This window comes from Acinonyx jubatus, chromosome A1 (assembly GCF_027475565.1).
Source record: "Acinonyx jubatus isolate Ajub_Pintada_27869175 chromosome A1, VMU_Ajub_asm_v1.0, whole genome shotgun sequence".
Classification (NCBI taxonomy): domain Eukaryota; kingdom Metazoa; phylum Chordata; class Mammalia; order Carnivora; family Felidae; genus Acinonyx; species Acinonyx jubatus.
This window is the reverse complement of record NC_069380.1, coordinates 24,999,241-25,131,180: the sequence shown is the minus strand read 5'-3', so window position 1 is coordinate 25,131,180 and position 131,940 is coordinate 24,999,241. Positions and strand designations below refer to the sequence as shown.

Here is a 131,940-nt window from a genome sequence, read left to right as displayed (position 1 = left end):
CTCCAGCCTTTAACACTGCGCGCTCTTACTTTGGTTTCTGGTAATTGCCTGGAAATCTTTAAAAGAGTAGCTTGGTTAGATGAATTCCGTGGTAGCTCTTGCATCTGACTGCCTTTGTCGGCTCCAACTATGTCCTATGTCAAGGTCACCTGCCAGTTAATAGAGCCTCATGATTCAGTTCATAGTACAAAGTAGTTATTTGGCCTCAGGAATTCTTTGCTTTGGAAGAATTATTCTCAGCATGTTTTCTTCAGCCATCCACAGTGTTTTCCCAGGGACCTTAATTCCACTTAATTGCCCTCTGTGAATCTTGCTGTTCTCTCTCAACTGTTCCAGGTTTTTCTGGAGAGGACAAATTGTACTGGAGGAAAGTATTTAAAGTCAGAGGATAAACAGGTGGAGAGTAAGGATGAGTCCAGAGGGAACGGAGGGGAAGAAAGCCCTGTGGCAAAAGTCTAGATTCTCAAACTACTGCTGAGTAGCTATTACTTACAAAATACTCTGCACACTGATGCTAATGAAAAGCATAAAGACATGCTATTAATAGTTGATTTGGGAGACAAGCTATAAGTCTATGAAAAGCCACATAATCCAAGAGAAATATCAAGATAGGTTGATCGTTGATGCTATTAATTACTGAAGTCATAGCAGCAGCAGAACCTTTTATGAAGTCAGAGCCATTCGCTCATAAGGTCCATGGTCCTAGCCACTGGGACGTAGCTGTGAACAAGCCACTTGGTCAGGCTTCCTAGAGGACCTAGCTTTCAATTCTAACTCAGGAGAGGAAAGACGAAATGACGGTGTGAACAGAGGCACTAAAGCCCAGGATAGATTAATGGGGTCGTGAGTACGTCATTTGAATTATTTCTTCCAAAGCTATCAGCTGGACCCGAATCCCTTCCATAGCGGACATGAAAGGAAATGGTTAAGAGGTTTAATTTTTGATAGAGCAGCTCTGAGCTTTCCAAAATGCGGTCACTTTCACTTTCCGGTCGGAAAGGTCCCCGTTGTGCTGGAACCTGGCATGACTTGGGGGATAAAGGTCTGGGGTGAGCTCGGGGCACAGTTACGAAAAGCTGAGAGGAGTGTGGGCACTGATGTGCCTTGACTGGAACCCGGTCCCTCTGAGCTCTGCAGACCCGCGTCAGCCTCCAGAGTGGCCTGGCTTCTGATTGAGGGTGGCGGGGGCCCTGCTCAGCTGGCACTTCCTGTTCTAACCGGGATGCCAGGAGTTCCAGCATTCGGTGGGGGGGGGGGGGGTGGGGGTGGGGGACAGCCTACGAATAGGCTCGTTGAACCCACCACCACAGCTGGTATGATTCCTCTCCCTGGGGCTTATGAGGAGCCTTGGAGAAGGGACCAGAGAGAAGGGCTCAGCACCATTTGTGTTAAGGGAGCCCATCTTCAATGGAAACTTCGGGGCTACCCAGTTGGCTAAAAGATGGTCAAGTGCACAAGATCACCCTGCTTATTAGTGACAGCGCCGGCCCAGACCTCTACCATGCTTCTTGCCTTCTGTGCAAATGTGATGTTGTTCAACTCCTAGGCTAGTGCATGCCATGGACTGTTCGAGGTGATCTCAACTTCCGTGTGTCTCTGACACCATACTTTGCCTTTTTCTTCCTCTTCGTATCATGCCTTTACCCTCCCTTGGTCCTTCACTTCTCTCACGGAAGAAAAGGTAGTATCCCACCCCCACCCCCAAGTTTATCTTATTTTCTCCTTTGGCAAGTGACATGTTGGCCGCCACCCCCTCGCTGGCTCTCTGGGTCCTCCTCCAAGCTGGTATCTCCTGAGGTGGGTCCTCACCCTCCACTCCTCCCCCTGCCCCGGGAGCCCTCAGCCAGATCTGTGGACTCGTCTACTCCTTGTGTAACTTCACTGATTCTACGTTCGTTTCCAGCAAACTGACGCTTGGACACTTTCACACAAAGTCCCTCAGACACTTTAAACCAGTATGCCTCAGAGTTACCACCTTTATTTCGAACCTGCCCCGTTTCCCCCAGTCTCTGCACTGTGAGTGGCACACCAGGCACCTTTTGGTACAAGCCAGGGCCCCAGGTGTTTGCCTCAACCGCTTCTCCTCCACCCCCGTGGCCGATCAGTCAGGTTCTCTGAATTCTACCTCATTTGTCTCTCTTGACTCTACTCTTCTCACTCCCTCTATCGCTGTCTTAATTTAGCTCTTCAACGGAGAACCTACACTCATGATTCAAGACTTGGTCGGCTCAAGTATCATGTCCCCCAGGAAGCCTTCCAGAAGTCCGTTCAGACTATTATGAAATTGTTGGGTTCTCTTTTCCCCCCTCTTCCATCAGACCATAACTCTCTAAAGGCGAAGACACTTTTCCCCCTTGTATGCAGCATGCACTTAATCGGTGATTGTTAATTGCATGAATGCACAAATACACAAATGAACAGAGTGAGGCAATATGTATTTTCCACAGCTGCGTGTAGGATTCACGGTCAAATGTGGGTGTTTCCATTTGACCTACCACGCTCCACAGGTTTTATCAGGGTTTTTCTGGGCATATTTTCTCTTGTTCTGTTTTGTTCTCTACCAAACACAAAAGGAAACAAGACCTCAGACTCAGGATACACACTAGTGGCTGGGAATTCAATTCTAGTTTCCTGGATGAGAAAATGAAGTGAAAAAGCATTTTCAAAGGAAGTTAAATTTGTAAGCTACAGTCAGACAAAATTAGCCGTGGGAAATTCCATTGTCCTGCATAGGAGAATCACTTTACACCCCTCCCGTGGCTGGCTATGGAAACACCACGGTTAGGCACCTCCCCTCCCTCCTGTTCTTGCTGGAGAGTTAGCTGTGATGGTCCATTTTAAGGTAAAGAGTTGTTAGCGTTTGAGAGCAAGTAATGAGGTGCAAACTTGGAGGCATTCATCATGTCATTCTCACCGAAAATGAAGGACGGGAAATAATTTTCAGCCTAACCTTGTAAATTTCCAGATTGTATTCACTGATTATGATTTACCTAACATTAAAAAATTTTTTGGAACTCTGTAGGATGACAGATGGTAATTAGATTTACGGTGGTGAGCATTTCACAATGTATACACATGCAGAATCATTATGTTTTACACCTGAAACGAGTATGATGTTGCATGTCGATTACACTTCAACTAAAAAAAATGACCTAACAGTTATTAAGCACTCACATCGCATGTGTCTGATATATTCACAATTGGAAAAACCATCTGGCCATCCCATCAAGATTTTTTTTCCTTTATAGCATAAATAGAAAGAGGACAATGAATACCACATGCAGACCAATTTGTCACATTACCCTTAGTTTTTATTTTTCTGTGAATTCTGATTAAAGGAAATGTATTTGGGGAAAGGGTCATCCTGTTTGTTTATGTAGGACTTTTTTTCTTAATTTGAGAGCGACACTGTGTCAAAGCGTGGAGGGCATTCTCTTGAATAGATCAATATGCCCCAGACAAAGTCTAGTTATCCCGTTTTAGGTAAGTAGGTGAAAAGGTGATGGTGGTAACGTGGGTCCTTGGAGCTCAGGCTGCAGAATTTTTCCCAGGCCACTGGAAAATCCAAGTTAAGGACAGGGTTGGTGGTCATATAGAGACCCTGTCGATTCAAAACCCTTCTGTGATGTCAATAGTACAGGCTGGGCATTTAGCCACCCTAAGAAAAATGCATGTTCATGTGACTCAAGCCATCAAGTAAGCACTGGCCTTGACCTGTGGAGAAGGACGGTGGTGATAAAAGAAACCCGACAGACATTGTTATCGGTTCTAACATAAGCACGGGGTTGAAATATGGCTGGTACTTGTTCTCCCTTCTGCCAAGGAATTTGCTAGTTAACCAGTATTTGTGGAGTGTCTGATTTAGAGCTCGTGTTATGTGGGTTAGCTAAGTATGTTTTCCCGAGCTCATGACTTTGTCAAGCACTTCAGGAAGATGTTTAGGATGCGCACGGCTACTTGTTTCTCTAAGAACCATCCCCGAATCGTTTTACATGCAGGGCTGCATTGAATTCTATAATAGCTCTTTCGCCGAAGCAGTGATAAAGAATGCATAATTGTGGATATAATTCAGGGTTTCACATTCTTACTGCGTGAAACTATGTTCAGCAGCAGTGTCTATGTGAGGGGAGCCACGCTCCAATAGGAATCATTTTCTTTCGGGCGCCACTGCAGATCCCGGCCACCGACCCTGGGCGGAGGTTGGGTCCCCTGAGTTTCTCTAACAAAGAACCCAAAGTGATTTTTTTTAAACTGGAGACTTTATGAGAAGTAGTTGGAATGATAGGATTCTACTGTGGAATGCGTACTGTGAGATTTGTGAGGAAGTTTACTTAAGGAAATTATACATCTGTAAGACATATTTTGTTGTTAGTTTTATGTGGACCGTGTTTTGAGTTAGGAAAACTGCAAGTAACAAGACTCAGTTAAAGTGATATTTTTTTCATGGAGCGAGAAGTCTGGAGGCAGGAAGCTGCTGGGCTTGGCTTAGCTGCCTGACAATGCCACAAGGACCCTGACTCTCCTCGTCCTTTGGTCCTGCCCTTCTTAATATGTGTTTTTTGTTTTTTTTAAATCATGCTTGTCACTTTGTGATTGTAAGATGGCTATCACAGCTCGAGGTGCTGTGTCCGTATTATAGGTATGAGAATGGGAAGGGGCAAGACCAGTGACCTCTCCTCCTGGGCCCGGCCCTTTTACATAGAAGTAAAATCTTCCTATGGCTCAGTCGGTTGAGGGTCTGACTCTTGATTTCTGCTCAGGTCATGATCTCATGGTCGTGGGATCGAGCCCTGTGTGGGGCTGGCTCTGCGATGAGTGTGGGTCCTGCTTGGGATTCCGTCTCTCTCACTCTCTCTCTCTCTCTCTCTCTCTCTCTCCCTCTCCCGCTTGCGTGCATTGTCTCTTAAAATAAATAAACTTAAAAAAAAAAAGTGAAAGCTTCCCCAGACATTGCCCCTCATGCCCCCAAGAGTTCCACCTTTGTCTCTTTAGCCTGAACTTGTCACATGGTCGTGTTTAGCCGCAGAGGGGCTGGGCAGGAAGTATTTGGCTTTCTCAGCTTCTGTGGCGGAGGCCGGCAAAGCAGAACATCAGGAATAAGCCATCCTACCGATAACAAGGGAGTAACTGCCCACTCTCCTTCGGGGAACCAAGGAGTGGTCGGAATCCATTCGATTGGTTCCTTTTGTGGCACTTTTATGTAAATTAGATTCTTCTGGGTTTAGGATACAGACATCCGCTCTGGGTCTTCCGTTACTAGGAGGGCTAATTATGAGGCTGCAGAGGGAACTAAAGGAGACGGGCCGTTGTCTCAGGCCGCATGGACAGACCTTTGTGGTCAGGCCATGTGAGACGGTCCTGATTGCAGACCTTGCTCCATTTCTTCAATTGTAGCCCTGGTGACAGTCACTGCAGTACCTGGTAGGCGTCTCTTCAGAATCAGGCACTTGTGGATCCTGTGACTCAGATATAGATATATATATATATATATATTTTTTTTTTTTTTTTAAGTTTATTTATTTATTTTGAGAGAGAGGCCGAGGAAGAGAGAGAATCCCAGGCAGGCTCCACACTGTAAGTGCAGAGCCTGATGCGGGCTTGAACTCACCAACTGTGAGATCACGACCGGAGCTGAAACCCAAGAGTTGGACGCTTAACCGACTGAGCCACCCAGGCGGCGCACCCCCCCCCCGCCCCGACCCCACCCTCCACCGTGACTCAGATCTTTTGTTTCTAAATCTACTGCTCCTGCCTTTACCAGAAGACTTTCTCCTTGTGTCTTACATCAAATGTCCTGAGAAAGCGTCTATTGGACAGCCTTCACTGTCCCCTAGAGGTGCCCCTGTGGGGCAGGGTGCTAGCTCCCAGCCGCCCCAGGCCTCTGGCTGGCCTAGCAAGGGCTTCCAGAATCATGTACTACCACCTTTGGTCACACTGGAACACACTCAGAAGGGGCGAGTGGGTGAGGTCTCCCTGAGGCGACAGAGGAGGTAGTGAAACACTGGCCAGTCCTGGACCCCCAGTTCTAGGCTATCTGCCGAGCTGTGTCATACTGGCCATTTTGCGGGGATTGCAGCTGTTTCCCTCTTTATCAAGAGTTATCTCGGGGCGCCTGGGTGGCTCAGTCGGTTAAGCGGCCGACTTTGGCTCAGGTCATGATCTCGCGGTCCGTGAGTTCGAGCCCCGCGTCAGGCTCTGTGCTGATAGCTCAGAGCCTGGAGCCTGTTTCAGATTCTGTGTCTCCCTCTCTCTGACCCTCCCCCGTTCATGCTCTGTCTCTCTCTGTCTCAAAAATAAATAAACATTAAAAGATAATTAAAAAAAAAAGAGTTATCTCCCTTTCTGTCTTCATGTGCTCAAAGTTAAAGCCCTAAAAGTTTTCTGCTTTGACTATCCAGAAGGCCAGAAAACTAGAAAGAAACGAAAACAAAACCAAAAATGCCTACATCTTCATTGCTTTGGTGGTATGTGTTCCTGTGTGTTTATTTTTTCATTTTTTAGGAATTGAGGTAAAATTCACATAATACTGAATCAGTCATTTGAAGTTGTATTTAGTACATGAGGGCACTGACATTGTAGAGTGCATTTAGTGCATTCACAATGCTGTGGAACCATCACCCCTGCCCAGACCCAAACGATATGTTCTTGAATGAGCGTGTGTGAATGTCGGGAATGACCTGGTCCTCCATGTTGGAAGGAAAGACTGACCCCGGGAGCTGTATGTTTCCAGACCTACCCTTCTTTAGAGACTTCGCATAAGAAAAAGATCCCTTGGGGCGCCTGGGTGGCTCAGTCGGTTGAGCGTCCGACTTCAGTTCAGGTCACGATCTTGCGGTCCGTGAGTTCGAGCCCCGCGTCGGGCTCTGTGCTGACCGCTCAGAGCCTGGAGCCAGCTTCCGATTCTGTGTCCCCCTTTCTCTCCACCCCACCCCTGCTTGTGCTCTGTCCCTGTTTTTCAAAAATGAATAAACATTAAAGAAAATTAAAAAAAAAAAAAGAAAAAAGATCCCTTCCTGACCGGATGTTACGAGGCAGGTCTCCTGGTTCTCAGAAACCTGCTTGCCCTCTCTCAAACACCCCCCAGCTGCAGACGACACAGCGAGAAGCTGCTTGTTGGCTGAGGACTTATTGTTCAATCATTTTAGGGTGGCTTAGATAGCAGTTAAATTCACACACAAGAAAACAAAGGATGGCCAAACTGAGTCAGGTACAAGGCCATGGGTGGCTTGGTCCTGACGTGAAAATAGAATCTCTCCTTCGATTCACTCACAGGGGAGAGGAATTTTCTGAATTAAGGCCTCAGGGTGAATATCAGAGGGCCAGGCCACTATCCAACCTCAACAACAAGTTTTATTGCCAAGCCCTTTGTGCTTCCTTGGCACCTGTCACAGCATTGGCTCACTGGATCCTCACAAGAGGCCCGCAAAGGAGGCAAGGCCCCGTTGCCCTCTTATAAGACCAGGGACTCTGAGGGCGTTCGTTGCCTGCGGTTCAGCTGTGACTGCCTCTCTCTTGACCAGCACCTTCTCTAACTCTACAAGGGTAAAAGGGAGAGCCGGGTAGTTCCCCCCAATTACAGAATAGCTTGGAAGGAGTGTGCTTTCCTTGACTTTTAACACAGGAGGTTTTAAACTAATGTTCTTCAGTTTAGTGGGCTATGAAGAGTGTGAACAACAAAAGAGAGAGAACAGAATGATAAGCATCAGAGTGCACCGTGGTCCTAGGAAGTATTTTCTCTTGGAATGTGTGTGTGTGCGTGTGTGTGTGCGCGCGCGTGCGCGTGTGTGTTCTGGGTCATGAAGTAAAATGTGTTTCCTAATGTGGGCTATAGTTTAACAAGTTTCAAAGCCATGGACATAAATGGCTATGGTCCCGTCTGAACCGCTCGGATTTGGAGGTTGCCAGCTGCAGGCCTCACCTGCCACCCTGACCCTTCAAATGTTACCGGGAGGATAATGTCCTGGGAGTGTTCAGAGCCCTTCTGCGAGGCTCACGTACACTCTACCAGAGGCAAAACTCGAGCATGACAGTCTGCACGGAGGGCAAGTTCCGAGAACTGAGAACGCGGCCGTCATATGGTTGTATAACTTTTCGGCTTTCAAACTGTGAAAACAGTGTCAGTCCTGGCTTTGCTGTCCTCGGTTATTTTGTGAATGTACTTGAACATTCTAGGGCATTTCTAGAGCCACAGGCCAGGGCACTGACCTCCCTTACACTCCTAAGAAGCATGCTGCAGAGTCCTCTGGCTAAAATTATCTCACAGAAGCCACCTGTTTAGTTCCTTTTATATTTGTGCCTCTCAGCACGAGGTGTCCCAGATCACTTGTCCCAAATTCTTTTTCATGGAAAAAGCCATTATTCCATCTGGTGGAGATTATAATTTGCCTTTTTTATTTTGCTTCTGATAAACTTAAGTCTGATAGTTTTCTTAGGTAGTAAGACATGAAGGCAATCCAGAAAATTAGAGGTAAAAATATTTAGTCAAATGATTGACTAAAAAAAAAAAAAAAAATGCAGAGGAGGGGCACCTGGGTGGCTCAGTCGGTTAAGTGTCTGACTTCAGCTCAGGTAATGATCTCATGATCTGTGAGTCTAAGCCCGTGTCGGGCTCTGTGCTGACAGCTCAGAGCCTGCTTTGGATTCTGTGTCTCCCTCTTTCTCTGCCCCTCCCCCACTTCTGTCTCTCAAAATAAATTTAAAATGTTAAGAAAAAAAAATTTTTTTAAATGCAGGGGTACCTGGGTGCCTTAGTGGGTTAAGCGTCCAACTTTGGCTTAGGTCATGATCTCACGGTTTATGAGTTTGAGCCCCGCGTCTGGCTCTGTGCTGACAGCTCAGAGCCTGGAGCCTGCTTCAGATTCAGTATCTCCCTTTCTCTCTGCCTCTCCCCCACACTCTCTTTCTCCTCTCTCTAAAAAAAATTAACAAACATTAAAAATTTTTTTAAAAAAGGCAGGCACGGGGCGCCTGGGTGGCGCAGTCGGTTAAGCGTCCGACTTCAGCCAGGTCACGATCTCGCGGTCCGTGAGTTCGAGCCCCGCGTCCGGCTCTGGGCTGATGGCTTGGAGCTTGGAGCCTGGAGCCTGTTTCCGATTCTGTGTCTCCCTCTCTCTCTGCCCCTCCCCCGTTCATGCTCTGTCTCTCTCTGTCCCAAAAATAAATAAACGTTGAAAAAAAAATTTTTTAAAAATGCAGGCAATTCCAATTAAGGCTCAGTTTGTTGTTGTTTTTTGTTTTTTGTTTTTTTTACATCTTGAATTGGTTAGTTTTCTTGATGTGCCATAGATATAACTAGCCAGCATAGCAACTAAGTAGTCATTTTGGTTTCTGTTCCTATTGTATTTTATTTATCTATTTATTTTAGTAATCTCTACACCCAACCGTGGGGCTCCAACCCATGATTCAGATCAAGAGTCACATGCTCTTCCGACTGAGCCAGACAGGTGCCCTGTGTTCCTATTGTTTTTTTTTTGAAACCGTGTTACTCAATAAAAGTTCATTGAAAGCACTGAGAACAAAACCACTAGGAAATATTAGAGGCTTGACTTTTTGACTTTTAACATTCTAGCAATACTGGTTTTACCTAAGGGTACAGAACCTTTTGTGTATAACCTGAGATGATCAGAACAGCGACGATCACGGCGATGACAATGACAGTGGCAATAGCAAAGTTTATTACATGCAGGGCACCATGCTCATTATTTCATCCATTCCCTTTAAAAACTACAGAAACCGTCTTAAAAGTATGACGTGGATTTTACTTTCAAGGACACTGAGAATTATAAAGAAGATATACAACTTTTTAAGTTCTCACTGGCAAGATGCCAGATCCTCAGGCCGAACGTCCGTCCTTCCGTCCGTGGAGGGAGAGGAGTTAGCCGGGAGGAGCCCTTTCAGCCATTTTCACGGAGGGGCTTGTACTTTTTTGTTTCCCCTCCTGCCTGACTTTGCTGCCTTCATCTTGCCGGGTGCAAATAAGTACAGAGGCGAAAAACTCAATCCATTCCTGAGTGTTTACAGGGAGACTGGCTGAAGTGAAGGTGAGGTTGCCAGGAGCATGCCCCACAGACCCGGGCACGGCCCGGCCTGAGATCTGGGCTTCGAGGGGAGAACAGGAAGCTTGTGTGAGAGCAACTTCTGTGCAGACCCAGTTAGCGTGGCAGGGGGATGGGGCAGCCAGGGAGTCAGGGAGAGTGCATTAGCGTCCTATTGCTGCCATAGCAAATGACCACAAACTCAGTAGCATGAGGTGGCATGCATTTTATTATCTCGTCGTTCTGGAGGTCAGAAGTCTGAAATGGGAGTCACTACGCCAAAATAAGGCATTGTCAGGGCCGTGCTCCTTTTTGGAGGCTCTAGGGGAGAATTAGTTTCCTTGACGTTCCCGGCTTCTAGAGGCTGCCCGAATTCCTTGGCTTATGGCTTCTTCCATCTTCAAAGCCAACAGGGACGGAGGAGTTCTTACATCAGATCACTCTGACCTGTCTCCATAGTCCTATCTCCTCTGACTTTTCTGCCTCTTTTTTCCACTGATAGGGACCCCAAGGATTACATTGGGCCCATCGGATAGTCCAAGATAACCCCCCACCTGCAGCACGTAAGCAACCTTAATTCCACCTTAATTCCACCTGCAATCTAATTCCCCTCTGCCCTGTACCCTAACACATTCACAGATTCCAGGGATTAGAACATAGGCTACTTTGGGGGTCCCTGTTCTGTCTACCACAGTAGCCTCTTGGATGAAGGAGGGATTAGGAGACACATCCTGGACATGACCTCCAATGTGAGGCCTGAAGGATGGGAGGGCATTAGCAAGAGAAAGAGTTCAGCTCATAGAAGGTCCCAGAAGTGAAAGGGAGCACCGGCATGTTTGAGGAGCTGCAGGTGTCTCATATAAACACTCCCTGGCCTACACACAAGATGTGTTCTCAGAAAAGCACCTGTAGCTGAGAAAAACATACGCCCAAAGCAACATTCCTATAAAACAATCTCTCAAACCTCCACACTATTGCCATTTTGATAATTCTTCGTTGTGTGAGGCCTTCCCTGGGCATTGGAGGATGTTTGGCAGCATCCCTGATCCCTACCCAATAGATGCCAGTAGGAACCGTGGAGTTGTGAAAACTAAAAATGTCTTCAGACATGGTCAAATGTCCTCTGGGGTGGTAGAATCTGGTTGAGAACCATGGCATAGGATATAATGATAGAGAATTTCACTGGCTCATTCCCAGTATACCAGCTGGGAACATTTGCCTATCCAGTGTTCTTGTTGGGAGTAGCTATGGCTCACTACTGCTCCTCTTTTCCAAGGGGACGGGAAGGTGACCAGATGTCTCAGATACAACCTCCTCCTCCTCCAGGAGGTATTTAAAATAAGGCAGAATAGGGCTCAGACCCATGACGAACTATGAGATCATGACCTGAGCTGAAGTTTGACGCTTAACCGACTGAGCCACCCAGGTGCCCCTTGACACGTGTTTCTAACCTGATTATGATGATGTAACCAAGTTACTGTTCGCCAGAACAGTGGTTTCCAACCTGTGGATCAAGACCCTTTGATAATAATCTAAGATTCTTGTATCCTTAGGTTCAGCATGCATTTTCTTGATGGATGCTAAAAATACTCCATGTTTTAGGGACTCCAGAGTTTTTCAAAATTTAGTTTACCTTACAAAGGGATCCTCATACTCGAAAGGTTGGGAATTGTGTATTACGAAGTACTAAATACAAATGACTAGATATTATATGTGTGTGTTGCTAAGAATTATATGCATATTAGCAGAGGCTGGCGGGGCATAGAGTAATAGAGGAATTTGGAGTCTGAAGGATGGATAGGAAAGGGGCGAATTCAGTACCTTTTTGTGCAGATGCCATACAGTTTTGAGTCTGGAAAGGGCTGGACTTGGTGAGATGAGAGTGGGGAGGTAGGGTAGCCTGAAGGGGTAGGAAGTCATATATTTCTTTCCCTGCCATAAAAGGGTAGCATTGCAATGATTTCCGCCCCCCCCCCCCCCCCCCCCCCCGCAGGCTGGGGATTGCATTTGTTTTTATGGCAGGATTTTTGGGATCCGGCCAAGCATGTCCAAACTGTATCAATAGGGAAACAGTGTGTTCACAGAACTCCAAGGACTCACTTTCAGAATTCAAGTTGGAGAGTAAAGAAGAGATTGTGTCAGCTCAAGCCGGGCGCACTGGAGAAACAAGAGAAGGGAATGAGAGAGAGGTAGCTCTGGACCCAGGCAGAGGCCATCACCTCCGGGAACCTCGTTCCTTCATCTGTAAATGGAAAGGATGCCTGTTTGGCCCGAAGAAACCAATGAATGTAAAGACTGCCGCCATGGCTCTTTACAGCATTACATGCGGGTTCCGTCCATCTGTGTTTACTCTTTGACCCAGCGATTCTTCCAGGAGTTTACCCTGAAGCTACCCGTCCTCCAATAAAAACGATCTATGCAAAAGCGTATTCATTATGCTATTATTTGCCATAGCTAAGTGTTGCAAACAACCTGCATGTCACGTGTATTAGTCTTCTATTGCTGCCTAATACATTACTGCAAATTTAGCTGAGAGCAACACCTACTTATCAGCGCGTAGCTCTGTCGACCAGAAGTCTAACATGGTGTCTGGGTTCTCTGCTCAGGGTATCGCAGAGCTCAGTCAGAAGATGAATCTACCTCTGAGCTCATGCCTATTGTTGGCAGAACTTAGTTTCTTACGGTGGCAGGTCCTTGCTGGGTGTCAGCCGGGGGCCACTGTCGGCTCCTTAAGGCTACCCGCATTCTTTGCCACGCAGCTCTTCATCTTCACACCGGTGCTGTCAAATCCCTCTTGCGATTTGCAACTCTGACTTCCCTTCTGAGACCAGCGAGAGGAAACCCTGCTTTTAAAGGGCCTGTGTGATTAGGACAATCTCTCTATCATAGGATCGACTGGTTTGGGACTTTAAGACATATGTAAAGTCCTTTCACAGCCACACCTACATGAGTGTTTGATTGAATGGCTGGGAGAAGGTGTGCGTACGCCGATGACCGAGAATCTTGGAGCCCGTCTTCGGACCTGGCCTATCACACTCAGGAAGTTGAGTAAATGCCCTGGGTCCATCCATACAATGAAGAACTATGCTGTAGTAGTGAGGGACAAAAGAGGCCTCTGGGCCCTGCTCCTATGAGTCACGTCATTATAAGAAGGAGATTTAGGGGCGCCTGGGTGGCGCAGTCGGTTAAGCGTCCGACTTCAGCCAGGTCACGATCTCGCGGTCCATAAGTTCGAGCCCCGCGTCAGGCTCTGGGCTGATGGCTCCGAGCCTGGAGCCTGTTTCCGATTCTGTGTCTCCCTCTCTCTCTGCCCCTCCCCCGTTCATGCTCTGTCTCTCTCTGTCCCCCCCCAAAAAAAAAAAAAAAAAGTAAGAAGGAGATTTGACCACAGAGACACATATACTGAGGGAAGAACACCAGATGCAGAATTTGAAGCTATGCAGTTGCAAGCCAAGGAATGCTGAGGGTGGCCGGCCAATTGCGCAACACTAGGAGAGAGACGAGGAGGGATTCTCCTGTAGAGCCTCCAGAGAGAACATGGCCCTGCCGACATCACGAGTCTAGACTTCTAGCCTTCAGAAGACAGAATGAATTCTTGTTTTTATTTTTTTAAGTTTATTTATTTATTTTGAGAGGGATCGAGTGAGCGGGGCAGGGCAGAGAGAGAGAGAGAGAGAGAGAGAGAGAGAGAAGCAGGCTTTGATCTGCCAGCACAGAGCCCGCCGTGGGGCTTGAACTCACGAACCATGAGATTGTGACCTGAGGCGAAGTCGGACACTTAACCAGCTGAGCCACGCGGGCGCCCCTCAATTCTTGTTTTTAAAAGCCATCCAGTTTGTGGTAATCTGTTATGGCAGCTGTGAGGAAACTAATACACTGGCCAGTGGCCAGTGAGGACATGAGCCCTGCCAACAGTCATGTGAGTGAGCTTGAAAGAAGATCTTCTAAGACCTGCCAACGGCCAGGCTGAGCGCACTTGGAAGCAGATTCTCCCCAAGTGAAGCCCTGACGCGACTGCAGCCCCAAGTGCCACTTTGTTTGCATTCTTGGGAGGCCTGGAGCTCCAGGTGCTTCCAGGGCCCCTCTGGATTTTTGACCCACGGAAACTGGGAGCTAATACATGTTTGTTATTTTAAGCTGGTAAGCTTAGTTATACAGCAATAGATAATTAGCAAATATACTTATATACAATTTTATATTTCTTTACTTGGGGGACAATGGAAGAATAAACTAGAACCTAAGGAAAGTGCTTATGGCTCAGAAGTGAGTGGGACCAGAGTGCAGGGAATGGGGAGGGAGTTTAACCTTTGTAAGATTTTATTTTGAACCACGTGAATGCTTTATACATTCAAAAAATGGAACCGAAGGAAAAAGATGAAAAAAGCAAACTCTAACGTTGATGCAAAGAAAAATAGCAAACCTAGCAGTATTTCGAGTAGAGAACATAACCATACCAACAAGCAATTCAAGTAACATTTGAGCGTGGTACTCTACCTGTACACCATTTAGAAGGGTGTGTTATAAAGATACAAAGAACCGTCAAGAAATCTTGAGTTTAGAAGTTTTGTTGCTGCTGATAGAACTGGTATGTAAGTCTCAACTATTTTCTGTACGTTGTAGAATAAATGAACACATAGATTGATGCTGAAAATGGAGGAGAGGGGATATTCTAAGATACCTTTTAAATCGGGAATTAGGGGCGCCTGGGTGGCGCAGTCGGTCAAGCGTCCGACTTCAGCCAGATCACGATCTCGCGGTCTGTGAGTTCGAGCCCCGCGTCGGGCTCTGGGCTGATGGCTCAGAGCCTGGAGCCTGTTTCCGATTCTGTGTCTCCCTCTCTCTCTGCCCCTCCCCCGTTCATGCTCTGTCTCTCTCTGTCCCAAAAATAAATAAAAAACGTTGAAAAAAAATTAAATCGGGAATTAGGTTTTCATTTAAGGAGAAGAATAACATCCCAGTAAGCAGTGAGCACAGCAAGTACTCAGATTTAATTTTCTAAGTGCCATTTCCTATTAAAAGGAACTAGGGTTTTCCTGTCTAGGGCACAGAACAGTCAATGAAAAGTTAGTAGGTCTTGTGTTAGAAAACAAGGAAGTGCTCAAAGATTGATAGGATATATATAAGAATAAAGGAGCCAGGTGTGGGGCTTTCCACTGGCCAAATATGGGCAATTTGAGCACCAAAAATAATAGTGGGGTATTTGATCATAGTAATTGAACTAAATTGAATTAAAAAAAATGCAGGAGTCCACACTGTTACTCGAACAGGAGGGGAAAGGAGCTGTGACTGGGTTGAGAAGCAGGGGGAAAAAGAGAAAAGGAGAAAAAAAGGGGTACTCTTCTTTAGACAGGTAGAAAGATTGATAGATAGCATTAGAAAAATCACCATCTGGTAAGTGTTCATGAGTGCGCGCTACACCCCCTGGACAAAAATATTAGCTGGGTTCAGCCTATTACTGCAGATAACCTCTGTTGCGGTGGGAGAGAGGGGTTGTCAAAATAAAAAACAAACGGAGACCAGCCTGGAAAATTCTCTGAGCAGACAAAACCAGTTTAATCATACAACACTCAATTTGCAAGACTAACTCGCTCTGGGTCATTTCTTGCTCATGCCTCTGGCAATCATAAGCAAGACTTGAACTCTTAAGGTTGATAGGAGGTAACCACTGATCAATTCCCTGTCATTTAGGAGCATTCTCATTTCATAACCAATCACTGTGAAAAGCAGCCACTGCTCCCTTGCTGTATTAGCTGCTTTATGACAACATACTCCCGAGCCTCATTCCGTGTTTGGTTTGAGTGCTTCCTGTTTGCAAACTGTCTTCCTGATGTGTGCACAATAAACTTTTACTGATTACTAGTTTGATGATTCATTGGTTTTAGTACTATCATTTCTGAACCTTTGACAGTATTTTTGTGGAGAGATCTGCCAGCCCGTGTCTGGACTAAGTGATCCATCTTGGCATCACGGATAATGGGACTAAAGAACACTGTGCCTTCTTGTGGAAATACACATCGCCTCCTACTTTTCTTACTAAAATGTTTAACCTGAATCTAATCATGAGAGGGGCGCCTGGGTGGCTCAGTCAGTTGAGACTGAGCGTCTGACTTCGACTCAGGTCATGATCTCCCAGTTCAGGAGATCAACCCCCCACGTAGGGCTCTGTACTCACAGCTTGGAGCCTGGAGCCTGCTTCAGATGCTGTCTCCCTCTCTCTCTGCCCTTCCCCGCTCATACTCTCTCTCTCTCAAAAAATTAAATAAAAAATAAAGTGCATCTAATCATGAGGAAACAATTTGATAAATCTAAATTGATACAGTGTCCAAGACAATTGGCCTGGACTTTTCAAATACGTCCAAGTGATGAAAGATTTTTAAAAAGTGGGAGTGCTAGAACTTGGGTAGTAGACTACAGGAGTTTATAAAGACACGTTATTAAGCAAAACAGGTGAATCTTGGGTAGAACCTGAATTTTTCAAAGACGTGTGTGTGCACGTGTGCTTGTCTATGACGTTTTGAGACAACAAAGGGAATTAAAAAAACACACTATGTTAAACGATATAACAGAAGTTGCATTAAATTTATTGCACGTGATAGTGGTGAGGTATTTAGGGGTGAAGCAGCGTTGTGTGCAGCTTTACAAAGGGGGGGGGATCTATCTAGTGAAGAGAACGCAAATGTGAAATGGTAGTATTGAGAGAAGTGCACACTGTCCATAGCACTATTCTTTCAACTCTTGAGTCGGTTTTGAAATTTTTCAAACTAAAAAACTGGGATTAAAAAAAAAGAAGTGCAGGTTTGTTTACTTCCTCTGACTTCGGAGGTTCACGCGGACACAGAATCAGCACCCTGAGAAGCCTCCTGTTCCGTGGCTCTCGGTGCGTTCCCTAAAGTTTCTCTTTCACTGCGGAGTCGAGACCCAAGGCCGTGGGAGGTGTCATCGAGTCCCCGACAGCTACCACCCTTGTCGGTGGGGAGCCGGCTACTCAATATCTAGGTGCCTCCGCGGCCAGCCAGTCGCCCGCTGCCATGGGCGTGGCCGCGGCCGGAGCGGCCAATGGGAGCCGCGGCGGGGGGCGGGGCCGCGAGGGCGGGGGGGGGGCGGGGCCGGACGCAAGCGGCTGTGCTGCCCTCGCTGCGCTGCAGCGTGTTCTCCCGCTTCGGTGCTGGCCGGCTCTGGTCGCAGCTGAGCGTGGGTAGGAGGACTTGCGGAGCCACCGGCGCCGGGTAAGTGCCTGACCACCGGGCCGCGGCCGCGATGGCCGCTCCGCGTCTGCTCCGGCTTGCTCCTCCGCCCGCCCGACTCTCTTTCGCCACGGTGTCCGCGACCTGCCGGCCCGGGACTCCTTGCCCCGCCGCGGGCGGTGCTGCCCCTCCGGTCGGCCTCGGCCGGGACTGGGACTGCGGTCGGACTGCGGTCCCTGAGAGCGCCGACGCGGCCGGGTGCGCTCGGGGGCTGCCGCTGCTCCCGGGTTTGCGTGCGGGGCCCGGCTGCCCGGGGCGCGAGGTTCCGGGGCTTGGCCCCGCTCTTCCGGCAGGGGCGCCGGCTCCCGGGCCTCATCGCTTGGGGGCGTGGGGTGACTCCTGCCCCAGCGTCTCAGATCCCAAGTGTGAGGCCCATGCGGGACCTCGGCGTGTGTGCCCTGGCCCCCGCGGTACGTTTCTCCTGTCTCTGCATCCCTCCCACTCGGGTTCATTCAGAGTGTGCAGCCCGGGCGCCAGCGAGCTTCCTACTCTGGGAGAGGGCACGCTCGCTGTACTCTGAATTGCTCCCGGACACGCCGGGTTGGCTCACCTTTGGAGGGACGGGGGTAGTTCATTAGCTTGGAAGGTTCATGTAGCGCTGCACTGTAGCGCCTTTCTAGGTGTAAGTAACTTGATGTAAAGCGTTTGCAGGGTTCAGCATTGTCGCTCCTGCGCAAGAATAGCAGAACAATGTCGGGACTGCCCTGCAGGGGTCGATTTGTCCTCCTGTTGTAGTGAAAAAAGTTGAAAGGAATGAATCTGGTCTTGGCTCTGCCGCTGCCAAGTTTTGTGTTTGTGGGCTCAGTTAATTCATGTGACATGAGGTATGACTTCTAAGATGCCTTTTCAATTTCACGTTGCATAGGTCTGTAATGAGCTTATTTTGCATACTGTACCTTTAAAGGCAGTTGGAAATAGGGAAAGTCCAATGAAAGGCAGACATATGGGGAATAAAGATTTAAGGGGGATCATTTTAGAGACCGTGATTCTAGTTTCAGACTGTAGACTGAAAAGGGAACACACGTAAATTTGAAAGAACTTACCCAGAATTAATTATATAACAGGAACTTGGAAAGCTTTCAAAAGTTCCAGCAGCAATTACCGTACCGTATTTTACCTCTCTTTGCAGCTGTGCAAATGAAGTAAGGAGAAAATAAGTACTAAGAGAAAACAGAGGAGAGGGGCTATGGTAACTTAGTACATATCTTAAGTGGAGGGAGAAGCCTTTAGAATCCTTTATTTGTATAGACATTTTTACTCAAGTTAACACTTAAAAAAATAGATGGGAAGTTTGTATTTCCTTTGCAGAAAAATTACACGTTTATTCAGAACGTGCAGAATTTCCTACCCTCCCACCTCCTAATATATATATATATACACACACATACATACATATATATATATTTTTTAAGGTTTATTTATTTTTGAGAGACAGAAACAGAGCATAAGCGGGGGAGGGGCAGAGAGGGAGCCGGAGACACAGAATCCAAAGCAGGCTCCAGGCTCTGAGCTGTCCACACAGAGCCCGATGAGGGGCTCGAACTCATGAGCTCTGAGATCATGACCTGAGCCAAAGTCCTACGCTTAACTGAGCCACCCAGGTGCCCCACCCCCAAATATTTTTTAACGGACTTTGGAAAAATAGTGTCTGGCTTTGTACAGATCACGTGTTCCTTCAGGGAGACCTTAGTTTGTGTACTTTGTAGCTGTGCGACTAGGGAAAGTCACTCTTCCTCTCTGAGGTGGTCTTTCCTCAGTTGTGCAATGTGGATAAGGATACCTACTTCATAGGCTTGTAAGGATGAAATAAAATCCTTTATGTGGAAAACGTACAGCAATGCCTGTCATATCAGATATTTGATAATGAAGGCTGTTGCTGTTAGTATTGTGTTTATAAGGCAGCAGAGAAGTGGTCACTGGGTTTGGTCTGGCCAGAGGGTATGGCCTAGAAGAGGAGTGCAGAGTGGGAAGTGATTCCCAAGCACCATTATCTGGCACTGGAGTTTTTGCAAAGTTGTGATTCCTTCCCTGGATCTCAGGCCAAGATGTTGCCCAGACACTAGACTGCTAAGGACACATCAGTCAGCCTGACTGTGCTGGCCTGTCAGTGTTGGGACTTGAGTAGAGTTGGGATTCCGCCCCCCCCCACTCCACCCCCCCCAAATTGTGCTAGGACAAAGAGAGCTCCAGAACAAAGAAATGATTTAGCTTACCAAAGATTGCAGCTTGGGATAGCTGACGCCCCATCTCAAATGGCTGTGGCCAGCATGGCTTTGGGGACATAACGTCTTCCATTCCAGTCTTAGCTAGAACCTTTTTTGTTCGGGTGTTTGACCGACTGCTGATACTCTCTGGTTGCTGTTTAAGCCAACATATTCTTTCTTTGACACAGTAAGCATTAACCTGGGAAGGTGGGCAGTAAGCTTAACTGATCCGGAATCTAGTCCTAGCGTTCAGAAAGGAATAGAGAAGAGCCCAAAGGTAATTTTTACCCTCTTCTTGCTAACTTTTAAAAATTGGAATTGGATAGAAAGTACTTTCTTACAGTGTAACCGGGAGTACTGGAATGGATGGGCATTTGTGGAAGATCAGTTTATGGTGGTGGTTCACAGGAATAGGACCAAATGGGTGCATGCTCCATCCACTTGATTCAAACCCAGGGGGAGGCAATTCCACAATGGTTTGGAGCTCTACTGGGGTACTTGCATATGAGTATAATCCAGAGCTTTTTTGGGTTTTGATCTAATTAAAAACACTGATGGAAGAAAAAGTAGCCAAAAGTAGCCATTAAAACTAAACTAGTAAAACAAACAAGGTGAGGCAGGAAAACGCAAAGTGACTCAGTGAGATGGCATGAGGTCATATGACAAAATAGTCTTTAAAAAAAATGTTGTGTTTGTCTTTAAGTTAGAGATCAGTTATAATTCCCTTTCCCATAAAGTTCTGCTAACATTTTGGAGGATGGCTTGTGTGCGTATGTGTGTCTGTATATATAAAGACACACACACATACGTGTGTAGGAAAAAAATCAGTACTAAATAAGATGAATAAAAAGAAGGATCACCTGTAACATCATCTCTGAGCATTAACTATTTAAAATGGGAATTTAAGTAGTAAGTATTCCAAGGTGTGAATTGGCTGCCATGTATTTAACTGGCTGATTTTCAGTAACAACACAGATGCTCGCAATGTCCCCGAGATCTTCATTCAGTAGGTAGGGCCCTAGTGTATATACTTTTAGGAAACTCTGCAGTCAGGTTAGGAACTCCTAATAAGGAGCCATATGTTCCACACAGATACTTAATGCATATATAGTGTCACGTCCAAGAAAGTAAAAGCCAGAGGGAGGGGGGACTGCTGATGCGATATTTTCGAACTAGATAAAGGTGGTGGTTGTACAACATCCTGAATGTATGAGGTGCCGCTGAATTGCTCACTAAAATGAGTATGTGAATTTCACCTCTGTAAAAAACTACCCACCCCCCCAAGTGTTTCAACACTGACTTCATATACCTTTTGTTGGAAAAATAAATTGCTACTGTTTATATTGATTATCTACCTTCTGAATATTATATCCTCTTAATACCTTTATCTTAAACACATTTTTTTTGCTTATAGGATGCACCTTATCAATAGTACCTTTTTGTTTTTTTGTTTTTTTAAATAATAACAATAAAGATATTGTACTTTATTTTTTTTATATGAAATTTATTGTCAAATTGGTTTCCATGCAACACCCAGTGCTCATCCCAACAGGTGCCCTCTTCACCCACTTCCCCCCCACCCCATCAACCCTCAGTTTGTTCTTAGTATTTAAGAGTCTCTTATGGTTTGCCTCCTTCCCTCTCTGTAACTTTCCTCCCCCCCCCCCTTTCCCTCCCCCCTGGTCTTCTGTTGAGTTTCTCAGGATCCACATATGAGTGAAAACATATGGTATCTGTCTTTCTCTGCAAAGTACCTTTTTGAAGCTGCCTAATAATATTTTCTCCTTAATTAAAACACCATCACTCCTTTATGATTGGATACAGCCTCAGGTGGTAGCAGAAAGAATGCTGTACTTGGAATCAGAACACTTGGGTTGGAGCCCCATTTCTGCCCCATCAGCCATGTGGCCTTGGACAAGGCACCTTGCTGGGACTCCGTTTCCTAGTCTGTTTTCCTGTCCTCCTGTCCCAAACTTGTTGGGGGATCCACTGAAATCATTTATATCAGACACTTTTCTAAAGTTACAGCATTTCCACACATCACTGTTATGTAGTTATTGCTTTGTTGTTGTTTTTTTAAGTTTAGTGTGAGAGAGTGAGACAGAATGTCGAGGGGCAGAGAGAGAGAGAGAATCCCAAGCAGGCTCTGCGCTGTCAGGATGGAGGGCTGTGTGGTGTTCGAACTCAGGAACGGTGATATTAATGACCTGAGCTGAAATCAAGTCCGGCACTTAACCAACTGAGTCATCCAGGCGCCCCTATTGCTTTTTTTTTATTTTTTATTTTAACTTGAATTCAGGAGAATCCAAGAATGGATTAAGGAAGGTACTACTGGACAGTTAATGAATTATTGGATTTATTATTAATATGTTCTGACAGTTTATTTAACCTACGGTATTAATTGTGAATTTAGTAAGACGAAGAATTAGTTACATTCAGATATTATCGCTTCTCGGCCTTTTGGCTAAGATCAAGTGCAGATATTACTAAATGTTTTTGAGGATAATAAGGGGCTGAGATGAGTGTTGGGGGGCACAGTTTGTTCTTGATCCTGAAACACATAAAGCAAATGATGATTTTCAGGTTCCTTTCTTAGCCTTTTATCTTACTCACTTGTAGCCAGTCTGAATTCGGTTAATGTCCATGAATGAGAATAGCCGTAGGTAGATCCATTTACAGTCTCCTTTGGGTTCCTTGTGTTTTTTTCTTAGTTTAAGCAAGCCCCCTGGCCTTGTTGTTAACTGACGTTTTTGGCAATGGTGACTTTTCTTGAGAAATGTAGTCTTGAGAAACTCCTAAAACATGCAGATTACAAACACTGGGTGTATCTCTTACCAATAATGACTATAATAAATTAGGAATTTGATTTTATTTAAGAAATTTTTTTTATGTTTGTTTTTGAGAGAGACAGAGAGCACGAGTGGGGAAGGGACAGAGAGAGACACACAGAATCTGAAGCAAGCTCCACAGCTCCACACTCTGAGCTGTCAGCACAGAGCCTGATGGGGGGCTCGAACTCATGAACTGTGAGATTATGACCTAAGCCGAAGTCAGACGCTTAACCCACTGAGCCATCCAGGCGCCCCCGAAATTTTGTTTTAAACCCAGAATAATTATGGTTAATATTATATACACAAAAGTGTGTTTGTCTGCATGTTTCTCCTGTTAATGGACATGAGGCCAGATTTACCAACTGAAAGTGCCTAAAATTGCAGAATGTGTCATGAATGTGGGGGACCTGGCATGGCAGGCATGTAAATATATTTCACGTGTGTGAGCACCTTCTAAGTGACAGGAAGAGGGAAGGCAGCATTTTTTGAGTGTCTTTTCTGTGCTAGTTTAAAAATACATATTTAATCTCCATAATAGCATTAAAAGCTTGGCATTTTATTTAGTTTAGCAAATAAAAGTATGGGCTCCAACCCCAATTGGTTGTGTTGGCTGCCTCGATGGTGATGATATTGATGGAGAAAAAAACCTAGAGATGAACGGGAGCTTCCTCAGGAAGGAAGCGGTGTGGCTCTGACCCCGGAGTCCGCCTTTTTCCTTCATACCGAGCTGCCTCCCAGCTATTAATACGATGCGGTTAAGAGAAGAACACCAACATTTACAGAGTGTGAACTAGAAGTATATTTTGGTCCTTTTCAGTAATTGTCACTTCACCTTAGGACACTGGGTTGCAACATTTTTTCGGTGCACCTGAGGGACTCACTGAGACAGGGGCAAACAAATAACAAATATTTGTTGCGTGAACGTGAATAGATGTTAGATAAAATGGACAGCCCAGAAAATAGCCTCCGTTGTGCTCAGTACATACCCCATCTCAGCTTCCCAGCCTGTTGCGTTACTTAAGGTCTGAACGGGATGAAATGCGGTTTAGTAGCGAGCTGGGCCTGGCTTTATGCAGGTGAGCCCCCCCTCGGGAAGTGGGGTCTGGGGGGAGGCGCGGAGGGCATTCGTCTGCGATGCTCTCCAAATGGAACACAAGCGTAAAGGGGAAACTGCTTGTGCGGGAAGTCATGACTTTGAAATGCCTCCCCTTTGTGTCCAGGAGAAGCCCTGTGGGAGGCTATGTTCCTCTAACCAAAGGAGAAGGGACCGTGGCGAGGATGTCGGCCCTCAACTGGAAGCCCTTCGTGTACGGAGGGCTGGCCTCCATCACGGCCGAATGTGGTAAGGTGCCCCTCCCCCACCCCCACCTGGATGGCGTTTTGGGGGGGGGGGGTCGATCACATGCGGCACGTGATGCCAATTAAAAGTTAAGGTCGCTCTCTGGTGTTTGATGTGATTGGAGGTGACACACAGAATGCGAGAATATGACACGTTAATCTCCGATTTCAAAACACCCTCCTTTTGGTATGTTTTTTTTCAGACAAACAGTCATTTTGGCTCCCAGCAGTTTAGGGGCCAAAGTTCGGTGTGGAGAAAGTGGAACCTGGTAATCAAATGAGTTTTATCAGACATTCCGAGGGTCCCTCTGTCCCTGTTTTCCTGTGCTTTTCGCCACTTGGCCACCGTTGGCACAGGAGGCCGCAGGGGCCAGATCTGACTGGCATTGTGCAGTCAGTCCGTAATTACGCACACGGTCCACGTTGTTCTGGTGGCTTCCTCTTCCAATGCAGTTCCACATCGGACCCCATTGATCGCTGTCTGTTCCCTGTCGGAATTGCTTCACCGGAAACCGATTGTGCAGCTGCCGAATGCCAGGTGCTGGGCTGGACGCGTCATTTGCTTTAAGGCGCGTTAACCACCCACCCACTTGGTTCCCTGTGGGGTGGGCTCTCCGTTCCACAGCGAATCGAGTTTACCGACAGTGTTCAGAATTCGGGTAGACTGCCTGTTGGGCGCCGTGTTTAACATCTGTACCTGCGTTCACAGATTTACTTCTAGACTGCAGAACACAGAGTGAGAAACTCCTTTAGCAAATGAGCTTACCCCTCCTCTTTCATATTGGACCTGACTTTAGCCTTCACACATGCAAAAGATGGTAACATATTTTAAAATGGATTTCCTGTTGGTGTAAATCATTCCCTGTACCTTTTTTTTTTTTTTTTTTTACAGCGATGCAGCCGCTCAAATCCTATGTAGAGTAAGATGGGAACCAAATAAAAATGTAAAGAAAGGAAAATACGTTTATGCACTTTTTGGTGTATTTTTAATCTTTTGGTTCCTAATTTTTAAACAGTGTTTATTTTGAGAGAGTGTGTGTGTGTGAGCCAGGGAGGGGGTCGGAGGTTGGGGGAGAGAGAGAGAGAGAGGGAGAGAATCCTAAGCAGGACCCACACTGTCGTAGAGCCCAACGCAGACGCGGGGCTCTATCTCACGAAGCGTGAGATCATGACCTGAGCCAAAATCAAGAGTTGGATGCTTGGGGTGCCTGGGTGGCTCCGTTGGTTAAGTGTCCGACTTCAGCTCAGGTCATGATCTCACTGCTTGTGAGTTCGAGCCCCGCGTCGGGCTCAGTGCTGACAGCTCAGAGCCTGGAACCTGCTTTGGATTCTGTATCTCCCTCTCTCTCTGCCCCTCCCTCACTCATGCTCTGTGTCTCTCTCTTTCTCAAGAATAAATAAAACATTAAAAAAAATGAAAAAAAAACCAAGAGTTGGATGCTTAACCAACTGAGCCACCTGGCACCCCTCTAATTTTTTTTTAATAGAAAAAAGATTGCAAAGTATCTGCCATTTCTTAATTCTGTTTCTTAGTTTACATTACAGTCGAAATATTTTCTCAGGAATATATCACCATGTATTCTTTATTTGGTGGAATTTCTTTTTATCAAGTGAAATATTTCTTTTTTAAAAAACTTTAAGGTACTTTTCCAATTGATTTAACCAAGACACGGCTCCAGATTCAAGGCCAGACAAATGACGCAAACTTTAGAGAAATCCGGTATCGAGGAATGTTGCACGCCTTAGTGCGGATAGGCAGAGAAGAAGGGCTGAGAGCCCTGTATTCAGGGTAAGTAGACCTTTGTGTGTTTATATTGGACTATTGACCTGTTAAATGAATCAACTGAAATTGAAGACTTCATAGAGAAAAAGTAGACATTTGAAGTGTATTTGAAAAGAGCAAGTAGCTTGGTAGATTTTTCATTTTTCATTTCAACCTTATTTTCTACATACCTTTTATGTAGCGAACATTGTGTTGGAAGTATTTTTTTTTAATTGTATTCAAATACAGCTAATCATGCAAAATTTACATTTGTTGCCACAAAACATTCCATAATTCACCATGTCACTCTGAAAACCCTTCCCCTTGGCTATTCTGAATTACCAAGGTTTTTGCTATAGTGAAAACGATAGAGTAGTCTCCGTGGGTAAGTGTTGTGAACCACTTTTCTGTAATTCAGCATTTAGTGAACAGTGTGCTGAAGGTGTGGGCTGGGAAAGCGAGTGAGACAGGTGCCTATGGGAGCCCGGGTCCCTGCAGGAAACCGAATTCACTTGGGTGGTTTCTATGAGGGGACTTCAAAAATTTTTTAATGTTTATTTTATTTTTGAGAGAGAGACACACACAGAGTGCGAGCAGGGGAGGGGCAGAGAGAGAGGGAGACACAGAATCTGAGGCAGGCTCCAGGCGCTGAGCTGTTAGCCCAGAGCCTGACGTGGGGCCCGAACTCATGTACTGTGAGATCATGACCTGAGCCGAAGTCAGCGCTTAACCGACTGAGCCACCCAGGCGCCCCTCTATGGGGAGACTTTAATGAAGGGGCTACTTACGGGTTAAGGGAACAAAGGAAGGATATTGAGGCACCTAGAAACTAGCAAAGTGAGAAATTGTTACCAACCCTAGGCCCAGAGGGACAAGGACAGGAATGGTGTTAACAGCCTGGTAGGGCTGGCGTCTGGAAGGAGCAAACAGAAGTTGTTGAGGGATGCTTTGGGAGTGGTCAGGGAGAGAATACCTCTTCCCCCTCCTCCCTCCCTCGCATCATCTACTGGTGGAATCCCCCCTGAAGTCAGCTGGCAGGGGAGCCTGAGTGACGTGACCCGTGGGCACCACCCTCTCAGGGCGCAGAGCATCACAGAGAAGGGTGAGACTGGATCCGGGGGACAAATGGGGTCAGCAGCAACACACAGGCATGAAGGGGCTGTCGGTTAGTGGGGGGCTGTAGGTGTGTCAACGGGATTACAGTGGAGTCTGATAACGAGTACTAGAGCCTGGTAGAGGCCGGGCATCGAGCCCAGACTGTGGGGGCAGGGGAGGGGGTGGGCTTCAGGAAGGCTGCTTGACCCCAGGGGTGCTGGGTCTGAGCTTGAAGGGTCAAGAAGAGTGCGTTCGCCAGGCGAAGTTAGAAGGGAACTGTACTGGGGAGCCTGGGTGGCTCAGTTGGTTAAGCAGCTGACTCTTGATCTTAGCTCAGGTCTTGATCTCAGGGTTGTGAGTTCAAGCCCCACACTGGGGCTTTTAAGTAGCCGTGGAGCCTACTTACAAAACAAAAAGGAGGGGGGACTGTGTTTATACAAAGTCAGCAGTACGCACAAGAAAGCGTGGTACATTCTAGTAATGACATGCGAGTAATTCGGCGTAGGTATAGTGCTGGAGTTGTTGAGTAGCAAGAGCTGGAGTTGGAGCCGTAATAAGGGGTCAGGACACGGACGGCCTCAGGACACGCTAAGCATCTTGATTTCCTCTAGCACACCACAGGTCCCAAATGGGTGCCTCACAGCCCTCCTACCTACCAGTCAAGGTTTTGGTTTCTCACTCGAGCTGATATTTTAAACTATGAGAAATTGCACGTGGAAACCGGGGAGTCCATTTTCTTGAGAAAAGTCAACATCTGGGCACGTGTTCATTCACTTAGGATAACGGCCACAGGCGTCGAGGGTGCCTTCTCTGGTTTACCGAAACCTCTGCCGCTCGCAGGACGTGCGAGGGTGCATGAGACCCAGCCCGCTGCACTCAGGGTGTCTGCCTGGTGCCCATAAGCGCTTGAGTTTGCTGTGCCTGTGGCGGGCAGAAGGTGCTGGGGGGTTTTCAGTAGGGGGACTGACGTGATAGGGTTTTGGTGGTAAAAAGAAGCCAGGCTGCCGTAGGGAGAAAGAATGAGAACTGACAAAGCTGGAAAAAGGCTGTCGCGCAGGAAGCAGAGACAACAATTTTCTGAACAGAGGGATTGTCTTGGGGACAGAGAGAAAGAAGAGAGCTTGTTTAGGGCATAGGGTTGACCTGATACGTGACCTAATAGACGAGGGGGTGTGGAGGAAGCAGGGGACAAGGCTAATGTCTTGATTTCTGGTTTTCAGCCAAGGTGTTGATGGAGGTTCCATTTTCTGGGTCAGGAAACAAAGAGGAGAGCCGATTGGTTGGGGCGGGAGGACACTTAGCTCTGTGTGGGACACTGGATCTGGGGGTGGGTGTGGGACATGCGAATTGAGACATCTACGAGGCAGTTGGAAATGCATCGTTGGATCGATGCAGGAAGCAGGAATTTCGGAGTCGTCAGTCTTGGACAGTGGTAGAAGCCATGGGAGTAGACGAGCTCACCCGGGGAGTGCGTGGAGCAGGGAGAGAAGAGAGAGCCTAGGACAGAGTTCCCCAGAACACCCCAGGAGACAGAGGTAGGGAGGCTGTAGAGAAAAGGGAAGAAACGGGAGAGGGGGATGTAACGGAGCTCAGGGAGGAGACCGCAGCACGGAGGACAAAGGGCGGACGGCAGCAAGTACCGCGGAGAGGTTATGTAAGATGCTAAGTGAAACACATCATTTGATGCAGTGACAGCGATGTCAGTTGGTCACCTTGGTGAGGGGAGTTTTGATGTCGAGGGGAGAGGGACGAGGAGGATCAGCTGGGGCAGATAACTGCCCCAGGGTGGTTCTGGGCTCAGGATGGCCAAGAGAGGGAGAGGAAATAACTGGGGCAGGGCCTCCGAGGAGGTGAGAATTGAACTCTAGAGCCGCAGCTGAAGAGTGATAGATGCTTGCCGAGGGCAGATTTCTCGAGGCGCTTTGTCCCGAGAAAGGACAGCCCTTTCATTTGAATAGAACTCCGTGTTCACTTACATTTTCATTAAGGATAACTACAGGGGGCTGAACTTTCACTTAGTGAACTATTAATTTGCACACATTTTACGGAACCCCACTATATTTTTGTTAGATTTTGAATTTCGAGAAATCGGCTTGAGCGTAGATTGATTATGGAAGGCCACTATCTGTGTGTGTGTGTCTTCTAGAGGATTTAAAGTGCTTTTTAGAATTTCTTTTCTTTTTTTTTTTTTGAGAGGGCACAAGTGAGTGAGAGGCAGAGAGAGAGAGAGAGAGTGGCGGGGAGGGAGAGAAACAGGGCTCACCCAAAGTGGGGTTTTGAGCTCATCAGATGGGGGACTCGAACTCATGAACTGAGATCATGCCGTATACCGAAGTCAGGAGCTTAACAACTGAGCCACCCAGGTGCCTGGTTTTTAGAATTTCTTGGGCTCTTGTCCATTGGTTTGACAGGATTGCCCCTGCGATGTTACGCCAGGCTTCCTATGGCACCATCAAGATAGGCACTTACCAGAGCTTGAAGCGACTGTTTGTTGAACACCCAGAAGGTGAGTGAAGAATCTTTTCTCTCCTTGTGGACAGGAGGTGGGTTGGTTGTGTGACTTTTTTAGTCAAGATCAGATTTTCTTGAGCCTAATCGTGACTTTACTGCTGAAGAGAACTCTGGGTATAAAGTCTGAATGAACCGCGCTTAAGGTAAGTCAGTTCTTTTTTTTTTTCTTAATGTTTATTTATTTTTGACAGAGGGAGAGCGCAAGTGTGTGCACACATGCACACACGCAAGCAGGGGAAGGGGAAGAGAGAGGGAGACACGGAATCTGAAGCAGGTTCCAGGCTCTGAGCTGTTCAGCGCAGAGCCTGATGCGGGGCTTGAACTCACGAACCGTGAGATCAGGACCTGAACCAAAGTCGGACGCTTAACCGACCGAGCCACCCAGGTACCCCAAAGCAAGTCAGTTCTTGGCTGAATTAAGGGGAACAGCAGTTAAAAGGAGCAATCTCTACAAATATTTTAGTTATCCTCATCTCCAGAACTCCTAGACTAGAGGATATGTTGTTATAGTTCTAGCCCACTTAAAATTTTCTAAAATCAGGATTTTTTTCAGGAAAGCAGTGAATACCTTTCATAGTATTAAGAACTGAATTCTTGAGCGCCAGCTGACTGTTGCGTGACAGTGGTCAGCAGGGGCTGAGATGCTTTAGCACTTTAGTACACTTCAAATTAAATATATATGGTGTGCTTTAAAACTTTATCTTCATGGTTATCTCATAGGACTGTATCTTTTTTTTAAATTTACTTTTATGTTATTTTATTTAAAGATTTTTAATGCTTATTTATATTTGAGAGAGAGAGACAGACAGAGTGCAAGTGGTGGAGGGGCAGAGAGAGAGGGAGACAGAATCCGAAAGAGGCTCCAGGCTCCAAGCTGTCCGCACAGAGCCCGACGCGGGGCTCGAACTCACGAGCCGTGAGATCATGACCTGAGCCGAAGTCGGGTGCTTAATTGATTGAGCCACCCAGGTGCCCCAGAGTGTATCTTTTTTGTTCTCTTATGAGATATACTTCATCTTAGTACAGTGATACGCATTTACACATAAAAGTGAATTGGCAGATGGCTGCTCACTTTGCATGATACTTCACGTCCCTTTTTAGATGTCAAGTAAGTTTGGGGCGCCTGGCTGGCTCAGTCGGAAGAGTGTGCGACTCTTGATCTCTGGGTCATGAGTTCGAGCCCCATACTGGGTGTAGAGATCACTTAAATAAATAAGTAAATATTTTTCAAAAACAAAAACAAATCGAGAGCAAATAGATGTCAAGTGATTTTGCTAGGCAAAGTCCTGATAAGCCAGCAGAATTCCTAACATTTTAAAAATGGCTTGATTCATAAAGCAGAAATTTAATTATTCCCTTAAGATAAAAAAGAGGTATGCCAATGAGTTTGTACCTATGTTTGAGTTACTGATAATGAAAAGTTGAATAATATGTGCTTGTTTATAGATGAAACTCTACTGATAAATGTGGTGTGTGGAATTCTCTCTGGAGTCATATCCTCAACCATCGCTAATCCAACGGATGTTTTGAAAGTAAGCAGTGCTATCCATATCTGATAGGCACACTCCCCCCACATTTTCTTACTGGGAACAACATTCAGATAATGAAAGTCTGCAAATGTAACAGTTTTGTAAACAAATGTTTGCAGTTTGAGTGCCATGAAGGCCCTCCCATGAGGGAGGATCTCCCACTGATACGGACATCAAAAGTAGAGCTCGTTGTGGAGACAAGGTCTTTGGTGACTAAGCAGAAAAAAAATGTAGGCTCGGATACATGTGAATTTCATTTTTCATTGAAAACCTTCCCTGGTTTTATCGGTTCATTAAAAAATCGAGAGGCTGCAAGTTCTGTACAGGTCTACTCATTAATGACCTATTTCTGAACGTGTGATGTTATCTGCTAACTTGATTTCAGGATACAGTGATGGAAATATTTCCTTACTACAGTTAGACATAAGTGTGGTAAGGTGGATGATCTTATTGATAATAACAAGGAAACTGCCTCCTTAAATCCTTTCTGGAGTAAGGCAAGGGAATAAGCTAATTGAACATTTTTTTTTTTAAATGTTTATTTTTCAGAGAGAGAGAGAGAGAGAGAAAGAGTATGAGTGGGGGAGGGGCGGGGAGAGAAGGAGACACAGAATCCGAAGCAGGCTCCAGGCTCTGAGCTGTCAGCACAGAGCTTGACACGGGGCTTGAACTCACGAACCGCGAGATCATGACCTGAGCCGAAGTCGGACGCTTAACTGACTGAGCCACCCGGGTGCCCCAAGGGAATAAACTAATTAAACAGAAATTAGGCAGGAGTTGCTTTTTCATCCCTCTTAAGATGTTTGTCTCTGCCCCTTCCTCTCCTTTTTGTTCCTATTAGTTAACCAGCATCCACTATGCCTCTACCTTCTGCCAATTGACGTACTCCGTGCTTAGAGTCCAAAAATGGGTACGATAAGGACCCTGCCCTCAGAGCCTTCAGTCTACTAGGGGATTCTGACAGATGTCAGAACCTTATGTAGCAGCGTGTTGAGGGCATTACACTTATGCACGGTCAGGGTGCAGCATGTGTGAAGGTGCTTTTGCTTTGATTTTACCCTTTGTTGGGGAAAAGCGGAGAAAAATATCCATACTCCCTTTAATATCTTAAACATATGCTGGGCTTAGGGATAGGCCATTCCTGTGTTTTGCGTGGCAGTAACAGCTTTTCTTTAGAAGTCGGAGGTAATGTTTTTGCTCCCTCGATAAAAATAAGGTACCAATTTTTAGTGAGAAATCCCTTTTAATTTTAAAAAAATACAGAGAGCTGGGGCGCCTGCGTGGCTCAGTCAGTTGAGCATCCGACTTGGACTCAGGTCATGATCTCACAGTCCGAGAGTTCGAGACCCGCGTCGGGCTCTGTGCTGATGGCTCGGAGCCTGGAGCCTGCTTCGGGTTCTGTGTCTCCCTCTCTGCCCCTCCCCTGCTCATGCTCTGTCTCTCTCTCTCTCTCTCTCTCTCTCTCTCTCTCTCTCTCTCTGTCAAAAATAAGTAAACATTAAAAAAATACAGAGAGCTACATCAAACATTATTTTTACGTTGGCATCTCAGTCATGTGAATTCCACAGCCGTTCTCGAGTGTATTTGTACATTCAAGTGTAACGGAGTGTGACGGACATCATGTGGTTATCCCGTGCTCAGCTCGCCTGCATACCTTTTGGTTCAGCTGGTTGGAAATAGTAGTGGCTTGAAGTAACTAATTTAAGAAATCTGCTTGTCCATGCTTCATGCTGTGAAATGTGCTAGATGCTCCTATTAATTATGTGAAATCTTAGTATTACCATCACTTTCTCTCTCCTACTTATTAACCTGTAAGGACATAATGTCATTTCCTTTCCTTTTCAAAAGGCTTTTTAAAAAAAAATCAGGTTTTTTGGACACTTAATGAGCTCTGGATTCTACTGGATGCATTTTGTTGATTCCAAAGTGCCTAAGAACCAAACCTTAAAAATGTTTCGTCTGCAAAGGTCATTTAAAGCTAGCATGACGGCAGTGTTTATGCTATGATTCTTTTCTGTTAATGGTCATTAAACAACAGATCGAATGATATTCGGAAGTCTACATTGGGGAGAAATGTGCTAATTCCTTCTCATGTTAATCTTGAAAATAATCTCTAGATACGGATGCAAGCCCAGAGCAGCACCATTCAAGGGGGAATGATAGGCAACTTCATTAACATTTACCAGCAGGAGGGAGCGAGAGGATTGTGGAAGGTAAGCCTGCAAAACAGAGCCAGCTGCCTTAGTTCTTCCCTTTTTCCCTTTGAATTTATTCTTTCTGTTCCTATCATTTTATTTAATCTGAAAGGCGCAATGGAGTAAGGGAAGACAAGTGACGTCTGCCCTTGAAGTTACTTTCTTCCTTAATTTCCTCATCTGGAAAGTGGAAATATAAGGAATATGTCATATGTTAAAATACCTTTTGAATAATTTATGTATAATTATGAAGAAGATTGAGCCCTTTGTTGTTTACTTTTTCTTTAAAAGATTCTCATAGAGGAGGGTTTTCTAGGTTATAGGTAAATGCTGGGTTATTTTTGTTTTAGGTTCATTTACTTATTATTTTGGGAGGGGGAAGGGAGGGAGAATCCCAAGCAGGCTCCGTGTTTTCAGCTCAGAGCCCCATGTGGGGCTTGATTCCACAAACCGTGAGATCACGACCTGAGCCAAAATCAAGAGTCTGACGCTTAACCGACCGAGCCACCTGGGCGCCCCTGCATTTTGTGATGTGTATGTCTTCCTGGTCCCTAAGTGAAGACCGTTCCTAGGCAAGCGCTGGTATGGAGTGCCATTTCCTGGTATTCTCTTGACCTGTCAGTTCACAGAATAGACCGTAAGGGTCATCTAGGACAGTCTTCTCAGTATGTACTAGGAAACCGGAGCCTCTGTGAGGTGATTGGTCCTGGCCAGCGTCTGGCCAAGGTCGTACGGTTAGCGCCAGAATCGGAACTGGACGTGAGCTTCTGACTTCTTTACCCTCTGGTCTTTTCTCCTCTGTCACTCTACATTTTTTGGGCAAGGCCTACTCCGGGAAGAGCTCTCTGAGTCTTGATTATTCGTCTTCTTACCCAGGGCGTGTCCCTTACCGCGCAGAGGGCTGCCATCGTTGTCGGTGTGGAGCTCCCGGTCTATGACCTCGCCAAGAAGCACCTGATTTTCTCGGGCCTGATGGGAGACACTGTGTATACCCACCTCCTGTATGTTTATATATTTCAAAAAAAATAATATTTTAGGTATGCGTGAGGTCAGGGTGGCAATCTGCTACAAATCTATAGAAATTTTAAAGAAGGTATATTATAAAGGTATTATATTCTCATATTTGGAAAATTATAGTTCCGGAGTGAACCAGGAAAAAGTGAAAGTCCTTGTCTGTTTACATGGGTAACCATTGTCAACAGCTCGTTTTTTAGTCACATGCAAATCTGTCTACAAAAGTATTGTGTACTTTATTACATGAGCAATATCATGATTAGCATTCTCTAACTTGGCTTTGTATTTCTATTATTTTCAGTTTTTAGCTTTCTGAGGTATAACGGACAAAATTGTAAGCTATTCAAAGTGTACATAATGATTTGATACACCTGTACAATGTGAAAAGCTCTGCCCCAGAGTTCATTGACACATGACATTCCTTCATGTGTCTATGATTGACCTTCCAGAACCTCACAGGTATTCTTAGTTGAGGCTGGAATTTATAATCAGTGCTATATTTAAGAAGTTTGTGCCGTGCTTTAGAGATGGGCGTCTTCCTGGAAACGTACCGTCTTGTCACATGTCACCTTAACGTAGTCTGGGAGGATGCTGTTTCTTGCCTTTAGTGGTGGTGGCAGCTCGGCGGTGAACTTTTGCTTTTCCGTTGGCATCTTTTTCATAGCTCAAGCTTCACCTGTGGTCTGGCCGGGGCCCTGGCCTCAAACCCTGTGGATGTTGTGAGAACACGTATGATGAATCAGAGAGTCCTTCGAGACGGCAGGTGCTCGGGCTACAAGGGTACCCTGGACTGCTTGTTCCAGGTGAGAGGGCGCGGTCACCTGTGCAGCGCTGCGGGGTCCTGTCACAGCTCATTAGCCTCCATGTTACCCCCTGAAGAGTTTCTTAGCATGGTCAAAACCACAATGGTTTAGAGCAAAACCCTTGTCCCTTGTAATTGTATGACTTTGGTTGATGTACAGACTCTATACCTCAGTTTCCTCGTTAGTGAGGAGGGACGGTAATTGCACCTGTGTCACAGGGTTAGTGTAAAAACGAGAGAATGCTTACCAAAGAGCACAGTGCCTGGATTCACGTAGTAAAACCTTGTTAGCATAATTCGTAATGATGAAAGACACTGATGTTGAAATAAGCAAGCTTATTTTACTTAATCTTCAACATTCTAGTGGTTTGTTTTTAATCATTGAAACTGCCCCCCAGATGCGTGTGAATAACTCTGTGTGTGTGGGTGTGTGCATATATATATGTGTATATATATATATATATGCACACACACATATATATGTATGTATATATTTTAACCTGAGAAGTAACTAAACTTTGAGAGTTATTATAACTACCATGAGTGATGCTCTGTGAAGCCCTGAGATGGTACCCAGTTTGGGTCACACGGGGGCTAACTTTTATACATACAAAATCTAGACGAATATTTAGAAATGAAAGTTCATTTTCTTTACACCTCTGCTCTGCTGTACAGGCTGAGAAGAGAGCCATGCTTTCTGATATCTGTGTGTCTCCTTCCAAAATGTGTCTCCCTCCCTGTGAGTCAGACTGGAATGAATATCCTTCATTCAGACATCTCTCGAAAGAACACGTCACTCTGACAACAATTCTCGGTTTAAACAGTGGGGCTTACTGTTCCTGAGAGGGGGGAGGTTCGCAGCTGTCTGTCTCCCTGACCGGACTGCCGGCCGCCCGGGGTTCGGGGCCGCTTGGCCGTTCCTGTTCTCTGGCATGATGCTGGCCCGTCCTAGACTTCAAGTCTGCCTTCCCGACGCAGAGATACTTGTTTTTATTCACCTAATGACGTGAAATAGTGGTGCTCTGAATGACATCTTTACCACCATTGCTTCACTTTATTTCCGACCTACTTGTGAGCCCGAGTGGCAAGGAGGCGAGAGGTTCTAAGTGGCATTAAATCCCACTTCTTATTCATTCCGCTGCCATTTGTCTGCTTGGACGTGGGCTGGTTGGACGTCTTCTCCCGTGCAGAGGCCTTTAAAGAAGAAAAAGAGGCAGAGGGCACTGAGTTTTTAAGCAGTCTTTTCGAACAGGATTTTATTTTTAAGAAAAGTTGATCATTCAGTCTGCCTACTGAGTATTAACACATTTGTCATGATTGGAAAGTTAGATGTTAACTTTTGTCTCCCCCCTCCCCTTCCCTTATAACAGACATGGAAGAATGAAGGGTTTTTTGCTCTGTATAAAGGGTTTTGGCCGAATTGGTTGAGACTTGGTCCTTGGAATATCATTGTATCCTTTTCTGTCGCAGTACGTCTGGAAAAAAAGGTGCAGCGAAAGGAATATTGTTTGTATAAACTGTCATGTTATTAATGATAATTTAGAAGTGGGTTCGTATTCTTTTGAGCTCCTCCGATTCTAAGAAATAACTATTCGCTTTCTGTCTTAGAAGGTATAAAGTCTCTGTGCTGGGCCAAGTGACTCTTGGTATAGTGATAGTGTTATTGAAAGGTAATGATATCAATACAAACTTCTATTCAGACTGTTTTAGAAGCTGGGAATATTTATGATTACAGAGAGAGAGAGAGAGAGAGAGAGAGAGATGAGGATTTTATATCCTTAGCCACCGTTGGGAAGGATGCGGTCTGGCAGCGCTGTTGTAGAATGCTTATTTTAGAGAGCGCCTGAGGTTAAACAGGACTTAGCTCCTGAATTGTTGGGCTGATAAGCAGTGTTTCCTGTATGCCAAAGTGGGAGGCAGGAAAGAAGTAGCCGTTCATTAGACACGAAAAGGCAGAATTACATAGAAGGGAATGTGGTTTTCACCATCTCTGTTTCTCTTTACCTGCCCCTCCCTGCTGAAGGCCTGCCTAGTGGTGACCCTCGAGAGGGCGTCCCAGGGCTTGCTGTCTTTCACTTTCACATAGAATTTTACTGTTTGGGCAAGTCTGCGCACTGCAGTCACCAAAGCTGGTCAGCGCGGACATGATCTTCCAAGAGGCTCTTGGAGCAGACGCTAGGGCCCTGATGTTATCTAAGCTGTGATTGTTCTGTTCCAGGCTGGCCTTGGGAAGGCTAATGGGAAGACCTTTGGGGGCGGATAAGGATCGAGTCCTGGGTGTTTAATCATGTGCATGGCCTGTGGTCTGCCCGGACATACTTGTTAGATGTGCTGTGAGTCCGTTTTTATGTGTCAGTGTTGTTCAGATGGCATTTTCGTTGTCAGCCTTAACCAATAACTGCAGTTTTTTGTGACCTATGAGCAGTTGAAGAAATTGGATTTGTGACAAGTCCAGGCTGCACGAGACAGCGCTCTGAAAACGCCTGCTTGCGAAACAATCAAGCTTCCTGTGTTTCACGCTGCTTCTCACTGCTTGGCTCGTCACAGATTCTGAAGCGTGCGTGAGCAACAGCCGAAGACGGGGTTAGTGCACATTGCTGTGTGTTGGCAATGGATGCTCTGCATCAAATGTTTAATGCCACAAACTGACATGCAAACACTGGTCCTTACCACGGAAGTGCCCTTGGACATCAAAGACGGCATGCAAAGTGCGAGTTTCTTGCTAAAGAAAACTTGCAAGAAGATCAGGAACTGTGAATTGTTTTCTCCAGGGGACGGTAGCACCTGTTGCCCTCCAGCGAACAGCTGAGAATAGCAGAGTGCTCTAGGGAAGCTCGCAGGAACCACGGAATGGAGCCTCCAAGAGGGTATTACTGTTCCTGAACTTCTGGGGACGTTTGCTTCTTGTCGGCTGAAGACATTTCACGCGTGGAGACCTGGCCCTTTCAATTCCAGGTGTAAACAGTGCAGGAAATAGATCTCTGGAATATTGCACTGCTTTATAATTTCCTATTTTGGCAGGATCTTTCACTTACAATAAGTGATTTTAAGCCTTTGAAGGCTTGACCTTTGTGAGGAATTGTTACAAAGTATTAATATCTAAATCCATGATGGTGTGATACCTTGGCTTTGAGACTGGCAAGGTTGCTGCTGACGGGAGGGGTTTTTAGCCGCGTGGGTTTGGTCTCAGGTAATGTTGGTAATTTGCTCTGATTTTTAGCCCAGTTTTATTATTTCTAGTCTGTAAAATGGAGATATGACATCTGTTGTCGAGGCTCAAATGAAGAAAATAGTAGTGGCTATCACTTGACTTGAGGGTCAGTGTGTTTACATCAGTCACGCTGTCACCTGGCTCGAATCCCAGCATCCACAGTTGGGTGCAAGGAAGAGAGTCGTTCTCACTGGAACCCCCAACAAAGCCTGTTGTTAGAGTCCTTGGGAAAAGAAAGAGCACAGTGTAAGTTACAGTTTTATTACGTTTTCCTTAGCAAGATGTTGCGAGTGAATTGAAGAATTGATTTTTCCGGATTTCCCAGGTTGTCCTTCAGTTCAGGTGATGTCTGTTCAGATACTTCCTGTCTTGGGCTTCCTGATTGGTTTGGATGGAAAACACTTGCTTGGCATTTTAAAAAAACACTTTCTTTAGTGCCGCACCTGTTTTCTGGTTTCTGAAAGAGGTCCATAGTGTCTCCCTTTCTTTTTCCAAAGACAACAAAAATCATTCTCCCTTCTCTTTCTCCTTCATCTTGTTCCTTTGAAAATAAAAAGTGACTCCGAGAGCCCTAAGACCTTTATACACTTCTCGCGGGCTGCCCCAGGGCAGGGGACATACTTACTCGGGTACCTTCAGTTCTAGCCTTTGAGAACATTAAATACACACTCACTGGGGCTCCCGGGCAGACCCTCCTGCGGGGGCTTGTGCTCAGCCGGTGCCTGGTGTGTCCGGCCACCTCCCTTGAAGCAGAAAAGAAGGAACCCCGGTTTTTCTTATGGCCTGGGCAGTTTTCCTGCCAGTCCCTTCCACTTTGCCTTCTTTATTAATGTTTACTTGGAGAAACATTTTGTGAGGCAGAATTGCAGTTCCAAACCAGGGACAAAGTCGTTAAAGAGAGAGAGGAAGAGGCGGTGGCGTGGCATGTAGGGGCTAACGGGTTAAAGACGTAGCTGAAAGTCTGGCTCCCCTGGCCCAATCCGGATGGGACTCTGCAGAGCTGAGCTCACTCGGCTCCCACTCCTGGTACTGAACCGTATGTTTAGACGGAGATCTTCTTCTCTCTTACCAAGACATTCCATTGATGTGGTAAGGGCTTTCTCTGGAAAGGCTTTCACTTTTGAGTTCTGTGAGTTTAAAGGATTACTTTTGAAGAGTCACTTTTTTTTTTTCCTAACGAAGAAAACATACATTTTTAAGTGTACATATAATTTCTAAAACAGGAGAAGCAAATCCTTTGGAAGACCGGAAAGAGTCAACGTCCTGCAACGTTCATTATGTCAATTTATTCAAATTATGCATATGTTCTTACCAGGATGAGAAGAAACCCAAAGCTCACCGTAACACCTGAGCACGTTTTTGAGGCAAAAATAGAGTATTTCTCCAGTGTAGCTTTATTAAACACATTATACAGAACAGGATCTTAACCTGTTTTGGTTTTTCTGTTTCTTGAAAGAGTTCACGCAGTTGCCACGCTCTTGACCAAGAAAGAACTTAGGGACTTGAAGACTCGGTTCCCTTATTTTCAGGGGTGTGGCTACAAGTCCCCCCACCTCCTCGGATATTGCTTAAATGTGGCAAAAGGATTTTTAGCTTTTATAACTAAAATGAAGATAACGGATTTTTTTTTTTGTTTGCTTGTGGATTTGTGTCATCACTGATGCTAAATGTTGCTGATCTGTGATCTAAAAATGGCCCCTGTTCATATTTATTCATGAGCTAGAAATAGTATGTATTATATAAAAACTATACATTTTCATAAGCCTTTATATTTCAGGCTCTTTATTTAAACATTGTTGGAATATGTGGCATAAACCTTGTTTCATTATTTAATAAACTGGACTAATACATAATAATCCAAATGATTTGTGGGGTTTTTTTTGGTAAATAGAAACCTTTAAACAAAGATAAGCTCCAAAGAGTCTCGAAGGTTGGAGTAGAAATGGCACGTGTGAAAGTGGCTGCAGACATTTCTCCTCGAGGAGAAGTTGTTGGGGTTCTTTTTTTCTTTTCTTTTCTTTTCTTTTCTTTTCTTTTCTTTTCTTTTCTTTTCTTTTCTTTTCTTTTCTTTTCTTTTCCTCTTTCTTTCTCTTTCTTTCCCTTTCTCTTTTTTTCCCTTTCTTTCTTCACTCATTCATTCATTCATTCTTGACAAAGAGCACAAGCAGCAGAGCGATGGAGAGCAAGGGAGAGAGAGACTCACTCCCAAGCAGGCTCCCTGCTCAGTGAGGAGCCTGATGTGGGGCTCGGTCTCACGATCTGTAGATCCCAACCTCAGCGGATATCAAGAGTCGGACGCTTAACCCCCTGAGCCACCCAGAATCCTTTTAATTGCCTGGACGCCTGTGTGACCTCCCACTCTGAAAACCTCTGTAATCCATTAGAGGCTGGTGACTCTGATTTGTGGACTGGCTTGGGAACGTAGCCTGGAGATGGAGAACACCAGGGTGATGACATCACCTATGCCCTGCACTTTCAGGGTCCGTCAGTCCCTCCTGTGTTTGGTGTTGGCTGGAGATAGGAGCTGGGATGTTTGGTTAACTGTGGACCAGGCAGAGTCACCTCTGATTGGCATAGAAGAACCAGTGGATGAAGTGCAAACCTAGTTCATTAATTTTTTCACTTAAGAATATTTTCGGGGTGGGGGGTGCCTGGGTGGCTCAGTCGGTTGAATATCCGACTCTTGATTTCCACTCAGGTCATGATCTCATGGTTCGTGGGATTGAGTTCCACATCAGGCTCCGTGCTAACAGCGTAGAGCCAGCTTGGTATTCTCTCCCTCCTCTCTCTATGCCCTTCCCTCCACTTGTGCTCTCTCTCTCTCTCAAAATAAGTAAACATTAAAAAAAGAATACTTGGGGGGCGCCTGGCTGGATCAGTCAGGGGAACAAGCGACTATCTCAGGGTTGGGAGTTCAGGCCCCACCTTGGGCATAAAGCTTACTTAAGCAAAAATAAAAATTAAATTAAATTAAAAAATAAACTCATCCATGGGGTGCCTGGGTGGCTCAATCGGTTGAGCGTCCAACTTCAGCTCAGGTCATGATCTTGCAGTTCGTGGGTTCTGTGCTGACAGCACAGAGCCTGGAGCCTGCTTTGGATTCTGTGTCTCCCTCTCTCTCTGCTCCTCCCCTGCTCACACTCTGTCTCTCTCTCTCTCTTCCTCAAAACTAAATAAACGGTAAAAAAAAACGACAACAAACTCATCCATGAAATTATAAAAAATAAATATATATATTTTTCTAGGTGCTTGTCTTATTAACATTTGAATTAAATAATGGTGGTTTAGTGAAAAAATAGAATGTGGAAGACAGGGAACTTTCTCAGTTCTCTTTTTTAAAAAAATTTTTTTTTTTTTAGCGTTTATTTATTTTTGAGACCGTGCAAGAGACAGAGTGCAAGCAGCGGAGGGGCAGACAGAGGGAGACACAGAATCCGAAGCTGGCTCCAGGCTCTGAGCTATCAGCCCAGAGCCCGACGCGCAGGGCTCGAACTCATGAACCGTGAGGTCATGACCTGAGCCAAAGTCGGACAGGCGCCCCTCTCAGTTCTCTGTACCTGAGTTTCAGTGATGTACATGGTTGAACTTCATATGGAGGTTAGTGAGAAGCACTGGCTGCTGGTGTTTCTCCAGTGTCTGTGGACAGTAGACCCCTCACATGCACCTATTAAGACACATTTGGCTTTTAATCCAGGGTATATATTTCTAAACTAGCAGCTGGGAAAATCTAAGGCTAAATTTTTGGTAGATTATTACTAGATCCATCCTGAAGCAAAACAGGAATACAAGACAAGGGCAGTATGTATAAATAGGTTTCTTGAAAGCTTGATGCAAATAATGGAATGAAAAGCAAAACCCTGGACACTTCCTATATGTATATATGCCCCTGCTTAAATAATAAGCCTTGTAATGGCTTACTATGTGGCTCTTGAGAAGAATGAGTTGGATCTCAGCCTGGTGACTTGGAAGGATGTCCATGATCTGTTATTAAGTAGGAAGAAATTACGATGCAGATGCCTATTTATACCATGAACTCATTTCTTAGGGAAAAGCAAACTTATGTATGTAGGGAATGGATTTAAAGAGTGTGTATTAGAGTTCTCCAGAGAAACAGAATCAATAAGGGGTGTGTGTGTGTGTGTGTGTGTGTGTGTGTGTGTGTGTACATAAATAATTTATTGTAAGAGATAGGCTCATGCAGTTGTGGGGAATTGTCAAGTCTAAAATCTGTCAAGGTGGGAGGGCAGGCCAGTAGACCGAAAACCCGGGCAGGATTTCTGTTACAGTCTTGAAGCAGAATTCCTTCTTCAGAATCCTCAGTTTTTCCCTCTTGAAGCCTTTAACTGATTGGATGGGGCCCACCATTTTATGGAATGTAATCTTAAACTGATTGTGGCCTGTATTCACATCTACAAAATGCCTTCGCAGCGACATCTAGTGTTTGCCATACGATGACACCATAGCCTAGCCAAGTTGACACAAAATTTGACAATCACAGGGTAGAAAGAATTAAAAATCTTTTCCTTATACGTAATTGTATTATATTGGTTTTTCAAAAGGCTGTATTTTGTAGTTTAAAACAAAATCTTAAACCCCAAACCTGGGGTTTGTTCAGTGGGTGGCTCAGTCTGTTAAGCATCCTACTCTTGATTTCAGCTCAGGTCATGATCTCATGGTTCGTGGGATCAAGTCCTACGTCGGGCTCTGTGCTGACAGGTGGAGGCTCTCTCTGTCTCTCTCTCTCTGCCCCTCTCCTGCTCTCTCTAATAGATAAAGTTAAAAACAACCCCACCCAAACCCCAAAAGGACTAGCTTGGAATACAGATGTCCTATTTATGGTAAATGGGGGGGGGGTGTAGAGGCAGGATTTGCAGTATATATAATATTCTATTTATATTTTAACTATATAATATTTCTAAAAGTATATTAAAGGTCAAACTTAAAATTTAGCTAATAAGGATAAATGGGAAACTTTTGCTGTTTCTTTTTTCAGTTTCTATTTGCTTTTTGTTCAATGAACTTAATACCTTTATAATTAAAAAACTTTTTAATTTTAATTTTTATTATTTTTTATTTTAGAGAGAGAGCATGAGGGGGAGAGGGCAGAGGGAGAAAGAGAATCTCAGGCAGGCTCCATGCTCAGTGCAGAGACTGACACAGGGCTCGATCCCACAACCTGATCATGACCTGAGCCAAAATCAAGAGTCAGATGCTTAACTGACTGAGCCACTCAGGTGCCCCTAAAAAACAATCTAATTTTTTTTTTTTTACCTGGGGGGGATACCTCTGGGGGGATCCCTCTAGAGAAAGTGCATCATGTGGGCTGTGTACCTACCCTCTAAATTCCTGGGTTATTTTACACAATTCTTAGTCTTTCTCTGACCATGCTGGCTTTCAGGTTATACTGTTTCGTTGATTTGGTGAAGACAGCCACGTTCTTAGGAGATTTTGCCTCGCTAACTGTAACCTTGCAAGTACATTTCTGAAACACTCCACAATTCTTTAGGGAAAGAGCAGCCGACCGAATAGAAGTTATTGCCTGTCTCCACTGAACGTGTGCCTGCGAGTTCTGATCACTCTAGACTTAAAAGGAATCCACCTCTTATGGTCAGAGCCAGAGTTACAAACATCCAAGAACAGCTGAAGGCTGCTGGCAGCCTTCATCTTCAATTACATCCCTGCTTTAATCTGCCGTACCACGTTGTGCTTTTTTAATCCAATAACTTGCGTATGGTTAGATAATGCGGTAAATACTTGTGGTAAATGGAAACAGTCTTCTGAGATTTGCTTATTTCTTCTGCGATTCTTATATGGGGTTATCTCAGGGTCACCAAGGAGCCTGTGAGAATTGGCTTAGCATCATACTTTGTTTTTTATGACTTTGACTACTCCACGCACCTGATATAAGTGGAATCATATGGCATTTGTTTTTGTGTGTGTGTGTGACTGGCTTATTCCATTTAGCATGATGTCTTCAAGGTTCATCCAAGGTGTAGCATATTGCAGAATTTCCTTCCTTTTACCGGCCGAATAATATTCCATCACATGTATAGACCAGATTGTGCTTCTCTGTTCATCTATCGATCACGTGGGTTGCCTCCATGTTTTAGCTGTTATGGATGCTGCTGCTGTGAACGTGCATGTACAGATAGCTCTTTGGGCTCCTGCGTTTGAGCCTTTGGGTGTATACCCAGAAGTTGAATGGCTGGATCATATGGTAATTCTATTTAGATTTTTTTTGAGGAACTGAATATTGTTTTCCGTTGGGGACTGTACCATTTTACATACCTTCCAGTAGTGCACCAGGGTCCTAATTTTAACACATCCTGGCCAACACTGATTATTTTTTGTTTTTTTTTAGGAGTACCCATCCTAACGGGCATGAGGTGGTATCTCACTGTGGTTGTGATTTGCATTTCCCTGATGATTAGTGATGTTGAGACTCTTTTCATGGCTTGTTGGCCATTTGTATATGCTCTTTGAACGCATGTGTATTCAAGTCCTTTACCCATTTTTGAATCAGGTTGTTTATTTGTTGTTGAGTGTTAGGAGTTCTTTATATACTCTGGATATAAATCTCTGACGAGATACATGATTTGCAAATATTTTCTTCCATTCTGTGAGTTGCCCTTTTACTCTGTTGATAGTGTCTTCTGATGCACAAAATTTTTTAATTTTTATGAAATCCACTTCGGCTGTTTTTGTTGTCGTTACCTGTGCCTTGGGTGTCATATCCGAAAAATCATTACCGAATCCAATGTTGTGAAGCTTTTATACTATTTTTTAAAGAGTTTTATTGTTTTAGTCTTTATTGTGGTACATTTAGGTCCTTGGTCCATTTTGAGGTAATTTTTTTAAAGATTTTATTTTTTAAGCAATCTCTACACCCACCACGGGCTCAAACTCATAACCCCGAGATCAAGAGTCATATGCTCCACCAACTGAGCCAGCCAGGTCCCCTGTTTTGAGTTAGTTTCAGTATATGATGTTCGTTAAGGGTCTAACTTCATCCTTTTGCATGTGGACATCTACTTTCCCTGACACCATTTCTTAAGAAGACTGTCTTTTCCCTGTTGAATGGTCTTAGCACCCTTGTCAAAAATCATTGGAACATATGTGTGAGGATTTATTTCTGAGCTTTCCGTTTCATTGGTCTGTTTATTTTTATGTCAATACACGCTGTTTTGATTACTGTAGCTTTGTAGTTGGATTTGAAATCAAGAAGTGTGAATCCTCCAGTTTCGTCCTTTTTTGAGATTTTTCTGGCTTTTTGGAGTCTTGATATTCCATGTGAATCTTAGGATGAGGTTTTCTATTTCTGCACAAACTGTTGGGATTTTGATAGGGATTGCATTGACTCTGAGATTGCTTTGGGCAGTATTGACATTTTAGCAGTATTAAATCTTCTAATCCATGAACGTGGGATATGTTTCCATTTATTTATGTCTCCTTTGATTTCTTTCACCAGTGTTTTGTAGTTGTACAGGTCTTTCACCTCCTTGGTTAAATTAATTCCCAAGTATTTTATTCTTTCTGATGCTATTGTAAATGGAATTGTTTTTATAATTTCCTTTGCAGATTGTTCATTGTTCCTGTGAATGCAACTGATTTTTGTGTGTTGGCTTTGTATCCTGCTGCTTTTCTGATTCATTTATTGGTTCTAATAGTTTTTTTTGTTGTTGTTTTTTGTTTTTGGTCTGTGCATGTGGGGCCTTTAGGGTTTTTTTCATATCATCTGCAAACGGAGATAATTTTACTTCTTCCTTTCCAGTTTGGATGCCTTTTATTTCTTTTTGTGTCCTAATTGCTCTGGCTAGAACTTTGAGTACTGTGTTGAGCAGAAGTGGTGAAAGTGGGCCTTCTTGCCTTGTTCCTCATCTTAGAGGAAAAACTTTCAGTTTTTTGCCACTGAGTATGATAGTCTTTGTGGCATTTTTATATACGGCTTTTATCACTTTGAGGAAGTAGGAAACTATTACTAGTTTGTTGGGTGTTTTTATCATAAAAGGGTGTTGAATTTTGTCAAATCCTTTCTCTGCATCAATTGAGATGATCGTTTTTTTCCCCCTTCATTCTGTTGATGTGGCATATTATATGAATCAGTTTTTGTATATCAAACCATCCTTGCATTACAGGAATTGATTCTCCTTGGTCATAATGTATAATCCTTTTACTCTGCTGCTGAATTCAGTTTACTAATATTTTGAAGATTTTATCAATGTTCATAGTGGATATTGATAGGTAATTTTCTATTCTTGTAATGTCTGGCTTTGGCATCAGGGTAATGTTGGCCTCATAGAATGAGTTAGGAAGTGTTTCGTCTTCTTCAATGTTTTGGAAAAGTTTGAGGATTGGTAAATACGTAGTAGAATTCACCAGTGAAACCATGAGACCCAGGGCTTTTCTTTTTAGGAGATTTTTTTTTTTTTTTGATTACAGACTCAATTTCCTTACTAGTTATAGGTCTATTCAGATTTTCTGTGATTTAGTCTTGGTACATTTTTGTTCCTGGGAGTTTGTCTATTTCATCTAGAATATTTAATTTGTTGGTGTACAGTTCATAGTATTCTCTTATAATTCTTTTTATTTCTGTAGAATCAGTAATGGCCTCACTTTCATTTCTGATTTTAGTAACTTTAGTCTTTCTTCTTAGTCTATCTGGCTAAATTTCATTAATGTTTTCAAAGAAGCAACTTTTGGTTTCATTGGTTTTCTCTATTGTTTTTCTAATCTCTTTCATTTGTCTCTGCTCTAGTCTTTATTACTTTTTTAAATGTTTATTTTTGAGAGAGAGAGAGAGAGAATGTGAGTGGGGGAGGGCCAGAGAAAGAGGGAGACACACAATCCAAAGCAGGCTCCGGGCTCTGAGCTGTCAGCACAGAGCCTGACACGGGGCTCAAACCCACAAACTGTTAGATCATGACCTGAGCCGAAGTCAAACTCTTAACTGACTGAGCCACCCAGGTGCCCCTGCTCTAGTCTTTATTATCTCCTTCTTTCTGCTACCTTTGAGTTTAGTTCTTTCTTCTTTTTCTAGTTCTGCAAGTTGTAAAGTTAGGTTGTTGTAGATTTAAAATTTTTCTTGTTTTTAAATGTGTTTGTAGCTATAAATTTCCCCCATTGTACCACTTTCACTGTGTCCTATGTGTTTTTCCAACTTGTATTTTCATTTTTGTCTCCAAATATTTCTAATTACCCCCCCATTTTTTTTTTTTTTTTTTTTTGCAGTTTTGTACCTTTATTTGACAACCGGCAGTTAGTTCTCATCCACATTAACAGTCTGTAGATTTTTGAAAGTGGTGACAGGTACATAGGTAACCAACGTACAGAGCTTGTTTGGTGAATCCTCATCCTTTTGTTACGTTTTTTGTGGTGTTCAATTTTTTTTTTTTAAGTTTATTTATTTATTTTGAGGAAGAGAGAGAGAGTGTGAGTGGGAGGGGGCAGAGAGAGAGGGGGAGAGAGAATCCCGAGCAGGCTCTGTGCTGTCAGTGTGGAGCCTGAGGCAGGGCTCCATCTCACAAACTGAGATCACGACCTGAGCTGAAATCAAGAATCGGATGCTTCCAGGTGCCCTGTATTGTTTAGTTTCTATAATTTTGTGAACTTTTCAGTTTTGTCGTTGGTTTCTTTTTCTTTTTTTCTTTTTAAAGATTCTAAGTTATCTCTACACCCGGTGTGGGGCTTGAACTCACAACCCCGAGATCGAGAGTTCCACACTCCACCGACTGCCCCAGCCAGGCTTCCCTTGTTATTGGTTTCAAATTTCATCCCACTGTGGCCAGAGAAGAGCTTTGTATGACATTTAGTTTTCTAAATCTACTGAGACTTAATTTGTAATTCAACATATGGTTATCCTGGAAAATGTTGTTTCAAGCGCACTTAAAAAGAATGTGTATTCTCTTGTTGGGGAGAGTGTTCTACATATGCCTGTTAGCTCTAGTTGGTTTATTGTGTTAAGACCTTATTTCCTTAGGGCGCCTGGGTGCTTCAGTCAGTTAAGCAGCTGACTTAGGTTTAGTTCAGGTCATGATCTCATGGTTCCTGAGGTCGAGCCCTATTTCAGGCTCTGTGCTGACAGTGTGGATCCTGCTTGGGATTGTCTCTCTCCTTCTCTTTGCCTCTCTCTGGTGCACGTGCCTGCTTTCTCTCAAAATAAATAAATAAACTTAAAAAAAAAAGACCTTTATTTCCTTATTTATTTTCTGTTCGATTGTCTTATCCATTATTGTAAATGGGATATTGAAGTCTCCAACTTCCAATTACTGTTGCAGAACTTTCTATCTCTCCCTTCAATTCTGTCAGTTTTTGCTTCAACAATTTTGATGATTTGTCATTAGGTGTGTAAATGTTTGTAATTGTTATATATCATCTTACCTTATTAAACCTTTTATTAATATATAACATCTTTCTTTTTCTCTTGTAAGCCCTTTCGACTCTTTTGTCTGATGTTAATATAGCCCACTTGCTCTCTTTGGTTACTATCTGTATGGAATATCTTCTTCCTTTTACTTTCTTTTTTCTTTTCCTTTTACTTTCAGCCTGTTTGGTCTTTGGATCTCAAGTGAGTCTCTTGTATACAGCATATATTTGGATCTTGTATTTTAAAGCCATTCTTCCAATCTTTGTCTTTTGAGTAACAGTTTAACCCATTTACATTTAAAGTAATTATTAATAAGGAAGGACTTCTGTCATTATGTTATTTGTTTTCTTTATGCCTCATAACTTTTTGTCCCTCATTTCCTGCATTACTGTCTTCTTTTGTGTTTACTTGACTCCTTGTAGTAATATATTCAAATTCTTTTCTCATTTCCTTTTATGTATATTCTATAGAAATATTCTTTGTGGTTACCATGGAGATTGCATTTAACAGGCTAAAATTATAACACTTTAATTTGAATTTATACTAGCTTAACTTCAATAATGTACAAAAACTCTATCTACTTCTTTACAACTCTGTCCCCAGCCCTTTGGTTGTGGATGTCACAAATTACTTTATACATTGTGGGTCTAAAACAAACCAGTGCTTTTAAAAAATGCATTAGTCTCTTAAATCATGTACAAAATAAGATAATGGAGTTATAAGCCAAGGTCACAGTAATGCCAGCTCTTACACTAATAATTTAAAATTTTTTCTTCAAGGAACAGCTGGGTGGCTCAGTCGATTGAGTGTCCGACTCTTGATCGTGGCTCCAGTCATGATCGCATGGTTTGTGAGATCGAGCCCCCGGTCAGGCTCCATGCTGATGGCACAGAGCCTGCTTGGGATTCTCTCTCTTCCCCTCTCTCTCTGCCCCTCCTGCACTCAAGTGCTCTGTCTCTCTCTCTCTCTCTCTCTCTCTCAAATAAATAAAAAATTTTAAGAACACAAAATTTTTTCTTTAAATAATAATACTAACTTTTTATTACTCATGTACTTACCTTTGTTGAGATCTTTATTTTTCCAAATGGTTTTGAGTTACTGGCTAGTGTCCTTTCATTCCACCTTGTAGGATTCTCTTAGGCACTTATTTTAGGGCAGGTGTAGTTGTCATGACTCCCCCAGCTTTTATCTGGGAATATCCTCATTTATTCCTCACTGGGAGGACAACTAGTGTGATATCATAGTTGAATACCGTATACCATACTCTACAGGTAGAAATCAGTGTTTTTCCTTAGAGAATAAGGAAGAAGGATTAAAGACAAGTTAATCTTGTCAAGGTTGATTTGTCTTTCATTCTCAACAATTAAAGTAAGAACTCTGAGCTACCCTGATATTTATCTAGTGGGTGATGGTACAAAGAGTATTCTTTGTAAAAATAAATCATTTTCGGTAATACATGTAGACAGGACAAAGTTCAAAAGATACCAGAAGTTATGCAAAAAAGTCCTCTTGCCCTGTGCTCCCCACCCCCTATCATTTTTTTTTTTTTTTTTTGTATCTGCAGAGGCAACTGGTACCTTTGGGTGTGCGTGTGTATCCTTCCAGAGGAATGTATTATTTTCTTTTTTTTAATGTTTATTTTTGAGAGAGAGAGAGAGAGCTGGGGGGGCAGGGCAGAGAGAGAGGGAGATAGAAGATCCAAAGTGGGCTCTGCACTGAAAGTAGAGACCCTGATGTGGTATCGACTCGCGAACTGTGCGATTGTGACCTGGGCCAAAGTCAGACGCGTAACTGACTGAGCCACCCAGGCGCCCCTAGAACTACTTCATTCTTTTTAAAGACTAATTTGCATACTACTCTGGGGTTGTGCCATATTGTTTCATCAGTAGGGAATTGTTTCCAATTCTTTTGCTACTTCAAAAACGGTACATTAAGAATCTTTGTATATTGGGGCACCTGCGGGGCTCAGTCGGTTAAACGTCTGACTCTTGATTTTGGCTCAGGTCATGATCTCGTGATCGTGAGATGAATCCCCATAGGGGGCTCCTTGCTGCGTGTGGAGCCTGCTTGGGATTCTCCCTCTCCCTCTGCCCCTCCCCATTTGCTCTTGCTTTCCATCTCTTTCCGTCTCTCTCTCTCTCTTTCTCTCCATAAAAAAAAGAAAAAAAAGAATCTGTGTACATTTATCATTCACGTCTGCAAATATTTCCCAAGAACGAAGTACTGGGTCAGAGTTATTGTAATTTTGATAGCGACTGCTGAATTATGCTCCACAAAGGCTGGGCCAATTAACACTTCTGTATTTAATATGAGAGTATTAGCAAACTTTCTGATCTTTGCTAGTCTATATGAAATCAAGCGTGCTTTCTTAGCAAAGTAGCGTTTATATTTACATATATATATATTTTAATGTTTTATTCATTTTTGAGGGAGCGTGAGTCGGGGGAGGCGGGGGGGGGGGGGCGGGCGGGGTACAGAGTCCGAAGTGGGCTGTGTGCTGACAACAGCAAGCCCAGTACGGGCCTCTAACTCACGAACGAACTCACAAACCGTGAGATCACGATCTGAGCCGAAGTCAGACATTCAACCGACTAAGCCCCCCAGGTGCCCCCTACATTTTTATATTTTTATGGATTTGTATTTCTGTATATTCATGTTTCTTTTGAGTTGTTTGTCCTTTCCTTGCTGTCACTTATTGTCCGTGATGTGACTTCCAGGTATTTTTCTTAGCTTGTCATTTGATTTTTGACTTTGAATACAGTATTCTTTTTAACCATCTAGAACTTTGTTTTTTGTAGTCAAATTTATCAAAAAAAAATTTTTTTATGGCTTCTGATTTGGGGACGTGGTGGGTTCATCAGATTATGCATTGTGGAGCTCAGCTGTTCAGATCCGAATCTTAGTTCTGCTGCTTGCTTGCTGCGTGTCTCTGGGCAAGTTACTTAACCTCTCTGTGCTTCATTCTCCTCATCTGCGAAACTGGGATAATAATAGGACTTCATAGACTCCTGGTGAAAACGAGAAGAGTTAACATCTGTCAAGTAGGAGGGCACATTGGAAAAACTCTATGTAAATGTTTCCAGTTGTATCAGGATAGATTAGGTGATGCTGCAGGAACAAATAACCCCAACATCTCGGTGGCTTGTAACAGATTCAGCTCTTAAACACAACTACGCGTTCGTTACAGATCAACTGCGGCTCTGCTCTACCTTGTTTTCCCTGGACCCAAGCTGATGGAACTTATTTTGGTATATGGTTGGTCTGTGGCACAGAGGAAAGAGATCATAGTGAAGCGCACACAGGCTCCAAGTGTCTCCTTGGAAGCGAGACACGTCGCTTCTCACATTTCATTGGCCAAAGAAAGTCACGTGGCCACGCCGGAGTGCCACAAGCTAAAGTTCCACAAGATCAGCATGTGTTACCCTCCTGGGCCGGGAACATCCAAAAAAAAAGGCCATCACAGGCAAGGACACTGGACATTTTAACACGTACTTATACAATCTCCTGCAGCCCTGATTATCTTGCATTGTTTGTGGGCCTCCACACAAAGATTGTAAAAAATTCTTCCCCTGACTGTGTCTCCCGAGGAGGGCCCCGAAAATACTCCCTTCCCTCCAGCGGGGTATTACGAGATGTGCTGATGAGAGCAGTCACTTCCTTTAGAAACTTCGCGGTGGGTGTCCTCTGCAGGCTGAGAATGGCAATTGAGAAGTGCTGCCACTTAAGTGGATTCCGAGTTAAGAGGCCAAGTGACCGCGTTTAACCCCAGGGACACTAGGCGTGATTCCTGCAGATGGCAACAGGTCCACAGTGGCCAGTAGAACGCTGTGACTTGTGAGGATCTCTGATGCCGTCCTATGAACGGAATAGGTGGTCAGCCCGCTAAAACGTAATTTGATTTACGTAATCGGAAATTGTCAGGTCAGCAGAGATCTGATTTGGGCCTCGATAGTCGAGTCCTGGCCTCTCGCCCAGTTCCGAGATCTTGGCTCCATCGCAGGCCTGGAGCCCTTTGACACTGCTGAGCCCTTTGACACTGAGCCACCCTGGCGCCTCCCCCCACCAAACATCTTTTTTTTTTTTTTTTTTAACAGTGGGAGGAAATGGAAAAATCCGAGAGTACTCCCGAGCTGCAGTGGTGTTAGACAGTGGGGCAGAAATACCTGCAAAATCCCGGAGGCAGCTTCAGAGACTCCTCACAGCGGCCCAGCGCGGTGCAGGGAGCAACCAGATGTTCCGTGTCCAAGAATGATGGAAGATATTGTGGAGCTGTGGTTGGGCCTGGAGAGGGTCTGGCAGTTGGGGGACGGCTCCAAGTAACTAGGGACCCTCAGTGCTCAGCTGTCATGTCTTTCCCAGGGTGGGCTTCTCTGGCTGAGGCCCAGCTTGCCATCATATGCTGCTGTGGCACCCTGGACTTGCCCTTCTTAAAGGATAATATTCAGAGAAAGGTAACAGCATGTCTCTTAGGCAGAAATAAATTAATGAAATGGAAGGAGTACCCCAGACAGGGAAAGAAACACTATATAAAAAAGAACCAGGAAGATTATAAAAAAGGACCAGAGATTAAAAAAATGATAGTATTAAAAAAATTTTTTTTAATGTTTATTCATTTTTTAAGAGAGAGAGAGAGTGTGAGGGGCAGAGAGAGAAGGAGACACAGAATCCAAAGCAGGCTCTAGGCTCTGAGCTGTCAGCCCAGAGCCCGATGCCAGGCTCGAACCCACAAACAATGAGATGGTGACCTGAGCTGAAGTCGGACGCCCAACCGACTGAGCCACCCAGGCGCCCCTATGTAACTTTGATTTTATTGCTTTAAACTTTTATTGCCACGTAACTTTGTATTTTGATGTAAACATACAAAGCTTATGGCAAGTTTTTTCTTAGGCACACTTAAGCAACATCTTACAACTATTTGCGTCAATGGTGGGAATCTGAATTTTTCTTAAAGGGCTTTGTACGTCTCTCGACTTGGAGGAGCTCTGAGGTGGCATGAAAAGCATCAGCCGCAGAAGGCAGGTTGTCTGAGTTCTAGCTGTGGCGTTGACATTCACCACCTGTAGGACCTTGGGCTGGTCACCTCACCTCTGTACACCCGTTTGCTCCTCTGTGGAATGGAGGGGTTTGAGCATATGGCCTTTAGATTCTCTGCCAGCTCTAAATTCTATTCTTTAGGAGGTCAAGGCCCTCGTTTGGGAATGCAGCCAAGTAATGGTTTGCGCGATTTGTACTCTGAGAATGAAGGCTGAAGTCGCTGTGACTTTATCAAAACTGCCGAGATCACCAGGAGGCTGAGGGAAGAGGCCCCCATAACTGTTGTGGGCTCAGATGCAAGGCACACACTTTGGATCACTGTGATGTATGACAATGATTCCTTATGGGGGGCGGGGTGGGGGTGGCCATCAAAATCAGGGCTTCTCAATCCAGTGACCTTCCCTCTCTGGAGCCCCAGGCCACTTGAGAACCAGGTTGAAATAGATATCCCGCACCCCCCCCCCCCCTTGGGACTGCATCAAATCTCTCTGGGGTGTGGCACAGAAAAATGGTTGGAAAGCAGCTGAGGAAGTTATCCTTGGAATGTGCTCAATGCATTGCTGGAAGATGCTCACAGGCGGAGGTACAGCTGTGACCCAAGTCTTGGCAGCTTTGGAAGATCAGCCTGGAGAATTCCAGAGGGATTGAAATCTAAACAACTTGAAATTTTCTCCTCCCTCTCCCTTTCTTCCTTCTCCTCTTCCCTCCCTTCTTCAATAGCTCAATCTTACTGAGCGCCTCCCATGTCTGACCACACACACACACACACACACACACACACACACACATATGGCCTTAGTTTATCCTCACCACACATCCTATGCTGCAAGTTCTTTTATTATTTTATTTAGTACACATTTTCATATCAGGGCACTGAGGCGCAGAGGCTCAACTTGCCCATATTCACATGCAGAAGAGATCTAGGGTACACCCTTTGGTGGTCGGGCTGTGGGGCATGGTGGGGGCACAGACGCAAGGACAGGCAAAAAGCTGGACCGCAGACCCTGGGGTAAGCCTCGCAGTGATGAGTGGTGGGTCTCAAGCGACAACTGTGGAATAAATGAAGAGACCCCGAGACTGTGTTCTCCAGCGGGGAGCTGGGCCGTGACCGCTTGCAATCCGCCAGGAGTGGACAGGAGTCCCCAAGCAGCCCATTACCGATGCGCCGGGGCTGTCTCCGCGCTTCTCACACAGACGTGGGCGGGGTTGCCCTGGGCCAGAGACCCAGCCTTGGTCCGGGGACAGCCTGGGCTCCTCCCGCCTGTGCCTGTGGCGGGTGTAGGGGGTGAGCCGGCCAGGCGCTTGAGCACGGGCCCCGCGGAGCAGCCGCCGCCACCTGGGGGCGCCCCTGAGCGCAGCGGCCACAACGTACCAGAACCACTAACTCCCAGGGGGTAGAATTGGGGCTGAGAGGCCAAGGGAAGGGAAGCGGGGACCCAGGACCGCGGAACCAGCAGCATCCCTGGACTTGATGGCCACAGCTCTTCTCTAGTAAGCTCACATCCCAGTAAGGGAGTATAAATAAATATATAAAAAGTGAAAAAAAATTGTTTTTTCTTCTCCTTCCTTTGCTTGGGGTTGCCAGTAGTATTGAACAAAATGCCAGTCACACGTAATGAAATTTGCAGATGAAAATTTAAAAATACAGGATATAGGGGCGCCTGGGTGGCTCAGTCGGTTAAGCCTCTGACTCTTGATTTCTGCTGGGGTCATGATCTGAGGGTGGAGGGAACGAGCCCCATGTGGGGCTCTGCACTGATCTGGGAGCCTGCTTAAGATTCATTCTCTCTCCCTGTCCCTGTCCCTGTCCCTCTCCACCTCTCCTCCGCCACTCACACACACTCTCTAAAATAATTTTTTTGAAATAAAAGATGTGATTAGGCTGGTTGAGTATCTGCATGTTATGCCATGATGTAATCATTAAAGGTATGTAATTTGAAAAAGAAGAGACGTGTTTTTGCTTTTTTTGTTGTTTTGGTTTTATTCACACACACAAAAGTTCACAGGCGAGGCCGTTAGTTTTAAAACTGGGAGCTCCACACCCTGTCTCGACCCACAACAGTCCGTCAGAGATCACCAAGACCTCCCCTCCCCACCATCCCTGCTGATGGGAGCAAGGAGGGGACCTGCTTTGTGTCGGGGGAGGAGGGCCCCGTTTCAGACCTCGTGCCAGGGCTCCGTTATATTAGATTTCCCATTGGTATGTGCTAACAATTTCCATGCTGTGCACATACAACCGCTCTGGTCCCTGGCGGTGGAAATGCCAGCCGAGTGAGTGCTGTAGGCGGAATTAACGCGAGCAGAGGTTCAAGTCCACGTTCACGGACACTCGCCGGAGGTGGGTTTCTAGCAGTTGGTCAGTCCCCTGAAGTCCTACTGTGCCTCCAGTTTCTTTCTTTCCTTGCCAGATCCCCCGTCTGCCCCTCTGTTCCCAGGCTGCTGTGACGTCCACGCCCATGATCTTCATGTCAGAAGGCAGTCGTAAGTCTCTTTCCCTCCACCCTTTCCTGAAAGGCTTGTCAAACCACTGCGACACGTCTTTTAATGTCCAGCAAGTGAACTTTTCAGTTTCTTTATGGCAACTCTGCAAAAGCATTTGCACACATCATGGATTAAAACCATCCCCCAGAACACGAATTAGGTAGCATAAAATGAGGCCTCCGCAGAGTGGAAGACACGCATTGCCTGATGTACTTGACTCGGGCTGGAGCGGCTGAAAGCTCCCGGCTGCAGGTGACTGCGTGTGTCCTCCGGCCCAGGCCTGCCCTCTTGCGCACCAGCGAGGTGACCTTCGGAAGCGCAGGGACTATCTGTGTGATTTGGGCGGGTGTGAACAGGCCGCTTGGTGGCGTATTGCTATAAACACGTACGTTGTGTTTTAGGAAATTGAGATCTGGACTCAGAGCTAGTGACCAGCAGAGCCGGAAACTAGAATTCCCTTAGTCTCATCCCCAACCTATGTTCATTCTTTAACAGTTCTTTTTCAACAAGCAATCTTGAAATAACGAAGTCCTTGTCCTCCACCCTTCTCGCCACCCTTCTACCTGCTCTGCCAGACCAACTCCTAGGGACGACAACTAATAACGATTTGCTGCTTATCTTTTCAGACCTTTTTTTTTTCTGTGTGTGCATGTAATTTTTTAGCTAAATATGGGATCCTGTTCAGATTGTTCAGCAGCTTGCTGGCTTTCTTAATTCCACAAAAGATGATGAACCTTCGTCCATGTCGTTACTCACAGATCTGCTTCATTCTCCCTTGCCCCAATTCTGCTGTGGTATGACGAGTACACCGCGTGTACAACACGTGTTGAAAATGTACAATTTGATCGGTTCTCACATACGTGTATAGTTGTGAGACCACCGCCACAACAGAGATGGAACATTTAACAATAGATGACAAGATACCATTTGAGAAAACCAGGACATTTCCATCACTTTCAAAAGTTCCCTCATGCCCCTAGGTAATCCGTAGGTTGCATAGAAGCAGAATTGATAAAATACTTCATTTTATATATATATAATATATAAATATTAATATAAATATTTATATAAATATTATATAAATATTTATATAAATATTATATAAATATATAAATTATATAAATAATAAATAAACATGACTATATATACATATATATACATACATATACATATATATGTATATATATATAGTCATGTTTATTTATTTATTGACACAGAGAGACAGAGAGCAGGGGAGGGGCAGAGAGAGAGAGGGAGAGAAAGAATGCCAAGCAGGCTCTGTGCTGGTAGTGTGGGTTGGGCCCCATCTTGTGTTCCATTTGCTTATCTCTATAAATGAAAGAGAATAACTCCTCTGCTGCCTTATAGGATTTCAATCAAGAGATCGAAAGTGAAATCTGAATAATACAAAATGTCATCTGTTGTGATATGGGGACCTTGATCGTTTGGGCATGAAACGCCTCTGACCTCATCTTTGTCCTTTTCTCGAGATAGTCTATGCAATCCTGTCTTATTGTCTCTCGTACACACACACACACACACACACACACCCAGAATACATATGTGTATCTTATATGTATATATGTATGGGTATATACAATATGAGCTTTTGCTATATCAATTTCATTGACTTTATGGAAACAATTAGAAATTCTTAAATGCATTGGAAGAATTATAGTAGAAAATTAAATCTGCAATTTTATTTGTCCTGTTGGCTAGTGCTTCTGGGGATAGGCTAATCTGCTGTTTTTCTAGCAGAAAACAGGAAATAACTTGACTTGTAATATGAGAGTAAAAGTGGATTCATGGGGTGCCTGGGTGGCTCAGTTGGTTAAGCGTCTCTTAACTTTGTCTCAGGTCATGAGTTCACGGTTCATGAGATTGAGCCCTGGAACTCTCTCTTTTCTCTCTCTGCCCCTCCTTTCTCTCTCTCTCTTTCTCTCTCTCACACACACACACACACACACACAGACACACACACACATTCTCTCAAAATAAATTGGCATTGGCATTTTTAAAAAGGCGGATTCCTTTTAGGAACTTGTAATTTTTTTGGAGGGGGGACTAGACAATATTTGTCCATACAGAAACGAGCATTACAGTCTGAAGCAGAAGGATTCAGTATATTGTATACCACATTTCTAGTAGAGTTTGAACAACCATTGCATTGTTTAAATGTATATATTTCTATGCTAGTGCTCTGCAAAATTAAAACACCGAGCAAAGACTGCTGTTACTCTATTTTCTCGCTCTTGTCTCCCACCCTTGCAGAGCCAGCTGGTGACTGCTGGATCTTCCAGGCACTGCTTTTTTAGCTCTCTCAGTTCTTCAGTTTAAGAATAGACCAGGCATTATTATGCTGTATATCTATTTTCCTCTCCCCACATTTGATCTCACAGCAGCTGATTAAACATTCAGCCTTGGCTCAAATCTTTTCCATGGGCACCATGACCTGCACTGCATCCCTTTAAGTTAGTTTGAAGCTTCAGAATTCCCTGGGTGAAATTAGAAACTGGAGCGCACCGTTGGAAGGCAATGAGAGACCGAAGAAGGTGGCAGGCCATTCTTGATTGGCAGGTGGCAGGTTTAATAAGCAAGGGAAGGCTTATTAAAGAGGTCAGCTGGGAGACAAGTAGATCTTTGCACCCGCCTGCCAGAATCTTAAAAGTTTATATAGAAGCCTACATTGGGTTCAGTCATGTATTCAGTCCAGATGGTCTCAACACATATTGCTCTCTCAAGGCCATGTCCTTGAAAACAGCCTCCACTGTGTGAACGGTGGACAGAAGTTACATTCCAAGAAGAGACAAGGAGCCTCTGATTGCCAGAGTCCAGTTCTCAGGTCAGTTGTGGTCATGTCTTCTCAATGACCTCCTCTCACACTTTAGTATTATGAATCACCACTTACTAAACGTATTTTAAAGAATTACACATAATTGTTAGAAAGTAGAGTGATCGTGGATTTAGGAAAATCTGCAATAGAAACACATTTGGGAGAGGGGCACTTGGGTAGCTCAGTTGGTTGACTGTCTGACTCTTAGTTTCTGCTCAGGTCATGATCCCAGAGTTGTGGGATCAAGCCCCATGTTGGGCTCCACAATGAGTGTGGAGCCTGCTTGAGATTTTCTCTCTCTCTCTCTCTCTCTCTCTGTGGTCCAGCCCCACTCACTTTCTCTCTCTAAAATAAAAAAATAAACATTAAAAAAAACTTGGGAGAAAAAATGTTTGTATTTGGATGAATATAAAAGGATGATGTTTGGTGAAAAATTGACATCACAAAACTCAACAGAACCGTATTTCTGAAATTTTTGGAACTAGAGATCAGTCTGGATAGAAGACAAAGTGTGTTTTAGATACTTCAACAAGAAGATCAACCTGTCTCAACATATCTACAAGATGACTTTCTTTTTTTTTTTTAATTTTTTTTTAACGTTTATTTATTTTTGAGACAGAGAGAGACAGAGCATGAACGGGGGAGGGACAGAGAGAGAGGGAGACACAGATTCGGAAGCAGGCTCCAGGCTCTGAGCCATCAGCCCAGAGCCCGACGTGGGGCTCGAACTCACAGACTGCGAGATCGTGACCTGAGCTGAAGTCGGACGCTTAACCAACTGAGCCACCCAGGTGCCCCCAAGATGATTTTCTTTAGGAAATAGTGGTGGAATTGTTTGATGGGGAAACAGTGATTAAAAAAAAAAAGAAGAGAAAAAAACATAATTAGTAATTGCAACCAGCTTTGTTTATGTAGATACGTGTTTTCTACAACATGAGAGTTTTAACTCTTGACTTTGAGAGAATTTTAGACGTCAGAAATGTTGCAAAAGTAGTACAGAGTTCAGGTGTGCCTTTCATTCAGCTTCCCCCAATGTTATCATCTTACATAACCACATACAATAATCAAAACTGGGAAATTAACATTGGTGCACTACTATTACCTAAATTATAGACATTATTAAAATATCTATATTTTGTTCTACAGTTTTCCCTTTTTCTGTCCCAGGATCGAATCCAAATTCCTACACTGTATCCAGCTGCCATGGCTCCCTCCTCTCCTTCAATGTGTAACATTCCCTTGGTTTTTTCCTTGTCTTTGATGACATTAAGACCTTTGACGAATACCGTTAAACTGCTTTGCAGGTTATCCCTCATTTTTAGTTTATCTGATGTTTTTTTCATGATTAGAATGTAGTTTTGCATTTTTGGAAAGGATTCATGGTGATGATGTTGACTTCCATGGCTTGCTTAAGGTAATACTTGCCAGGTTTTTTCACTGTAAAGTTAATATCCCTCCCCCCATTGCTATCAATAAATATCTTGCGGAGATCATTTGATACACTACAATTTCTGTTTCTCGTCCAAGTTTCACGCATTAATTTTAGAATCCATTGTTAGATCTTGCCTGCCAATTATTACTATTTTCCCTCATTCTACATTTATTGATTGGAATTCCTCTGTAGAGTTATCCCTTCTCCCCCGCTTATTTATTCAATCATTTATTTATCAATATGGACTCACAGATATTTATTTTATTCTATAAGTTATAGAATATATAACTTTTTTACATATATGCAATACCATAATTGTTCTGTTGCTCAAAAACTACATGATTTAAGTGACAGAATAGTATTTCAATTACATGTCTGTGCCATGAATTAATCCAGTTCTTCAATGTTGGGCATTTAGGTTGTTTCCAGTTATCTAGTATTATTAATGGTGTTTGATATTCAAAAATCTTTTGAATTCTTATGTGTTTTCTGAAGTTGGCTTTCTTGCTGGATGTTGGAAAATTTTATACTGTGATCGTGATCTAGGCGGTGGAAACTGTCACATGTCTCCACGGAAATCAGAGACCGCATACCCCACCCAGACTACTCGGCAGTGAGCAGAAGCAGTGAGTAGATCCGGGAGCCCAGGAGGACCTCTGCCGGCAGGGTCGCGTAGCTCAATTGTCAATAACCTGAACACACATTACAATAAAGTTATTGAAGGTGAGGAAGAGACTTCCGGTAGGGGCACATCTATTTCCGTCAGGGCCCACATTCTTCTCCCTCTAAGCCTTCCCAACCGGAAATATTTGTACCCCGTTTAGAGCCACGTCTGTCCTGGCCTCGGTCCCGCCCACACACACTGTAGAAGCACTTCCGGAGTCAGGGTATTCCGCTCCGCCCCGCCGCCGGTGCCTTGCTGGAAGCCCCGGCTCCCCCGGAAGTGGCCAGGGCCTGTCTGTGGGGGTCTCCTCCACCCCGCTGCTGTTGAGGGCCGCAGGGGCGGCGGCGATGGCGGAGGCGGCGCTCCTGCTGCCGCCTGAGGCGGCGGCAGAGCGGGACGCTCGGGAGAAGCTGGCTCTCTGGGATCGGAGACCCGACACGACGGCGCCGCTGACCGACAGGCAGACGGACTCGGTGTTGGAGCTGAAGGCGGCGGTGGAGAACCTGCCTGTGCCGGCCGAGGTGAGGTGACGGGCTGGGATTGGGCTGGGGCGGCGAGAAAGCGAGCTGGAATGCTTCTTCGGCGTGTCGTGGGCTCCGGCCTTGCAGACTCTTGCCCGCGGTCTCTTCTCCCTCCTCCCCGGCCACGGTGGCGGCTCCGGTGGGAGAGGCGCCTCACCCTCCCGGGCTGTCAGGCCTGGCTCTGCCGGCGACTGCCAACTCTACTCTCGCACGGGGACGACTGCGGGGGCGTCCAGTGGCTGGTGTTGGCGGGCACCCAGCCCTCCGCCTGCGGTGTGGGACGGTTGGCTGGGAGCCTTGCCGTGGGCGTCTTGCCCCAGGTATCCGTGCTATCAGCTGAGGCATAATCCTGCTGCCCACCATCTCCCAGGAGAGGGCACCGACCCCCGAAGTGCTTTGCTTCAGGACAGCCTCCTTATTAGTATTCATTTACCGCCTTAATGAATAACCCAGCTTCCTTTTTCCATGGGGCACTTGGAGAGACAAAAACTTGATCCCGAGTGAGGGTTTCATTCAGCGCACACAGAGCAATGAGCTCTCCATCAAGTGCAGATTATGGGAGATCGATTTATCTGACAGATAGCCGAGCAATAGAAAAGAATTTTCTTTGAAAGCTGGGTCAGTGCATTATTAGGTAATGCTGGCTTTCGGTGGTGTCAGTGTTTTTAATCCTAGTTATTATTGGGTTGTTATGCATATTATCGCTTGTGTAATTCAGTTCAAGTAGTTACAATATCAAAAAGAACATCTTATGAATTGTCAGATGGACAGACTTTTTTCTGGTTTGAGGCCCAGGTTTAGGATTATTGTTTTATTAATAATAATTTTTTTTTTTATGTTGGAAGCACTCATTTTACAGGATTTGGGATTGTGTCCAAAGGTGGATTGTTTTTAGAGACTTAAACTATTTTTTTCTACCCTCAAGTTCTAGAGAGTAAGAACTTTGAAAGTTCACTTTCACTGTTAATGTCCTCTGCCATAAAATACAGGTGTTCTTTCTTGGGTTTCTCTGTTCACCTGTAGGATGCAATGTTGAAATAAATGAGTAAACAGGTGGAAATTTCTTTGACTTGGCTATCAAAGTCTTTTATGCTTTGGATAACAGAAGTTGTTTGCTCTATAAATGTTCCAGTCCGGTTATAGTTGATTTGGCCTGTTACAGAAGCAGGACGCTTGGGCATCACAGCACCTGTGGGGAACATAGTCCACAAGAAAAGTAACCCAATTTGCTTTTATTGTCTTAGCTCATAAACTATTACTATTCTCGTTGAACGCAAAGGAAAGGTTTTGGAGTGAAGTAAATGGAATCTTTCATTTTCATCCTTTTTTTTTTTTTCGTATTTATGCAGTATAGTATCCACGTTAATCTCATGCAGTTGTTTAATATAACATATATTTTGTGCCTGTTCTGGGCTAGGAATTGAGGCTAGAAAGATAAGCAAATCAAGCTCCCTAGCTTCATGGAGCTAACATAATTGTGATCATGAGCTTGTAGAAAAGAACAGGGTAAGTTCAGACAATGATCCATGGTATAAGGAAAATAAAACAAGATAGTATGACGGAAAGGGATTGAGGTATGCTCTAGACAAGGAAGGAAGCCTCTCTAAGAAAGTGACAGTCTAAGGCGAGAACTCACGGTGGAAAACAAAATGCCAGCCTTGCAAAGATTAGAGAAGTAACCTTCCAGGTGGAGGAAAAAGCAATGCAAAGTCACAGGTGGGAGATGAGCTTGACGGGTTCAAGGGTTGAGTGAAGGTGTTCTGGTATATGCAGTGTACGTATGGGATTTCTGTGAGAATGAAATGGCCTTTATTTTCCTGTCTGGGCATCTGTCAGGGGGATCATTGTTTTTCAGCTATCTGTAGCCCTTGTTTCCCTTTACTAAAAGTGTTTCTATGTCTGATGGGAAGACTGGAATTGAATTTTTTTATGTTACCACCCTTTTTTTTTTTTAATGTTTATTTCTAGAGAGAGCATAAGCACAAGTGGGGGAGGGGTACACACACACACACAGAGAGAGAGAGAGAGAGAGAGAGAGAGAGAGAGAGAGGTGGGGGGGGGGGAGAGGGAGAGAGAGAATCCCAAGCAGGCTCCATGCACTGTCAGCATGGAACCCAACACACGAGCCGAACTGTGAGATCATGACCTGAGCCGAGATTAAGAGTCGGATACCCACCGACTGAGCTACCCAGGTTCCCCTGTCTGTTACCACTCTTAACACTGGTGCTGAAAAAAGAATGGCTCAGTTTTTATTTTCTCCAAACAGCGTATCTGTAAAGGATTTTCTGCAGTGTTTCACAGTTCTCACAAGATAAATTACTTCCTGAACAGCTGGCATTGAGCAAGTTAGTTGAATAGCAAAAGGCCAGCTGATGCTTCAGTAAATACCGTAAAGCTGTTAACTTTTTTAGAAAATATCTTTCTCTTTTATGAAGAGGAACTGGTCATATTTTGGAAAGAAGTTATATCTTTCTCTTTTTTTGGTGTTAGATAAAAGAATTTGAAGTAGAATATTAGGTAGACTGGTTTCTTGTAGCCAAGATTCATCTGTTTTAGTAGTGAGGGCCTTTTGCTTTCTGCTGAATTTAGTAGTTCTTCATAAATGCTGCAGTAATTAACCCTGAAATTTACCTGAAATGAATTGTAACTTGTTTTCCTAAAGACTGTTTGTTCTTAGTATATTTAACTTCTCTGAGCCTGTTTTTTTCTTTATTTTATTTTTTTTTTAAATTTTTTTTTTCAACGTTTATTTATTTTTGGGACAGAGAGAGACAGAGCATGAATGGGGGAGGGGCAGAGAGAGAGGGAGACACAGAATCAGAAACAGGCTCCAGGCTCTGAGCCATCAGCCCAGAGCCCGACGTGGGGCTCGAACTCAAGGACCGTGAGATCGTGACCTGGCTGAAGTCGGACGCTTAACCGACTGCACCACCCAGGCGCCCCCTGTTTTTTTCTTTAAAAAATGGGGATTATAATATGCTTACTGTCTGATGAGGGGTTGTGATTGTGAGAATTTAGTGAAATCACGTATGTTAAGTGCACATGGCAAGCGAGCTGTAAGTACTGTATTATTCATATGCTTTTCTCCCCACATGATTGATAACTTGAAAGAGTAGATTAGAATCTTGTGATCCTATGCTGGTATAGGTGTCACTCAGACCAAAGGTAAGAAAAGAAAACGTTAAGTGCCTTGAAGGTTCTGAGATTCCATCTATACGTCTTCAATGATTTGCTTCAAGCAGAGAAAGTAACATCAGGTTTCATTTAGGGAATGAATTGTTTAGATTACGAAAGTGATTTTCTCCAACCCGGAAATGTACAAGAAATAAAGTTCGGGAGAGAAAGGTGTATTTGGTTTTTTCCTGGACCTGCTTAGCTGGTCAGGCAAGGTTGATTGTTTATTATAATTATTATTTAATATGTTAACGTACCATTTGCACAAACTATACAATAGCTCTCTAGGACTGCCAGTTAGGTACGTAGATTTGTGCTGTTCTCTCTCTGATGGTAAATGCTCCATCTGGAAGCTAGCACAGTATGGTATAGTGTGCCAGAGGACTCAGGAGTGAATGAGTTAATGAGAGTCAGTTTTTTTACTTACTTATTTTTTTAAATAATCTCTGCGCCCAACATGGAGCTTGAGCTCGAACTCACGACTCTGAGATCCAGGGTCTATGCTCTACTGACCGAGCCAGCCAGGAGAGGCAGGAGTGAATGAGAGGTCAGAACAGGAAAGTTTGTGACCCCAGCACACCCCTTCTTGCTTTTCCATTCTCTTCCAGGTGCTTTAAGAAAAGAAGACAGCTGAAGAAATGTACCTAATGGGGCCAGTTTTTCTTTCTCTTTTAAAAAGTAACTTGTTTTGTTTCTTTAAAAAATTGTTTCTTAGAATTAGTTGCAGTTGGGGGCGCCTGGGTGGCTCTGTCAGTTAGCTTCCGACTTTGGCTCAGGTCATGACCTCACGATTTGTGAGTTCGAGCCCTGCGTCAGGCTCTATGCTGACAGCTCAGAGCCTGGAGCCTGATTCAGATTCTGTCTCCCTCTCTCTGCCGCTCCCCCGCTCACACTCTGTCTCTCAAAAATAAATAAACATTAAAAAAAAAAAAAGTAGTTGTTTCAGTTAATGTGGCTTCTCGCTTGCTTGGTTTGAGAGAAAATGGTTTTGTATTAGTGAGTACAAGGGAACAGGACGGGAAGCCTCCTTTTGCTTCTGGTATTTAAAAGTCCTCATGCTTGAAAAGTAGTTAGTATTTGTACATGAAGTAATCAAATAGAATGTTTTTTCATATATTCACATGATCATGTTTACTCACAACATCTAGACTACAGACTTTGTCTGGAATATCTACACTACCTTCTCAAGTATCTAGAGTTTTCATATGATTTTCTTTTGTAAAGTAATTTAGAAGATAAATATTTTTTTAAACGTTCATTTATTTTGAGAGAGAGTACACGAGCAGGGGAGGAGCAGAGAGAGAGAGAGAGAGAGAGAGAAAGAGAGAGAATCCCCAGCAGGTTCTGTGCTGTCAGTGCAGAGCCTGAACAACTGGAGGCTTCAACTCACAAACCATGAGATCTTGACCTGAGCCAAAATCAAGAGTCGTCGCTTAACTGACTGAGCCTGATATATTTTTGCTTTTGACATTTATCTTTCTGAGTGATTAAAAAGAAAAAAAAATACCATATTTGCTTTTATTTTAACTATTTCTAGAGCCTTTAGTTTTTTGTTGGCTTGTTTTTAAGATCCATTTTTCCATCTGGTATTATGTTCCATCTGCTTTTGAAGAACTGCCTTTAACATTTCTTGTAGTACAAGACTGTTGGAAATGCATTTTCTCAGCTTTGTTTAAACAGCCGTTTTCATTTAAAAAAGATACTCTACTAGATTAAGAATTCTGGATTGACGGTTTTTTTCTTTTATTTCTTAAAAGATTTGTTTAATTTCTGGTGAGAAGTCTGTTGTAATTCTTTTAATTCTTATCTTCATTCTTCTGTATATAATATGTCTTTTTTCCTATGTCTTCTAGCATATTTTTTTAAACTTTATTTTTAGGAGTATGAATATCATGTGTGTACATGTGTATTTGTGTGTGTGTGTGTGTGTGTGTGAGAGAGAGAGAGAGAGATAGAGAGATTCTGCTTGGGATTCTCTGAGCTTCTCAGAACTGTAGTTTGCTGTCTTTTATTGGAAATGTTTCAACTATTATCTTTTTAAAAAAATTTTTTCTACCCTGTTCTCTCTCCTTTTGGGATTCTATTTATACATGTACTAGATAATATGATGCCATCTCTGTGTTCTTGGATATTGTGTTTGGTTTTTATTTATTCACTCTGTTTCCTCTTTATGTTTCCTATTGGGTGATTTTAGTGCACTGTCTTCAAGTTCACTGAGTCTTTAGCTGTCTTGAATGTACTGATGAGCACATTGCAGCAGCACTCTGTCCAGCTTTCCTTACCTTAGCCCAGTCTCCCGGTGCTTTCTGGTATGTTTTCAAATCTGAGCCTGACCCACCTCTCCTTCCCCCTTAGCTATTGTGTAAACATTGAGGATAGCATTACATGTTTGACTTTTGTCACAGTCTGAATAGAACTAAATTTTACTACTAATGAAATCCAGTTTTATAAAGATAGCTTATGGGGGTGCCTGGGTATCTCAGTTGGTTAAGCACTTGACTCCTGAATTTGGCCCCGGTTATGATCTCACGGTCGTGAGATTGAGCTCTGTGTCAGGCTCTGCACTGAGCTTGGAGCCTGCGTAGGATTCTTTCTCTCCCTCTCTCTCTCTGCCCCTCCCTCACTTGCACGCATGCATATGCATGAGTGCGCATGCTCTCTTTCTCAAAATAAATACATAAACGTTAAAAAAAAGAGCACTATCGATTCTGATTTATAGATTTACTTACTCTGTTATTGCTCACAAATAGGGATAATAATAAAGTGATAAATGACAGTAGCTTAAATTTATTGAGTGTTTACTATGTGACAAGCATGATGCTAAATACATGTAGTATTGTCTCTGGTGGGTTACCTCCCCCTCTCCGAGGAGGCAGCTTGTTGTGGTAACTGGGATGGCTCCACAGAGCAGGAGTAGTGTGACTTAGCACAGCTTCCTCTGCCTCCAGACTAAGAACTGGAATTGAAATGAAATAATTAGGCCCTTTTACCTTCCGAACCCCTGGTGGCAGCACACGGTTGCTGATGACGCTTTGGACTCAAGATAGATGCTCACTGGATTTGAGAAACGTAATTCTTCGTGTGCCATAGTCCTTTTATATTGAAGGATTATGTCACCATTCAGGAAGGGTTACATGAACAGGTGATACCCTTAGTAAGAGGTGTTTACGTTTACTCATGACCTCCTGGCTCTTGAGTCAGAGTCATGACTCCTTGTGGGGAGGAGGCAGGTTGAGGACGTTGCTGAACATTTTTTTTTTTTTTTTTTGGTCTGCAGCTTCCCAGCAGTTCAGGAAGCCTGTTTTCCCACATCCGTGTTTTCTTTTTTCCCTAGTGGCTTCAGGATACAGATATTGTAGTTCCTATTTTGCAGAAAAGAAATTGAGGATTAGGCGCATTAGGTAATTTGCCTGTTGTCACACAGCTTATAAGTGAGCAGGAGCAGTGTTCAAACCAGGCTGCACCATAACACGCTTCCCCATGCCAGAAGGTATAGCCCCCCTTGAACTCAGGACAGAAACGCCTATTTTGGGGCTGCCTGAGTGGATGTCTGACTCTTGATTTTGGCCCAGGTCATGATCCCAGGGTTGTGGGATTGAACCCCACATTAGGCTCTGTGCTGAGTGTGGAGCCTGCTTGAGATTCTCTCTCTCTCTCTCTCTCTCTCTCTCTCTCTCTCTTTCTCTCTCCCTCTCTCCCTCTCTCCCTCTCTCCTCCCACCCTCCCCCTACCTCCCTCTGCTCCTTCCCCACTCACCTATTTCTCTGTCTATAAAATTAAAAAAAATTTTTTAAAGCCTGTTTTTAAAGGGTTGTATTTCTCTTTAATTTTTTTCTTTTTAATTTTTTAAAAAGTTTTATTCATTTTTAAGAGACAGAGAGAGACAAGAGTGTGAGGGAGGGGCAGAGAGAGGCGAAGGCTCCAGGCTCTGAGCTGTCAGCACAGAGGCCGACAAGGGGCTTAAACCCACAAACTGTGAGATCATGACCTGAGCCGAAGTCGGACACTTAACTGACGGAGCCACCCAGGCGCCCCAAAGGGTTGTATTTCTAAATTAGTGATGGTGCATTGTTCATCTAGCTTTTTTTTAAGCTTTGAAGATAAAAGCCTGTCTTCAGAAGAAATTCTTGTGTCTGGAAAAACAGGGGCAATTTCCTAAGGCCCTGGGTCAAAATTTTCTGTAGATGGGCCTTAAATGTTATGTCCTAAGGACTAAAAACTGGAATTGAAACATTAGGCCTTTTTACCTCATCCTTCATCCACACTCCCTTTATTTGAGGTCTAAAATTAGTACGTCTGTGTGACTATAGGTAAATTAACACCTGGGCTATCTTTAGTCGTGGAGAACTGGAAAGTATTGTAGGTCAAAGTATTTGATGGTGTCAAAATGAGGCCTTCTGGGGGGGCTCTTCCGAAACCGACGGGGAGTTCTGAGATGGTTTCTCCTCAGTTACAGTTTCAGAATTTACCACCAAGAAGGTGTGGGCGAAGTGTGCCAGTGGTAGAAATGGCAGAAGGAGGTCATGTTTATTGATAGTTAATTCTTGGGTGTGATTTATTTTCTGTTGGCAAGCATTAATGAGGCCACGCTCTTTTGTTACATCCTGGGAAAGGCAAGCTACTTTCAACAGCATACAGGTTTTTGCCCTTGGTGCCAGTTCATGAGGTTCAAGTAAGAAAACGTGTGTTAATTAGCACAGATTCACTGCCAGTATTAGAAAGGCAACTCAAAAATCATACCTAACTCTCGGTGCAATAACCGTATTACGTTTACGTTTTGAGACTAGCATTTAATAGAAAGAGCCTAGCTGTAAGTGTTACTGTCATAGGGCAGTTATTAGCCTCAAATGATCTTTCAAAACAAGTGAGATGGAATAATAACAGTCAAGAGTTTAGAGAATTTTCACGTTATTTAAATATCTCTGTGGCTCTTTTTTTTTTTGAAGCTTCCACTTGAAGACTTGTGCAGTTTAACATCCCAGTCGCTGCCTGCTGCAGAGCCTTCAATAGTACCTGAATCTACAGAAGACATTCTCTTGAAGGGTTTCATTTCCTTAGAAATGGAAGAAGAAAGAATTGAAACTGCACAGCAGGTGAATGGCATTGTTGTTTCTAAGGATGCTTGATTATTTTAAAGATCTCAAGACAGGGCTAATGAAAAAGTGTCCTTGTTAAAAGTTCTAAATCTTTGAAGATATAGTTAACATCAGATCTTTCTAGAACATTCTCGATTTTGTGTTAGCTGTGGTTGTTTTGTAAGTGTTTTATTTTTACTTATTTATATTTACTTATTTATTTAAAATGTTCCATTTATTTTCGAGAGAGAGGGAGAGGGAAAACAAGCAAGGGAGGGGCAGGGAGAGAGGGGGACAGGGGTTCTGAAGTGGGCTCTGCACTGAGAGCAGTGAGCCCGGTGTGGGGCTTGAACTCCCAAATTGTGAGATCGTGACCTGAGCCGAAGTCGTATGCTCAACTGACTGAGCCACCCAGATACCTCTGTGAGTGTTTTAAATAAACCTGTTGCCCAATTGTATTTGCGATACAGATAAAGATATGATATTCCAACTTTGGATGTTGATGGCTCATCATTAAGGTTTTAATGTTTCATGCACTTTTGGCCTCCCCCAGTGTCTGCTTATGTCAATGGGTCCCCCTAGCACGCCCGTGTGTGTGCACATACACGCACATGCACACACATACACCCCCCTCTGCTTGTTGCTAGGTAATTTCTTTTTTAAGAACCTAAAGATTCTCTTTAGATGAACCCTTACAGTTATTTTTTAAAATTTGCATGTGTAATCAATCTTCCCCTGATGGCCATTTATTCCTAATCATAAACCTAAATATATAGCAGTTTCTTCTGCCACTTCTTTTGTCTCTTCTTTCTGCTGTATAAAAATCAGAGCTGAGGCATTTACCAAGGAAAGCACAAAGCAAGCCTGCTGAATTGCAGATCTAGGAAGTCAAGGCAGTGTGGCAAAGTGAAAAAGAGCTCCACCTCTTGAGTTAGGCCAGCCTGGATCTGAAAGTCACCCTCTCCATCACTTACCACCTTTGTGAGTTTAGGCAAATCACTTATCCTCTTAGGCCTTTAGTTTTCAAATCTGCAAAACAAGGATGATTATATACCTATCTCATGGGATTTTTCTGAAAATTAGATAATGCATACAGTGTTTGACAGGCACACAGTCAGTGTTAAGTGAATGATAGCTAAGGCACTTGGCAAGCCTAATATCTGGAGAGAATGAAGCATACCCTTGACTTCAAATCCAACTTGAGAATTGTGGAGAATAACCTTGCACCATGTCTGTGAACTTATTTGGACTATTTGGAAAAAAAAAAAATCTGGGCTAAATTTGTACCTGCATATTTTTCTTTAGATTTTTTGAAAAACTTGTATATTGAGTTATAATTTACACAATATAAAATATATCCATTTTAAGTATATAGTTTGATGAGTTTTGACAAATTTAACTCCCACAATGATCAAGCTATAAAACATTTTTATCCTTCATGCTTGTATAAGGTCAATCTTTAGCTCTTTTTATTTATTTTATTTTATTTTTTAAAGTTTATTTGAGAGAGAGAGAAAGCACAATTGGGGGAGGGGTGGAGAGAGAGAGAATCCCAAGCAGGCTCTGTCCTGTCAGAGTGGAGCCTGACGCAGGGCTCGAACTCACAAACCTTGAAATTGTGACCGGAGCCAAAGTCGGATGCTTAATAGACTGTGCCCTCCACCTCTTTTTAATAATAGATATTTTTCACGACATAGGTGGTAGGGCTAGAATCCAAACCCAGGTTTAGCTAATATAGAAGTCCCATGTTGTTAAGTGACTCTGTTACATTATTTCAAAGTTATATTTTTATAATCCTTATTAGATAGCATTAATATGAACACTGACCCAAAGCCCTATGTTACCTATTCAAATTTAGCAATGTAGCAAATAGGCATTAGCCTCTTAGGAAAGAATATATATTTTTTATATACTGTACCTTTAACCCTTATCTTTGTTTGACTCTGGATGTGGCCAATGATTTTAATATCCTTTGCTTTTCTAGCATGTAGATATTGACTACGGAATTAAATGATCATCTCCTGGCTTAAAAATAATTATTAATGTCTGAACCACAAACAGTAAGACTTAGGTAGTGTCTACCCTTTTGACTTGCTGTTTAGCCTGTAGCCACTTTCCATCTTGTCTGTTTTAGTTTTGTTGACAATGTAATACTCTTTATTTTTCTAGTTTTTCTCATGGTTTGCAAAGCTACAAACTCAGATGGATCAGGATGAAGAAACTAAATATAGGTATGTGGCTCTTGAGTTTGTTGGCTAACCTAACTTTAAATTTTTTTTTTTTTAACGTTTATTCATTTTTGAGAGATGGCGAGAGACAGAGCATGAGTGGGGGAGGGTCAGAGAGAGAGGGAGACCCAGAATCTGAAGCAGGCTCCAGGCTCTCAGCTGTCAGCACAGAGCCCGATGTGGGACTTAAACTCACTGACCGCGAGATCATGACCTGAGCCACCCAGGTGTCCCCTAACTTTTAGATCACAGTCATCTGCAGCATTTCATAATCTGTATCTTTAAACGAAATTAAGATACAAAGAAAACTCCAACAGCAACATTTTCTTTAAGAAGAGCTAGAGATAAGTTGTGTGATTTAAACAAATAGTTGTATCATAATTAATAGGAGGTGCACACATTGGTTTTTAGAGAACTCTAAGAAGGTTTGAGTTCAAGTGGGAATTTTACAGGAACTCTGAGATGTTTGTTGCTTTTCTTTAGAAGTAGTGACCCAAGAGATTTTGGGGATGCCCACCTAGAATGGGGTGTAACTATGTTGTCCTGTTTGTGTATGTTGATAGCATAGGGGAAATGATGGTGCATAGTGTCGAGCTGATTTGGGGACTGTGGATTGAATAATTGCATTTATTTAACATTTATCAAGTGACTGTTACTGCTAGATAATGTGTTAGGCTCTTTGATGTGTGATTTCAGTTAATCTTTATAGCAGTTATGTGAGGAAAGGTATTGTATTATTCCTATTTTACAAATGTGCAAACTGAAGCCTGAAAATACTAAGCGACTTTCCTCATATGACTCAGTGACTCAGGTCTTCTGATTCCAAGTCCAAAATTCTTTCCATGACATCACACCGTCTCTCAAAGACATTAAGTGACCTGAGAGATTGACCTACTTAATACCCCGGGTTGGCCCTAGTGTCCCAGTCTTTGAAAGTTGAGTCGGTGATTTATTGCCTTAAATGTGAAAAGCCAGCTTGTGGCTTTAAGGCTGATTCCTTTTGTTGCTCATTGTTTCAGTGATTTTTTTTCCTCTTAAGTTTTGGAAAAGGTGTTAACATAGTTTTTGGCACCTTTCTGAATATAATAAACTTCAGTGAGTAGGTCGACTCTTCTCCTGAGATTCAAGCATTTGGGGAAAAATGAGACTTTGTTGTTTATTGACTCTGCTTATTGGGGGAAAATATTATTGCCAATCCCCTTTTGGTTCTGTTTTCTAGACAGATGAGGGATTACTTGTCTGGGTTTCAGGAGCAGTGTGATGCTATATTGAATGATGTAAACAGTGCTCTTCAGCATCTGGAATCATTGCAGAAACAGTATCTTTTTGTGTCCAATAAGACAGGAACCCTACATGAAGCCTGTGAACAGCTCCTAAAAGAACAGGTAATTTGGAGTAGGGGAGAGGGCTAGTGATTATACTTAACATTTTATTTTTAAATAGATGGGTAGAATTTAATTTTGATCTCTTTAATTTCTCCAACTATGTATTGAACTCTGCTCTGTATGAGGCCTTGTGCTAAGCATGCACGTTATGACATTGCCAGCTTGTTTGTATTCTAAATAAGCTCACATGAATGTGGCAAGGCAAGCCTATGTTTCGAGCTGTTAAGTCTCAGTACAGTTTCAGAATGAAGACGATACATTAGTTTGCCCTGTCCACTCTTGATTGAGACTTTTCAAATAAGCAAAGAGATTATAGTAATGGTGGGGTTTATGAAAAGATGAACTGATCTAGATTGTACTTAAACTCATGATCTAAAGATAGAACATGTAAGTCACTTTATCTGAGTCTTCTCTGTATATTTTATGTGTTTTTAAAAGGGAATTATTTATTATTTTATAAAAGATATGCAAGTTGCTGTAATAATCATCACTTAATTTGTCCACGATTGCAGAAATCTTTGAGCATTAGTCTAAAATCTTATGTCTAAAATAAACCTATATGTCTGGTATAAATGTATTCAATGTAATTTTGAGACTGGAGTGTTGATTCTTACGTTCTTATACTGATTTTTTTCTTTTAAAAAATGCAAGTCGGAACTTGTTGATCTGGCAGAAAACATTCAACAAAAGCTTTCCTATTTTAATGAATTGGAAACTATTAACACAGTAAGCATGGTTTTTTTTTTTTTTACTTTTTGTAAAGTTAGTGACTTTATTTGTATTTTCCTTTCTGAATATAATCTTTAAATTTATAAATTGACTTGAGTGATAATTTAACTTAATAGTTTGCCTGCAGATAGATATTCCTACTTGTACCCCATGTAGGTATCATTACCAGTTCAGATTTTTTCAAATATGATTTAAACAGTAGTTCCTCTTAAGTTGTATTACTGTTATTAAAATCCCTTTGTCTGTTACCACGTACAGAATCTTATTTGTGAGCTGAAAAGATGGTGAGGGGAAGTATTAAATTTTAAATCTTGCTGTGGTTGTGCTACTCTTAGCAATCAAAATATTTTTTAAAATAATCTCCTGTTTAGTTTGGAGTATAGTCCTTATAACGCATGCTTGTATATCAAAGTAATAGTCTCAATTAAGACTGCTGTGTAAATTATATTCCTATGTCTTCCTGGCTCATAAATTAATCATAATTACTACATATAAATGACTAAAAGTATTAAATTAATTATAATTATTATGGTTTACTACAGAGACAGAAAACTAGTAACCAGTTAATAATGGAATGCAAGGGGAAATTGTTCATTGTTAAGCTATCAAGATAAAAAATAGTTGACTGGTTTTACTTATATTTTGCATACACTTCTTTACTTATATTTTCATATTTATATAAAACAAGTATGTAAAGTAGTTTCATGTCTTAATGTATAGTTTTATATGTTAAGTATTAAACATTATATATATTACTTGTGTTTATGCTTATATTTGTATATATTTAATCATTAAACGTTTACTTATATTTTGCTTATATATTGTTTTACTTTCATAGTATGACTGCTAAACATAGTATGACTGCTAGTTAATCCTTTAACCTTGAAAAAATCGCCACCATTTGAAAGTAGGAAATTTGTGTATGTTGTACTAGAAAATGAGAAGTCTGGGTACTTGATGTGTTAATATAACATTGTACAATGCAGTAATGTAAATATTTGCAAATTTATGAAGAGCCCCTTAAAGCTCATTAGGAATAAACTAAATTAAATCACTATTACTTTTTTGTCCTTTCTTTATTATTACACATGGGCTATATTTGAGGATACTTTGATGATTCTTAAAATGTAAAGACATTAGTATAACTTATAGTCTAAAGGGAAGTATGCTAATTCTAATACATAATTTTCAACTTTTGCCTGAATATTTTTTGTGAATTAAAAAAAATTTTTTTTTCCTTAAAGAAACTGAATTCTCCTACATTGTCTGTTAATAGTGAAGGATTTATACCTATGCTGGCCAAGTTAGATGACTGTATAACATATATCTCATCTCATGTAAGTCATGATATTTTTGTATTTTTTTTAAAGAATATTTATTTATTTTTGAGAGAGAGTGCAAGTGCATGCATGTGTGTGCCTGCACAAGCAGGAAAGGGGGCAGGGAGAGAGAGGGAGAGAGAGAATCCCAAACAGTCTCTGAGCTGTCAGCATGGAGCCCGACACAGGACTTGAACTCACGAACTGTGAGATCATGACCTAAGCCAAAATCAAGAGTTGGGTGTTTAACTGAGCTATCTAGGCGCCCCTGTTTCTGTATGTTTTTAAGAAATCTTAACATTCATATTATATTACTTCCTATGTTATAAAGTATTTCTTCTGAAGGGAAACAGGGTATCTGTAATATACTTGAAGAAAAACTGTAGCAAATTCTTAGTCATTGTCAGTAGTGATGTAAAAAAAAGTACTTTCAGCTGCTGAGGCAACCTCTGGAACAGAAAGGGATCCTGGCTGACACAGGTATAGCCACCTAAAAGGATGGGTGATTTTTAGGCTTTTGACTTCCTGGTGTTCTAGATACTTCTTTGGAAACAGGAAGTGTTACTTGGGAGGAAATAAAGGAACAGGCCCTTTGATTTCATCACCCTCCTTGTATCTCCCAAGGATTTATAGCTGTACAGGTTTTCCCCACTATCTGAAAGCAGAATGTTCCTATGAAACCTTTTGTAAATCAAAGTGTCCTAAAGTGAAGAAGCAGTTACCATTTCATAAAAGTGAAAATCCTCATTGGATTTCTTTTGGTTAACAAAAACGGGTACTACTGTAGGTCTTTTGTAAAAGTGAAGTGACATAAAGTGAACTTTTGGTTGAAGGGGAATTAGGGGAGAAGCCCGTATTCGTCTTCGTCAAGCTTACAATCTATATAAAACCTTTTGAACATCATACATAGCTTTACTTTAAGGACAGGTTTGTTTTCGTAGTTGGCTGTGCCAGTGTTTGTTTCCTCTTTGTAAATCTTTCCCTTTCCTTTATAGCCACATTTTAAAGATTATCCTGTATATTTGCTGAAGTTTAAGCAGTGTCTTTCTAAAGCCTTGCACCTCATGAAGACATACACTGTGAACACGCTACAGAACCTCACCAGTCAGTTATTGAAAAGGGTGAGTTAACTGGTGAGGTCGTTCCTTTTTTTTTCTTTTCTTTTCTTTTCTTTTTCTTTTTGTATTCATTCATTTACCTTCCATAATCTTAAATGTAAGATTAGTACTTAGTACCTCTAGAAACTTTTTTTTTTTAACATTTTGTTAAATAAGACTATGCATCACGGTTTTATTTAGCATAGAAAAAAAATGGCTGTATTATATCTGTTCATCAAATCTTATTTTCAAAGAATATTTAATAATGTGAGAAGTACTCATTACTATTGGTAAACAATAAGGTTTGAACCATTTGTCACTTAAAACATTTTATCTTCATGAAAATATTGGAAGGAAATACAGCAAAATGATAAAACTAGTTCTGTCTTAGGGGTAGGATTACATATGATGGATACTTTGAGTTTTTTTTTTTTTTTAACATATGGTAGATAATTTAATTTTCTGTGTTTAACAAATGTATTTTCATTGAGAGCCTTCTCAGTGGTTGGTATTGTACTGGGAACTGTACAGTAGTGAGAAGGAACCAGCGAGGTCCCTGCCCTCATGGATAATTCAGAAGAAATAATCAGCGAAGAAGGAAACAAACAAACAAATTACAGGTCATAGTAGATGCTAGGTGGAAAATGAGCAGAGAGTTAGGTTAGAAAATTAAGAGTGCAGCTAGCTAAGATGGTCACTGAACAGATAAGAAAATAAAATCATAAAGACTATGCATTTTATGTTTTAAGCTTACTTTTCAAAGAACATGAAATATCTTCTTTTTTTTTTTTTTTTAATTTTTTTTTTTCAACGTTTATTTATTTTTGGGACAGAGAGAGACAGAGCATGAACGGGGGAGGGGCAGAGAGAGAGGGAGACACAGAATCAGAAACAGGCTCCAGGCTCCGAGCCATCAGCCCAGAGCCCGACGCGGGGCTCGAACTCACGTACCGCGAGATCGTGACCTGGCTGAAGTCAGACGCTTAACCGACTGCGCCACCCAGGCGCCCCTGAAATATCTTCTTGAACTTTTAGTTCAAAGCCTCTGATTTTCGGGTTGTGTTTTACTGTTCATATTGTTCGTAGCTGACATGAAGGCCAGACTATATAATTTTTCTGTTTTGTAAGATTTTTAATAAGTTTAGGAAATTAATACCTAATCAGTGCTAGTACCTACAATGTACCAGTAACTAGTGCTTTACTGTTGAGCTGCATAACACCTTTATGACTAATCTGCATTTAATGGATGCGCTGAATCTTAGAGAGGTCCAGTAATGTGGCCATTATCCTGCTGTCAGTAAGTGACTGAGTATGAATCTGAATTCAGGTCTGTTTACCACCAAAATTCATGCAGCATAGGGTAAATTTTAGTTATGAAGAGGAAGGAGATGACAGTTCCACCTAAGCATGTCTCATTTGTAGCAATAATACTAATATTTAATCTGTCTTTGAGATTTTTCTCTGTAAGCTTTTGGTTGGTATACAGGCCCAGCAGTAGCCATTTAAAATGGTTGGTGTCATATTTTCTGAATGATTATTTGTTTGCTAATTATCTTCCTTCCCTGCCCTTCCCCGTGTCTCTAGGATCCTGCATCTGTACCCAATGCAGACAATGCCTTCACATTATTTTATGTGAAATTTCGAGCTGCTGCTCCCAAAGTCAGAGTAAGTCTATTGACGTAAATAGGATATTGCTATGAAGTTTATTTAGCCAGCCCTTTTGAGGCTCTCCTGTATGTTAGACCTTTTGCTAAACCAGGAAAATGAATACAAATGAAAGGTAGGCACTATCTTTCCACATTACAGTAGCATACCTTAGAGGTGCCTTAAGAGCACAGAACAGGAGACACTTAGCTCTTCCCGTGACGCTTAGGGAAGGTTTCTAGGTGAAAGTGATATTTGACCGAAAGGAGCACAGATTTATAGCGGGCTTGAGGGGATTGGTAAGGATGCTTCATGCAGAGAAGACGGCACGTAGAGGGATGGTTGTAGCCATACTTATTTTGGCAGAGCTCCCTGTAACTTGTGACCAGAACACAGGACGTTGGTAACGTGTGATGGGGAAAAAAAGACAGGAAAGATGGGAGAGATCGTTTCACAAGGGGCGTCACATGTCATGCCAATTCAGGACAAGCGGAGAGCTAGTGGAGTATTTTATTTTTTTCAAGTTTATTTATTTTGGGAGAGAGCGAGAGAGCACGTGAATGTGTGCAAGTGAGGGGAGGGCAGAGAGAGGGAGAGAGAGAGAACCTCAAGTAGGCTCTGCACTGTCAGCTCAGAGCATGATTCGCAGCTCAAATCCATGGCCCGTGAGCTGAAGTCAGACGCTTGACCAGCTGAGCCACCCAGGCCACCCTGGTGAAGTATTTTAGACAGGAGAATGATTTGGTCAGATTTGCCATTTCTTTAGCTTAAGGATGCTCTTTGAAGATGGATTATGGCGAAGCAAGATTTGAGATAGGGAGGCCTGATCAACAAGGAAGATTTTGCACTAGTCCATGAGAAATAGGGGTTGATTAAGCTGTTGGTAGTATATTCTTGAGGTTGGGAACATGTGCCTTACTTATTCTCCTTAGCCACTGTGCTAAATATTTGTCTTGATGGAGTGATTAGAAATGGAGGGGGTAGAAAGTAGGTCTTTGTGTCAGTATTTACATATTTAATAACATAGCCAAGATACAGTTGACCAGCTGGTACATGTATCTTTTTCCTGTTCCTTGTGAAGATATTAGAAAGAGTAGTCTACTTTTGCTGACTGACTCAGTCCCTTTCTTGTTTCCCTCCCAGAGTTAGTTGAAAGGGGTTTTTTGTTTTTTGAAATAAGAGAAACTTGGTCTTATTTATAGAAGATACAGGAGAAGGGTGGTTCATTGATGGTAAGAGGTTTAGATTGTGCCTGATTGGTTGCTTTTGCTTAGTAGTCGAATACCAGTGGTAAAAATTTGATTAGAAAAGAAATGGTATAGATAGGTGTGATATATAGCTCCGTGGGGTGGGTGAATATAAAATGATTTTATAATTCTCAGTGGCCTTTCTGCTTGCCATTTACTAATGGTAACCAATTAATACATGCGATGGAGTCCTGACATACTAGTGACAGCATAAAATATTTATCTACAAATAACCTTAATGGAAATACAAGGAGGAAGAAAATGGCAAAACTGGACAGAAAATCATAAAAGACTGAATAAATAGTAAACTTATCTTGTTCCTGGTTCAGGAGACTTAATTTTTTAAATGTCAGTTCCTCCTAATATAATTTATTAGTCAGATGTAATCTTAGCAAAAATTCCAGTGGAATTTCTTTTTGGATAATGCTAAAATTCATTTGGTATACTAAATAAGCAAGACTAACTAGACAAGAAAAATTTGAAAAATACAGTGATACTGATTCAAGAATTCATCAGTGGATCACTGGAATGGAAAATTCTAGAACTTAGTATATAAATTTCTTAAGGAGGAAGGGTTCTAGTTTTCTACATAGTATTGGGAAGATTTGCTAAGTATTTGGGGAAAAAGAAGTCAGGTCTTCCTTTTATAACATTACCAAAATACACTATCAGTAAACCAAAGAGTTAAATGTAAAAATAAGCAGAAAAAAAAAATAACTAGCAGAAATTACTAGGAAAAAATTATGGAGTAAAAGATTTGTGATATAAAAATTACATTTTCCAGGGCACCTGGGTGGCTCAATTGGTTAAGAGTCCGACTTTGGCTCAGGTCATGAATGGTTTGTGAGTTCAAGCGCTGTTTCGGGCTCTGTGCTGACAGCTCAGAGCCTGGAGCCTGCTTCAGATTCTGTGTCTCCCTCTCTCTCTGCCCCTCTCCAACTTGTGTTCTGTCTCTCTCTCAACAATAAACGTGAAAAAAAATTAAATTTTCTGAATTTTAAACAGCCACAGAAAAATAGAAACTAGAATGTTTCCAACAAATAAGTGTGAGAGGGTTAATATTTTCAATATACTAAGAGTGCTTGTAAGTCAGTAAGAAAGATAAATATCTACTCTAAGTGGCCAGATTACTCAAAGAAAATGCAAACGATTAATAAATATGAGTGCTTGTATAGCCTCCGTGGAGAATACGTGCAGTTTAAGGTTAGCTGGCATTTTTTTTGGTCAAGAAAATGGCAGATTAACAGTCATTGCTTTTGAGGATTTGGTCAGGCAGACAATTCTGCTGATAGGGATATAAATCAGTTCCTTTCTCAGAAACGTTTTAGGAGAATGGAGCAAAAGCCCCTAAAAGTATCTCTTTTGAGCCAGTGTTGGGCGTCCCCGACTGGGAAGTACTTTCTGTTACTGTAGCAGCTTTACCCGGTGGGAGGTGGAAAGTCAAGAGCCAGCTCTCCTGGACTCAGACGACTCCTGGGCAGCTGGCGCCCAGACCCTCTAGTTTTACTCCCAACCACTGGGCTTTTCTTCTCAGGATACAGTGTAGATGTCGAATAGAATGTTTGATTTATGGTACATTTGCCGTGGGGGCTGTGAAAGTAATGTTTCAAATAATAATAATAGTGCTTCGTTGAGTGTTTACCAGGTACCAGGCACTATGCTAAGGCTTTCCATACATTTTCATCTGATTGTTGAGTAGGATGATGTTTTGAAGTGTTAATTTTTTGAAAGCAGGTTATGAAGCTGAATATATAATTCTAGTTTTTTTTAAAGAAATATATAGTAACTATAGTATACAAAAAACTGAAAGAATATCTTAAAATATTAAATGTGGTTATTTTGTGGTATTATAGGTGATTTTTATATTTCAGCGTTTTTGAATTTACAGATTTCCTGACATTAGCGTGTATTCGTTAAAATGAGGAAGTAATTAAAAGTAAACTAAAACAAATGTATTTTTAATATATTTTTATTTTGCAGACTATCATTGAACAAATAGAACAGCGATCTGAAAAAATACCTGAGTGAGTACCTAGAATTTCTTTACTTTCCAAATGACCTTCTTCTTGATGTGCTCTTTTTCCAAGTTTATTATGTCCTTCATATTTTCTGAGCAGTTACCTTGCATGCTATGTAAACCTTGTAGCACATTACTTATTTGGGGGAATAAGGTTGTAGATGTGTCTTAGTGAGTTTGCAAGGCATCTCTTTTTCCCATAGCAGGATTTTCTTTTCTTTTCTTTTTTTAAGTTTGTTTATTTTAAGAGGGGGGCGGGCAGAAAGAGAGAGAGGGAGAGAGAGAATCCCAGGCAGGCTCCTCACTGTCAGCAAAGAGCCGAATGCGGGGCTTGAACTCATGAACCATGAGATCATGACCTGAGCCGAAGTTGGATGCTTAACCGACTAAGCCACCCAGGCGCACCAAGCAGAATTTGCTTTTAATTTCAGTAGATGTAAGATCTTTCTCTACTCTTGGGAGATAAATCTTTCTTTAAAAGTTCTAGCTTTTGAACCACAGTTCATTATGGTTTGTTTTTTCTTTTTATACATAAATATTTGTAGTATTTAATGTGGGCAAATGAGAAGTGACCTTACAGCTTTAGGGGTTTGGAAACCACTTCTGGGATTTAAGATCAGATTTAATTTACATACCTGAACTCAGAAGTTTGTATGCCAATCCCATCTGCTTTTCATCAGATACCAGCAACTGCTGAATGACATCCATCAGTGTTACCTTGACCAGCGGGAGCTTCTTTTAGGCCCTAGTATCACTTGTACTGTAACAGAGTTAACCAGCCAGAACAACAGAGATCATTGTGCCTTGGTAAGTTTCTACTAGTTTTGTTTGGTGTTTAAACCTTCCTCTGAGATGTTTTGGTATTCTAGAAGCTACAAGTGGGTAAATAAGTTTTGGTTCCCATATCAACAAACTTAGAGAATTTTTCTTTCAGTTAAGAGAAATCTGGTGTAGTAGTTAGCAGTCAACTTGTCAAAATATTCTCATTTTGATGTATTTTTTGAAGAATGAAGATTCACAAACAAGTATTCCTTTAAAGATGAAGTATCACAGTTTGTGGATTTATACTGACCATTTAGTTTTCACTTTTGCTGCAGAATGCTTTTTTGTTTTGTGACTTTAATTCGTACTATAGAAAGATATATAAAGATTTTTTTTATTAAATACCCCCTTTTCAACTAGAAAAGTAATTTTCATTGTCAAAAGTTTAGAAGGCAAAAAATAAAAATGAGCCATGTTTATGTTCAGCAGTAAATCTTTGGAAACCAACCATTTTCTGTTCTTGCATAACTTTTATGAATATATATGCATAATCACATTGCAAATAAGATACTTGCTTTATTTCTAAGTGCTGGAATCATTGTGTGTCTTTAACTGTAGGTGATGTGTGTTTATTTCCTGCAGATTCGCAGTGGCTGTGCCTTTATGGTTCACGTGTGCCAGGATGAGCACCAGCTTTACAATGAATTTTTCACAAAACCAACATCAAAATTAGAGTAGGTGGTACACAAAATCTAACTCTTGGTGTTTTTTTTTTGTTTGCTTTGTTGTTTGTTTTGGAGAGAGAGAGGATGAGAGAGTGCATACACGTGTGCATTGGGCAGAGAGAGCGAGCGAGCGAGAATCCCAAGCAGCTTGAATCCCAAGCTCCATGCCGTCAGCTCAGAGCCTGACGTGAGGTTTGATCTCACAAACTGTGAGATCATGACCTGAGCTGAAATCAAGAGTTGGATGCTTCACCAACTGAGCCACCCAGTCTCCCCTACCTCTTGCTTTTAAGATTTAATTTGCTAATAACCATCATGGCTTATTATATTATATGACTATTTAAAAATTAACTGCAGAGGCACCTGGGTGGCACAGTTGGTTAAGTGTCTGACTTTGGCTCAGGTCATGATCTTGCAGTTCGTGAGTTCACGCCCCACATCGGGCTCTGTGCTGACAGCTCAGAGCCTGGAGCCTCCTTTGGATTTTGTGTCTCCCTCTCTCTGCTCCTCCCCTGCTCACCCCAGTCTCTCTCTCTCTCTCTCAAAAATAAGTAAACATTAAAAAAATTTTTTTAAATGAATAAAATTAACTGCAGAATATTTTAACTTTTGTGGGTGTGTGAACAGAATACTCTTGGGTGGGACAGTACCTTTTTTGAAAAATAAATGCAATTTAAAGGCCAACATGCCTTTATATTTATAATATATTTATGGAGACAATATGGGACGATAGTAAGAATCCTGTATTGGGGGGCGCCTGGGTGGCTCAGTCGGTTAAGTGGCCGACTTCGGCTCAGGTCATGATCTTGCAGTCTGTGAGTTCAAGCCCCACGTCGGGCTCTGTGCTGACAGCTCGGAGCTTGGAGCCTGTTTTGGATTCTGTGTCTCCCTCTCTCTGACCCTCCCCCGTTCATGCTCTGTCTCTCTCTGTCTCAAAAATAAATAAACGTTAAAAAAAAAAAATTAAAAAAAAAAAAAGAATCCTGTATTGGGAACTAAGTCTTGGCAATCTATATCCCTTTATCTCCACTAAGTATGATAATTCTTTCTAGTTAAAAAATTCTGTGGTTCTAACCAATGAAAGACACTTAAAAATACATACAATACTTAATACCTTTTCCTTATTTTTCTGAAAGTGTCTTTCTGCCCGTGTTAGTCACTTTTGGTTTTTTCCTATTGGTGATTTTGACTCTTACAAAGGTTCTAACATTATAACTCTTGTACTGAGGAAGAGACAAATTTATCTCATGGTATTGATTAGGTTGATCATTTCTGATGAAATGCTATGTATAGAAGAGCACTATTGACAATATGGAGAATATAGACCATCAAATGTTTAAAATTGTCAAAAATATACTTGTATGTGCAAAGTACTTTTTAAAAAATTTTTTTAATGTTTATTTATTTTTGAGAGAGAGAGAGAGAGAGAGAGACAGAATACAAGTGGTGAAGGGGCAGAGAGAGAGGGAGACACAGAATCTGAAGCAGGCTCCAGGCTCTGAACTGTCAACACAGAGCCCGACACGGGGCTCAAATTCACGAACTGTGAGATCATGACCTGACCTGAAGTCGGGCACTTAACTGACTGAGCCACCCAGGTGCCCCTATGTCCAAAGTACTTTGAGGTTTGTTTATCTAAGTATTCAAGAATTCTGAATTCATCTTTCCTAGGGAAGATGTTATATTTGATTCACAAATGATGTAGAATTTAAAAGGATACTTACCGGGAATATTTGTTATTGTGGACAAGGGACATATATATCAAAGTATTGCTGAAATAAAGTTGTAATAAATTGACATTTGGCTGGGGGCAGCTAATTTGAGTGGCTGCTGAAGACTCCTTATTGATTTCAGCTTTTATTTTTATTTTTATTAAGAAATTTTTTTTAACATTTGTTCATTTTTGAGAGACAGAGGGTGAGTGGGGGAGGAGCAGAGAGAGAGGGAGACACAGAATCTGAAACAGGCTCCAGGCTCTGAGCTGTCAGCACAGAGCCCGATGTGGAGCTCGAACTCACAGACCCTGCGTGCATCATGACCCGAGCTGAAGTCGGATGCTCAACCGACTGAGCCCAGGTGCCCCTGATTTGAGCTTTTAAAGCAAAAACAAAACAAAACTGCAGTATTATTTTTACCCTTTCACTTCTCATTATGTAATGTTCCTATACACTGTTTTCCAATAGATTTTTATTTTTATTGGCTAGAAGAAATCAATGATGCCATTTATACTGTTAGAAAATCCTGAAAAGATTATTACTTATAACCATGTTCTATTCTTTCATTGTAGTGAACTTTTGGAGAAACTGTGTGTGTCGTTGTATGATGTCTTCAGGCCCTTGATCATTCACGTTATTCACTTAGAGACTCTATCAGAACTTTGTGGGATCCTTAAAAATGAGGTGCTTGAAGATCATGTACAGAACAATGGTAAATGATAATTTAGAAAATTTCAAAAGTCTTTTTAATTGTATCTGTGGCTCAGTGAATTTGAAAACCCCCTATCTTCTACCCCACTCACCTGTATAAATTTAATATTTTTATAGCCTGGCTTGATGCCTTGTCCCTTTTTAAATCAAGATGCACCTTACTTTTTGACTAAAGGTACAAATTAAATGGGGAAAGAACTTTAAAATCTGGGAAAAATTAGTAATAAAATAATTACAATTACCTTTCTTTCTGGTATCTGAAATCCAGAGAGAATTGTGGTTTTGGATTAGGCGTTTCTAATACGTTTTTCCTAGAATACCTAAAGTCATTGACTATATTGCTCACTCTTGATTTAAAAACAAATTATTTTAGCGTACATACATATGAATAACTTATCTTTTTTGAAATTACAAATAAAAGCAATGCTCTGGAAAGCTCTACATTAACCATCTGATACGTTCTTTCATACTGTATTTGATTTGATTGTCATTTTCCTAATGGTACTTAGATACCTTAAAAAAAAAACAAAAAACCTTCAAGTGGTTATTTTACTGGCAGAAATTACTGTCTTCACTTTGACTTTGCTCAGGAGACACTATAGGTTTGTTATGCTTCCAGAGTTTCTTATTCTACTGCATTTAGTTCATTCTAAGGTGTGTATTTTCTCATATATTAATGCCTCTGAGTTAAATGGAGTATTTATGTTATTGTGTAGTGTCTCCAGCGCCCCACCCCTAGGAAAGCTGTTACTGCATCACTGGTTTGTCTTAACACTCTTGGCATCTTAGGAATGAAGAAATTCTATATGAACTCATATTTCATTTTAAATTTCTACTCAGTTTTCTTTGTAGTAACATGAATAAGTCATTTACTGTCTGTGGGACTCAATTTATTTGTAGAATAGGAATGATACCCCAGCTACTAAGCTGCTCTAGCCCTCTCTCAGGATTATTTCAAAGCTGTATGAGATAACTTTTAAAAAGCACAAAACACCTTAAAATTCAGATTTTATTATTCATGTTAATAATAGAAATATCACAGAGTCCCGGGAAGAAGGTATAAGGGCAAATTTATTTCCCAGCTTTCAATATGAGGAAATTGAAAGAAATTTATTAAATTTTTCTGAGGTCTTTGAATCATACTGAAATAGAATGCGGCCACAGTCCCTGAGGCAAAAACGGTTCCTGCTATTACTAGGCAATTTAGCAATATTTTCGCTTGTTTAAAGAAAGCATTTTTCCAAATATAAAAAGGATGGATGATTACACTTTTTTATCAGCTGAACAACTGGGAGCATTTGCAGCTGGAGTAAAGCAGATGCTGGAAGACGTACAAGAGCGGCTAGTCTACAGAACCCACATCTACATTCAGACGGACATCACGGGCTACAAACCTGCTCCGGGAGACCTGGCATATCCTGATAAGTTGGTGATGATGGAGGTAGGGGCCCCTTCCTTGATCTCTCCCTCAGTCCCACATACCTTTTGGATGTTTTGTACGAGTGAAGATAGGATTTTTCTTTTTAATTCTCACTCAAGATGTAAAATCAAGATAAACTTGGCCATAAAATCATAGGAAATAAAATAAAACAAAAATTGAACAGAAATGATCTGTTCGGTTGTTTTTCCTTCAGGTTGTGTTTTATAATTCACTTCCCTCCCTTTTCTAGGAAATAATGTGTTCTCAAGTTTTAAATTGAATTTGTACTCCTTGTTATTTCTGTCTGTCTTTTTTTAATAAATGGCATAGAAGAGGGTTGATAATGTAGGAGCTACTGTAGTTGATGGTCACATAACCATCCACATGTCATTCCGTCTCATAAAAACCCTGGAGGACATCTCCTCAATTACACAGTGTTGATGTCCAGTTTATGGTTTGAAGACTTAGATTTATTTCACTGATCATTTATCTCACTGATTTAGTTGCATATGAATATTTTCTTTCAGTGCTGGACAGAGTTTAAATAATGCTGAGGGTATTAGTGCTAAAATAGAATTAGAATCTAGAACCTGTATTATTATTATTATTTTTTGAGAGAGAGGGAGAGAGGGCCTGTGCACACGAGTGGTAGAGGGGGAGAGAGAAACCCAAGCAGACTCTACTTCCTGCATGGCTCGATCCCACTACTATGAGATCATGACCTGAGCTGACATCAAGAGTCAGACGTTCAACTGATTGAGCCACCTAGGGAGCCCAGAATCTAGAACTTTCTTAATGTAGGTTTCAAATATAAGCAAAAAGTAGAGTAATACAACGAACTCTTACATAGTATTATCCCAGCTTGTACATGGCCAGTCTTGTTTCACTTAGACCTCCATTACTCCCCCTCCTCATCATTAGTTATTTTTTGAACAAATTCCAAACATTTCATCAGTAAATACTTCAGTAGGTAACTTTAAAAGGTAAGGGCATGTATTACTGTTTGCAGTGAAGTCTTTTTTTCCAGTTCCATTAAAAATAATCAGCATATATCAATGTATAAGCCTAAGGCATATAGCATGATGATTTGATTTACATACATTATAAGATGATTACACAGTAGGTTTAGGTAACATTCATCATCTCCTATGGATAGCAATAAAAAGAAATTTCTGTAGGGGCTTCTGTGTGGCTCAGTCGGTTAAGTGTCTAATTCTTGATTTCAGCTCAGGTTGTGAGATCGAGCCTTGAATCAGGCTCTGCGCTGACAGCATAGAGCCTTTTTGGGATTCTTTCTCCCCCCGCCTTCCTTTGCTCGTGTGTCACGCTCTGTCTCTCAAAATAAATAAACATTAAAAAAAAAACCCAGAAATTTCTCTTTGTGATGAGACCTCTCAGGATCTACCTCTCAACAACTTTCCTGTCTATCATATAGTACTGTTAACTGTAGTTATGTAGTCATGTCATACATCATATTCCTAGTACTTAGTTATCTTGTAGTTGAGAGTTTGTACCTTTTTTGTTTTTATTTTTTAGATTTCACATAAAAGTGAGATGATACAACATTTGTCTTTAACTTATTTCACATAGCATAATGTCTTCAGGGTCTATCCATGTTGTAAATGGTAGGATTTCCTTTTTTTTAATGGCTGAATAATATTCCACTGTATATCTATATCACATCTGCTTTATCAATTTATCCACTGGTGGACACTTAGGTTGTTTCCATGTCTTAGCTATTATGAGTCACGATGTAGTGAACATGGGAGTGCAGATATCCTTTTGGGTTAGTGTTTTTATTTCCTTTGGATGAATACCCAGAAGTGGAATTGCTGGATCGTATAGTACTTCTATTTTTAATTTTTTGAAGATCCTCCATACTGTTTTCCATAGTGGCCGCATCAATTTACAATCCTACAAACAGAGCACAAGGGCTCCCTTTTCTCCACATCCTCACCAGCATTTGTTATCTCTTGTCTTTTTGATGATGGTCATTCTAATAGGCGTGAGATATTATCTCATTTTGGTTTTAATTTGCATTTCTCTGATGGTTATTGATGTTGACCATCTTTTCATTTACCTGTTGGCCATTTGTATATCCTCTTTGGAAGAACGTTGATTCGGTTCTTTTGCCCATTTTTAATTGGGTTATTTGGGTTTTTTTTTTTTTTTTGCTGTTGAGTTGTAGGAGTTCTTTATTTTAGATATTAACTCATTATCAGATTTATGGTTTGCAAATATTTTTTGCCATTCTGTAAGTCATGTTTTCACTTTGTTGTGGTTTCTTTTGCTGCGCAGAAGCTTTTTAGTTTGATATAGTCCCACTTGTTTATTTTGGTAAGGGCACTTCTAATTGTAACACAACTGTGATAAAATTATCACGCCTTTATTTTGTAATTAAAAAAATTTTTTTAATGTTTATTTTTTTGAGAGAGAGACAGAGAGCAAGAGAGGGAGGGGCAGAGAGAGAGGGAGACACAGAATCTGAATCAGGTTCCAGGCTCTGAGCTGTCAGTACAGAGCCCAATGCACGGCTGGAACTCACAAACCGTGAGATCATGACCTCAGCCGAAGTCGGATGCTTAACCGGCTGAGCCACCCAGGTGCCCCCAATTATCACACCTTTTTAAAAGCAGTATAATAATGCTTTAGTGTCATTGAATAGTCAGTTGAACCTAGAATTTTTTCAGATTTACTGTTTTTGTCCCATTTACTTTAGCTTTTTGTGTGGATATTTTATTACTGAACCGTTTGAAAGTAAATTATAGGTATTATGAGTCTTCATTTCTGAATTCTTCAATTCTTACTCTCTTAAGAATAAAAACACTTTTGGGGTATCTGGGTGGCTCAATTGTCTTTCGGCTCAGGTCATGATCTCACAGTTTGTGAGATCAAGCCTCAGGTCACGATTTGCACGGACAGCCTGCTTGGGATTCTCTCTCTCCTTTTCTTTCTGCCCCTCCCCTACTCGGTGAGCACGCATGTATATGCTCTCTCTCAAAATAAATAAACATTAAAGAAATGTTAAAAAAAGAAAACATTCTTCACGTAATCACATGCCATTTTTACATATACTGTATGTAGTATATTTTCAGATTTCCCCAGTTGTCCTTCAAATGTCTTTCCTAACAAGATCAAAAAATTTAGAGAGTGGGGTCTAGTCAAGGTTACTGCCTCCCCCCACCTGCTTTTTTGTTTTTGTTTTTGTTTTTATGACATTGACTTTTTTGAAGAGACCAAGCTAGTTTTATTGTGGAATGTGCCACATTCTGGATTTGTCTGATTGTTTTCCTCATATTTAGATTCAGATTATACTTTTTTTCTTTTTTTTTCTTTGCACGAATACTACAAGAAATTGTATTTCTTTGTTGTGTTGATGTTGTGTACTTCTTTATCACATCAAAGGCACATAATGTCAGCATGTTCCACAATTGGATAATGTCGTAATTGCTGACTTCATTATAAAAGTGCATTCCCTCCTTTGTAATTAGCAATGATGAAATGATATTTAGAGATTATGTGAGTTCCCCAGCATCTTTTTTGGTTATTGCAACCATTAATGATCTGTGTCTGAACCAGTTATTATGTTGGGAGTAGCAAGACGGCAATTTTCATATCGGCCATTTCTTCTACATATATTAGTTGGCAGTCTGCTGTAAAGAATTAATTTCTCAGGGCGCTTGGGTGGCTCAGTCGGTTGAGTGTCCGACTTTGGCTTAGGTCATGATCTTGCAGTCTGTGAGTTCGAGCCCTGCGTCGGGCTCTGTGCTGACAGCTTGGAACCTAGAGTCTGTTTCCGATTCTGTGTCTCCCTCTCTGCCCCTCCCCCACTCATGCTATGTCTCTCTCTCTCTCTCTCTCAAAAATAAACAAACATTTAAAAAAAATAAAAAAAAATTAATTTCTCTACTTCCCTTTTTCCTACCCCTGTCCCTTGTACACTAGTGGATTTTTTTTAAGAAGTCGTATTATCTGTTGTCATTATTTTTTTTAAAGCTCAGAATTGTCCCAAATCTGACTAGTGGAGGCCCCTAGAAATAGATTCTTTGTTCTTTCAACATGTCTCCATAATCCTTGAGGACTTTTTTCTTAAACAGTTTTATCGAATTACAGTTTATAAGCCCTACAGTTCACCCATTTTGAGTTTATAATTTAGTCATTTTTAATACATTCATGGATAAGTGCATTCGACACCACTAGTCGATTTTAGACCATTTTTATCATCTCAAAAAAAACCCTGTACCCTTTATCCATCACCCTCCTCCCCCAGCCTGAGGCAAACACTAATTTCTGTCTGTAGATTGCTCTGTTCTAGACATTTCACATGAATAGAATTATATAATATATGGTCTTTTGTGATGTCTTGCACTTAGTGTGTTTTCACAGGCTATCCATGTTATGTATTAGTACTTCATGCCTTTTATGGCTGGATAATATTCCATGGTATGTACAGACCACATTTTATTTATCCATTCTTTCGCTGATGGACACGTGGGTTGCTTCTCCCTGTTGGGTGTTCTAAGTAATGCTGCTACAAACATTCGTGTGCACATTTTTATGTGGGCACGCGTTTCATTTCTCTCCTGTATACCACTAGGAGTGGGGTTGCTGAGTAGTATAGTAATTTCACGTTTAATCATTTGAAGAATTGCTAGGTTGTTTCCAAAATGGCTGCACCAGTTTCCATTCCCACGAGCAGTGCATAGGGGTTCTGATTTCTTCACTTACTTGCCAGGTCTTGTTAGTATTTGACTTTTTGATTTCAGCCATCTTACTGGGTATGAAGTGGTATTTCACTGTGGTTGTGATTTGCATGTTATCCTTGCATCATTTGTTGTCCCAGCATTCTGTCCAGGTGTCCCACCATCATGTGTAGAAAGGCTTTTCTTTCCTATTGGCCCCCTTACTGCAGTCAGTTGCTCATAGATTTTTTTTGTTTTATTTCTGAACTCTCAGTTGATCTTTATATCTATTTTTATGTATCATACTGATTTGATTATTTTGTAATAAATTTTGAAATCAGGAAGTATGAATTCTCTTGCTTTCTTCCCTTTTCAGGTTGTTTTGACTGTTTTTGGTCCATTGCATTTCTATATGAGTTTTAGAATCAACTTGTCAATTTCTACAAAGAAATCAGCTGGGATTTGGTTAGGCATTGCCTTGTATCTGTCGATTAATTTGAGGACCATTGCCGTATCAACAGTGTTAAGTCTTCTAATTCATGAACATGGGGTATTTTGAAATTATTTGGATCTTTTTAAATTTCTTTCAGTGATATTTTACAGTTTTCAGAGTATAGCTTTTACACTTATTTTGTTAAATTTATTCCTAAGTATTTTATTCTTTTTGATGCTAATGTAAATGGAATTGTTTTTTTTTTTCTTTTTTCTTTTTGGAGAGAGAGCGAGGGAGAGGCAGAGAGAGATGGAGAGAGAGAATCTTAAGCAGGCTCCACACTCAGTGTGGAGCCGATGTGGGGCTCAATGGCATGACCCTGGTGAGCCAAAATCAAGACTCAGATGCTTAACCAACTGAGCCACCCAGCCTCCCCGGAACTTTTTTTTTTTTTTTTTTTAAATGTTTATTTTCTTGTTTTGGAGAGAGAGAGTGTGCGTGCAAGTGGAGGAGGGGCAGAGAGAGAGGGGATCCCAAACAGGCTCCACACTATCAGCACAGAGCTCAACGTGGGGCTTGAACTGATAAGATCATGACCTGAGCTGAAATCCAGAGTTGATTAACCAACTGAGCCACCCACGACCCACCAGACCTATTTTCTTAATTCCATTTTTTGATTGTTCATTGCACGTGTGTAGAAATATATTTCATTTTTATGTATTGATCTTGTATCCTGTAACCTTGTTGGACTAGCTTATTGTAATAGTTTTTTAGTGGATCCCATAGGATTTTCTATATGTGTGTGTAAATATATATACATGTATTTATGTACCTAAGATCATGTCGTCGGCAAATAGAGATAGTTTTACTTCTTTTTTTCCAATCTTAATGCCTTTTATGTATTTCCCTTGCCTAATTGCCCTAGCTAGAATGTCCGATACAATGTTGAATTGAAATGGTGAGATGATGGGGCACCTGGGGGGCTCAGTCAGTTAAGTATCTGACTCTTGATTTTGGCTCAGGTTTGTGGGATTGAGTCCCACGTCGGACGCTGTGCTGGCAGCACAGAGCCTGCTTGGGATTCTCTCTCTCTCTCTCTCTCTCTCTCTCTCTTTCTGCCCCTCCTCTGCTTGTGTTCACTCTCTATCAAAATAAGTAAATAAGCATTAAAAAAAAAAAGAAATGGTGAGACCATATATCCTTGTCTTATTCCTGATATTCAGGGAAAGCAGCCAGTCTTTTCACCATTTAGTATGATGTTACCTGTGAGTTATTCATACATGCCCTTTATCAGGTTGAGGAAGTTCCCATTTTTTTTTTAGAGAAAGTGCCAGCAGGGGAGGGCAGAGGGAGAGAGAATTTTAAGTAGGCCCTATACTCAGTGTGAAGCCTGATGGGGGCCTCATTCCCACGACTCTGACATCGTGACCTGAGCTGAAATCAAGAGTCTGATGCTCGACTGACTAAGCCACCCAGGCGCCCCGAGGAAGTCCCTATCTGTTCCCAGTTTCTTGAGTGTTTTTATCATGAAATGGTGTTGCTTTTTGTCAGATGCTTTTTCTGCAAGTATTGGGATGATCTAGTGATTTTATTCCATTAATCAATTTTTGAAGTTTAAACCAACCTTGCATTCATTCCTGAGTTAAACCCCATTTGTTGTGTTGTGTAATTCTTTTTATATGTTTCTGGATTCAGTTTGCTAGTATTTTGGTAAAGATTTTTGTATCCATATTCATAAGAGATACCGGTAGGTGGTTCTCTCTTCTCTTGATATCGTTGTCTGGTTTTGATAATCAAGGTAATACTGGCTTTGTCAGTTGAGTTGGAAGTATTCCCTCTTCTGTTTTTTGGAAGAGTTTGTGAAGAATATTGGTGTTAATTTAAATGTTTGGTGGAATTCAGTGGTGAAGCAATCTGGGCTTGACTTTTCTTTGTGGGTAATTTTTTTATTCAGTCTTTTCACTTATTGTGGGTTTATTCAGATTGTCTGTTTCTTGAATCAGTTTTAGTAGTTTGTATTTTTCTAGGAATTTTTCCATTTCATGTAAGTTACTTAATTTGTTGTTATACAGTTGCTCATTGTTGTTACATTTACATTTTTTATTTCTGTAAGGTCAGTATTACTGCTCCCTCTTTATATGTGATTCTGGTAATTCCAGTCTTCTTTCTTTTTATCTTGGTCAAACTAGATTCTTTGCTTTCTTGCACAAGATGACCCAGGTACTTACGTTTTACATTTCTTGCCCTAGACCTGGAATCACCTGTTTCTCTAAGAAGTTTTGGTTTTCTTAACGGGAGGACAGTCGTATTTAGAACTCAGGCTCTGAGTGCTAGGTGTTTTCATTGCTAGCGGTGGATGTCATTATTCCTAACCCCTTTTATAGGCCAGAGGCAGAAAAAAATACAACTTTAAATATCATGAATTTATACTGAAACCTCCAATTCAAATCCATTTCTATAGGGTTCTTCTTCACTTTTCCCCATTCCATATTTGTTTCTCCGTTCTCTCACAAAAGAAATTGTGACTTCCTATATACCTTCCATTATTTACTCATTTGCTCCAAGTTACACATACTCAAAAATAGTTTGAGTGACACCACTAACACCATAACTAACAAGAAACTTATTAAATTCAAGGTTTTTTGTACTTCTTTTGGTCCTTAGATTATATCCGACCGAGATACACAATCAGATTACTTTCAAACTTAGACCTTTGATTCTAACTATAGATCTGAAGATTTTAAACTGAGAACTAATCTCTTTAGACTCGGATTTTGCCCATGTAAGGTTGCCATTTGCATGGCATAGGGAAACTGTAGAGTCCGACAGATCTAGGTTCAAATTCTAGCTGTTCTGATCAGTATCTGTTACCTAGTTTCTGTGAATATGTTATTATTTGTGAAGTAGGTTTAACAGTACTGACTGTGGAGGTTTGTTGTGAGAGTAGAGATAATGGGTAGAAAGCACTTGACCTACTAGTCATACAGTAGACATTGGCTGTTATTTTATAACCTTGAAGTATTTAAAAACAATATTTGACTGTTTTTAAAAGTCTTTAATTTATTTAATAAACAATGATGAAATATATAACTGATCAGTTAAAAAATTTTTTTGTAATTTTTTTAAGTGTTTAAATTTATTTTGAGATAGAGAGTGTGAGCAGGGGAGGGGCAGAGAGAGAGAAAATCCCAAGCGGGCTCTGCGCTGACAGCACAGAGCCGGACATGGGACTCAAACTCACAAACTGTGAGATCATGACCTGAGCCAAAATCAAGAGTTGGATTCTTAACCGACCGAGCCACCCAGGTGCCCCCAAATTATTATTATTGTTATTTTTTAAATTTTAGTTTCTTCCCAGCTGTATTGAGATAGAATTGACATATAACATTGTATAAGTTTAGGGTGTAACAAATCAGGAGACTATAGATGCTGGAGAGGATATGGAGAAACGGGAACCCTCTTGCACTGTTGGTGGGAATGCAAACTGGTGCAGCCACTCTGGAAAACAGTGTGGAGGTTCCTCAAAAAATTAAAAATAGACCTACCCTATGACCCAGCAATAGCATTGCTAGGAATTTACCCAAGGGATACAGGAGTACTGAGGCATAGGGGCACTTGTACCCCAATGTTTATAGCAGCACTCTCAACAATAGCCAAAGTATGGAAAGAGCCTAAATGTCCATCCACTGACGAATGGATAAAGAAATTGTGGTTTATATACACAATGGAGTACTACGTGGCAATGAGAAAGAATGAAATACGGCCCTATGTAGCAACGTGGATGGAACTGGAGAGTGTGATGCTAAGTGAAATAAGCCATACAGAGAAAGACAGATACCATATGGTTTCACTCTTATGTGGATCCTGAGAAACTTAACAGAAACCCATGGGGGAGGGGAAGGAAAAAAAAAAAGAGGTTAGAGTGGGAGAGAGCCAAAGCATAAGAGACTCTTAAAAACTGAGAACAAACTGAGGGTTGATGGGGGGTGGGAGGGAGGGGAGGGTGGGTGATGGGTACTGAGGAGGGCACCTTTTGGGATGAGCACTGGGTATTGTATGGAAACCAATTCGACAATAAATTTCATATATTGAAAAAAAATAAGTTTAAGGTGTACAAGGTAGTGGTTTAATGTATGTATATAATGTGAAATGTTTATCAGAGTAAATCAGTTAACATCCATCACTTCACATAGTTACATTTTTGTGTGTACGTACATAGTGAGACCTTAAAAAATCTATTCTCTTAGCAACTTTCAAATGTACAATACAATATTGTTAACTGTAGTCACTATTACTGTGTATTAGATCCCCAGGACTTATTTATCTTGTTCTGGGAGTTTGTGCTCTTTGACCACCTTCTTCCCCTCCCCCACACCACCAGTCTGTTCTATGAATCTGGATTATTTATTATTCTTTAAAAATAAGACATTGGCTTGTTAATAAATGTGAGTTTTGATGTTTCTGCTTTTCTGTATTAAAATTTAATATGAAGGGGGTTGTCCTTTCAGTTTCCCTTACCTGTAAGAAGGTGACTATTTTTTTTAATGTCTATTTTTTATTTTTGAGAGAGAGCATGTGTGAGCAGGGGAGGGGCAGAAAGAGGGGAAGGGGCAGAGAGAGGCAGGGACAGAGGATTCGAAGTGGGCTCCATGCCGACGGCAGAGAGCCCCATGTGGGGCTTGCACCCACCAACCGTTAGGTTCATGACCTGAGCCAAGTCAGACACTTAACTGACCGAGCCACCCAGGAGCCCCAGAATATGACTATTTTTTAACTTATTAAAATAAATTACATGATCTAGTTTGTTGGAATATCTAAAATATTTAAAATAAAAGTGCATTTTATTTTATTATTTTTTAAATGTTTATTTTGAGAGAGAGAGAGAGCATGTGTGTGAGTTGGGGAGGGGCAGAGAGCAAGGAAGGAGAGAATCCCAAGCAGGTTCTGCCCTGTCAGTGCAGAGTCTGACTCGGGCTCCATCCCATGAACTGTGAGATCATAGCTTGAGCTGAAATCAAGAGTTAGACAACCGACTGAGCCACCAGGTACCCTAAACAGTTATCAGTAGCAGCCTGATTATTTTATTTGAAAAGTTCCAAAGGAAATTTTGTTGCCAGTAAATTTGAAAATGTCCCCTGAAATAATTCTGCTCAGTCATTACATGTTTCTAATGTATTTTTAAAAGTGTAGTGTAATTTTTGCAAGGTTCATAACTATCTTTCCTTAATTATCATTAGCATTTTTTTTTTAATTTTTTTTAATGTTTATTTATTTTTGAGAGAGACAGAGACAGAATGTGAGTGGGTTGAGGCAGAGAGGGAGGGAGACACAGAATCTGAAGAAGGCTCCAGGCTCTGAGCTGTCAGCATAGAGCCCAGTGCGGGGCTCGAACTCACGAGCTGCGAGATCATGACCTGAGCCGAAGTCGGACGTTCAACTGACTGAGCCACCCAGACGCCCCATAATTATCATTAGCTTACAGCAGGAGTACTGACTTAAATTTATTAGTCTGTGAAAAATAGTTTAAAGTCCATTTCTTCCTAAGTATATCTGATATTTATCCCCATACTTTTTGGTCCTGAGTAGTAATCTCTGTTGTTAAGTTATAAATGTGGCTCAGATATTATCCTGTTTCTGTTTAGACTGCTTTTCCTGCAGAACACATATCCTGAGTTTTTTTTCTTTTGTAATAGATTTTATTTTATTTTTTTAACTTTATTTTTTATTTTTTAAAGTTTACATCCAAAGTAGTTAGCATATAGTGAAGCAACGATTTCAGGAGTAGATTCCTTAATGCCCCTTACCCATTTAGCCTATCCCCCCTCCCACAACCCTCCAGTAACCCTCAGTTTGTTCTCCACATTTATGAGTCTCTTCTGTTTTGTCCCCCTCCCCGTTTTTATATTATTTTTGTTCCCCTTCCCTTATGTTCATCTGTTTTGTCTCTTAAAGTCCTCATATGAGTGAAGTCATATGATTTTTGTCTTTCTCTGACTGACTAATTTCACTTAACATAATACCCTCTAGATTTTATTTTTTTAGAACAGTTTTAGATTTACAGAAGAATTGAGAAGGTCGTACAGAGAGTTCCCATGTACCCAACATCCAATTGTCTCTGTTAATTAACATCTTAATGTTAGTATGGTACATTTGCTACAGTTAATGAGCCAGTAATGATACATTGGTATTAATTAAAGGCCATAGTTTATTTGGATTCCCTTAGTTTTTATGTAATGTCTTTTTCGATTCCAGGATCCCATTATCCTATTTATGACACTATATTGCATTTGTTTTTCATGTTATGTTAGGCTTCTCTTGCCTATGACAGTTTCTCAGACTTCCCTTGTTTTTGATGATTTTAATTTAGCATTTTTGAGGAGAATTGGTTAAGTATTTTGTAGGGTTCCCCCTAACCCCCTGCCGTTGGAATTTGATGTTTTTCTCATGATTAGACTGGTGGTATGTGTTTTGGGGAGGAAAATCCAAAGTAACTTTTTTAGAACATCATATCTAGGGTAGATGCTATCAACATGACTTATCAAGTTGTTAACTGAACTTGATCACCTAGCTGAGGAAGCATCGTCAGATTTCTTCACTGGCAAGTTGCTCTTTTTCCCCAAGCTATGCTGCTTCCTTGAGATGCAGAGTATTTGCATAAATTATTTAGAATTTGTCTACAAGGGAAATCTTTTTCCTTTTATGCATTTATGTATTTATTTAATCACTTATTGATACCAGTATGGACTCATGGGTATTTATTTTGTACTTTGGATTATAGTCCACTGCTGTTTTGCTCAAATAGTTCCAACTTTGACCATTGGGAGCTCTTTCACTTGGTTCCTGGGTCCCTTTGACAGATCCCCAGCTTATAGGTTTGTTTGTGTGTTTTTTGAACACTTCCTTATCTCGCGGCTCCAGGCGCATCTTGCCTATTTCCTGTCGTAGCCCTAGAGTCAGCCATTTCTCCAAGGAGTCCTGGCTTCTTTTATTGGAGAAAGGAATTAGCAAACAAAGTTTAGGTGCTGGGTGTGCTCATAGCTATCGGGGGTTCTTGCTCTTGGATCCTGTCGGCTGACAGAGCAAAGAAGTATACGTATGTATACTAACCCATTCCTGTTGCCACACACCCTCGCCAGCATATTCACTTAACCTAACGCTTCAGTGCCTAGGCTGATATGTGTGTAGTAAAAAGTGTGTTTGTTTTAAAGCTAACAGGCTTGAAATATACCACGCTATTTGGTTTAATGCCCTAACCTATTTTAAGAATATTCTCCTCAACTTTTCATCCCTTCTCCTGATTTCTCCTTAAATTTATATATTGGGTAGTTATATTGTTTGCATAGTACTTTTTTTTTTTAATAATATGTAAAATCAACCATGCAGGGATCTGATACATGATAGGAAGGGCATGTAGTATTGGGGCTGTTAGTTTATTGCCCACCTTTTCTTATTCTGCAGGCTCATGGTAGGAATTCTTTTGGTGTTTGGATACTGCTAATAATTCCAGGGAACCAATCAATAGTTCATGTATAGAAGTTACCTTGGTTTTGAAGCCCACAAAGTGTATATGACAAAGACTAGATCTGTTGCTCAGCCCAGTCTGGGGAATTGTATCTTTCTCTTGTTCCCCTCCTTTCCTTGTCTTCTTTATAGTAGTTTTATATTACAGACATATCAATGTCTGTATACAGATCACTAACTACGAAAACTTCACTAGTTTACATTTCCACCTTTATAAAGGTGGAAATACACAGAAATGGGGACCTAACAGACACTTAGTTACTGACAAAAGAAATGGCCAGAGAACTATTTGGGAGACAGTCTCCGGGCCAGTCCTCTTACTCTGGGTGCAGAAACCAGAAAGTGTAGCTAATCCTTAAATGGCACACAGATGTAATCTCGTAATCTATCTAATAGACCATTAGGTGATGAGGTTTACTAAAGCCCCCCTCATTGTAATTTAGTGACACATTTAGTATGTTTATTCAGTCATCACATGGCCAGTGTCCTGATGCTTTCTTGTGTAGACCTTTTGGTTTAAGGACACCACTTGCAGCAAATGTTTGCTTTGTTTTTCTTTTGGTGGGGGGCAGGGGTATAAGGTGATCTTGCTGTGACATCTGTGTGCCATTTAGGGATTAGCTACACTTTCTAGTTTCTGCACGCAGAGTAAGAGGACTGGCCTGGAGTCTGTCTCCCAAATAGTTCTCTGGCCATTCCTTTTGTCAGTAGCTAAGTGTCTGTTAGTCTCCATTTCTGTGTATTTCCACTTTTATAAAGGTGAAAATGTAAACTAGTGAAGTTTTCATTACTTAGTAGTTAGTGACCTGTGTGTATTTGATGTTATTCTTTAGGCAGTGAAGAAGGGTTGAATAGTCTCAGTGCATAAGCTAATTTTTAATAATCTGAAAAATAGCTTACTGTACCCATTCTCTCATAGAGAGAAAGTGAGTTGTTTGAATTGGCCAGTTACTTGATAAAGCATTTCTGACATTCAGAATGTGTCCAATCTTAAAGTTTGTTTCTAAACATCAAGTTGAAAGTAGCTTCCTATAGGAGGCTCGTGTATTTGACCCTTCAGCAAATACCTGGTAATGGTTCTGAGATTAGTGGTTCACAAAAGGCTATGTATGTGTTTACGGGAATAGGGACGCTCTATACTAATTCAACTTTTTCATTTCCATGGGTTGTTTTGCCTTAGTTTCATTAGTCCATTTATTAACTAGATTTTTTTTTTTTTTTTTTTTTTTAGCTTTTTGGAAAGAACGTGTTCATGTTGCAAAATACAGCTGAAAACTACACTTTAATTTTGTTTCTGATTTCTTTACACAGCAAATTGCACAAAGTTTAAAAGATGAACAGAAGAAGTTACCTTCGGAAGCTTCGTTTTCAGATGTTCAGTTAGAGGAAACAGAGTCTAATAATCTAACAAAATCTGGTATGTTATGATGTTTAACTCCAACTTTTATTTATTCATTTAAACTTTTATTGAGGCCTTGTCATGTTCCAGACATGAGAAATGAGAAACAGCTTATGTGCCTTTGAGGAGCCCACACTTGAGCAGGCGGGGGTGGGGGTGGGGGGAGATTGATAAGCCACAGATGTAATTCAGTGGTGATATGCCCAAAGGTATACACAGGACACTCTTGGATCATGGATGAAGGGCATCAAAATTACGAAGCTTTGAGTGCAAGAAAGTGAATTCAGTGAGAGGTGTTGTGTCTGAAAGCTCTGCTGTTTATAAAGGCAAGAATGAAGCCAGGTGGAGTAAGGTTAAAGACAGAATAGCATGGAAGAAGGCATGCAGGAATGGAAGACCGTGGATGCTTTTGGGGGAGTCAAGCGGTTTGGTATGTTTGGGTATAGGTTATTTGTAGGGAAGGAGCAGATACAGCAGGCCAGATAGGTGTCAGTCTCGCGGACTTTGAACTTCTTGGTAGTAGAGCGTATTGGCATAATTATACCACCCGATTTGCATTTGGTAAATATATTGAGTGCCTGGGACTGGGATAAAATACTGATTGAAATGTATGGGATAGCTTGGACTATGGTGCATTTATTGCAGGGAGCAGAATTGTCCAAGAATCATCCTGGATTCTCATGAATTTAATGTAGACAGCGAGCTGGTTTGTTGTCTCTCCTTCTAGCTCTAACAGGGGCAGTGAAGCTCAGCTCGTCATGGAGCCCAGGACAGCCTAGGATTGGGATAGTGAGAGTGGGAACCTTTCAAGGATCCCAGTTGCATCCACGTTCCCAGGTTCAGGGCATCATCAGGTATTGTGGGTTATTCTATGAACAGTTGATACCTTAAGGCCAGACTGCCAAGCAGACTGGGTATTCCCTCCCTGGCAAAGCCATTTTATCATGCTTGCCCCATAGGAAGAGAGACTAAAATTTTCTCTTCTGAAATAGAACCTCTGCCATGTCTTAGTATACCTCTTGGTCCTAGAAAACCTTTTCAAGAGTTACTGGAAAGACTAGATTACATTTCTGTCTTGCCAATCCTGGTCTTGTACATTTTCCCTTCCCCCAGTAGAGTCTGTATTCTTTTACCCATGCCTGGCCTTAAAGTAAATAAGGCATTGTTGGCAGAACTGTAGAAACTAGTTAGGAGACTGTTTTGTTTTCCATTTGAAAGTTAAAGGTGATTTGAACCAGGGTACTAATGAGGGATGGAGAGAAGTTTATAGATGAGACATACAGTTAAAAGCTTGAGTCAATAGAATTTGATGACATCCTAGATGTGGGGGCTGAGGAAGACTTGGTAGGGTCCATGTGTATGTCAGTCTGGAGCTGTGCTGTTCAATATGGTAGTCGCCTGCCATTGAGCATATGAAATGTGGCTCATCTGAATATGCTGTTAGCATATAAAATGCATACCAAATTTCTAAGGCTTAATATGAAATAAAGAATGGAAAGTACCTTATTGGTAATTTCTGTCTTGATTACATGTTAAAGTGATGATATTTTAAATATATTGGGCTAACTATATTAAAACTCATTCCATTTGTGGTTTTTTTTTTGTTTTTTTTGTTTTTTACCTTTTTTAATGTGGCATTTTAATGTGTCCCATCTATCGCTCACATTGTATTTCTGTTGGACAGTACTGCTCTAGAGCTGTAGAGAGGAGGACTCACCTGGAGATAAAGACAGTGGAGTGCTTGATGCTGTGGGCTTGTATAGGATCACCCCAGCGCTGAGAATAGAGTGATAACAGAAATCTGAGAGAGAGAGAGAAAAGTAAACCTGAGAGAGAACCTTAACAGACGCTGACATTAAGGAGCAAAATGGAGTATTCTGGGCGAACTGAGGAAGAATAGCCAGAGAGGTCAGAAGAGAGCGAGAGGATAAGGTGTGATTAAAGCCAAAGGAGGAGGGGTTGGCAGTGTAGTTTGGGTGAACAGGTGAGAAATAGGACATCACAATGATACTGTGGTCAGAGTGGGATGGTAGGTTTTAATAATTAAGAGGTGGAATCGTTTGGAGTAATAAAGTCTATAGAAGGGAATAAAGTACTTCTGAAAGGAAGTCTTGAGAACATCTGTCTATGGGGTTGGGGGTGCAGGGATGGAAATGAAGGTCTTTGGAATTCAGAAGGTCAGGGGCAACCATGTGGTTGTCTGTATGATTGTTGATGGTACTTAGAGTGGTGATAGAATTTGGGATTAAAAAAGCAAGACTGAGTCAGGTGGCAGGGGGAGCAAAAAAAGAGTATAATCACTTTTCTCGTTCTTGGTTTCTTAGTGTGCTGGAAGTGAGAATGAGAAGCCTCCAAAGTGAGGACTTTGAACAGCATGGTGTTCATGTAGTAGAACTAGGTGTCTGGGCCAGTGTGAGGGACCGTTGTGTGAAGAGGCTGATTATCAGTGTCTTCAAAAGCACAGGCTCTATTCTCCGCGTAGAACGGGTGAGAGGAAGGTGGGCTCAGAGACGACTCTGGAGGAAGACTGCCGGAGGCTGAGGGAGAAGCCCCGTTACTTGGCTTTGTTCTGCTCCTCAGAAGGGGCAGCTAGTAGACACTTGCCTTTTGATAGTTTGCCAGGTAAGTAAACTTTCCCTGGGTCGGTTGTTTTAATGCTAACTATTTTTCACAGGAAAGTGAAAAAATAAACAAGCCAGTACTTAAAGTACAGTATTTTAAAGTACTTAAAATAGATTTGTTTCACTAAACTTTTATTTGGGGGTAATGTTTTGGCTCTTTATTTTGAAGGAGGGATCTTACAGACCTAATCTTAGCACAACTATAGATACTTAATCTCCTAAATATTCTTTGATAAAATTTGTCTAGTTTGTTCTTTTTAAGGAACTTCATATAGATATTTTAGTTTAAAGTAAGGCCCCCATAGAGGGGCTTTTAAAGTCACCCAAGTATTCAGAAATGAACTATTGCGACCTCATCAGAATAAAAAGCTTTTGCACAGCAAAGGAAACAATCAGCAAAACTAAAAGGCAGCCGATGGAATGGGAGAAGATATTTGCAAACGACATGTCAGATAAAGGGTTAGTATCCAAAACCTATAGAGAATTTATCAAACTCAACAACCCAAAAAAAACAATCCAGTGAAGAAATGGGCAAAAGACATGAATAGACACTTCGCCAAAGAAGACATCGAGATGGCCAGTCAACACATGAAAAAATGCTCAACATTACTCATCATCCAGGAAAGACATATCAGAACCACAATGAGATACCACCTCAACCTGTCAGAGTGGCTAAAATTAACAACTCAGGCAACAGCAGATGTTGGCGAGGATGTGGAGAAAAAGGATCTCTTTTGCACTGCTGTTGGGAATTCAAGCTGGTACAGCCACTCTGTAAAACAGTACGGAAGTTCATCAAAAAATTAAAATAGAACTACCCTGTGACCCAGCAATTACACTAGTAGGTATTTATCCAAGGGATACAGGTATGCTGTTTCGAAGGGGCACATGCACCCCAGTGTTTATAGCGGCACTACCAACAATTGCCGAAGTACGGAAAGCGCCCAAATGTCCGTTGATGGATGAATGGATAAAGAAGATATGGTACATCTATACAATGGAGTATTACTCGGCAATCAAAAAGAATGAAATCTTGCCATTTGCAACTACATGGATGGAACTAGAGGGTATTATGCTAAGCAAAATTCGTCAGAGAAAGACAAATATCATATGACTTCACTCATATGAGGACTTTAAGATACAAAGCAGATGAACATAAGGGAAGGGAAGCAAAAATAATATAAAAACAGGAAGGGGGACAAAACAGACTCATAAATATGGAGAACAAACTGAGGGTTACTGGAGAGGTTTTGGGAGGGGAGATGGGCTAAAGGGGTAAGGGGCTTAAGGAATCTACTCCTGAAATCATTGTTGCACTATATGCTAACTAACTTGGATATAAATTTAAAAAATAAATAAAAATACCAGAAAAATAAATAAATAAAATCACACAAGTATTACATGCTGTTGAAAAACAAAAACTTAAGTTTACAGAATTATAAAATGAAAGCACTGACCTACGACATTCTCCTCTTTGTTTTTGCCCATAAATCTATATACCATAATCTCCGGATCTCCTCCTAAGCCTAGGCAGTTCTGGCTCTTTTTTAAAAAAAGGAATTATATTTTGCTTGGCTATACTTTTATTTTTTTTTATTATTGAAAAGATTTCAAATATACAGAAAAGTAGAAAGAATGATACAATGAACAGTGCATACCAGTACCCACCACCTGGATTCAAGACTTAATATTTTATCACATTACATATACATATATTCTTTTGCTCATCATTTTATTTTTTATATTTATTTTTTTAAAGTTTAGTTATGTAATCTGTACACCCAGTGCTGGGCTCAAACTCATGACCCCAAGATCAAGAGCCACCAGCTTCTCTGACTGAGCCAGACAGGTGCCCCAATCTTTTGCTGATGACTTTAAAGTAAATTGTTGACATCATTGCCAGTTTACTCTTGAGTATTTTGTCATCTCTCCAGAAAGTAAGGACATCTCTTACATAACCATAAACCATTATTGCACTAAAACATTCAATAAAGTTTCCTAATGTCCTCTCATACCCAGTCCGTATTTCACTCTTCCCTCTTGCTCCAAAGTATTATCTTAGCTCTGCTTTTGTGGCTCATTTCAACTCTGGTCTCTTGAGCTGAAGTGATTGTGCTTTCCTTACAAAGCCAACCAAGCCCCCCTCCGTCTCCTCACCCTTACTGGCGTCTGACCTGTCTTGGAAAGAGGGGGGATAATTCTCTTCATTTGGGAAATGGATAGACTGAGGAGACCTGTAAGTGATACAGCTTAGATCATGGAAGGCAGGTTGTCAGGCAAACCAGCTTTGATTAATTTTCCTGTTTAACATAGCTTGGTTTTCTTGTCATTCCCCCACTTCCGTAGGCTTCCACGTGACTACACACAGGTCTACCTCCTTTTTGTATAATGTGTATATACTGTTCATTTATTCCATAAAGATTATTGATCACAGTTTGGGCATAGCTATTTGAGTTAAGCATATATATGAGGTATACACACACACACACACACACACACACACACATATTCATGTGTATTCTTACTGTGTTAAATCTTAGCTATCACCGATTCGGGGGTTCCTGTGGCATTTTTTTTTTAAGATTTCTTTTTCTTTTCTTTCTTGCTTTCTTGCTTTTTTTTTTATTAAGTAAACTCTACCCCCAACATGGGGCCCAAACTTATGAATTCAGGAGTTCCATGCTCTACTGACTGAGGTAGCCAGGCACCCCCCTTGGCATTCTTGATTAAAGGTGAAGAAAATCTAGAAAAAATGGATTCCCCTAGGTATTGATAACTAAAGAGAACAAACAGGTTACAGTTGCCATGCAAGTAAGACGGATTTCTATGTGTGTCAAATGTGTCTTTTCCATTTGGATTTTTAGGTTCAACAGAATCCCTCAATCCTAGACCACAGACGACAATTTCTCCAGCAGATCTTCATGGAATGTGGTATCCTACAGTTCGAAGAACTCTTGTGTGTCTCTCCAAATTGTACAGATGCATAGATGTATGTGTGTAAATTCTTGTATCTTTAGTGTAAATTGCTTGCTGTTTCGCGTGAAATTTTTTAATTTTAATTTTATTTTAAGATATCGATGTAGTATTTTGTTTGGTATCAAATTCAAATCATACGATTTTTCAGTACAGAGGTAGGTTTAAGATGAGTCTAAGTTAGGAATTCTTAACCTGTGCATTCTTTAGAACCTTAGAATTCACTAGTGGCCTTTAGGGAGTCTGTGAACATCTTGAAATTGTGGGCAAAATTGTGTATGTGTGTTTATATTTGTGTCTTTCTGAGAAGGGTTATGGCTTTTATTGCTTTTCATAGGGACCTGTGACCACATATAAGTTTAAAACTACTAGTTAAGTCATCTGTTTTAGTTTAGTTTATAGATAAGGAAAAAGACATGCAGAAAGGTTAAGTGACACGTCCAGTGTCACATGGGCATAATGTACATTTAGTATTAAATTTATTATTAAGTGCATCTACTTTAGTTTTGTACTCCATTTAAATCAGCATCCTTGATGAGTACTATTAAGGTTTCATGTGTTTCTAATCATGGGATTAATTTTCGTTGTTTGCTGAAATTAGCAGTACTTTTTTTTCCCTTAAGCACCAACTTAAACGTTGCACTGATTTTAGGTAAGAGTTATTGTATACATTCCAGAATGTTTAATGATATGATTAATGTAGATGCATAGTGGTGGGTGATTATCAATCTTGACATTATTTGTCTATATTATTTACTGTTAGGAACTTGCTGCTGAAATGTAAGATTCAGTGTTTTTTTGTTTTGTTTAAGTTTTATTTAAGTAATCTCTACCCCACATGGGGCTTGTTTTAAAGTTGGTTTTATTGAGTTAAAAAAAAAAAAAAAAGCCTCCAACATATTGAAGTCAGGGCTCCATGGGGTCAGAACCACATCTGCCTTGTCCACCCACCACTGTGCATCTAGCATTTAAGCGCAGAGCCTAGCATGAAATAGGTGCTAAGGAGATGTTGAAGGGTCACATGAGTGTCTTGAGAGATGCACATTACAAAAGCATGTATTGGTCTAGAAATAGGAATAGGAGTAGGAAATGCCAGGGGGAATATTGCCAGTAATATAACTTAATTCAGCTATATTGAGGGTAAGCAAGCATTCACTGTTCGTTGTACTCGGCTTCCATTTTTTTCTTTTTCCTGTGTTGTGAAACACTTCAGGGTAATGTTTTTCTTTTATTTCACCAGAGGGCAGTGTTCCAAGGATTGTCCCAGGAAGCCTTGTCTGCCTGCATTCAGTCACTACTTGGAGCATCAGAGTCTATCAGCAAAAACAAGGTTTGATGAAGTGTTAGGTGAAATCTTGTTACCTATAATAATACTGTTCAATACAGCATTTATTTATAGGCGCAGAAATTTAAAGCCGTGTTGGCAGTAGGATATGTTTGTTTAATGTGATTTAATTTTGAGGCCCTTTAAGAGAAGCTAGAGCAGTTGACCCTTGAACAGCACAGGAGTTACGGGGCACAGGTCCCCCCACGAAGGTGAAGATACATGTAGAACTTTTGACTCCTTGAACACTGAACTACTAATAAATAGCCTTCTGTTGACTGGAAGCCTTACTGATAACATAGTCAATTAGCACATTTTGTATGTTATATGTGTTATGTACTGTATTCTTAGAATAAAATAAGCTAGAGAAAAGAAAATGTTATTAGGAAAATCATGGGGAAGAGAAAATACATTTACATTACTGTACCCTAAAAAATGCACGTGTGTAAGTGGACCAGCGCAGTTCAAACCATGTTGTTCAAGGTTCAGTTGTATTTTGTTATAGTGCTAAATAAAGACTGCACTGTATAAAAGAGTGCCAATTTTGCTAAAGTACCAAAAATGATACTTAGGTTATACATTCTGTAGGATAAAAGTTTCTTACTATACTCTTAGAAACTGGGAAGGTAGTAGATTCCTGTTTCCCTGGAAGACCAAAACTGTGTTTTCAAGGGAATGTAGCAATTTATAATCATCCTTCAGTGATGTTTTTAAATTGTTGAGCAGAGGAAATCTACTAAGTCAATTTGGAAGACAGACAGTTGTGGCCCATGGGTTGCATGACTGGAAGTAGTTGCCATGACTTTGTGACTTTTAATCAAGAAGGGATCTGGGGCTGAAGGCCTCTGAGAATTTTTTACAGCCTGGTCAGAAGTGTTGCTTTGTTTAACCCTCTGTTAAAATACCTGTTACCCAGGAGGAGGGAGCTGTGGGAGGTGTTTTCAGGGAAACCTTTTTGGCTGCTTGAGTCTTCAAGGCTTTAGATAAATTAGGGTAACGCACACACACACATACACACACACACACACACACACAGCTTCCCACCAAAGAATTTGGGGTTCTTTTGCTAGGAAAGTTGTACCTCTGTGACAACTTCATTCTCCCACTCATGGAATGGAAGGTTACAATTTTTGTTTGCTAGAAAGAGGATGGAAAGTTAGTTGTAGACAGGCAGATTTAAGTTGTAAAAAGTGTTTCTAAGTCTGAGCTCTCACATTTCCTTTAATACACGAAATCAGGAAAAACATTCTAATATTAGGTAAATGGTTAAATAAATTGTGGCATGTTCCATATAGTAGACTATTACACGACCATTAAATTTTTAATGAAGCAATAACATTCAACTTAAATATGTTAAGGCAAAAAAAAAAAAGGATACAAACCAGATATACGTTAGGACTTCAGTGAAAACGCTTTTGAAAGCTTTTGGGGGACTGTGGATGATTTTCCCTTCTTTTCTCTATACTTTTCTTATTTTCCAGATTTTCTAGCATGGGCATGTGTTTCTTAGATCATCAGGAGAAAAAAAATGACCTAATTTAAAAATAAGTGTATCGATTTAGGTCTTATACCACTGTTCTCTTTTTAAAGGGAAGTATGAAGGGCTTTTTGATTCTTTAGTCCTTACCCTCTGAGGCCTGTGAGGCTGTCCTATTTTATCTAGCTTTGCTTCCTACATATTATAAGGGGTTTAAGTATGTATGAGGAAGCCCTCTATTTGGTAAGCATTAGCTAATTTGTTGTCATTGTGGAGTTTGCACTTTTGCCTTTCAAGAAAATGATCACTTAATGTGTTGGCTTTTTAAGGCAAGAAATTGTTTTTCTGTAGTTTTAAATTGAACACCTAGTGTATCAGTAAATTACTAACATGGTACCATTCACTGGATAACAGCTGTAGTAAAGTCAATCTATATTGTACTATTTTTGCCCCTTGGAGTTGTTAGTTTTTTGAAAAATAGAGCAAGTATTCAGAATGTTTCCTGCTTATTTAATGCTCTGTGTGCCAGAGCGCAAAGTGAGTTTCCATCAATAAATCATACTTCTATATTGATTATGGGTTTATTTAGAAGGAGGGAAGAGAGAGAGAAACCAGAGAGGAGTTACTTTGCTTAATAACCCCTTTAAAATTTTTATTATTTACTGAAGGACTTTATTCTTTTCCTAGTATGGTGTAACATCATTAGAAATATTTTCAAAGTAAAATTCTATCTTGAGTAGGCAGCAAGAACGAGCAAACACAGCCTTGCTTTTGTTAATATACAGACTTTTTCCTGAAATGAAAGTTATCATTTTTCACTGTTTTCAGGATTGGGTCTGAGCTTTGGCAATAAAGCTTGAATCAAGACCGTTCCGGACAGGACCTAACAGGGAAGATGCCCATGTGGCCGCTCTCTCTGTCTCTCTCTTTTTTTTAATTTATTTATTTTTTAATTTACATTCAAGTTAGCATATAGTGCAACAATGATTTCAGGAGTAGATTCCCTAAGCCCCTTACCCATTTAGCCCATCGCCCGTCCCCAAACCTCTCCAGTAACCCTCTGTTTGTTCTCCATATTTAAGAGTTTCTTATGTTTTGTCCCCGTCCCTGTTTTTATATTATTTTTGCTTCCCTTCCCTTATGTTCATCTGCTTTGTATCTTAAAGTCCTCATATGAGTGAAGTCATGATATTTGTCTTTCTCTGACGAATTTTGCTTAGCATAATACCCTCTAGTTCCATCCATGTAGTTGCAAATGGCCAGATTTCATTCTTCTTGATTGCCAAGTAATCCCCCATTGTGTATATATATATATACCACATCTTCTTTATCCATTCATCCACCGATGGACATTTGGGCTCTTTCCATACTTTGGCTAGTGTCGATAGTGCCCGGTGCAGCCACTCTCAGGGTGTAGGCAGGCAAGGCTCTGTCAGTGGGAAGATAATCCACAATGGTAACCCCAACTCATTTCTACCTTTGGAACTCCTTTTGTATTTTTGTGTAAATGTGATTATTTCTGATATTCGGGATATTGAAACCACTTTGATCAAACAGTGAGAGCCCTGTTACTTAACGAGAAGCTAGAAAGCTCAGGTCGGAATCATGCTCATGCTTTGAACTTGACTTCCTACTCCGTGCTGAGGTTGGGTCACTCCATCTCTTCTGTTTCTGAACCAAATTAAAGTAGATTTGATTTCTTTTCTAAATGTGTTGACTTTACAACCTTTGGTCTGATTTACTTCCTTGGATTGACAGAGTGGACGGCCGTGTTAGTAAGGGTTTGCAGCAAGATTTTTCCAGGGAATTCTAACATGGGTAATATGGGGAGAGTTCACTGCACACCAAGGGAGCCATGGGTACATACGGTTAGGTTAAGGGCCATGAACCTAGGTAGATTAATGTTGATTAATAACACATGTGTTTTATGTTTTTTATTTAATCTGTGATGATATCCATTTTTCTGTTTTACAATTTAGACTCAGATTGATGGACAACTTTTCTTAATTAAGCACCTTTTGATCCTTCGTGAACAGATTGCTCCATTTCATACCGAATTCACCATTAAGGAAATTTCCCTGGACCTCAAGAAAACTAGAGGTACTTTATTGTCCTGGCTGGCACAGTTGGGTGTGTTTGACCTGTCCAAATGTGTCAGCAAAGGTTATAGGTTTATTTTATGTTCATCTGCAATTGTTTTTGCATGCTGTGCTTGCTAAGCTTGTTACTTGTTCGTACTAAGCTGAGCTGTCAACATCCTAACTACGTCTAACTTGCTATATTTTCCTTATGAAGGGAACTGTATCCGAGCAGTTCAGTTTGTAATACAGCGTTACTTCTCTTTGACTCTGCTACATATTACCATAACCAGTGAAAAAATGAAAAATCAGTGTAACAGCTACTTACAGTGTCAGCTAATTGGAGTGATTTTAAACACTGAGTAGAGTTTGTCAGTTCATGAAAATTCAGGAAGCCAGCTGGGTAAAATGGAGGAGTACTTATCTAAGAGTCTGAAAGAATTGGGTTCTGTTTCTGGCCCATCATTTCCTGGCTCTTGTGTGATCTTGGATGGGGGTTTTAGCTTTTCTGTCCCAGGGAAAATGAGCAGAATCAACTTGTCATGATAACTTCACGAGGTTATTGAGATCATTAAGCATGAAAATGTATGTTAAAGTGCTTTATAAGCTTTAGATGCATAAATAAGCCTAATTGGTATTATTAAATCAGCTAGTTGTTAAATAATTATGTGGATAGGAGTTTTGAATTGTTAATAGACATTGAATCATTTTGGGAAAGATGATTCATCCATCCTAATGATTTGTCTCTGACTGGATTAACAGAGCTCATTTCTAAAAGATCAAAATAGTTATTTTCTAAGATGTTGATTTTAAGGGGTTCAAGATACACGGTACTAAGAATATCCCTAGTTTCCCCTACATACAAATTTATCTAAATTTTATCTTTTCTTCACCATTTCCAAGAGAATTAAGCTCCAATGCCTTAAGCCATTGTTTATATAATGAATCTCTGTCTTGAGTATTGGGGGAATTGAGAAAATAGTTACTCAGATGATTTCCTGTACTCTGTGGTTCAGGAGAACTCCAAATACAGGATTTGCACAGGCAGCCGGTTTTTAGTTCCCTAATGACTGTGCTTATAAAAATAGTGGGCTTGACTTAACTCACCTGAGAACCAAAGTGGTCTCATCATGAGCCATGTTAGAACAGTTTACTCTTTCTTTTCCTAGTGCTCTCTCCTTTTCACCACAGAAAATACCTTTTGGTTCTGTTGGAATTTGAATAGTAAGCCTCTGTGTTATTTATATACTTTGTGATTTATTTATTTTTATAATTTTTAAAAATATTTATTTATTTTTGAGAGAGAGAGAGATGCACACAGAGCATGAGCAGGGGAGGGGCAGAAGGCAAGGGAGACACAGAATCCGAAGCAGGCTCCAGGCTCTGAGCTGTCAGCACAGAGCCCGATGTAGGGCTCGAACCCACGAACCGTGAGATCATGGCCTGAGCTGAAGTTGGACGCTTAACGGACTGAGCCACCCAGGTGCCCCTGTTTTTTTGTTTTTTGTTTTTTAAATTTTATTTTAAACAGCAGCCAGGTTTCCTGGCTTTTGGCTTTTATAGGATGAATAATTTTTTTAGAGCTTATTCTCATCAGAGGCTCCCATCCCCTAACCAGTCTAGTTGATTCCCTTCTGTCCTTTCAGTGAGAGGCATGGGAATAGTGTTCTAACCTTGAAGGGTGCCAAGGGCTGCTGGTCCTTAACTGTTTTTAAGTGATGGGATAAAGTAGGGCTGATCTACTTTCTTTCACTTAATTTCTAATTCTTTTTTTATTTAATTTTTAACTTTTTTAAACTTAATCTTTTATAGTCTTTCACTTAATTTCTAATGCATATTTGTTGCTGCTTAGTTAGTTCTAGTATAGACCCAGTGAAGTGTGAGAAAATGAAATGCCCTAAGATTTTGGCAAATACTGTTATTTATTTATTTCTTTATTTTAATGTTTATTTGTTTTTGAGAGAGGGAGACAGAGTGTAAGTGGGGGGTGGGGCAGAGAGAGAGGGAGACACAGAATCTGAAGCAGGCTCCCGGCTCTGAGCTGTCAGCCCAGAGCCTGATGAGGGGCTCGAACTTATGAGCCGTGAGATCATGACCTGAGCCGAAGTCAGATGCTTAACCGACTGAGCCACCCAGGCGCCCCAGCAAATGCTGGTTTAAAGTATGTTTTCCCTAAAACAGTATAAAGCCTGTGTAATCCTGCAAAACTGATTTGATTCTATTTATCACAGTCTTTTAGGTTATCTGGTAGAAAAGACAGCAGAAACAAAGAGCCATTTACCAAAGCTTTACTCTCAGTGCTGAGCGTGACAAAGAGGCCTTTTTCAGTCAGATCAGGGTGCGGGCAGTAGTACCCCTGTGTGTGTACTGGTAAAAACCAGGGTTAGAAACATTTCGTGCTCTGCTTTCTGCCGTGTGGCAAAGCGAAGAAATGTCTTTTCTGACTGTCGCTTAAGAATACTTGCTCTCTTTAAACCTCTAACCTCTCATGACTAACACTGTATCTTATTGCATTTGAACATCAATGAGACCTCAGTTAGCGCTTTGTGTAGATTCTAGTTAGTCTGGAGGTTGAGGGGTAAATATGTCCTTTTGGTGTTTTCTTTCTGGCTGACACATGAGTTTATTCACTCTGCTTTTCAAATGAATAAATTTCTGTGCCAGGCAGGATCCTGACAAACGAAGCTGGGTAAGTATATGAATTGTTTTTTTTTTTTTTTGAAAAACCTGTTTAGCACCCTAAAAGTAAAGCAGTGAAATTTTAAGGTATCAATTACCATTTATCATTTTTCTTTTCTTTTCTTTTTTTTTTTTTTTTTTCTGTAAATGAGTAATTGAGATCAATAGTCATGTCCCAAGTCTGACTTGTGGAAAATAACTGTGTGGTGGGTACTGTAGCTGTGGTTGCCGCTGATCTCACGCTCCTCCATCCATGGTGGTGAGTTGGTAGAAATGAAACTTCTCTTGCTTTGTGGTAACAGAGAACCGGTGTATATTAACACACTGAAACCGTAACTCGGCTTTTCTCTTAAAACTGTACGTGTTCACGGGATGAGTAATTTTGTTTCGCAGATGCAGCGTTTAAAATCCTGAACCCTATGACTGTCCCAAGATTTTTTAGGCTGAATAGCAACAACGCCTTGATAGAGTTCTTGTTGGAGGTGAGAAGGAGTCTGTTTCATTGGTGGCGGGAGATAAACGGCATTCTTTACACGTCTGGTCATTTCTAGGCACATAAAAACAGGAGGAAATTGTCATCTTCTTTTTAAGGGTACTCCTGAGATAAGAGAACATTATCTTGACTCTAAAAAAGATGTAGACCGTCATCTGAAATCGGCCTGTGAGCAGTTTATTCAGCAGCAGACCAAGCAGTTTGTAGAGCAGCTGGAGGAGTTCATGACAAAGGTAGAGACCTTGGTGCATATTTGCTAAAGTACTTTTGAATTCTTCCTTCGATTTCCTTTTGAATTACTGTCTTGTGAAAACTCTGGCAGGAGACAGCAACTAGTAAGCCCAAATCTTAATGATTCCGTCTGGGAAATCACCGTGTTTCCTATTACGGAAGCTTTTTGGTTTGGACTTTTAGATACGCTTACACAGTTTTTGGTTTTTAAGAGCAAGAGTGCAAATATTGACTCCTAGCCAAAATCCATCAGCTGGCTAAGGCTAGCAATGAAAAAATAAGATTATGGCTATTTTGACTTTCCTGTTTCGACCTAATCGGGGTTTTTTGTCATTGTTGTTTCATTTTGTTTTAATACTTGAGTACGGTTACGAAGGACTTCATAAAAATGCTTAAAAAAGCCTTGAAATTAGCTTTCATTTATTAAGCGTCTGCTGTCTGTCTGGACATGTATTGGAGGACATTATAAAAAGAATTAAAATATGACAGCCTTTCATCTCAAATTTACTTACCTAAGTCCAAACTGGGGAGACAGACGTATCTTTGAAAGGATCAGGAGTCAACTAAGTGAATTGTCTGTGAGTAAATTTTTTTTGCTGGGGCCATCAACGCTACTATGCTTGAAGCCTGTGACTTTCGTTTGAAAGTCAGAAGGTATTTGTTTTTAAAAATAATAATAAATACCAAAAAAGCAAATACAGAAATGTTAAAGCAGTCAAGTTACTCTTTTGTTTATCATTGGCATATGGTACATGTTTACTGGATTTCAGTCCATTCATGTTAAGTATTTGGAGTATGTGTGTTTTTCCCCCATCACATAAATTTAAAAGGAGGGTGGTAGAAATGTTTCTTACTGGGTTTTGAATTTTAAAAAATGGCACAAGTATTGATACTTTGTTATTTATAGGCAAGTCATTATAGTTTTTGCTGAAATTGACCTTATGTGTGTAGAGTGCACCCTTATATGTGTTTGTATTTTTGGGAGAGTATCCATGTTAATACTGATGGGAAATATTGTAGGTGAGTATTCTGCAATAAAAGAGCAGCAGAATGAATCTTCTGACATAAGCAAGTGGATTATAATGAAATCTAGGATTAAAGGGTTTTTCTGGAAAAGCAGTCTTTGTAGAAGTCAAGAGAATATAAATTCACTGACGTGGCTGTCTAAGTGAGTTAGTATAGGTTTGGTAAATCTGGTATAACTCTGTAATTGTGCATTTTGGAAGGCTCTGGGCACTATGAACATTTTTTATTTTTATTTTTTTAATGTAACTTATTGTCAAATTGGTTTCCATACAACACCCAGTGCTCATCCCAACAGTGCTCATGCCCTCCTCAGTGCCCATTGAACATTTTTTTTTAAATTAGAGGTTTATGGGGTGCCTGGCTGGCCTAGTCTGTGGAGTGTGCGACTCTTGATCTTGGGGTTGTGTGTTCGAGTCCCAAGCTGGGTGTAGAGATTACATGAAAATAAAATCTTTAAAAAAAAAAAAAAAAGAGAGAGGTTTTATGTAGAAAACATGTGTTCTAAGCCTGAATCATATAATGGTTGTTCATGAACATGCTACACATCTATAGCGGGGACACCTCTTTTAAAATGCACTACTCGTGGAGGGATTGGAGAGGGAAAGGCCCTGCCTCCGGACATCACTGAGAAGTCAGTCCCATCCCCCATGCTCAGTCTCAGCGTTGCCCTTGCTCACATCATTCACTGTTGCCTCATTATCTTTTGTCAGCCTTGGTCCCTCACTGCTCTTCAGACTCCCGTCAGAATATTTAGTAGATACTACAGCTCAGAGGACTGAGCATCCCTTTTATGTTATCTTATTCCAAATTCAGGTCCCTTCCCCCATCCTGTTGGAGTGGAGTGAGTCAGAGACAAAGACGTACACACGCACAGGCATACAGCGGAAGCACTCGAGTTACACAGATAAATGTGATCATTTAAGACATTGCTTCTTCGAATTTGTGGACCAAACATTTTTCACTTCTTATCTGGTGAATGTTACTAGAATAGCAGAGGCAGAATAAATGATTTTAAAACTTTAAAATGATTTTCTTTAAGGGTAAATCTGCAAGTGCAGAATCTTGTGCCTCTTTTATTATAGTTGGCATTTTATAAGGCAGCCAGTGATTGTACCTTGATGAATGATTGCAAGAAAAGCAGCATCCGTAGGTGCAGAAAGGAAACCGTATTTCATCTCTGATTTGGATGTATGCTTGTAGGTCTCCGTATTTTACCATTTGGGTGTAAGCCTCATTGACAAAATGTTCTCAGCTTGTTTTTAAGTTTGGACTGGTTTTTAAAATATATATGGGTTTGCATAATAAAACAAACTGTGTGAGTGGAGAGAACATTCTTAGGCTGTCTGAAGACTTGTTTTTGAGCCTACAGACTTGGGTATGATTCTGGTTCCCTGTCATCTGCTGTAAATTGGCCTTTTTGTTTAGACAGCTTCTTCCTTGGGTCTGCTTGTTGAGATGCTTTGTTTTCATTAATTCTCAATACCTTCCTGGCACCTAGAGGAAGTAAAACATCTTCATTTCACAGATTGAGAAACTAAAGTTTTGCAGAGTGACCCAACATACATAAGACAAACATTTCTACAGACTCTTAATCTGATTGGTGTAAACATCCTTCCTGATTTTTTTGGTACAATTAATGAAGTTTCTTGAGAAAAAAAAAATGCTAGAAGAACATATATGTTCTATTGCCCTATTTCTTGGCTCCTTGAAAAATAACTTTTTCTGTAACTATTTGAGTGACCTATAAGGGAATGTGATACTGTTCTGAGTGTTGGAGACAGAAGTTCATATGAAAACAATTTGGATCAGATATCTTCTGTCCAACTCAAAAATGATACTTTTTCTTATTGTTTTAGAATTCCATTGTACTGAACATTGCTTGCAACAAACCTTTAAGTAGGGGTTGAACTGGTCATGGGTATAATAGAGAGCCTAGAATTTTGACTCAGGAAAGCTGAGCTCTCTCTAGACTCCCTTCCGCCACCTCCTGAGTGAAATGGTAGCAAGGTAGTTTCTCCAAGTATTGCTTTTCTCTTGTCTGCAAGCAGAGATATGGCTGTTGTATCCCTCTTCCCTGCTTAAGGGTATTATGAGGACCAGAAGATCATTTCTGTAATAGACTCTGTAAATGCTGCAGAAATGTTATAATAAAATATGACAAATGTGAAGATCAGGTTTTCCTTTAGCAAAAATCCAAATGAAAGCATTTTAAAGGAAGTACATTTCCAGTTTATAACTACGCTAAAGGTGTTTCCCCCTGGTGGGACCAGTTTATGCTAAAAATATTGTATTTGGCAATATTCATTTTTCTTTCAAGCAATTTACTGAAGTGTTGTGAGTTTATTCTTAATATTGTCTCTGAAGTATTATTAATTTCTGCAGCAACACTTTAAGTTTAAATTTTTTTCTGATTGTAGTGCATGTGACAGAATTTGACCTATAAATTTAATTTTTGTTCTCAAGGAGTTATATAACCCAATGTGAAATTAAGATAGAAAATATGTAAACATGATGAAGTGTATAGCAGTGTCATCATGGGACAGTGATGGGTCTGTGTTCATCTCGTAGGGATTTTGGACAAGATAGGGTTAATTGGGGAAGACTTTTGAAGAAAAGGCTCTTTGCACTTTGACCTAAAGATAAGTATATTACTAGACAACAGAGATGGGGATACAAGCTTGTGTTGCTTTTTAATATAAAAATAATTAATACAGTCTAAACCTATAGCATTTATGTCATTATGCAATTGATTAACTTCAGGAATAATCAGTGGAATAATAGGAAGTCATTACTATTAAAACCTAACTGTTGGACACAGAAAATGTCCAGAATTTAGAGTTAAGTGGGGGAAAAAAAAGATGTCCAAGCACCGTGTTCCTATTTTTATAAATGTAGACTCATGAACATGTTTACATATTTATGTTGGGAAATATTTTGGATAATATATACTGAACATGAACATGTTTCTCTTTTAGCGTTGTCTCATCTATAATCCTATATGTGATTTGTTTTTAAAAGCTGCAGCTCACCATAAAAATTAGATACAGAGAGGAATTGAGTGACATAGGAAAGGGGTGATTTTATACACCCAGCAGCATGAGCAAAAGCCTGGAGTGGTCAGGAGTGTGAGCTTGGATCGGAGTTAACGTTGTGTCCTGTCTGTGCCCATCTTCTGCCTAAATATTTTTGTGGCCCTCTTTATTCGAAAGACTTGGCTCTCACATTTTTCTGCTGAGACTGCAGTGAGGCCAAGGTCACAGCCTGGACCACAGGCACCTAACAGTCCATTAATAAAAATGTTTTATGTGGTTTTTGTCCTTCACCTTCCCCAACTATGCCTTAGCCCCACCATAATTTGCCATCTTAAGAACAGACTTGCCTTAGCGGCCAGATGTACTTTTTTGGTTTGCTTCTCTGTACTGATGGCTGAGCAATGAAAAGGGAGACGACTAAAAGGCAGGCATCCAAATCTACCTATAACACTGGTTGGTAGAGTGTGCCTTTTGAGGCTACTTGAAATCAAGTCCTATTTGTCTTCATAACATTCTCTCTGCCTGTGATAAAGTAAAAATAGCATTTCTAGGTATGTGAAGGAGATTTTGTCCTGCTGGGGTGACACTCTTCTAACAGCATACGGTAATAATTTAATGTGAATGTAATCCTCTTAAAAAAAGACCTGTTTTGTGTTCATATTTCCCTGGGTCGTCAGTTTTGCCTTCTGTAAAATGCTCAGGACATTGGTGTTCAGGACAAAGTCAAGACAGCATAGGCCTTTAAAATCACAAAAGAATTTTTAAAATGTGTTATTAGTTGAAAGGATTATGCGTTGTGATGCAGTTTTTAGGATTACACCTTTGACTATCATTACGTTTTAATAGGTTCAGATGGTGTTGTGTGTCCTTCAAGAGTGGTGACATTTTTCTTTTTGTCTCATCCGCCAGGTTTCAGCATTAAAGACGATGGCCAGTCAGGGAGGACCCAAGTATACTCTTTCACAGCAGCCTTGGGCCCAGCCAGGTATTCACATTTTACTATTTGGGATTTCTTTTTTGGGATGTTGATTAATTTGCATTTCTATGGTCTCTGACAGCTTCGAGTTGGTTTCCTGCTCCTCCTGTGGTTTGTGTTGAGCCGGATGTAGTTTGGAGCTGACAGGTCTTAATGGGCCAACACTACCTGCATTTCAAAAAGCATTCCAAGGAAAGAAGAATTAAGAAATACACACACGCGAGTTAAAAATGAAACGTGGCTTTGATGGAAACACTTTGATTCTGTACACCTCCTTTTCATTGTGCTAGAGCTCTGATCAAAGTTCTGTGTGTGGTGGTCTGAGATTACGGAGGGGGCGCTGCTGTTCTCAAGTAGTAAAGGAAAAAGTGCTGGGTCATTACTTTGTTTCACATTTTATGCAGGTTACTTCCTCTGTTTGTTAACATTTTAGAGTGTTCGAGAAAAGTTATAAAAATTGTGTTTGCGGGGAATTGGCAGACGATATCATTGTCTGATTGGCAGATGATGCTTGAGATGTTCCAGTCTTACTCTTTCCTAAATGTAAATTTTTTTTGTGCCAGAGGGATTTAAAAAAATTTTTTTTTGTCTTTAGAGTTAGCCCTCAGACATTTAAAATCATGACGTTGTGGGTTACTTTTGGTTTGTTTTGTGGCATTTTAAGTTGTCGTTTAAACTGGAATGAAGCGTTTTGGTAGATTAGTATTTTTCGCCCGGCCCATATCATGATAGAGATTTTTTGAAACCAAAAAGGGCAAAATGGAAAAAAAAATATTGTTTTTAATTACGGACAGGCTGTATCTGAGTTGGTGGGGCAGCTTTTTGCTCAGAGTGAGACAGATCCAAATTCAGGTTTAGCATCCATAAAAAATTGACTGCCTACAGGCACCTAATCTGGTGTTAGGTCTTTAATACAGTTGGTTTTCAATATCCAAAGAATGTTAATGTTTGTCAGGTATTTATTTCTTTTGGGGAAAAGAGCTGAGGCCATTCTAAACATTTTCAGTTATTCTTATTAATGCCTCAGGTTAATTTGAAGTTGAACCAGAACTAAGAAGCTGAAGGAGAAGCTGAGTATCTCACAGGAGGATTTGCAAATGTACAGAGTTATCACTTGTGTTTGAATGGAAGACAGGATTTTATTTCAAAACTTTGTCCCATGAACTTTGATGATGTTATATAGGTTTGCCTTGATTTGCTTTATTGCAGATAAACTTTGTGACTGTTTTAGGCTTTTTGCTCATTGTGATGGAGACAGTGAATGTTTTACCGTCTTCATTATTTGAAACCTTTGTATCACGTGTGAGATTGAAATCTTCATTATGTTACCAGCGGACAGAGATCATACTTGGTGCGGTAGCACGTTCTGTCAGAAGACAGAAAACGAGATTCTTTTACTGTAACACTGGACATTCTAATCGGAGTTGGCTGTGGTGGTAGCCACCTGTCCTGGCCCCTCACAGTCAGGATCAGACTGGTCACTCCGTAAGTCAGCACCGTTCCGGAAGGAGTTCTCACCACCCTTGGATTAATTGGGACTGTGGCTCAAGGTTTCAGTCACTTACGGGACTTATTTAGAAATAGCTGATTTTATTTTGAACGTTTATACAAATGAAACTCTTGGGGGTGCAAGAGCTATTTTTGAAAGAGGTAGAATCTAACAGACAGGTATAGGTGTATTTAATACATCCAAGCCCAGGGACTTGATGTGTAATTAATATATTTTTCTTTCCTCTTTGGAAAGATTCTCTCTCACTCAAAACAGGGCTGTCATTTTCTCCAGCGGAATCTTAGTGGAGCTCCCAGTGTCAGGCCTGCCGTGCTCTGAAGCATTACTAGCACAGTCATTAGTAAAACAGGAGTGGACAGAAGGAAGCTGACAGGAGGACAGGTTGCAGTGGGGCTTGCTCTTTTGTCATGAACCCACTTCCTGTCGTCATGAGGGAGGACGTTTGGCAGATACAGCAGTGGCACTCAGGTTTGCCTGGTCGTGTCCTCAGTCCCGTGTAGCCGCATGGAGCTGTGGAGTTGCTTCTTCTTCACCTGTATGACCAGAAGTCCACTTTTAAATGGCAGAGAGATGTTCGCCCTTTTGGGGTGGGAGCCTCAAGAACAATCTAGGGACCTGTCTGGGGCCCTGGACACCCAAGGTGACTGGTTCATGCAAGCTTGATCAGGTTTCTGGGGATTATTTCACGATAGACTCAAAGGAGATTGGGTTATAAATTAGGATGCCAGTTTGTTAACTTACACTGAGAAATACACCTTCATAGGAATTAGAGGGCTCTATGGGTGGCCTCACACCCACCATTTGGTTACCAAGGGCTCTGAAAACTGACTTAAGGATTCTTGAAGTGTGTTAGGACAGGACCAGAGCCCATGGAATTAAGTGCCCTGTAGGAGCGTTCATCTGTTCTATGAAAAATAAGCAATTCCCGGATTGTTTATTCTTTCTTCTCGAGAGCCTTGATACTTTCTTACCCCGTTCTACCACCCTCAATTAAAAAAAAAAAGTTGAATATGATATAAAAATTGAGCTATTAAGAAGTATATAAAACGAAAAGTAATTCTGTTTTCCACCTCCAAGCTAGTCCTCTCAAAGGTAACCACTATAAATAGTCTCTTTCCCCCAGTTATTATATATGTACCAGCATATACGGACTTTACAAATGTTGTACACATAAGATTATACTTATATTCCCCCCCCCTTTTTTTTTAACTTATTCTGTATCTTGGAGCCCTTTCTATACTGCCACATCCAGCTCTGTGCATCCTATTTAATGGATGTGTGGAATGCATCACTGTAGCACAGTTTGATAATTCTATTAATAGATACTGTATGTAGTATTTTTTCCCCACCCATTCTTTTATAAATGTCCCTGTACACACGTATTTTGGTATTTCGTAAGTATATTCGTAGGGTAAGTTTCTAGTAGTGGCAGTGTTAAGCAATAGAGTATATGTGTATTTTCAGTTTTGCTAGACCTTGCCTAATATCCTCTAGAGAGGTTGAACCAATTTATATACTCCAGGGGCGGTGGACTAGAAGGCCTGTTTCTGCACACCCTTAACCAAATGTGGCTATTCACAGTCTTAGTAATTTTTACCAGTCCAAAAATATCTCCATTGTTTTTTGCTTGTTTGTTTTTGAGAGCGAGAGAGGGAGAGTGTCTGCATGCCAGGGAGGGGGAGAGAGAGAGAGAGAGAGAGAGAGAGAGAGAGAGAGAGAGAGAGAGAGAGAGAGAGAAGGGAGGGAGGGAGGGAATCCCAATCAGGCTACATGCTTAGCATAGGGTGGGTGGGGGTGGTTTGATCCCATAAACCATGGGATCATGACTTGAGCCAAAATCAAGAATTGGATGCTTAACTGACTCAGCCACCCACGCGCCCCATCCATTGTTTTAATACACATTTCTTTAATCATGAGTGAAATTGAACATCTTTGAAATTATTAATCATTCTTTTCCTTTACAGCTTTCTAGGTAGTTTCCTCTTTTAAATCACCTCATACAGATTACTATTCTTCTTTTTCATTTGTATTTCTTTTCAGACACTATACAGTGGGCTATGTAATTATGTCAGTTACAGTCTTTTGGAATTCTGTATTCTTTCTGATAATACAGTATATGAATGTAACAGATGGGTTTTTAGTTACCATTAAATATGTGTGGATATTGTTGGGATGATCTCACAAGACAAGAGAGCATCTCTTACTGTGAGTCAGTTCTGTAAATGAGTAAGCTCATTCATAAGTAATTCTTCCTAGTGTCTCTCTGCAAATAATTTTTTATTTTATCTTAACTGTCACCTAGGAATTCCAAAGGAACACTATTATAGCCCCGATAAGTGTCCTGAAGGGTATTGGGGGAATTCTTTTGCTGCCCCAGCCTTTGGAAGTAGAATTTTGTATATAGCAGATACGTAGTGAATGTTTATAGGGCTTGTAATTAAACTTGGTAGATAGGAAGAGTGAAAGAAAATTGGGGGGCACATAGAGATCTTTTCTTTGGCCGTTTTTCTCTCCCTTTATTCCTCTGAATGAAAATGGAAGTGTTTCTTCCCTTTTTCTTTGTAATACTAACAAGGTCCATTCTTTCCAGCAAAGGTCTGTGAGCTTGTAGCAAGTGCCTACAAGACAATAAAAGCGAAGATGCCTCTGACCTTGAGAAGTATGTCGTTGTACCTATCCAATAAAGATACAGAGTTCATCTTGTTTAAACCTGTTAGGGTGAGTATTGTGATATTTTATTTGAATGTTGTCCAGTCTCTTCAAGGGTTCTTGCCGTGTCTACTATTTTCTTCTTCCTCTGAAATGTAAAAATGTTGGTATACGATTCTAGGAAGGTTGATTAATAATCACTGTGATTCTTGAAGGGCTTACAAGCCAGCACCTGCCTGATTATATCCTCCCCACACCTTTGTTTTAAGTTCTTTATGTTACCTATGGCAACAAGATACTTTTGACCTTAAAGTACAAATTAGTAAAAAAAAAAAAAAAAAAAAAAGTCATCAGACCCTAACATTGAATGCAGCCCAATACTTGAGAAAGCACCATTTCAGGAATTATGCTTCATTTTCCTGGTGAGTAGTGGAAATAAATGGCTTGCAGTGGCCGCCCAGGGATTAAATGTCAGAGCAAATTTAGTGCTCATAACTTCCAGCTCTGTGTTGAGCTCACATCTTTACCGAAGCATTGGTTGATTTTTAAAGTACATTCTATGTATCTGGAAACTTTATTATCTTTTGTGTGAGAAATTGCTGCTGGGGGCTCTTACTGTTCTCGGGGGGGGGGGGAACCTGGGGGGGTGGGGGGGGGGTGGGGACAGGGATTACTAGAGTTTAGTTTTTCCAGGGAGTGTATTCTGATAAGTCTTAGGTTGTGCTAGCATGTGAATTATTAAGTACAAATTATATGTCTTTGGTAATCTGATGAAAGATACATTTCCTCCACTGTTTGGCTAATATCATTAAGATTTAGCATTCTTGGAGGATTGCCTGGGTGGCTCAGTGGGTTAAGTGTATGACTGTTGATTTCAGCTCAAATCATGATCTCACGGTTTGTGAGTTTGAGCCCCACATCGGGCTCTGCACTGACAGTGCAGGGCCTGCTTGGGATTCTCTCCCTCTATCCCTGTCCCTCCTCTGCTTGCATGCTCTGTCTCTCTCAAAATAAATAAATATTAAAAAAAAAAAGATTTAGCATTCTTAGAGAGAGGCAGACCAAGGAACAGACACATAACTGTAGAGAACAAACTGACAGTTAGCAGAGAGGAGGCAGGCGGGTGAAATAGGTGATGGTGATTAACGAGTACAGTTGTCATGATGAGCAGTATGTGTTTATGGAAGTGTTGACTCACTATATAGAACACTTGAAACTAATATCACACTGTATGTTAACTAGAATTTAAATGAAAACTTAAAAAGATTTAACATCTTGGTGCTTCGTGTTCAAGACAACCACATGTTTCCGGTGACTCATTTAATATGATTGCCTCTTCTTCTTTCTAAGAATAATATTCAGCAAGTTTTCCAGAAATTCCATGTTTTGCTGAAGGAAGATTTTAGCCCTGAAGATACCCAGATCATTGCTTGTCCTTCTATGGAACAGGTAATCCATCATCAGAAGATCCTTGTTACTTTTTTTTTTCTTTTTTTTTTACATTTACTTATTTTTGAGAGACAGAGTGAGACAAAGTGAGAGTGGGGGAGAGGCTGGTGGAGTGGGGGAGAGAGGGAGACACAGGATCGGAAGCAAGCTCCAGGCTCTGAGCTGTCAGTACAGAGCCCAACGCGGGGCTCGAACTCATGAACTGTGAGATCATGACCTGAGCCGAAGTCGGGTGCTCAACCAACTGAGCCACCCAGGCGCCCCTTTTCAAAAAAAAAAAATTTTTTTTTTGATCCTTGTTACTTTTATTCCTTCTTGGTTGTTTTACTTGAATAGATAATGTCTTTGAGTAACTATGTTTTTAATTTTAATTAAAAAAATTATACATTACTGGGGTACCTGGGGTGTCAGTCAGTTAAGTGTCCGACTCTTGATTTTGGCTCAGGTCATGATCTCATGGATAGGAGACTGAGCCCCACGACGGGCTCCATGCTGGGTATGGAGCCTGCTTAAGATTCTCTCTCTCTCTCTCTCTCTCTCTCTCTCGCTCTCGCTCTCTCTCTCTCTCTTTCTCTCTCTCTCTCCCTCCCTCTGCCCCTCCCCCGTGCATGCTTGCTCTCTGTCCCAAAAAAGTAAAAATTGTACATCGTTTTATTCTGATGAGCAGGAATTCAAACTTCGAGTTGCTGTCTCAGTTTTTTGGTGATGGCTTTATAATTTTGCTTTTTAATCCTTTCTGATATTGAAAGTTGCTGTGTTTAACATGAATGAACTGTTTGTGAAAATTCAAATAATGCTATTTAAGTTTTTAAATAATTTTATTTGAAGTATGCATGAAATGAGGCCCACATTTCAAATGAAAAAAAGTTATTTTAGGGATTCGATGTTAGGGAGAGAGAATGAAACACTTCTAAGTTTAAAGAACTGAATATAGAGCTCAGTCTGTGTTTACTATTATTCATGTATTCAGTTTAGCCAGCTAGTTTGTATTGAGCATGTGTTATGTATTAGAGTAGGCTGGTCCTAAGGAGGGTATTTTATTTCTGGTTTTAAGTTTGGTATAGCTTACAGGTTTTATATGTGTAAGGACTAGAAGCTGTGGGAACCTAATCAGAGTGGGTGGAGAGTTGGGGGAAGGACTGCAGGCAGTGAGTGTGGGTGAGTCTTTCAGGGGGTTTTAACACGTTGGGAGAGAAAAGTTGTAGCTGGAGGAGAAATGGGGTCTTTTAAAAATTGAGATAGAACTCCTATGCCATAAAATGCACCCTTTTAAAGTGGACAGTTCATTGGCTTTTAGTATATTCACTAAGTTGTACAATCATCACCACTATCTAATTCCAGAACATTTTCATGCCCTCCCAAAAGAAACCTCATACCCATTAGCAGATTCCCTGTTCCTCCACCTCCTATAATTTACTTTTTGTCTCTATGGGTTTGCCCATTCTGTATATTTCATTAAATGGAATCATACGGCATGTTTCCTGTTAGGACTGGCTTCTTTCTCTTACCAGAATGTTTTTAAGAGTCTTCCATGTTTTAGCATGTATCAGAACTTTATTCTTTTTATGGCTTTATATGTTCCTTTATATGGATGGATGGGTCATATTTTAAAAAGCTGAGTCTATGGTTCCAGGATTTTAGTTAAAATACTTCTTTTATAAGTCATTTGAAGTAATTATGTGCTGTGTGATTATACATACTAATTTGATATATATATATAGTTAGGTTTTTTCCACCACTTTGATTTAATTTTGTTTTTTTATTATATAAACTACTTACATGGTTCCCAAGTTAGAATTCTAGAATAAGGTAGCATTGGAGACGTCCTGCTTTCCTTTCAGTCCCCTCCAGCTTTTCCTTCCTTTACCTTATAAATAAATATTATTATTTGTTACTGGATTATCTTTCCTTTTTTTTTTTTTTCTTTTAAAGATGGGGGAAAATGCATGTTTGTATATTCATGAGGATCCAGAGAGAGGGAGAAAATGATGCTGGAAAAAATGCCCTTGAGTGGCGAAGTGGGGGACGGAACTTGGAGGGTGGAGCCTTTGTTAGTTCATAGGTATGGGGTGTTCGGTCGTGAAAGGAAAGACAACTGAGTGTTTGGGCACACGTGGGAGGTGGTGGACAGGATAGGACCTCATAGAAGCTCTTATCTGATGGCTTCATGTTTGTGAGTGAAACGGGAAGCAGGGTCATCATTAAAAGGGAGGAGGCAGGCTCATTTGAGTTCCGTGGTTAAGGATCCAAGAGAGACCATTCAGCATGGTTGACTGGTTTTCCTCCAGTAGTGTCCAGTGGCGTGAATGTGGGTGTGGGGTAGCCAGGTGGGGCTTGCCAAAAACATGCGGACTCTGTGCTCCCACTAGACTCCTGCAGGCAGGATGCACACGTTAGTGTATGTGTATGTTTGTAACTTAAAAGTTCTGTGGTAGATAATCACTCTTAGGGACAACTCAGTTGCTTTGCTCTGCCTTTGTTCAGTGTTCTCTTGATGAACTGCTACATTGGTTTCATGAGATACCAGTAGGTCGCCACCTACAGTTTGAAAAACACTGATAGAGAGAGACCCATCATTCTGTGCCTGGATCCTCTTTCAGAACCATTAACCTTTTCTAGATAATAGTAATAATAAATAATAATAATAATAGCTGATATTACTGACTGCTGCCAAGCACTATTCTAAGCATTTGCTATATATTATCTTATTTGATCTTCACTTGACTCCCCTATATTTGCCCCATTTTATCGATGAAGAAGCCGTGGTCCTGAAAGGTTAAGTAGCTTGGCTGAGTTACGCACAAGGTAGGAACCAGAGTCTTGGATTGTTGCTGGAGGGAACCCTCTGGCTTACTGTCGCCCGTTGGGGGGCACCTCACCGGCTTAGTTGCAGAGTGTATGACTGACTCTTGGTTTTCGGAGTCATGAGTTCAAGCCCCATGTTGGGTGTAGAGGTTACTTAAAAAAAAAAAAAATTCCCTGTAAATGGAATGTTTGTGCCCCGTTTTCTTAAGATCCAATATATAGCACACAGATTTTGGGGGGGTAACTTTTTTTTGTTGTAATTTCAAACTTATAGGAATAAGGTAATATTCCTTATGGTAATATTGGTAATAAGGAACTTTACCCAGTTGTTTACATTTTCCTCCATTTGCTTTATCTTTAGTTTTCTCCCTTCCCCTCCCACTCCACCCCTCTTTTAAGCAATTTGAGAGGAAGTTGGGAGACACTGTGCTCCTTTACTTGGAAATGGTTGTATATTTCCCAAGAACAAGGAATTCTTTGACCCTACCCCCACACAGTGATCAAAATAGGAAATATAACATTGCTACTATTGTCTAATCGACAGTCCATAATCAGATTTCTTCAGTTGTCCCAGTAATGTCCTTTATAGATACGTCTCTCCTGGTCTGGGGTCCAGCCCAGATGTTGCTTTTGGGTGCCACTTCTCTTTAGTTTCTTTTAACCTGGAGCAGCTCTTCAGCGTTTTGGGCTTTGTGTGTGTGTGTGTGTGTGTGTGTGTGTGTGTGTGTGTATTTATTTTTTTGTGTGAGAGAGAGGGCACAAGTGAGCAAGGGCAGAGAGAGAGAGAGAGAGAGAAGGGGGGCTCACCCAAAGTGGGGCTCGAACTCATGAACCATGAGATCATGACCTGAGCCAGTCAGATGCTTAACCGACTGAGCCACCCAAGTGCCCCTTTTTGGCTTTGTTGACCATGACAGGCCAGTTAATATGCCTTTATTTGGTGTCGTCTGTTCCGTCATGATTAGATTGAGGTTTTGGATTTTCGGCAGGAAAAACACAGAGGTTATTTTGCATCCCTCTCACCGGAAGTGCAAGTTTATAGAATAGATTAAGGGACAATTATTTTGATTACTGCAACAGTTTGTCCTGTGTGGAAGGGTTCCTTGCCGAGTTCATTTAACCGCAGGTCTTCTCTCCCGGCTGACAGATTGTCCGTGTGCAGACGGCAGTCCACCTGCCCCGCCCCACGGTGTGTCAGCTTCCCTGGTTGTCCTTGGGGGCCACTCCGTGTCACGCCCTCTTTGACTGGGTGGGCAGGGTGCTCCAGGGGTCAGGCAGAGTTCGCATGTGAGCTGAAATTCACTCCTTAGGCCTGTTCTTATGCATTTAAAACAGTCACTCACAAAATTCAGCTTATATACAGCGCTTCTCACAATACACTCTGCACAGAAAAAGGTGAAACTGATTAGATTTATTTCTATCCCTTGTCAGGGTTAGGATGTAGGGTTTTTTTCCTTGTCATTTTCATTGGATTCTAAATAAGTTTGATTCGGTGACCCTTCACAGGCCGCCACAAAGCCCGCTGCCCCGCGGCTGCTTTAGAAATCAGAACGGCATTGTGGGTCCAGCCACGTTCGTTTGGCTTCTTAAAACTCTGAGGCTTTTTCTCTCATTCTTGTTTTTTTGTTTGTTTTTCCTCTCATTCTGATTTGAGGATCTGAGCAACGTTTTTGAGTGTGATGTTCTACAGCAGAACTAACATAGCCTTTCGCTTTGCTTTTCAGCTGAACCTTCTACTGTCCGTTTCTAAATAATCAGGCCCGGCGGGCCGTGCGTGCCGATGTCTGTCCGGTTGGAGCGGGCTGGGAAGTCTGGCAGCCTGCAGGACACCGAGGAACTGTCTGTGGGAATGTCCCCGAGAACCACGTAGGTGCGCTGCTCAGTGCTGACTACAGAATGAAAAACAAGCAGAATGTTGGAAAGATTGGTGTTTCCCTTTTAAAAACATCACAATGCCAAAGATTAATCTAGGCGTGTGAGAACTGCCTTCTTTAAATGGTCATGAGAAACGGGCGTCTTTCGGGGTAGCTGTGGTGGGCACGCAGTGAAATGGTTCTTAGTAAACGACGTGCAATGAAAATCGGTTACAGTAAGGGGCGCGAAGAAGAACTTTATAGAAATTCAGTTAATTAGAAAGCTTCTAAGAGTAAGGTTTGTTAAAGCCTGAAACACTGCAACACTTTGAGCCACTGAACATTCCACAGAGGCTATTTTTTTTACTTCCAGAAATCTCATTTCTACACTCTATTTAATGTAATGTTTCTCCTATCACTTTGAAGTTTGTTTGAGGTAGATTGGATGCATCTGAGAACACACTCTGCTTTCCTGGGAATTTGGGGTGTTATCTTTTCTGCGTGTTTGATGTGAGGTAGTTTCAAGATGCAAGGACTCCGTGTAAGGTCCCAGTGTCTGTACTCCTTGAACTGCTTAGGTGCAGAAACGTTCAAAAGCAGGGCCTGGCGCCTCCCTACAATAGAGATGTGCCGTATCTTTAATGAGAATCTTCACGGTGCAATAGTCTGTGTTTGCGAGTGGGAAGTACCAATTAAGGTGGCTTAAATCCGGCATGTCGGGGAGAGAAGGAAACCTGATGAATAGTGCGTCTCGTGCACGAAGGTTAGGGTCACCGGCTTTCTGTGCACTGCCTTCGGTTTTAGCAGCTCTTGGAAAAGTGAACACTTCTGTGTCCCGTGCATCCGTTCATTGGCTGTGCTGGGCCCCAGGCCGATGGGCCTCTAGCCCTGCTACAGCAGGAAACGTTCTACTAACCGAGACCAGGAGGATGAAGGTGGCCCACCCCTTGACATCTCCCGTACTCTGTTGGGGATCATCACATAAATTATGCACATCTCTGAGTTTTCCTACTGAAAACTGTTTCCTGATTGGATAGGCTGCTTTTTGGTTCAGGAGGAGTTGGGAATTATTCAAACACTATCTAGGAGTAGAACACTGATGAGGGTTCTGGAATGTAGCCAGCAGACCTCATTCTGTAGGACCGTAGGGCATTTTTCATCCCCTGCAAGAAGACTCGCAGTGTGTACATAGGTTGCATATCCCGATGTCTGTCATTTTAAACAGGTCACTTGTTCTTCACCTCTGTTTAAATTGGTGACGAATGTGGCTTGATAGAGCTTAGCAGTCTATTTTGGGAAGGAAAGAGGTGAAGAGGGTCCATATTCATTCTTTGACATGAAATGAATGATGGAGATTATATTTACTTCCACTTACTATTTTAAATACATGTCTAATGAAATAAACTGTAAAATATCCCGTTTTCTGTATTATATGTACATTTGATTTTTTAATAACCTTTCCAAAGAAATGAGGGCATGATTATTGTACATTACTGTGATTTAATCTGATGTACAGAACAAGTTGTGTTCTACTTAAGGATAAAAATATTTGATGGCACTCATTCTTGTGTTTTGGATCTTTTATTCCTGAAACACTCGAACATCTTACAAAGTGCTAAGTAGGTGGTAGTGATCCAACTTGTTTGCTAAATGAATATTTGTTTAAATCTGTACAGTTTCAAGTGTTTACTTATACAAAGAGTGTACATACTTTCAAATAATTAATTTAAAATGCTTTATATTATTTGGCTAGAAATCGCTGTTTTTAATAAATGTGAATTTTTTTTAAAAATAAAGATTTTCGCTTCCTACTTTGTCCTTACATGTCTGTAATGTGCATGGATTCTTTTTAAAAATATTTTTCGATTGAAGTTTTTAGTGAGGTAGCTTGTGATTCACATGCCGTTATGAGAAATAGTAGTGGGAGAAGTTTCTCCCAACAGGAACATCGTGTGAAGGTAGAACGCATTATCACAAGCAGAATATTGACATTGGTACGCTCCACCAATCTCTTCAGATTTCCTCAGTTTACTTCTACTGTGTCGATCTTTTAGTAAGATAATTATTGTGGAAAGACATTTTTGAAGCATCATAATATGTTTCATCAGTTGAAAGATAATTTTTTTCTTTGTTTGCAAAACTGCCAATTTCCTGAATACCATCAGCACAAGTAGTCCTGTTGAAATTTAGTGTTATTGAAGTGGCAGTAAAAAGTCTGTATTTTGCCCCTGGCTTAACAAGCCCATATCTTTAGATTCCCTTCTGCTGTTTATCATGTTACAAGAAAGAGTAGTCAACCTTAGTTTTCAGAGAGGTATTTGGTGAGAGAATGTTGCTTCTCGGAAGAGAGGGACTTCATTGCTCCCTCCCTGGAGCGCCTGTT

At 41.3% G+C, this 131,940-nt stretch overlaps 3 protein-coding genes across 5 annotated transcripts; 2 read left to right on the top strand and 1 right to left on the bottom strand.

The window, feature by feature from the left end:
- Nucleotides 1-14,954: 14,954 nt before the first annotated feature.
- On the bottom strand, nt 14,955-20,484 carry LOC128314124 (translation initiation factor IF-2-like). Its single transcript, XM_053215777.1, has 2 exons — nt 19,492-20,484; nt 14,955-18,004 (listed from the first exon to the last, which is right to left on the bottom strand). The coding sequence occupies exon 2, from the start codon at nt 17,728-17,730 to the stop codon at nt 17,020-17,022; it is 711 nt and encodes a 236-aa protein (XP_053071752.1). The 5' UTR covers nt 17,731-18,004; nt 19,492-20,484; the 3' UTR covers nt 14,955-17,019.
- On the top strand, nt 17,115-39,632 carry SLC25A30 (solute carrier family 25 member 30). The gene is made up of 10 exons (XM_027064871.2): nt 17,115-17,260; nt 23,534-23,655; nt 25,293-25,440; nt 28,920-29,014; nt 30,466-30,551; nt 32,666-32,761; nt 33,620-33,744; nt 34,422-34,560; nt 35,930-36,010; nt 36,964-39,632. The coding sequence occupies exons 2-10, from the start codon at nt 23,592-23,594 to the stop codon at nt 37,003-37,005; spliced, it is 876 nt and encodes a 291-aa protein (XP_026920672.1). The 5' UTR covers nt 17,115-17,260; nt 23,534-23,591; the 3' UTR covers nt 37,006-39,632.
- A 21,103-nt stretch (nt 39,633-60,735) lies between these two features.
- Nucleotides 60,736-131,353, top strand: COG3 (component of oligomeric golgi complex 3). 3 transcript variants are annotated; one of them, XM_027064870.2, is made up of 23 exons: nt 60,738-61,098; nt 69,219-69,365; nt 71,517-71,578; nt 72,795-72,960; nt 73,612-73,686; nt 74,934-75,026; nt 76,004-76,129; nt 77,690-77,770; nt 80,977-81,020; nt 81,694-81,820; nt 82,418-82,509; nt 84,788-84,927; nt 86,207-86,367; nt 100,294-100,399; nt 105,867-105,991; nt 107,216-107,305; nt 110,813-110,876; nt 113,927-114,015; nt 114,125-114,259; nt 119,225-119,300; nt 123,392-123,519; nt 124,801-124,899; nt 129,429-131,353. In XM_027064870.2, exons 1-23 carry the CDS (start codon nt 60,925-60,927, stop codon nt 129,456-129,458), a joined length of 2,430 nt encoding a protein of 809 aa, XP_026920671.1. In that variant the 5' UTR covers nt 60,738-60,924; the 3' UTR covers nt 129,459-131,353. The 3 variants fall into 3 exon arrangements, 2 of the variants coding, with proteins under 2 accessions (XP_026920671.1, XP_014924353.2); XM_015068867.3 differs by having other exon boundaries at nt 60,741-61,098; nt 110,756-110,876; XR_008295561.1 differs by lacking the exons at nt 113,927-114,015; nt 114,125-114,259; nt 129,429-131,353 and having other exon boundaries at nt 60,736-61,098; nt 110,756-110,876.
- Nucleotides 131,354-131,940: the final 587 nt, after the last annotated feature.

Coding starts and splice junctions, on each gene's coding strand:
- LOC128314124 (XM_053215777.1), bottom strand. CDS start 17,730: ATGAACCCGAGTGGGAGGGATGCAGAGACAGGAGAAACGTACCGCGGG.
- SLC25A30 (XM_027064871.2), top strand. CDS start 23,592: ATGTCGGCCCTCAACTGGAAGCCCTTCGTGTACGGAGGGCTGGCCTCC. Junction 25,441..28,919: donor CTGAGAGCCCTGTATTCAGG/GTAAGTAGACCT, acceptor TTGGTTTGACAG/GATTGCCCCTGCGATGTTAC. Junction 33,745..34,421: donor ACTGTGTATACCCACCTCCT/GTATGTTTATAT, acceptor TCTTTTTCATAG/CTCAAGCTTCACCTGTGGTC.
- COG3 (XM_015068867.3), top strand. CDS start 60,925: ATGGCGGAGGCGGCGCTCCTGCTGCCGCCTGAGGCGGCGGCAGAGCGG. Junction 76,130..77,689: donor CCAGTCAGTTATTGAAAAGG/GTGAGTTAACTG, acceptor CCGTGTCTCTAG/GATCCTGCATCTGTACCCAA. Junction 114,260..119,224: donor TGGAGGAGTTCATGACAAAG/GTAGAGACCTTG, acceptor CTCATCCGCCAG/GTTTCAGCATTAAAGACGAT.